Source organism: Phodopus roborovskii, unplaced genomic scaffold (assembly GCF_943737965.1).
Source record: "Phodopus roborovskii unplaced genomic scaffold, PHOROB, whole genome shotgun sequence".
NCBI lineage: Eukaryota > Metazoa > Chordata > Mammalia > Rodentia > Cricetidae > Phodopus > Phodopus roborovskii.
Window position 1 is genome coordinate 110,634 of NW_026126110.1, and position 144,179 is coordinate 254,812.

Here is a 144,179-nt window from a genome sequence, read left to right on the forward strand (position 1 = left end):
AGCAACTGGACTGGACACTGAGTTCTTGGGGGTACCAACTGAAACTGGGAGACTCTTCATTCTGAGGGTCTTACAGCATAAGGGCCTGAAAGGGAACTCTTGGGGTAGAAGATACCATCTGCAGGTCTATTGCTCTGAAGTCTCAAAATTGTAGGTACAGAGGATGTTAGATTGGCTGGCCAACAAATCCAAGGATTGTCTCGTTTCCTCCAAAGTGTTGGTACTACATATAAATTCAGATACTACCCCTCTCTCCCTCCCTCCATCTCTCCCTCTCTCTCTCTCCAGCATCTCTCACTATGTCACCTTGTCCTAAAACTCGGTATGTAGACCAGGCTGACCTTGAATACAACTGCCTCTGCTTTTTGAGTGCTGAAATTAACTTGTGTGCCATCATGCCTGGTTTAATTAGAATTTCTTTTCCTCTTCCTTCATTTCATCCTTTCAAGATTTATTATGCATAGTATTCTGTCTGCATGTGTCCCTGCAGGACAGAAGAGGGTACAAGATCTCATTACAGATGGTTGTGAGCCACCATGTGGTTGTGGGAATTGAACTCAGGATCCCTGGAAGAACAGTCAGTTAGTGCTCCTAACCATTGAGCCACCTCTCCAGCCCCTTCTTTTCCTTTTTGTGATGGTGAGCATTGTACAAGCTAGACAGGAGCTCTGCCACTGACCTATACCCACGAGAGTTCTTCCTTGAGACAGGATTTCTCTCTGTAGCCTTGTGTGTCGTGGAACTCTATGTAGATCAGGCTGTCCTCAACATCATAGAGATCTACCTGCTTCTGGCTCCTCAGTGCTGGGAGTACAGGTATGGACCACCATGTCTGTCAGTTTGACTTCAGTGTACTTCTTTCCCTTTTTTTTAAAAATAATTTTTTATTTTGTGTGCATCAGTGATTTGCCTGCATGTATGTCTGTGTGAGGGTCTTAGATCATGCACTTACAGACATTTGTGAGCTACCACGTGGGTGCTGGGATTTGAACCCAGGTTCTCTGGAAGAGCAGTCAGTGGTCTTAAACAAAGGAGCCATCTCTCCAGCTCCCAGTGTGCTTATTTTCAACTGAGGCTGATGTTTAAGAGCTGTGAAAAAGGAAGTTTTTAAAGTTGTCACATCAAATCTGTACTTCAGTGAAAGTTCATACTACATGTAAGGAATAGATTCACGTATGTGAGCACGCGCGCGCGCGCACACACACACACACACACAGAGTGGGTCTTGCTATGAAGCTCTAGCTAGTCTTGCCTTGAACTTGCACATGTTGAGATTAAAGGCATGGGCTGCTGCCTGAATTTGAGGCATAGTATAATTTAAAATAATGGAGTATATCATTCTGAGAGGCCTCCACTGGGACTGCCCTTCTAAGGTGAGAGTCAGGCCAACTCTCCTATGTGTATAGTGAGGGGTGGGGCCAGCTCTCCCTTTGCATTGGCCTTCAAGGGGGTGAGACAACACTCCCATGGCCCCTGGTAGGGTTCCAGCTGGGATAGGGTTTCCTTTTAATCTAGTCACAGAATGTCAGATTTCAGACATCAAAAAAGAAATTCAGAACATTGAAAACAAACCTTGCTAGCTGGGTAGTGGCTGCCGTGGCAGCAACACACACCTTTAATCCCAACAACAAATTTAACTCAAATTTATTGTTCAAGGTCAGCCTGATCTTCATAGTAAGACCCTATTTAAAAAAAAAAAAAGACTGAGGGGCTGGAGAGATAGCTCAGAGGTTAAGAGCACTGGCTGCTCTTCTAGAGGTCCTGAGTTCATTTCCCAGCAACCACATGGTGGCTCAAAAACATGTGTACAGTATATGCTGTATATATAATAAATATTAAAAAAAAAGACTCAATGGTTATTATGTGTGTGGAAGCCAGAGGATCATTTGGGGAAAGTTGGTTCTCTCATTTAATCCTGTGGGTCCTGGGAACAGAACTCAGGTTTACCTGTGGAGCCATCTTTCTGGCCTTTACACTTTTGCTTTTTAAAATGTTTTTAGATTTATGAGTGTTTCGCTTGCATGCATGTGTACAATGTACGTGCCTGGTGCTCATGGATTTATGTATGATTGTGAGTATGAAGGGAGAAAAAACATTTGCTAAATCCTGATCCAGCCTTGGGCTAAAACTGAGGCCAGCCTGACCCTCAGGTATGTATGGCACTTAGGAATTTTTGCTAACCTGCATTGTTTGCTTGTGTAACAGGCTTTCTGCTTCCCTCCCTGATCAAACACAAATACCATAGTGACACAATCGTGCCCTATTCTTATTAAAAGTTCATATCCTGTCATGCTAGCTAACAGCCATTGAAAGCTATAGCAACAGGATGTACCAAACTTGTGGTTTTTACCTTTATAAACCTCCTGATCAGCAGGGCTGTGGAAGTGCAGGACTTTAACCCCAGCATTCCAGAGGTGGGCACATCTCTTAGTTCGAGGCTAACTCTTGGTTGAGGTTCCAGTTCCTAGAGCAAGTTCCAGGACAGCCAGAGCTGCATAGTGAGACCCTGTCTCAAAAACCCAACTAATTAACCACCACCACTACCACCAACAAAAGACTAAGTGATCCAAAGGGGAAAATAAAATATCACTGTCCCCACCCCCCCCCACCCCCAGTTTGGGGCCACCTCTAGACTTGTAGCTACAAGGTTGCATGGCCTCGGCTGGGTCTGTATGGCTCAATAAAAATTTCACATCCATAGGGACTCAGCTTGGGTGAAATCTCTCTTGGGTGAGAACAGCCTTGACTACTAGTGGTTGACTGCAAGTTGGGAACCAAACTGCAAAGAACAGTAGGTATTCTCAACTTGAGCCAGCTCCCACCTTCAGCTGTTCGTAAACTAACCTGTCAGACCTCAGTATTTGGTGATTTCATGTGACATTATGTATTCTTTGGATTCCAGCTTTGTGTGTGTGTACGTATCACTTTTTGTGACATTATCTTAACACTGACCCAGGCTGGCTCAGAACTCACCCTGATCATCTCCTGCCTTAGCTCTCCAAGTGGTGTTATAAGAGATGTGAGCCACCACACCCACCCTGCTTAAATTTTTTTTCAAGATAGGGTTTCTTTGGCTGTCCTGGAAGACACTGTGTAGACCAGGCTGACCTCAAACTCACAAGAGATACACCTGCATCTGTCCAGAGTGCTGGGACTCAAGGTTTCACCTCTGTCCAGCCCACCCAGCTTTTAGTTCATTCTGTACTTTAAAAACACTTAAATGGTGGCTCAGGGGGTAAAGGTACTTGCTGCCAAGTCTGCCGACCAGAGTTCAATTCCTAGAATCCACATGGTATGAGAGAACTAACTTCCTTAAGTCCTTGAAGCTGTTCTCTGATCTCTGTGAGTGCACAGTAGCATGCACGTACCCCTGCCCCATCATACATTTTTGTTGTTGTTTTAATCTTTAGACAGGGTCTACTATATAGCTCTGGCTTTCCTGGACCACTTTGTAGACTAGGTTGGCTTCAACATCAGAGACCCATCTACTTGTACCTCCTGAGTACAGGTATTAAATAAAGGTGTAAACAAACACGAAGGCTTCTACCATCCTTTTACTAAAACAGAATCTTTGGCTGACAGGAGTCCCAGGGGTATCTTTATCTACTTAGGGTTGGGATTACAAGTGTGGGTTCTGCAATTTAGCTCAAGTCCTAGTGCTTGCAAACAGCACTGTCTCTTTTCTGGGCACAATCTGGAACATCCATCCAAAATCTCTAAGCTTGTAAGTTGGTTATTCAATGCTCCAATGGCTGGGAAAGGAATGGATAAAAATAGCAATAAGAATGGCAAACCACCAGATGGGTTTTTTTTTTTTTCAAAGGTTCCTGAAAATGGTTTTCCCCCTCTTCACAGGTATTTTTGACTTGGTGAGACAAGCTATGTTACAGTCATATTTAAAAGGAATGTCTTTTTAAAATGTTCAATTTCTAGAATGAAGATGTCTTGGTAGTACAGTGCTTGCTTGCCTATAGTGTCAGGCTCTATGGTCAGCACAGCAAACTAGCCTCCACCCCAACCCCGCATCCTACCTTAGAGTCCAATGCAAGGAAGAGGTCATTGCAAATATGGAATTATTCTCATACTGTGCACTGATGTGTTTACACTATGGTCTCACTCCCAAGATTCTCACATATTCAAGTAAGTCCCTAGCCCCTGATGTTTAACACTTCTTGATATTAAAATTAAAATGGTCAAATCAAATTAGTTTCCCAAAAGGTAAGAATTTTATAACTGACTTGGTTTTATATAGTTCTGAGACAGGGTCTTTTAGTATAGGCTGGCTACAAATTTAGTACCCTAAGGGTAGGTTCATAAGCACAAACTTTACCCCAATTCTTTTTAAAACAAAAAAGGGGGCAGGAAGGATGGAACCAGAAAATCATATATACCTGGCAACCTGGCAATTACTTTGGAGGTCACCTTAGCTACAGAGGGAATTCCAGACCAGCCTGAGCTACAGGCTGTGTTTCAGTAAAAATCAAATGTGTGGATTATTTGACATGTCTTTGCTAGCAGCTATCCTTGAAGTATTCCAACCTTGGGGAATAATTAATAGGCTCTGCAGAAATCAAAAGTACTTTTTCAGACATTGTAAATGACAGATGAAACACTATAGTGAATTTTCATACTAACCTAACCCCTCAAAACAGGGACTTTTCAGATTTAAAATCAAGACCCAATGTTAAACTGCTCAGACATGAACACATGCTGGATGGATCTATAGATGACCCATTATAAACATTTCCCTTAAAAAAATGTGGCCCAGTGATACAGCACTTGCCCATATATTTGAGGCCGTGCATTCCACCCCTACCACTACAGGGGGGAAATGGGCTTTAGATCTTAGAAACCCTATTTTAATAAATAAAAGAAAAACCAAAATTTAATTTATAAAGTTTTATTTTTGTATATGTGCTAGATCTTACGAACTGCAGACAATCTTTTATGTCAGTCTGTTGGCTTGTAAAAGGCTAAGAAGTATGTGAGATTTGGGTGGTGAAATTTCCTCTTGGGAACCCCAATTCCAAAATAAAAAAAAATTGCACTCATTAAGTGACTTTAAAATGTGGTTCACCTTCCCCCACCCTTACACTTGTAAGTTTGGAGGACAAGTGCTACATACTTCTGCAAACACAAAATAATAGTTAGAAATACAATCGGCAGCAAGTTCTTAATACATTCAGCACTTCTGTAGTGATTTATCACACCCAAAACCTTATTTTCAATATGCAACATTCAGGTAGGTGTAGGACCAGTTCTGGTTGGGCCCTATGATAAAACCAGTACTGAGAATGGTTTTGTTGGTAACACAAAAGCTGGGGCAAGTGGGTGCTGTTTTCCTTTATCAGCAGTCTGTATGTTCTCGTACCTTCAATCTAGAAATCAAAACTGGGCACTTATCACAAAAAAGGCAATTTTCTAAAATTCTAAATAAGGCAGGATATAGCCACCAAATTAACCACAAAAATCAACAAAGTAAAACAGTTCATGGGAGAACATAACCTGGAAAAATACTAATAAAACCCCAAAGAACTATTCCAAAGTAGTTACCTGAATATTCAGACTGTTACTTTCCTTTATAAAAGTAATTCAAATAAAAAAAGGCTCCTCATCTTTTTAACCAATATGAGGATTAAAGACTTAGGTTGTTATTGTTCACTAATAAAAGTTAATCATGAAAATAGAAAACATTTGAATAATTCTAGGTCTGTATAATTATAGCCGAGACAAAAAAGCTGGGAGATCATCACTGTGGAGAAAGAAAAAAAGAAAAAAAAAAAAATCAACGAAAAGAAATAAAGCCCAAATAGGATTATGTTTGTATTTCTGCCTCTGTGATGCTGACCAAGAGAATTTGTTTGGTGGAAGGCTTAGAAACAGCAGCAATATGGTGTTTACCAAGTTGTACATGGAAATACTTAGGTCTGACCGGGCAAAGCCCCAGTTCACACAGTTTCACAACTAAAATCTCTTCAGTCTTTATGTTAACATATTCTGTCTTCAATAGAGTAATCATGCCATTTAGAAATGTGGAAAATTTTCAAAGGAAGACTAGTGATTCTGCAAAAACATTTAAAGGAGGAAACATATGGCTCAAAAGAATTAGTTGAGAGAATCAAATAATTTTTAGGCACTTTAAGACTTGAAATTTAAAATGTGCCATTTGTTTTAGAGAAAGACCTCAAAATCACCACTATATTGCTCTTACAATAACATGCATCTTAAAATTTCTGGTTATACATTAATGCTTAAAGAGTTAAATATAGAAAATAATTTGCACAAACAAACAAAAATAACTCTATTCACTTTCCCTAACTCATGGTCACAACACAGACCAGCTCTTCCTCAAATGGAGGGAAACATGACTCATTGGTGGGTTTATACACTCAAAGCAACTAATGCAGAGGGGGAATCCCTCCATGACGAAAAATTCACAGCCTTTGAAAACGTCAAGTTTTCTCTTATCTAGGACGTCACTAAGTTTAATGTATTTCATAATTTTGTTAAGGAGCAGAAAATATCAAGTTGTCTGTCAGATGGTAAGATTATGTAACTAGTACCAGTTACTCATCCAAACAAAGCTAACCTACTTCACTACTTGAACTTTGAAAACTTCCAGTTGAAAGGCAAACACTGTACAACCTTTGCTCAAATTTCAATTCAGGCTGGAGGTGAAGCTCCATGGTAGTGCACTTGCCTAGAGTGCTTGAGACCCTGAATCTGCAGCCCCACAAAAACCAAAACAAAAGCAAATTCCGATGTAAACAGAATCTTATCTAGTGTCAAAAGTTGCTAAAATTACAAGAAGCCTAGAAGCAGGACTGTGGAATATTCCAAATAATATACCTAAAACTTTATCTTAAATACTGCCCCTTTCAAATCACAAAATAACAATGTTCAATTTTGCTTCTGCTTTGACCAGTGCCAACTACAGCTTTTCAACATTTTCCTATCAACTGAAATGTAAAAAATACAACCAAGCTTGTGCTCATTAAATACACATATAAAAGAATAAAAACAAACAAAAAATACAAAAAGTACAAATCTGATTGTTAGGGGAACTTATATAACATAACAGCCTGTTCTCTAAGTCTTTAGTAAAGAGCCAATCTTTCTGCACATAAAATATGCAGCCTTGAGAGAGAGAGAGAGAGAGAAGGTACCAAAACCCCAAACACACCACAGGACAAAAAGTTCTTCTTAAATCAAATTCTATTTGCGAATTCAGCAAAATAATTTCTATAAAATAAAACAGCAAAATATTTAAATAGAGTGGGTTGTATCTGTTTGCAGGGGTATTTGGTTTTAGACAGCTTCCAAAAATTACACACACTCAAGTCACCAATTCTCTTTGAAATACAGTATTAACTGATAAATTCCTTTATCTTCATTCTAAAATTGTGATACTTCAATTATATTAACTACCAGTAATTTTAAATTTTTAAATTAAACCCTGCTTCAAACATTAAAATTTTTGGAATGGAAAAGGAGCTAGGACAATTCTTGCTTTCAAGTAAAATTATGACTGAGCAGAGAATCAGTCAGATATGTTGGTGCAGAGGTACTCCAAAGACTGTAGGGTTCTGACTTCCGCCATCACTGGGGTCCAGCAGAAGGACAGTTTGAGAAGAGTCACTTAGTAAGCTCTACCAAAGAACAAAACAAGCACACCAAATACAGTCTTCTACTAGGCTCCAGTCAGCATCCTGGCACAGCAAATTTGTGCATATGCTTTAAATCTTTCAAAATTCCCACCACTAAATTGGTAAATTTAAGTGTTCTTTATTCCACCCAGAGATCTGCACTGTCAAACACGAGAAGAAACACATGTGCAATTGAGAACTGCCTGCTTGCCACAGTTCTCCCCTCAGCCTGTGTTTTATAGTCTAGGGTTTGAGAAGGAAAGCTCCGAGCAATGCAGCTTCCATGTCAGGACAACTGCAGTCATTATGGTAATATTTCCTCATTGGCTACACTAACTTGTGTGAAGCCATGCTAAATGTTACAGCATATCTATAGCTTCAAAGTGATTAACCTAACATCAGAATAAAAAGGCAATGAAAAAGATCTAGAAACATAGTACATCACCAATTTTCCACATCAACCAAATAATTAAAAGGTAACCAGCCTTACATTGCTCATAATAAAATTGACTCCAGTGGCAAAGAACAAACACGAAACTATTGGTGTGACATGAATGGGCTGTTTTGTTGTTGTTGGTTTACTTTCTGTTTTTGTAAAGGTGATCCAACTGCCACAAGGTAGGCAACACTGGCTGCAGAGTGCAGTGGGTATAACAAGAAAATTAATGTAGTTTTTTATAGATCTGTGAGTCATCAAGGAAAAAAAAAGTTTCTTGCTTAAGAATTAACAGTCAAACATTAATATACTATATACACCTTTGCCATTTACACATTAGCATCAGGCCATTTATTACAAAACACTATACACTTTCCACTGCAGGCTGGTTATATAATGACAGCATATTTCTGCAGATAAGACAGTGAATAAACTTTCCACTCCATGTTGATTAGGAATAGTTTTTCTAGTTTTAAATATTAGCCAGACACAGAAAAAAGTTGGACTGTAAGGCCTGGGTGCACAGTCTTGATGGAACCAGTTAATATGTGCATTTCACTGATCCTTAGTCTGAGGTGGGGACACTTCTTCACTGCCTTCATAATTTTCTTGTGCTCGTTGGCCAGTTCTCTGAGGGTTATTCATATGATGTGCTGCTGGGCCTGTATATGGCTGTCCATGCACATGGTTATTCTGAAAGGCAAAAGAAATCTGTGCATTACAATTTTTTTCAGGGCTGGAGAAATGATCAGAGGTTAAGACTGTGTACTGGTCATACAGAGGACAAGAGTTTGGTTCCCAGCACCCATGCCAGGTGGCCTATAACACCTGAGTCTCTGCAACTGACACACACTTGAAAATATACACAGAATACCATAATTAAACATGGCGAAATAAATGTAGGAAACAACAAACCTTTCCAACAGCAAGCACATATTAAAACCACGAATTGTCTTATTCTTAGGATTTACCTTTAAACACACTGGCCTAATAAAGCTGGTTGAAAAAGGAAACTCCTTACAGACAAATACTAACTTAGGGACCCTAACGACTGGGTAGGTCTGTATAAATCTTTGTCCAAAATGATTTTTAGTGTCAAATATGTAAATAAGGACTAGAGACAGCCCAATGTTTAAGAATAGCACCTACTGCTCTTACAAAGGAACTAGATTTGATTTTCAGCACTCACATAGTGGCTCACAACCATCCTTAACTACAGTTCCAGGACTTCCAACTCACTTTATGCATGTGACAAAACACTAATACACATTAAATAAGAAAAAAAAATGTAAATTATATTATTATGTGAAGGTCAGAAGATAGCTTGAAGGAATTATCTCCTTCTACTATAAGGGTCCTAGAGACTGAACTCAGGTGGGGCTTGTATGGCTAGAGTCTTTACACACTGACCCATTTTACCAGCCCAGTGCCAAAAATTTAGGTGGAAGCCTGACAAATTAAAATTCTCCATTACTACTCTTGGTTTAGTTTTCAAGAAGAATGATGTGAGTGCTAGCCTACATGAATTCTGACTCACCTCATTTGACCTAAAATCCACAGGTGCAATTACTTATACAGAATTACTAATGTTAGTTATTAATGCTACAGAAATCACAAGGCTGAAGAAAAAGTAACTAGGCTAGATTAATATATGAGCTTTCTTAGGACTGATCAAAGTATTCTGTGCTAGTTCCTGGAAAAAAAAAATTTTTTTTAAAAGGCTAGGAACTAGTTGTGCATGTAGCTCTGGCTGGCCTTGAAACTCACTATGTTGCCTTGCCTGGTGGTTCAAGCTTTTAATCCCAGCACTCAAGAGGGCAGAGGCAGGCGGAGTTTATAGACAGCCATGTCTATACAGAGAAACCTTGTCTCAAAAACAAACAAACAAACAAACAAACAAACAAACAAACCAACCTCACTACATTAATCATGCTGTCTTCTGCCTCTCCCAACAGTGGAATTACAAATGTGTGTCATAGCAACTGTTCTTTTATCTTTTTAAATGCCTGAACCTGACAGGGTGAAGTTTTCTTTATAACCCCAAAAGCCAGGTCAAGATTTTAGGCTTCATGTTCTATTATTCTAGGCTATAAAAATAAACACTAATTATTCTTTGTGATTACATTTATACCCTAAAATGTAAGGCTGCTTTAAGTGCTGTTCTCATGGCATGCTTTCCAGATCAGCAAGACCAAATTCTTAATATGTAGCTTTGGTTGGTCTCAAACTCAGGTAACTGCCCATCTCTGTCTCCTGAGTGCTGGGACTAAAGGTAACTCTTAATGGGTTCTAGCACTCAGTACCATGTTAGGAACCAATATCCATTTGTGTACTACTTCCACCTCAAAACATTTGGCCACATCTCCATTTTAGCAATGTTCCCATTTAGGGTATTATTTCTTTACCTACTTTTGTAATTTGACAGTTAATCACCTGTAGAAATACACCAAATTCCCCATAATTCTTACTATCAATGGAATCCCAGGGTTATTAAGCAACAACATTATTTCACTGCCATATCTTTGTGTTTTCAGAATCCACTTGCAGACTTAGCCTAAGTGTCACCATAATCCTTCACGCTAAGAAAGGATTATCATTTTATGCTTGGAAAAATCATACCTATCTGGCTAAGGGAACTGCATCACTGGGGCAAGTTAAATTTGCACCATGACCCCACTCCAACCATTCTTCTGATCATATATACCCAAAGTTAGTTCAGACATACTCTTGAGTTCAGTCATGATAAAAAAACCATCATTTACAATTATGCATGAAATTGGTTCTAGAGCAGTGATTCTCAATCTGTGGGTTGCAACCTCTAGGGGTGGTCCAATTGGTTCTTTCACAGGGTCACATATCAGATATTTATATTACGATTTATAACAGTAGCAAAGTTAATTAGAGTTATGAAGTGGCAACAAAAATAATTTTCTGGTTAGGGGTCAGCACAACATGAGAAACTGTATTTAAGGGTTGAAGCATTATGAAGGTTGAGAACCACTGTAGAGATTAACCCCACTTATATGACTTTTGTTTACCTGCTGATATTGAGATCCAGGGGAATGGGGGTATAATGGAGCATCTTCTGGTGGAGGGGACTCATGCTCATCTGGGGCATCCTGGTCATCTGGTTCCTAATTTTAAAGAAAAAGAATTATGTAGGCACACTGAACTCACGGTTGACTTTGTTGACTTAGTAACAACTTTAAAAACTGTATTATAATAACTTCTGCAGTCTAAGGCTCAGGGAATCCCCCAATCCCTGAGGAGGCAGAATATTGAAAGAGTCAGAGGAACAGGATGCCTCCTGTGAGAGAGACTCTGTCTCCTAGAAATGCCAGGGAAGCCACACCCATGCAGTTTCAACATCATGGCTGTCTAAACAGGGACACCAATATATTTGCTAACATGGAAGGAGGAAATCTCATGTGAGTACAAGCCTAGACAGAGAACTATACATAAAGAAGGAATATTCAAAGCAGGAAAATTATATCCCTTAATTACTTATCCAATACCAAATGGTCAGTCCTAAAGTAACACACGTAAGTTACTTTATACAAACTGAGCAGGTTATTTGTAGATTTAGGAATATAGACATATATTAACATTTAAGGAAAAGAAAAAACCCCTTGAATCTCAGACAGAGCAAGGGGTTTGCAGGAGGAGGGAAAATAAAATAATGTGGTTATATTTTACTTTGAAAAAATTGACCTTCACATGTGCTATGGTTTATATGCACACCCACACAGAGGAAATGAATGTCAATCAAAGGGGATGGGGCTGGAAAGATGGCTCAGAGGTAAAGTGCCCTTGCTGCTTTTCTAGAGGACCCAAGTTCAAGTCCCCAAATAGCAGCTCTACAATAATCTATTAAATACTAGTTCCAAGGGATCCAACATCCTTTCTTCCAGCCTCCATGAGTACCAGGAAGATCCATGGTACACAGATATACATGCAGACAAAACACCCATATACATAAAGGCTTAAAAAAACATGGATTCCTAATTCGGATTCATTAGAAATGCATTTCTGAGGTTATAGTAATTTCTCCAGAAAGAAGCATCCTCATTAACATATCACTCAATATTAAAGTAAACACAACTCTAGCAAAGCCTAAAGAAATAACACTATTAACACACAACCAGTGGCCTAATAAAGAATTACTTTGCTTTCTTCCATTTCTATTTCTTGGAGACTGGTGGCTTTTTTTACCTCCTCAGGACAGAGTTCACAAGCTTTTGCAAGTGTCATCCTAGCGCTATGTGATCTCTCCAAGAAATAGCCATTTGATGTTTCATTGCTTTGCACTGGGGGAGACCAATTGTTGTAAGTGTATTGAGGATTGCCAGTGTATGGTCTTCTTTCGAGTTCATCTCCAAGCCATTCTACTGCCCAGGTCCATTTCCTTTTAAGATCTCCATTGCCCTTCAAAAATAAAACCATATACACACTTCAAGAGGATTTGGAGTATCTCAAAGAAAACTTAAGACAGTAATCATCCCACAAACTCAGCATTCTGTGCCCCCCCCCCCATGAAATAGAGTCTTGCTTGCTATGTGGCCCTGGCTGTCTAGTAACTGTTTGTTATGTAGCTCAGGCTGTTGTTGAACCTGTTGTCCTCCTGCTTTGGCCTTGAATATTAGAATTATAGATGTACACCCACCATACCTGGATTAAAAAATAATCTTAATGTCATTTTTCCTTTCTTATTGTTTGTGGTGCTAGGGATTTAACGCCAAGGCTTTGTATATTCTAGGTAAGCACTACACCACACATAACTATAGCCTTAATCCTTTAAAACAAACAGGATCTTTAACTCGGTTGATTCAGATTTCTATGAAATAAGAGAACACCCTCACCTGCAGGATCTGGTAAGCAACAGGACAACTGCTAAAGAGAGCTACCATACATTTTATACATTGGTATGCTCTTTTTTGATAGTGATTCTTAGAACGCTGGATTGTGTCAAACAGCCCATCTCGGTCATCTGGAATTCCTTTAAGGGCATTATGAATTCTGAAAAACAATCAGAAGATTAAAAACATCTAAAATCCAGCACTCGGGAGGCAGAGCAGGCAGATCTCTGTGAGTTCGAGGCCAGCCTGGTCTACAGATTGAGTTCCAGGAGAGGTTCTAAAGCCACAGAGAGACTCTGTCTCAAACAAACAGTCTAAAATCTAATAGAAGATAACATTTATTGAGGGCTTATTATTACATGCCACCCAGTAAATGTGAGTTCAGTTGTTTCATAACGGACAGTAAATACTATTGGAGAAGATGACAAAATAAACACCTTGCCTAGGGTCATACAGTTTGCCAAACAGTCTGACTCAAGTCTGCACCCTTACTAACTTTACTTGTTCAAATTGCTTTTGTTATGAAGTTTACATACTTTACCAGAAGCAAAATCAGGGCACACAAGAATAACACAAACTTAAATGGGTATAGGCTTCTTGATGTTTGATCTAAGATACCACATATAAATTTTACTTCTCAAATTTTCTTTCTGAGGGAGAGCAGTGCTGAGGGTTGAGACCCAGCCTAACCACTACTAGATAAGTGCTGTCACTAAGCCACCTCCCACCTTTACCTTCATTTTTGCAACTGATTAAGAAATGCTATAACATTACTGTTGCCATACCATGCTTTCTTCCCACTAATATCAATAGTTTCCCAAATACCATCTTTAAGCAGCACTATCTTTGTACTCTCTTAATGTCTAGTGATGCAGGACATTATGGGAAGATGCTATAAATACACAAGACCCCTATGAGATTTCTTTTCCTTCCTTCTTCCTGTTTTCTTCTTTTTTTCTTTTTTCTAGATAGGGTTTCTCTGTGTAGCCTTGGCTGTCCTGGAACTCACTTTGTAGACCAGGCTGGCCTTGGATTTACAGAGATTAATCTGTTCTCTATGAATTATTTTCAAACTTGAGTTAAAAAGGACTGCATTATTTCTCACAGTTAATCCAACTATGTTTTCATCACATTATATGCTAAAAAATAGAATTTAGACATGTTTTAATTATAAAGGTATACATTCTTTTCTATTTTTTGAGAAAGGATTTCACTATACAGCCTTTGCTGGCTCAGAACTCAAAGGATCTATCTGTCTGCATTCCAGTGCTGGGATTAATGGTCCATCCCCTAAAAGCTATACAACTTTACACTGTTTTAAAAAGGAAGATAGCAGAACATAGACCACATTAAAATTATCTCAGGAGAAAAGTCTCAATGGTGATAGCTTTGAACATTTTTGCATGTAAGAAAATGGATTCTTGCTTACTGTTATTTTTATGCCATTAATTTGAAACGTACAATGCTAAAAATAATTTGGTAGTACAAATTTGTAAATTTTGGCATTTGCAATCTCCACTAAGATGAAACATTAGCATTTAAAAAAGGTTTAAATTATTTTATGTGTAGGAATGTTTTTCCTATACATACATATATGTATCACATATGTACCTGGTATCTTTAGTAGGCACAAGGTGTCAGATCCCAGAGAACTGGAGTTACAGGGGTTTTAAGCCACTAAGTGGGTGTTAGAAATGAAATCTGTCATCTCCAGAAGATGGCTGAGACATTTTTATATAGCCAAGAATGGTTAATCTTAATCAGTACTTAAAGTGCTTTTGTTAGCTGTCTGTGATCATGTGCAAAGTTGCCCAGAAGTAGCAAAAGTGACACCATCTTGTTTCAGCTTCAAACTATGAACAAGTATCCTCTTTGCTGTTTTAAATGGCCTTCAAGCATAGCATTGAAATACTGTAGTGCTGTCTAGTATTCCTAAACTGTGATGTATCTTACAGAAAATGTGTACTAGAGAAGTTCACATCAGGTGTGAGTTTTAAGTTGTTCGCTGTTCATTCAATGTTAATGAGTTAGAACCAAGTACCCTTACCTATTAAGTCATCTTGCTGGCCCACCTAAGGTCTTTCTTTTTTCTTTATGCCCTTTTTCTTTTCTTTTTGAGACAAAGTCTCTCTGCAAGCCCTGGCTAGCCTGGAACTCAGAGATTCACCTGTGTTGGGATTAAAGGCATGCATCTCTATGTCCTGCTCACCTAAGGATTACCTTTAGGTAACTACATGTTTGTGTCATAAGGTTAATTCTAAAACAATGTAATCTAAAAGTAAAATAATCTTTGGGCTTAAATGAATTCCTATGTATACAAAGGCTATTGATGGTTCGCTTTCATTAAAAACCAATTTAGCTGAATGTTAAAAGAGTATTTACCTGTGAGTCTGCCAGGAGTCTTCAATCAGTAAGATTTGTAAAAGCAGATCCAAATAGGGGCGGAGTTCATAAGTATAGGAATACGCAACCTAGAAATAGGTATGACACAATGAATAATGGATAAATGGATAACAAATTAAGTCATGTAGATTTAGCAATGGTTATGTTTTCTTAACCTGCCAAAGAAGTTCACTGAGGACGGTAGATGAAAACTGAGGATTCTCCCAGCAGCAAAAACGAAGCAATTTGACGGTCTCATCAGAGTTACTGCAGTCTTCGATAATTTTCTTCACATAACTTGTTCTCACAAATAAAATGTCTACCACATTTTGTTGAATTGGCATTATAGGTTGTGATAAATTAGGATCACCAAAAGGATTTGGAAGAGAAGGATTACCTACAATACAGATTTGTCAAAAAATAAACAAATAAGCTTCTCCACAATAACAACGTAGACTTCTCAGAAAATAGCCTCATGAAAGTGATTTAGAAAAATAAGTGGTAGAGACCAAGTTTCCTAAGCATAATGAAGAAAAGTAGTACTATGTATTACAATGATTAGGTACACTAATCATGAGTTTAACACAGTAGAAAGCAGGAAAAGACTCATACTAATAATGTGAAAAACATACAGGACTTCAAATATTGTAGAATGTTGCAAACATGGGCCTTCCTTAACACCCTTACTTTGTATTTAACTGTCTTCAGGATTATACTTAATCTAGTTCTGATCTGACTCAGAGTATTCAAAAACTATTGGCAAGAATACATTACCATTGATTGAAGACTGCATTCGTGAAGAGACATTGCAACAGCGGATTAGCTGTGACACTACTGAGTATAATTTGCCTAATTCAGCATACTGATATTTAATTGGAGGACCAGGACCTTCATCTAAGGACACAAGCATAAAGGTAGCAGGTACACTCAGTTTCAGCAGCTGTGTCTTCTCTGCCACTCCTATAAAGAGGACAGGAAACAGGCAGAGGAGGAGAAAAATGGGGAAGGAAAATATTAGGATGGAAAGAACTTGGTGAACAAAATCAGCAGTTATTAAGCTCTTATCCTCCACTGTAGCAAGTTCCCTCAGACCTAAGCCTGCAGATAGAGTTCACCTTACTAGCTAGCTTGCTCTGCAGATCCCTTGTCTCAACCTTTTCAGGCTGGAATTACAGGGAAACCATCATATCCCATTCAGTATTTACATGAGTTCTGAGGATTTGAATTCTTGCACAACAAGCACTTTAACAGCTGAGCCACTTTTCTAACCCTAGTCGATCACATTTTCTTTCTCTCCCCCTCCCCCCCTTCTCCCTCTCTCTCTCTGTCTCCGAGATAGGGCTTCCCTATAGTCCTGGCTGTTCTAGAAGTCACTATGTAGACCAGGCAAACCTCAAATTCAGAGATCTACGAGCTTCTGTCTCCCAAGAGTGATAAGCAAGATAACCCTTGCTTATCACTTTGTAATCAGGAACACATTGTTTTTACTTGGGTTTAGATTTATTTAACTAGGATAAGAAATTTACCACTTTAGCAGTTTCAATTCAATATTGAATTCTATAGAAAACATTGACCATTTGACTCTGAATATGTAGACAGGACAGGGAAGACCCTATAGCCTGGAAAATTTAAAGTCTAGATGTGAACTAGACTATACCTCCTATAAGAGTGACTAAGTGAGAAATAAGGTTCTGGTACACAGCATAGGCAGGAGATCACAACCAAGCATAAAGACAAATGAGAAGCAAAGAGGACCATGCATGAATCAGTAAATACTATTTGGGCATAGAACTCAAATTTCATTGAGAAAGTTGTATGTTTTTTTTTTCTAACTTTTAAAGAAGTTATTAAAGAACCAGTTCTGAATATGACCAAATAGACTAATACGGAATTTGTCAATGGTTATTTTAAGGTCAATATACTAGTAACCCCCCTCAAGACAGGGATTTTCTGTGCAGCCTTGGCTGTCCTGGAACTCAGAGAGATCCACCTACCTGCCTCTGCCTCTGGAGTGCTGGGATTAAAGGTGTGTGCCACCATCACCCAGGAGGCAATTTTTATAATTTCTATTATTATAGGCCAAGTATCTTCTGTCCAAGCTAATTAAAATAAACACCAAAATAATAATGCAAGAATTGCTTTTTTTTATTTTTGAGACATATTCACTTTGTCACTGGTCTGGAACTTACTATTAAACAGGCTGGCCTCAAACTCACAGATCAGTCTACCTCCCTAGTGCTAAAATTAAAGGTGTAACCCCACACTTTAGTGTTGGAAATGCCCATGTTCATGATAGACAAGTATTCTTCCCTAATCCAATCGCAACAAAATAAAATAGTGGAAGACAATAGAGTATGATAGTTACAGTTCTAGTAGTAACTGAACAGGAATGAACAGGTGATACTAGAAAGAGCAAGCTACTTTGAGAAGGGAAGCTGTCAAACAGATGCACCCCTGTTCCAAGGGATCCAACATCCTAATACAGACATTTATGCAGGTAAAACACCAATATATATAAAATAATAAAGCAGAAAGATTCAGTATCATTGCTTAAAGGAGGTAAAATTTAATAGTATTTCACTTGTGTTTACCAGAGAAATACATAAAAAATTATGAAGCTCACAGGGGAAAAATTCTTTATCTAGAGATTTGATGCAAAGGAAAAAAGAAATGTTTGTACTTAGTACTGGAACAGAGATTATGAAAATTTCAATTCTTACCTAAATTGGCATACATTACAAACAAGTTGAAATACTGCTGTAAATGACGTCCATGCTCTGAAACTTCCCTCCTCAAGAGATTTAGTACTGCTCTTAGTAAGTGATCACTCAAGCTTAAGTTGTCATAAGCCTGTAAAGGAGAAAACACTAATTCTCAACAAGGTGCAAAGATAATTATATTCCTATAAAAAAGGGGACATATATGTATATGTTGGACACAAAAATACTGTTCTGGAATGACTGATCACATGAACTCTATCCATCCTGCCTACCACCACTAAACTGATCCAATGCCTTGTGTATGCTAATGCTAGAGAGCAAGAGAAGAGCTGTATCTCAAGATCTCTTCTAACTAATAGAGAAGGATCTCAACTAAGTTGGTTCAAGATGGTTTTGAATTTGCAATTCTCCAGCCTTAGCTTCTGAAAAGGTTGGGATTATAGGACTGTGCTACAAACTATTAAAAGGAATTGATTCTTGGCAAAAGGAATAAAGATCTCAAGTAGGTTTCCCATTTTTTCCCGTTTTATTTATTTCAATTGTTTTGAGACAGGCTCTCCATATACAGAACCCAGGTTGGGTTTGAACTCTTAACCCTACTGCCTCAACTTCCCAAGTAGTAGAGTTATAGGCATGTCCCACCACTTTCAAATTTTGAGTTAGATATTTTTCACTTTGGTGCAATTAAAACCAAAATTGTCCATTAAAAAAAAAAAAAAATCAGTCAGACGGTGGTGCATGCCTTTAATCCCAACACTCAGGAGTTCAAGACCAGCCTGGTTGCAGGACAGCCTCCAAAGCCACAGAGAAACCCTGTCTCCAAAATCAAAAACAAAACAAAACAAAACAAAAACAAAAACACAATTTTGTAAGCTAATTAAAAAATAGGGCTGGTAGCCAGGCATTGGTGGTGAATGCCTTTAATCCCAGCTCTCCAGAAGCAGAAAACTCACTCTATGAGTTTGAGACTAGCCTGGTTCACAGATCAAGTTCCAGGACAGGCTCTAAAAAGCTACACAAAGAAACCCTGTCTCAAAAAACTGAACAAAACAAAAAACAAAGAAAGTGCTGGTGAGAGGGCTCAAAGGGCTTACCACCCAGAGGACTGGGAATTTGATCCCTAGGACCCACATGATGGAAGGAGAGAACTGACTCCCAAAAGTTGCCATCTGACCTCTACACTTGTGCTGTGGCACAAACAATATCACGTAAAAAACAAATGTCTAAAAAGCACATATACTCTCTCTCTCAGAAAATTCCCTTCTGTGCTAGGAATGAAAACCAGAACCTAGATATATTTTAGAAATGTTCTCTACCACTGAATCATACTCCAGCCCATCTATACATTTTTAAAGGGCAAATAATCATGGTTGCTGGTTGCTTTTTAACTAGTAATTTTAATGGCACTCAGGCTTCAGGCCTTGTTAATAAAGTAAACACTTAAAAAAAAAATCATGCCTCTCTTCAACTTCAGGAAAACACCTTTTTTTGGGTAAATACACAAATAATTATAAACAAAGGATGGTACAATTACCTGACTAGAAGGTCCAGGAGATGCAAAAGGTGAAGGACACGGACCATCTTGCAAGGAAAAATGTGCAATGAAAACTATAAGTTTAGCAAATGCACCTCTCACTTCTGCACTAGGGCATTCCAAAAGGTATTCAGAGAATCGATTCGAAACATTAAAAAGGACATTGTGAGCAAACCAAAACCGGACATTCTTGCTGTGACGAAGGAGAATACACAATGCGTCATACCTAAAACAAAACAAACCACAACTATCAAGTCAGTTCACTTGATCTCTAGGAAACAAAACACAGCAAACATCTAAGGCAGCAAGCAGCAGTATTGACCAATTATAGTATTAACATTAAAATGAATGATGAGGAACTAGACACAGTAACACATGCCTTTAATCATGGGTGGATCTGAGTTCTAGGCTAGCTTGGTCTACACAGATAAACTCCATGGAGTTTAGGGGGTGCGGAGACAGATCACTACTATATACTTGGCCTAACTTTAGTTACTAAAAAAACATTATTAGCCAGGTGGCCTGGTGCCTGGTCTACAGAGTTCCAGAACAGTCAGGGCTACACAGATAAACCCCTATCTCAAAACAAAACCCAAACCAAAACAACCCTAAAAACCAAACAAATTATTAAATGATGACAAAATACCTTCTTTCCCTATTGGACTATCTTCTGGATTTTTTTTTTAAACTGTGTGTTTAGTAAAAGGACTATTTGCAACAAATAAGAGGTTTTCTCTTTCCACTATGTGGGTCCTGGGGATCAAATATAGTTTTGTCAGGATTTGTGGGTAAAAACTTTCACCCACTGAACAAATCTTATTGGCCCTTAATAAGTAACAATTGTGAAAGAGACATTATAACTGGACATGGTGGCATACACCTCTAGTGCAGAACTTAGGAGGCAAGGGCAGACAGATCTCTTGAGTTTGAGGTCAGCCAGATCTACAATGTGAGTTCCAGAATGGCAAGGGTTACACAGAGAAACCAACCCTGTCTTGAAAAATCAAAAACCACAACCAAAACAAACAAACAAAAAGGCATTATGATGGCCTCTATAGTTTTTGGCAATTTATTTTTTTGAGATAGGGTTTCCTCTGTGTAGCTTTGGAGCCTCTCCTAGAACTCACTTTGTACACTAGGCTGGCCTCAAACTCATAGAGAGGTTCATCTGCCTCTGCCTCCCAAGTGCTGGGATTAAAGGCATGCTCCATGACTTTTTTAAAGGCATGCTCCATTACTTTTTAAAAGTAATTTCTTTTACCCTTTAAATTTTTCTCAAGTACTTCAGTATGATTTCTCTCATTGTGATTACTATCTTTTGAAAAATTCTATCTTTTAAATTTGAAACAATAACCTCATGGTTCTGAAAAAAAGTAAAGTATTCTACTAAAGAAGCCCACTAAATTTTAAATAGGAATAAAAATCCAAAGCAAGGTACCAATCACTGGCAGAGCCACGAACTATTTTCTTTGTGTGAAATCCTGTAGTAAAGAGGAACCTGGCAGCAAGCTGAATACTAATCATAGTGATTTCTTCTGCTTCAGGAGACAGGTGATCTTGCCCTAAAAACAATAAACAAACACAGACATTTCAAAAACAATTTAATTCGTTTGAACATTTCTGTTTAAGCCCCATTTTCAAACAAGTTTGTATTTTGTATTAATTTGTTAAAATAATAAACAGAACTCTTTTTACTTATTAAAATTCTCATTCCTGAATTTAGTACTTAAGACAAACAAACAAAAAAGGCTAGCCATGGTAGTGCACCATTTTAGTTCCAGCACTCAGGAGGTAGAGGCAGATGGATCTCTTTGAGTTGGAGGCCAGCCTGGTTTACAGAGTGAACAGCAGAACAGCCAGGACTGTTACACAGAGAAACCCTGTCTGCAAAAACCAAAACCAAATCTAAATCCAAAACCAAACCAACTAACCAACCCCATCCAACCAAAAATCAACTAAAACAAAACAAAAAACAAGGCTGGGTGTTATGTATCTACCATGCATAAGGCCCTGGGTTCAAATCCCAGTACCACATTTTAAAAAATGTACTAGGAAAACAAACAAAAACCAAAAAAACCCCAAACACCTCTTTTTAATCTCATCACTTGAGAGGCAGAGGCAGTAAGATGAGTTTGAAGCAAGCCTGGTCTCCAGAGTGAATTCCAAGAAATCAAGGAACAAAGGCCAAACATTCATGCATATAAGATGGATAAATCCAAAAAGGAAAAGCAAGGCTTATTTATGCCCACTAATAACTAAGAATTACCCTATTTTATAAGAAGCAAACTGGACACTTACCTGGAGGAGGGTTTAAATAAACACCATTACACGTGAGTAGTTTTTTCATAAACTGAAAGTATTCCAAACTGTACTGCATTCTGTTGTGCATGAACTGTACATTTTGCTTCCGTACACTTCTCTCAATGGCTGATGGCATAACAATCTGATGAGGCCTTGTGGTGATAGCAATCTCTGATATGTATCTCATCAACTCATCATCGTGGTCTATTGTGTCCATTCGTTCATAGAAAAGTATATAAGCATTCCACCACCTTTTCTGGCGCCTGTATGACATGCGTTTCATCATGTGATCAAATACTTCTCCCATGTACTCGCCACCAAAACACTGGTTTTTCATTTCTTCGTCGTCATCCATTTTACACTCTGTTACATCTCCATCGTCAAATTTATACCAGCGATTCTTTTCGCCATCTCCTCCATTCCTCTGAATGATGTAAGAATAGTAATGTCCCCCACTTGCTTGACCACTGTGCACAAGCACACCCACAAGTCTGTATTTTGTGCTTCCTGCTTTCTCTTCAGACTGCTCATTCTGTTGTATTAGCTGACTTTCTGGGTTTACGTTGTCTCCCTCCAGCTTAGCAACACCTGCGACTGTGTAAGGTTCCATGTCTAACTCTCGAGGAAATTCAAAGTAATCGTTGAACTTGATTGCACATTCTCTTTCCCAGTCATAATCGAATCGTTTTAGTTGGATAGCAAGAACAGGAGGTAATTTTTTAATGAGCAAACGCTTTACGGTATCAACCTAAAATCAAGAGAAAAATAGACACAATCCACTATATAAGCAAACCAAAATCCAAGCAGCAACCACCACTCCCAAATCAGAAAGTGAACCTAGGGTGGCACACATGCTAATCAAGTACTCATCCTTCAGCTATACCTCTAACTCTTTTTTTGCCCAGGTTCATTTTGAACTTGCTTTGTAGCCCAGAAAGATCTTAATGTATTATCCTCTTGCTTTAGCTGCCTTAAGTAGTTAAGGTCACAGGATTATGCCATCAAGACCAGACCAAGCCAACTTTTTTCTCTTGGATTTTTCTTTTTGGAGATAGGTAGTAAAAAACAATTTTACTCTATTTTAAAAAATTAATAGTTTCAGCAAAACAATCCTGGGCATAAGAAAAAAAATGGTTTCCTCCATCAATTCTGCATTTGAAACAAATCTGTTAACTCACATAACAAAGGTGATTATTTTTTAACATACCAACCACAGAACAAAGTCGATATTAAGCTATTATAATTTTACACTTCCTAGCCTAGCCTTTTCTGGCACTACTTTTTAACTTCCTTCCTCTGACACACACAGACAGCTTTAATAACCTAGCAAATATAATTTGTGCCGTCCATATTCTTCTGGGTGTAAGGCCATTCACTGGATTATAGTTCACTTACCAGGATTTAAAACTGTCTTTTGTCTTTCTCTCACCAAAAGCTATCTATCAATTATTCATAGGTCCTCAGAAGTATCAAAGTTACATTAATAATAGACATTCATACCTTTTTATTGCATTTTTCACAATGATAAGCATTTGCCCCTTCTAATAAATCTCCTTTGACATACTGTTCCAAAGAATCAAGAAGATTTTGATGGTTTCTAATGTCTACATTCAGAGTCGTAAAAGATTCTTCACATTCGTACCTAAAGACATTATTTAAGAAATTGTCAGAAAAGGATGCACTTTTTATATATTTAATGAAAACTAAATTTGTAATATTTCAGGCTATAAAACCCCTAAGTCAGGGAATATTACCAATACCAATGGCATTTCCTGACTTTCCTGGTCACTACGTTAGGTTGACTATACACTCTGTATGCTAAGTTCTTTGCCTTCAAAACAAAATTGTTAGAGAACTATCACTACTGACGCTTGAGTGAAATGGGTTCTGAAAGGTTAATAACTTAGTCAAATGAACTAGGGGAGATGGAAATTAAAACAGGGTAGCCCAGTGGTGGCGTCTGCCTTTATTTCCAGCACTTTAAATTTGAGGCCAGCTTAGTTTACAGAAATAGTTCCAGGACAGCCAAGGCTATGTACAGAGAAACCATGTTTTGCAAAACTACAATGAAAACCTACAATGAAAAACAGGGCTATTGGGCTTACAGCTTAAGCTTTTTTTTTTAAAGCTTTTGTGGGTATAATGAATTATTTGTCAAACTGGGAATTGGCCAAGGATATTAAGTCAGAGGTCAAACCAGATCCTAGGCTCAATGGGGGAAGGACAAGTTTCTTCACAACTAAAGTAGAACTTAGGTGTGACAGGGTCCCGCCCCAGCAAAGAAGTTATCACCAGGCCCCTGTCTCTTTTTGATCCAGTCAGTAGTTGCTGCCCAGACCTGCTGGGCTGGGGATTGACATAGGTTCTGCCTACTCTTTTAGGCTGCCTGTTAAGAGGAGGGGGAAGGGTCACTGCTTAATCACAATACCTGCTTCAGCCCTAGGAGACCACAAGCTGGTCCTAGACTCACTCAGTGTTTCTAGCAACTGCGCAGACACAGCATCCTTAGCCACCTCATGCCCATCCTGCCAATCAGAGGCCAGCACAACCCAAATGAGGCCACTGAAAGGCACTGGGTGACCAGGGATTACAACCTGGTACCAAAAGCGATGCCAGCCAGCAGGACCCGTGCCTAAACATTTGGTAAGGAACATTGGGCTGTCTAGCCTCATTCACTGACACAGTAGCTGCAGAGCAGCCCTAGCCCCTTGGGACCCTAGCCTGTCCCTGCTCTGGGCTACTTGGCTGCCCTCTGGCCGTAGGAACCGCAGTGAGGGGCCTGCAAGCTGCTGGCGGAAGTGCTGCTTCAGATCTGGCTTCAGCCACTCCACAGAGACTTGTTCTCCACAAAGGTGTGACTGCCCTTCTACCAGGGCCTTTTTGGCCATGGCAGCGGCTCGGTGCGTGCTGAACTTGAGCAGCGCAATTTGAGAGGGCGCTGACCCCGGACTGGGTAGCAGCAATGTCTCCTGCAGGCAGGGACCCAGGGGCTGTAGGGCCAGCAGTAGCATATGGCGGTTCAAGCTCGGAGGCAGCCCATCTACTGTCAGCTCGCACTTCTCGGTACTTCGGCACACCAGAAGCTGGCAAGAAGGACTCAGCTGGTGGTTGTGCAGCGTAGCAATTGCAGCCTGGGCACCACGCCGAGAGCTATAGTGCACGTAGGCAAAGCCGCGGTTCAAGCCACTGAAGGTCATCATCAGGCGGAACTCAGAGACGCCCCACGTGCTGGAAGAGTGGGGTCAGCTGGTGCTCATACACATCCTGGGGTAGCCGTCCGATAAACACTTCGGACCCTGAAGGTGGCGGGCTGCCCACCCAGCCTGGGGGTGGTCCGCCATACTTCCTTTGCCCGTTTACCTGCACTAGGCGGATGCCAGTCTCCCTTACCCACGCCTCCAGGGCTGCCTTGTTCTCTGGATTCTCCCTCTCACACCATTGCTCACATTCACGTTTCGACTGCAGAGCTCTCCCCTAGCTCTGCCAGACTCTTTGGACCAGCTTAAGCTTTTTTAATGTACCATGTTTTCCAGTAATTTTGTTTTGACAATAATTAATTAGGGGTCCCATTTTCTCTGTGGCACATGCTCATTTCTCCCATTTTAGCAAAAGTAGACAGACAATACATAATTAAGTGAGCTGTGGTAATATTTTGTTTATGATATAACAAATAAAGCTTGCCTCAAGATCAGAGAGTCAAAGTGGCTGGCCATTAGAGTTCTCACTGATACCAACGCTTACACCAAAGGGGAGATCCACTGAAACTCAAGACTACTGATTGCACCAAACCTAGACTGCAACTAGTTCTTCTCCTCCCACCTGATATTCCCCTCTCTACCCAGCCACATCATTCCTGTCTCCACTTCCCAAGTTCTGGGATTAGAGGTGTGTCATTCCAAGTGCTGGCATCAAAGGTGTGAGCTCAGTTTCTCTTTTAGACTGATTCACTCTTGTAGCCTAGGGTGGCCTTGAACTACATGCTTGTCTCCTGAGTGCTGGGATTAAAGATGTATATCACCACTGGCTGGCCTCTATGGCTAACTAGTGTGGCTAGCTTTGTACTCTGATCTTCAGGCAAGCTATATTTATTAGATCATAAAATATCACCACAGTGAGCAAGCTCCAATAAAACTTTATAGAACAGGTAACTGGCTAGATTAGGCTCATGCTCTATAGTTTTTTGATCACTATTATAGGCGAATTGAGTCCTATAACAATAGACTTGGACTCTACTTGATTACACTGGATATAACGAAAACAAGACTAGTGTAGTTATTGGTCAAGCATTATGGATCTGACTTAAAGAATATGCTCTCTTAAAAATTTCTCTTGGCAGTTGGGAGGCAGAAGCAGGCAGACTTCTATGAGTTCAAGGCCAGATTGGTCTACACAGCAAGTTCCAAGAAAGCCAGGGCTAGAGAAAAACCAGTTTTGAAAAACTAAAACAAAAAAGGAAAAATAAAAGAAAATCTCTTGGAAAAAAATCCCCATACTTTACAAGACTGATAGAAACAGATCAGCAAAATGTTGGCTAAGTTATTAATAATTAAGAGTTTAAAATTATTTTATCACTTGCCTCAGATTTAAAAAGGCCTTTCCAAAGGACCAAAAGTTGCCCATTGAACAATGTATGCCGAAAGAACACATACAACCCCTCATTTAAATTATAAACCCACAAAAGTTTTCATTTATATGTACTCTTCAACCATATACTCGCACCTGTTAAAAAAATTACACTCTGTATATTGGTTCTCTACTTCCACAATATGGGACTTGAGGATGGAATGGAGATAAGCAGATTTGGAAACCACCTTTAGCTCGCTGAGCCGTCTCACTGGCTTTAAAATGATCATTTTAAGAGATTGAAAATCACCATTAACTTGTTTTAAAAGAATTTTAATAAAAAAGTTAAAAAATGTATTATTTACAATGTTTATGCTGTATGCATGTTAGGACAACATTGTGAAGTTGGTTCTCTCTTTCCACATTTTGCCAAACTTGAGTCTCCAAGTGACTTTATCAGCTGAACCATCTTGCTGTTCTCAATAAAAGATAATTTTTGTTTTTTAAAATTTATGTTTAAGTTTGTGTCTGCCATATGTTGTGTTGTGTGCCCAGAGGCCAGAAAAGGGTGTTGGATTCCCTGGAGTTAGTTATGGTTATGAACTGGCTGATGTGGGTTCTCTGGCAGAGCAGCAAGAACTTGTTAATTACCGAGTTATCTCTCCAGCCCACAGTTTATTATTAAAAAATTTTTTTATGTGTAATTAAAAAAATTATGTTCTGCCTGCACATATGAACGTATATATTGTACATGCCTGGAGCCTGAAGAAGCCAGGAGGTGACAGATCCTCTGTAAATGGGAGTTATGGTTTTATGTCACCATGTGGGTGCTAGGAATTGAACGTGGGGTCCTCTGCAAGAATAACTGCCTTTTTAATAATGAGCTGGATCTCCAGCACCCCAGTTTTAAAATTAGCACACAGGCCAACAGCAATAGCAGCAAATTAAAACTTTGGTGTGATTTGACAGTGAAATGCATGTTTATCATTTCATATAGAGTACACAAACGATTAGATTTTTTAAAGCTTTATTTACTTATTATGAGTATTATGTATTTACACCCTATGCATGCATACTACCTGAGGAGTAGGGCATCAGAACCTTCAAAGTTAGATGGTTGTTAGCCAATATGTAGGTGCTCTGAACTGAAACCAGTCCTCTGCAAGAGTGGCCAGTGTTCTTAATCAATAAACCACCTCTTCAGTCCCATTTAGCATCTTAAACTTTTATATAATCCTCCTGTCTCAGCCTCCCAAGCATTGGAATTAACTAGAGGCAAGAGCTACTACAGCCAGATCTTAGTTCCCCTCTAAAGTTAAAAACATAGCAACGAAAAACCCATGAATTTTCCACACAACTTTTACAATATTTTGTTATGTACACATAACCTTAAGAATGATAACAGGTGTATGTAAAAATGATAACAGGTAGAACTATTTTGCTGTTTTGAAAAGAAAATAATACCTCTAGCAAGTCATCTTCTAAACCCTATGTATTTGTATTATTTAAAAAAAATTCTAAGACAAAAGGTACAATTAAAAGTAATATTTCTAGTCATATGCAAATTGTGCACTTAGTTCCTTGGGAATATATGAAAGAATTAAAAGTATGAAATAGTAAAATATTAAGCACTAGACAAAAACACAAGAAAAGGAATCAAGTTACTTAACAAAACACAAAACTAGCCCACAGTACTCAGATATTCATAGTACTTAATTAATTTATTCAGTTATGGGAGTTTAATAGTGGCATATTCTATTTTTATATTAGCACTAGTAATAATTTTATTCTTGTTAGCATATAACAGTATTATATATTAGCACTTACCTATGTGGGCAGCCTTGGCAAATCTTCTGATCAGCAAAGGAACCTCCCAAGACTTTACTTAGCATAGCTGGATGCCCTAAGGCTTTTAAAGCTTCATCTAAACTATCCACCAGTGAATTAAAGAATTCTAAAGCATCATGTTGTTCACGAAGATTAACAGGCTCACCCCAAAGCCTACAAAATGAATGAAATTTAACATGTAATACGTGACATTCACAACAATACAAAAATTTTATTTTCTAGGGTTGCTGGTAAGGCAATTATAATGAAAGCATATTGAAACAACTACATGAGGAAGTAGGGAACACCACAAAAGTCTAGCACTTTGTTAACAAACTGGTGACAAAGAATTGCCACAGAACTACTGGTATGGTTGATAGACATCCTGGCTTTAAGAAGGGTGGTTGTTTCAGATATTGTGATTTACATTACACATGCACTTTGAACCCAGCTATAGATGTTATTAAAATGAGGTGGTGGACCTAACAGGAAGTTTTTTCACTAAGCATTTTGCTAAATTTTAGATTATATACAAAAAGAACTGCGTGTTGACCTTCATTAAACTGATTTTTCTAAGTGAAAAAAAAAAGTTTTATTAGTTCTATAGTTAATCTCTTTTCAGTGATCTGAGGACTTAAGTTAGACAAACTGATCCTGAAAACCAACTATCACTCATATACATATATACACATACATACATATATCCCAGAATGAGAACTGCCATTGCTTAAGCCCAGGCTGTGATGAAATTTATCACATACCTGACATTGTTTCAGAGTATTACAGAGAATATAAGGCTATTCTTTCCAAACAGTGAGATGACAAATGTACTTTATATATACCAGAGCACTGTTTAACAAATATTTCTTTTATGTGTCAAACAATACCATATAATATAGACAAAAAAAAAAAATACTACACATGGCAACTTTAAAATCAGTACTATCATTTGTTAAAATCAAACTATGTATGTCCTTTAACAGGTTATCTGTTAAGATACCAAGGTACCAGTTATTATGAGTTATTAAATAAACAAATGCTCGTGTATGTGCAATGAGAAGCCTACATCATCATAAATGATGCCTTTGCTCTCTTTCAAGTTTAATCTGAATGTAATCACAAGGAAATAATCATTAGTATAGAGAGTAGAAAACAGCAAAGGCACAGGAGGGAAAATACCCAGAATTGTGGTACACACCTAATAATAATCTCAATATTCAACAAAAATCAAAACACCAACATGAAAGTCATAAGAGAGGGAACATGATGGTTAATAGACAAATTTCAGCATAAAAAGTGAGAAAGTGGGTGGTTCTTGGAATAACAGGAGCAGAAACTTTGGATTTATAAAAGCCTTATAGAAGCAGATGAATAAAGCAGAGGATATATAGAATAAATAGCCTGGTAGAGTGGTGGTATATATAAACTCCCAGTACTGACTGAGTGGGGGCTGTCATAAGTAAGGGAGGACAGGCAACCTTCTAGCCCCTTCTGTATGTAAGCTGTTTAAAGGCCCCTTGGAGGAGCTGTACTTTCCATTGCTGGGGATGGAAAGTAGAAAGGAATATTATTTAAGATTGTTTGAGCTGGGTGTTAGTAGTGCATGCCTTTAGTCCCAGCACTCGGGAGGCAGAAGCAGGCAAGTCTTTATGCCTTAGAGGCCAGCCTGGTCTACAAAGCTACATGGAGTAACTCTAATCATTTTCACAATCAAGTGTTATGTCTTAATAAGAGAGTAGTGGTTTGAATGAGAATGCCCCCCATATGCTCATATATTTGCATGCTTAGTGCCCAATTGGTATACCATTTGGAAGAATTAGGACAGCAGTTCATAAAGTATGGATTGTGACTTCCCACAGGGGTTACATATCAGATGTCCCGAATATCAGATATTTACATAACATACAACATTACAACAGTAGCAAAATTACAGTTGTGAAGTAGCAGAGCAATTTTATAGTTGGGGGCCACCAGAACATGAACTGTATTAAAGGCCCCAATCATTAGAAAGGTTGAGAACAACTGGGTTAGGAGGTCTGCCCTTGTTGGAGGAAGTGTGTCACTGGGGGTGGGCTTTGAGGCTTCAAAAATCCAATCCCGGCCAGGCATCGGTGGCACATGCCTTTAATCCCAGCACTCGGGAGGCAGAGGAAGGCGGATCTCTCTGAGTTCAAGGCCAGCCTGTTCTACAGAGCGAGTTCCAGGATAGCCTCCAAAGCTACACAGGGAAACCCTGTCTCCAAAACAAAAACAAACAAATAAAAAAATCCACACCCGGTCTCTGCCTGCTGCCTGTAGATCAGGATGTATCAGGATGTAATCACCTACTACTCCAGCAATCAAAGCTTGTCTGCTCCCCACCATAATAATGGACTGACCAACCCTTTGAAACTGTATGTAAGCAAGCCCAATTAAATGTTTTCTGTTATAAGAGTTGCCTTGGTCATGGATTCTCCTCATAGCAATAAACATCAAAAAAGAAAGAAACTAACTAAAGTATGCTGTCCCTACATGAATTAAAACATCACATACTATCCTACAATTTTTAATCAAGACAGGGTTTCCTTGTGTGGCTTTGGAGGCTGTCCTGGAACTAACTCTTGTATACTAGGATGGTCTCTCACTCACAGAGATCTACCTGCCCCTGCCTCCCGAGTGCTGGGACTAAAGGCATGAGCCATGGACGCCCAGCAATCTGTTTAATTCCTAACATGTCAAATATTAACAGAACAATTATCCTTCCCTCATTATAATAGTCATGGGGAAAAAACATGAACTCTTTCTTATGGGCAAAACAAAGAAGAAAATCTAAGGATAGAGTATTACTATTTCTTAAGATCTGAACAAAAAGCTATCTGAAGATATGTATTTTAGGAATATGAACTATTCTTCAAGTTTTAAGATGTGTTTTATTACTATCCACCCATAGTTTACCTGAACTGTTTCCAAAATCCTCTGGGCACATAGTACTGTAGTCGAGAAGCAGCTAAATGTCCAAAGATAACCTGAAGGTGTCTTAGAACACCGATATTGTACTCTTTTCTATCTTCTGTTTTACTCAGTGCTGGTTTATCTTCAAACTGTTGAGGATATCCAAACACATCATCCCTGGGATCAACATTGCTCTAGAAACCAAAAGGATATCATTAATGATCTAATCAGAAGTGTAGTAAAATATGTTGAGATAAATTCCAGTTAGTGAACATACACTTTTGTTTCCAAAAGCATTTAATTTTCAAAAGGTGTATACATTTCAATTTATAGTATTAGTCTTATTCCTGCCATTTCACATTGAATGAGATATAGACATTAGTAGTTGTAAAAAAAAAAAAAAAAAAAAAAAGCTAAAGCCTTTCTTAATATTACATGGGGGGGGGGGGAGAACTACTCAAGTCCTAAGAGTTAGAGCTAAAACAAAATTCTCAAAGGAAAAAAAAATCTTCAAGACATTGTAGTTGGTAATGATTTCTTACTATAACAACAAAGATATAAGCAACATATGAAAACCAACAAGTTGGATCTCAGGAAAACGAAACACTTTTGTGTAAATACACTGCTAAGAGAGTGTGTGAGGAAATGGAAAATCACTTATCTGATGAGGAAGTAGAATCCAGAATATATAGAGGACTCATTCAAATTTTAAAATTCAAAAAGCTGGCCAAGTCATTAATCCCAGCACTTAGGAGACAAAAAATAGGCAGATTTCTTTGAATATGAGGTAAATCTGGTCTACATAGCAAGTTGCAGGCCAGCCCGAACTACATATAATGAGACCCTGCTTAAAAAAAAAAAAAAATTAAAAACAATAAAAATTTAAGGAATTTTTCTTCAAAGATGTTCTACCTTAAACTCAACTAGAATACTATTATGCTAAGAACTAAAAGCAGGTCTAAGAGATTTCTGTGAATCCATTCATGTTCATAGTAGCAGTCGCAAAAATGAAGGAACAATTTAAGTGTCTATGACATATGAAAAAATACAAAGTGCTACATACAGCCAGTGAAGTATTATCAAGCTGGCAGGAGGAAGTTCACAAGTTCTGGTTAAGTCTGTATTGTTTTCAAAAACAGCAAACCTCATCAGTCACAGAAGGGAAAATACTGTATGATTCAAATTCATAGATAGGAAAAAAAGTGGTTGTCAAGGGCTGTTATCAAGGTTGGGAGTTCTTTAATGGGTTCTAAGATTAAAAATAGTTTTGGATATGGTAAAAATTATATACAATCATAAGTGTACTTAATACTATTTAACTGTACAATGTACATGGTTAAGATCAGGTGTGTGTGTGTGTGGTTTTTTGTTTTTTGAGACAGGGTTTCTCTGTATTGCATTGGAGGCTGTCCTGGAACTTGTTCTGTAGACCAGGCTAGACTCAAACTTACAGAGATCCACCTGCCTCTGCCTCTTGAGCTCTGAGATTAAAGGCGTGTACCACCAACCCCCGGCGATCAGGTGTGTTTTAAATCCTTGGACTGAAGTCACAGCTAGGTGCAGATCACTTGAGCTCAACACGGGAATAATAATAGGCAATCTGGGCAACATAGCCAGATCCTAAAGCCAGAAAAGGTAGGAAACAAGGAGGACCCTAAGAGAGACATACATGGTTCCCTGGAGAAGGGGAAAGGGACAAGATCTCCCCTGCACATTGGGAGCATGGAGGGAGGGGAGAGGAAGTTAGGAGAAAAAAAAGGGGAGAAGTGGAAGGGAGAGATAGGCATGAGGGAACAGGAAGACTGAGACAGGGAAAGAATAGAGGAGAGAGAACAAGGAAAGATAATAGAGGGAGCTATTATAGAGTTAAGGAGAAATCTGGCACTAGAGAAATGCCCAGAGATCTACAAGGATGAACCCAACTAACAATCTATGCAATAGTGAAGAGTTTACTTTAATGCCCTTCCTCTATAATGAGATTGAAGACTACCTTATATGCCATCCTAGATCCTTCATCTAGTAGCCGATGGAAACAAAAGTAGATACCCACAGCTAAACACTGAGCTGAACTCCTGGAATCCAGTTGCAGACAGGGAAGAGTGATGAGCAAAGAAAGCCTGGTCAAGACCAGGCTGGAGAAACCCATAGAATCAGCTGGCCTGAACAAGGGGGAGCTCACGGACTCCAATCTGATAGCTAGGAAACCAGCATGGGACCAACCCAGACCCCCTGAATGTGGGTGTTAATTAGGAGGACTGAGCAGTCTATGGGGCCTCTAGTAATGGATCAGTATTTATCCCTAGTATATGAATGGACTTTGGGAGCCCATCCCACATAGAGGGATACTTTCTCAACCTAGACACATGGTGGAGGGCCTAGGTCTTTCCTTAAATAAGATGACAGACTTTCAAGACTCCCCATGGAAGGCCTCACCCTCCCTGGGGAGCAGAAAGGGGATGGACTGGGGTTTGGTGATGGTGATAGGGAAGGATGGGAAGGTGAGGGAACTGGGATTGAATGTAAAACAACCTTGCTTCAAATTTAAATAAAGGGAAAAAGTTAAAAAAAAAAAAGCAGAAAAAAGCAAACAAATAGTGGTACAAGATATAACATGAAGATTAGCAATGTTCAAAATCACAAGAGCTACTGAGGAAAATGTATAGTTTAGTGAACATCTTGTGTTTGACCTTTGATATAAGAATAGATAATATATAGGTCCTAACCAGGTTTGGATGTAAATATCCCCTTTTGCTGAGTGAAGGGAAGTAAGGAAGAAATATCTGAAAATATTTACAATGAAAATACTATACTTGGGCTTCTCACTTCAGTTCCCACTAACACTACACATAGGGATAGCTAAAATAATTAAAAACAAAGGCACATATGGTAGGTACTGACATGACCTAACTTTAGTACTGCCACATTCTCTTCTTTGAAAAGCTGCATTGTAATTATAAAGTTTTACCTGTAGCTATCACTTAAGGCTTTATTCTGCTTTGGCTACTTTATAGGCAGCTTAAACTTTGCCACAAGATCATATAAACAGCACTTGAAGCATAGAAGAGTTTTGTTTATAAGTAGGTAGAGGTATGACTGAGGGTATGTGTGTGACATATAACCAAAAGCAAGCAATCCAGATAAAAGTATTAAAACATAGCCTAGTGTGGTAGTATTCACTACAATCTGTATCTGTAAAACTAAAGCTGGAAACCTTTTAGAGGCTAGCTGGAACAGCATAGCAGGAGTATCTCAAAACAAAAATCATGAAAATGAAAATGGGAAAAAGTGAACACATTTTTAAGTTGTGTGGCCTAAGACAGTTCTTCATCCAACATGGTTGAAAAAACACAAAAAATTGGCCATTGATGATTTAACTAGTCAAGGTTCAACTCCTATCAAACATTACATAAAAAAGATGGATACTCTAATTTTTGTATTGGAGACATACTCCACTACGTAGTAGTTCAAGTGGGAGAGGCCATACCAACTTTCACACATAGTTTTTTAATAGTCTGAGGAAGGAAAATATAAAACAATTAGCTCTTCATAGCCACTGACATTATATGTGGATTCATGATGGTAAATATTGGAAGAAAAACTGATTCTGTACCAAACATGTACAGACTTTTAGAAATTATTACTTTCTATGTAATACAAGTATACAGCACTGACAATGTATTATATATAATCTACAAATGACCTAAAACATATAAAAGGATTTGTGTAGGTTCTATTCAGACTACTTGCATGTTGGTGGATTTTGATATTCTGAGGTAGTGGGTGGGATCTGGAAGGGGATCCTGAACCAATCTCCTATGGAAACTAATTGGTGACTATACTACACACACACCACCCCTCCCCCAGTAGCCATTGGGAGAATGGTATCAGAATTTCAAAAACAGAAAACACAAGTAATAATAGTAAAATTTACCTCATTGTCCTGCTTCTCATCCCCAGACATATCATCATCTACATCACTACCTGTGCCTTCAATTGCAAGAATACCATTCCTGATGGAGGGAATCATATAGAGCTGCTGAATTACAGAATTCATGTAACAAGTAGCACCGGCATTTTTCAGCCCCACAAATCCTTTTGGTGGGCGGGGTCCAACAGGTGGCAGGTATTCCCACTCAGTAAGTGCTTCACAAGCTAAAAAATAAAGTTATATAGCATGAGCATAAACAAACCATTTTGTCCTTTTCAAGCTGACAAAACAGTAACACTACTACCTGGGCAGCCACTGAAGGAAACACCCTCATTTGGCATTTCTCCACTAAAACTGGTATCACTGTATGTTCCTTCATCTACCAATCTAAAACCCTATTTATTTGTTTCTGAGATAGGGTCTCATGTAGCCAGACTGGCCTGGATCTATCAGTGTAACTGGGGAGATCTTGAACTTAAGATTCTCCTGCTTTTACCACCAAACCAAAGTGATGGCATTACAAGTATGTACCACCATGCCTAGTTTATGTAGTACTGGGGAATCAAAGCCACTGCTTTATACCAACTGAGCCACATCTTTTGATTCCAACAACCTCCCATTATTTTTAATCTGGTATTGCTTCTATGGCAATCTCTAATATATTTACATAAGATGGTACACAACTAACTGAGCCATCTTTCCACCCCATTATAAACTTAATAGTTTATATCTAACAACAAATGGTAGTTTGCTCAGCTTTAATGAAATTTATTAATTCATGTTTTGTTTTTCAACAACCTTAAAAAGTCAGGGGTTATGTCCTAGCCCCGACACCTGCAAATATAGTTAAAACTATCTCCACTTATATCCACACAGTGCTACTTTGAGAAGCAAACCAGATGGTGGATATAAAATTTTGTGAGATTGGTAGATCTACATACTTAACATTCTGTCAGGGAAACAATATAAATATCATTTTCTATGGGGATAGTAAAATGACAAATGCTAAAGTGAAAAGTGTACAACCAATAAATGAATAGGTACAACACTTTGTGTTGGACAAGGAATAATGGCAGCTATAAGTGGAACACAAAGTGAAGACTAAGAAGACCAGAACATACAGAAAATACATGAATGATGATAATTATGATTATCAAAAAATGCCCAGGGAAACAGAAATGTATTTTTCAGTGTAGACTTTCTGTAGCATTTGTTTGCTTTTATGATGTTTATTTTAGAGAAAGAGCCTGGATATGCAGACCTGGGCGTTCTGGAATTTACTATGCGGGTCAGTATGATCCTTTTGAATGATGTGGACCTCATGGTTTGAGCATATGAACTTTGTCCCCAATTTGTGGCACTGTTTGGGTTAAGTTTAGTTGTGGCATCATTAGAGGAATATGTTGGGGGCAGGCTCTGAGGCTTCAAAAGTTATGTACAAGCAAAAGTTATGCTTGCAGGTCCAGGATGTGAGCTGCCTGCTGCCATGCTTTCTTGCTGAGATCATGACAGACTTTTATCGCTCTGAAAATGTTAGCCCAAATAAACCCTACCTTCTTTCTATAGGTTGCCTTGCTCATTGTGTTTTATCACAGTAATAGAAAAGTAACTAATACGGGCTGGAGTGTTGGTTTGTTCCGTGGTTAAGAAGAGCACTGGCTGCTCTTCCAGAGGTCCTGAGTTCAATTCCCAGCAACCACATGGTGGCTCACAAACATCTGTTATGAGATCTGGTACCTGCTTCTGTAGTGATATATTATTAAGATTTAGTAAAGTTTGTCTGAGGATTCAGACAGTAAAGTCAGCCAAAAGCTAAAGAAGTCAGGCACACACCTTTAATCCCAGTACTCAGATTTAAGAGGTAGATCTCTGTGGGTCCAAGGCCACCCAGATCTACACAGAGTCTATTAGTCTAAAAGAGAATTATAGCTCACACCTTTAATCACAGCATTAGGAAGTACCCAATACAGAAGCAAGGTCTAGGAGGTATTCCAGCCATGCTGAGGAGAGGTTATAGTCTGAGGCTTGGTGAGAACTTGGGGAGACAGGATCAGCCTATTAAGTCTGAGGTAGAGGTAAGAAGCTAGGGGCCAGTGGTCTTGCCTCTCTGCTAGTAGTTTGAAGTTTGAACCCAAATATGGGTCTCCGGTTCTTTCATTAATTTGTGTTACACATTGGCACCCAACATGGGGCCCAAACTCATGACTCTGAGATTAAGAGTGTCATGCTCTACCGACCGAGTTTTTATTAATTCTCATTACACTCTTCTGGCTTGTAGGCATACATGCAGGCAGAAAACTGTATGTAATATAAATAAATAAATCTTTAAAAAGAAAAGGAACTAATATAAACATGTTAGCTTCAAACTCACAGCAATCCTTCTAGATACTGGGATTTTAGCTGTGTATTGCCATATACAATTTGTACTTAAATTTAACACGTAAATGTATTACCTCAAGAGGAAAACTCCTCTTTATTAGGCTAAAATAATTTTACCTCATATTTTTAACAGCTAATTCTAATTTTAAAGTCTGTTTAACAGTAAAATTTGTATTCTAAAATACAATATAATAAAATCATTTTTTAGACTTTTCAAGGATTTATATAGAGCTGAGGATATTCATGTGAAGGAGCATGCTTTTTACCCCAGCCACTTAAGAGGCAGAAGAAGGCAGATCTCTTACCCGTTTGCAGACAACTAGGGCTACATAGAGCCTTAAAAACATCAATAACAAAACAACAAAAACCCATGAATTCTGATGGGTGTGATGGCACACACCCTTTTATCCCTATAATCAGGAGGCAGAGGCAGAGGCAGCTAGATCTCTATGAACTGAGGCCAGTCTGGGCTACAAAGAAAGTTCCAGGACAGACAAGGTTATACAGAGAAACCCTGTCTGGAAAAACAAAACAACAAAAACAAAACATGAAGTCACTTCTTTATGAGGACCTGAAAGGTTTTCTGAGTCATGAGATTTAAGTTTTGGTTGCATTTACTGTGGCTACTTGACTATAAGGGAGATAGGTTATATTTCATATTTCAAAGATGACATTTATCAAATACGTGCACTTGTACCACCACTTATGCTCCCATATGTAATTGGTAAAAATCTTAGAGTAGTTACTAACAAAAATATGATTTCAGGATGTTTATAAAAAGAGAGGAAACAGAATTTAAAACAGAATCATCACCAGAAGATTATGTTTTAAAGTACTTACTAGTTATTGCTGTACCAATGTAATACATTTCAGTCAAAGAATCTACTATCTGTTTGAGGTTCCTCACACAGCCAACAGCTAATGCTACAAGTAACTCAAAACCAGCATTAATCGTTGCTGGTGAACCACAGACAGGAATAGCCTGTTCAGCTGGGAGCTCTCCATTTCTCATATATTGCAGGTAAACATTGGATGCAGGAAAGATGAAATCATCGATTAATTCCTAAAAAAAAAAAAAAAAAAAACCGAGAGAAAGGATACATATTATCAATGACATATTCTGTAAAGGGGAAAATTATTATTTTGGTTTTTCAAGACAGGGTTTCTCAGTATAGCCTTGGCTATACTGGAACTCGCTCTATAAACCAGGCTGGCTTCAAATTCAGATCTGCTGCCTCTGCCTCCCAAGTGTGGGTATTAAAGGGGTTCACCACTACTGCCTGGCCAAAATTTATCTTTTAAGAAAGTAATTGATTACTTCAGACTTCCTTACACCACAGAAAACTTATAGTGGAGTTTCTAGTAAAAAAAGAAATAGCCCAATTTTAAAAACTATTTACCCACACACCACATTTTTTATTATTTATTTTTAGGTATTAAGACAGAATTGCTCTAGCACCTAAAAATTTATATTTTACACTTACTCAGAATCTATGTAGCACTGCCTGAACGTCAACTCAAGAGATCCTAGTGTCTAGTTCTATTTTACATTTACTTTAATTTGCTCTTAATCGCTCCAGCCTCAAAAGGTAGATTTTATAAAATGTAACGCTATTACACCAAAGACCTACAACTATCAATACAATAATAAGGGTAGGATATATATTTTAAAATCAAGAACACAGAACTTACTTTAATGAGATTAGCACCTCCCTTTTCACAACCAATATGAAACTTTTTCTCAGGAGTTTGAAAAGCCAGTAGCTCTTTTGTAACCCCAAGGTGTCCTTCCAAGATTGTCTCTTCAATACCTGTTTCACCTGTTCTTTTAACATCATCCTACCAAAGGAAAAAAAAAGTAAACTTATGAAATGGAGGAATTCAAATAAGAAAGCAAGAATATGAGATTATTCTAAACCTTTCAAGTCAAGCAAGTTAAAATTATCTTGAAATTTCTTTATGGACTTATAGAAGAAATGCTAATTTTTAAAGTCTAAAATCTATTGCAATTTGGGTGTGAAATGTCTCCAATAAGGTCCCCAGCTAGTAGTGCTGTTTAGGACATTTGAGAAACCTTCAGGATGTGGAATCTTGCTGGAGGAAAAACATTAGTTACTAGAAGGAGGTGTTTGTTGACTTTGAGTTTTGGCCTCTGGTTCTTCAGTTTCAATGATAGGTCGGCTACTTCTGTGATGGCCCTTCCTTTGTTGAGATATCATATTATAGTAACTGAAAAGTATAGATCTCCCGAGAAATAAGCCTTTATACAAGTCTTCAAAGACTTATAATCAAAATTAGTGTATCTGACTACTTCGGGGAGGGGGCACCAACATTTTCTTTTCTTTCTTTTTTTGGGTTTTCAAGACAGGGTTTCTCTATGTAGCTCTGGAGCCTGCCTTAAACTTGCTCCGTAGATGAGGCTAGCTTCAAACTCACAGAGATCTGCCTGCCTCTGCCTCTGCCTCTGCCTAGGATTGAAGGCACGTGCCACCATTTCCCGGCTGTATTCTAATCTTAAACTCACATTGTCAGGAAGTAGTAATGCATTCATTCTGTAAAGCACAACCCAACAACACAATGTATGTTCTTTGGTTCCCTTTAAGTTTGGAGTTTATTCATTCACTTCACCAAAATGTTCTAAACTATGAACCATTTATTTTTTAAGGTTTCATTTATTTATCATGTATATACAGTGGTCTGTCTGCATGTATGCCCTCAGGCCATCATGCAGAGGGCATCAGATGTCATTACAGATGGTTGTGAGCCACCATATGGTTGAACTCAGGACCTCTGGAAGAACAGCTAGTGCTCTTAACCTCTGAGCATTATTTAACAATGATATAAACAAACATAGTATTAACTGTGACTTACCCTAATTCTTTTAAGCCAATCAATTTCATTATTGAGAAGAACTTCAGCATTGGGTACATTAATATTACTGTTGTAAGCATAATTAAGAAGGTGCCTTAAAAGAGTAAAGTAGTCGCCTGAATGTTTAGCCCTCTCTCTGGCTGTGCTCTGAAATGATAAAATACAGTATAATGAATCATTATGTACATGGGTAGATTTTTTTTCTCCCAAAAACTCCAAGTTAACTTATATTTTACTGATTAAGCACAGATTGCCTTAATTAATACTAATTGATACAAGCTAAATTCACAAATTCCTGAATATTCTTATTGATGGAATTAATTACACTGCTAAACACATTTTTGAATGTCTTACCCCCAAAACAGTAAAGAGCAGAGTAATGAAGAAAAGTAGAGGCCTGTGTCCCATGCAACATCTGGTGCACATTAGGAAGAATTGCTCTTGTGCTACTTGACGAACAGTTCTGAAATGAAGATTGAAATTAAGAACATAAAGTAACATCTACTTAAGAAGTCATGAGTTTACCACTACATATCCAAGGCTAAGGCCAAACAATGTTACTAAAGAGTTTGAGGGATGCCTTCTAACCTTCCTCTAAACAGGCTATAAACTCTTATAGATAGAAAACGCTCAATAGTAAGCCTTAAAATGTCTACCACCTGCCTTTCCTTACAAATAATTTTTGTTCAATTGCATTTTAGAAGGGGTCAGTGGGAATTATGTTATCACAGAAAGGATATTGTTGCAGGTAGTATAGAGTACTGAAACCAAAAACATGGCCCCCAAATGCGCAATATCACTATCACCTGGAAACATGTTAGAAATGCCAATTTTCAGATCTGATGAGAAACGGTAGTAGGCTTGGCCAAGAATGTGCTAATAAATCTTTCAGGTGATTTTTATATTCTCTAAGGACAAAGAATCACTATATTTATACAGTATGTCCTCTAAGGAAACTAATGACATTATGGGAATTTTATCTAACCATTATGGATCAATCTTTGGTGTCACCAAGGTTTACATACTATATAAACTTATAATAAATGTTCCTAGGGCACAGAGACATCTCTGAACCTCAATGAGTTGAGACAGAGTATTTGTCCAATAACCAGTTACAGCTGGGTGGTGGTGGCTCATGTCTTTAATCTCAGCACTTGGGAGGCAGAGGCAGGCACATCTCTGTGAGGCCAGCCTGGTCTACATAGATAGTTCTAGGGACAGCCAGGGCTACACAGAGAAACTCTGTCTTGAAAAAAACTAAAAACACTGTTACAATTAAATCAATGACAATAAAAATTTCAGATTGGGGCCCTTAATTTTTGAATTAGGGAGTTTTGAATTAGGGAATGCTCAAGTGATAAAGTCTAGGCAAAGTCTCAAAAACTTCAAAATGAGAATGACGTGTATTAGGTACCTAAGAGAGACTTACCCTATATTAAAAAGTGGGAAAATATGAATGAATGAATAAATAAACAAGCAAGCTGGACATCTGAATCTCACAAGTGTTCTAATCTTGGTGCAAATAACTTAAGAAAAATGAGATGAAGTGCTTCCTACAGTACTTTGCCTGATTATCTCTAAGTTTCAGAAAGAGAGGGGTTTAATGGGGACTGTGGATATAGCTCAGTGGTTGACAATGCTTCCCTATCACCCTCAAGACTCTGGGTTTCAACCATAGTACCACAAAAACCTGGCTACCCACCTATACACAAATAAAAGTGAGAAGGACAAAGTATTTTTAATTTATAAACAGTGGGAGCTTTATCATGAGAAAAAGCAGGAAGTCTATTACACTAAATTCTCTTTAGCCTAAACATGGAAAACTCACTAATTGAAGGATTTTGTAAAGAAAATCAAATTTGCTGCCTCCAGGTTTGACCTCATTGAAAGTACTGACTTATCTTTCCTCCCTCACCACCAGTACCCAAATGCATTATTAAAAGGAAGTAGAATGACTCATTCTATTCTCCTTTTCAATGTACAGAGTTCAACTATGGTAAAGTTTTCTCAAAGAGACACAGCAAGCTTTCCTTGTTCTTCATTTGTCTGGATGCCATGAAAGAGTTTCTCTTTCTTTTTCTTTTAAAAGACAGAGTTTCTCCGAGTAGTCCTGATAAGGCTGGCCTTGATTGAACTTATAGAGAACTGCCTGCCTCTTTCTGAATACTATGATTAAAGGCATGCACCACCACTGCCAGGCTGAAAAAGTTTAATTGGCCAGACTGGCTGTGTTCAAGAAAATTACTCAATGTTCATTTCTGATCAGTACATTCTCCCTTGATACTCCACTATATCACATTATTGTGTAGTCAGTTGAACCTGACCCAATAACATATAATCGCGACATCAATTAGTTTTTTGAGAAATGGCCTCACTATATATCCCTGGTTGTCCTGGAACTTGATATATAGAGCAACCAAGACTCAAACTCACAAAGGTATCCATGCTTCTGCCTCCAGAGTGCTGGGATTAAAGATGTGTGCCACTAGACCTGGCCTAATTAGTTTTTATAATTACCTTACATATGAATATCAGGTTAAGATTGATATAAATGAATGGAAACCAAATTTGAACACCTTAAAGCTGAAATGACTTGTATAAAAAGCAACTTGAAACATTACCGATACTGATTAAATGCTCTTGAGATAAAAGAAAAAAAAAAAAAACAAGAGATTTACTAAAAGTAATTCATCTTTATTCTAGTATGAAATTTGTAAGTTCCTCTTTTAAATTTCATATTAACAGTTGGCATCTAGGAATACAAGACAGAGAGCCAATAGCCTATCCAATTTTGCATACTAAAGCTAACAAATTTAGGTTAGGTCAAATATTGTTAAATGAAAAAAATTAAAAAGAAACTTACTTGCTGTGACAGTGCAACAGTAAGTCAATAATGAATGTCTGCCAAGCTTTTTCTTTACTTAGAGCATCTAAGGCTGTTGGAATCAAGGCGAAACACAATGTCATAACTTCCAATGCTTCACAGCAAACCTGCTCATCTTCCAGGTCTGGCTCATTGCCTGCATTGGTCTGTAAAATTATAATTGGGAACAAATTACTTAAACTCTATGTAACATGAAAGTGTAATAGGGAAGACTCCTACCTGGGGGCTTGGGAACAAAGAGAACAAGGGAAGAAACAACCAAAACAGATTTTGCTTAAAAAGTACAATAAAGAAATCTAATTATTTGTAAATTAATTTAGAAAGTGCTTAAAATTCACCAACTCAGTTAAACTACATGGTCCTTCTCTTTAACCTTATCTCTTGAGATTTTTTTGTAAATAGTTTGGAAGCAACTAAAACAGAAAATGAAGTCTAATGTCAATATTTTGTCAAGATCCAAAAGGTATATACTGAGCATATATATCATTAACCACTTTATAATAAATAAGAAGCTCCCACAGATCTTCTGAATTATGTACTTTTGAACCACAACCATTCCTTCCTCCATGAACCACAGTATATTAAAACAGATCCAATATCTAGCTTTTTCCATTGTGCTAATTTATTAAAAATCAATATCCTTGGACAATTGCTCAGTATGGGTTTAAAATTTTCCTAATCCCAAATATGCTATGATTTTATTTAATTAGGCTTTCAACTATTTTGCTGAATGAATACTGAGGACTATACCAAACAGATAATATGGGAACACAGAAATAGTAATAAGGACAATGAGTGTTTGATATAAAGAGAAGTTCTACTGAACAAGGGAGTCCATACTACTCAAGTTTTTCTTAAGAATGTAGCAGTGTGGGCTGGAGAGTTGACTGACTCAAAAGTTAAGAGCACTGTTGCTCTTATAAAGGAACCAGGCTCAATTTACAGCATTTACATGGTGGCTTTCAACTGTCAGTAACTCCAATGCTAAGGTATTCAACACCCTTTTCTGACCTCTGAGTGGACCAGACATTCACGGTACACATACATGCATGTAGGCAAAATACTCATACACACAAAAGAGTAAATAAAACTAAAAGCAAAACAAAAACCCTAAGAATCCAGCAGTATCCAAGGGGATAGGTATACATGACAGAACCCTAATTATATAGGACTTAAAGATATTTTAAAAAAATCAAAAGAAATGAGAAAAAACAAATTATTTGAGATATCCTGACTTTTGTGAAAACAGAAAAATTTCCCTTTTAATTTTAAAGCAGCATCACAGCAGGATTAAATTCTTTTTTTCAAAATAAATATTCAACTATAGCTGCAAGTGACTGGATATTTAAAAATGAACATAGTGCAGTGTAGTAATATGCACAATTCACTAACATTCAATTTTATATAAGGAATATATTTCTCTTACAATTCTTACCTTCTCATAAATTTTTGTGATTTCTTCATTTGGGCTGAATACCAGCTGTAACCCTCCACATCCTGATGTCCAAATAATTTTTTGTATAGCTCTAATTACACAAATATCAGGCATATATCTTGAAGCCTATAAAATAATGATTAATTAAAACTGTTGTTAAGGCTATTAGTGTTGATTACCATGAAAATGACAACCATTGCACTCCCAGGTGTTTACTACAGGAGAATATGGCATTTTTATTCATATCTAAAAGGGGGGGACAAGTATATTTTCCTGAATATAAACAAAGTATGGCATATTCATAATAGGACATGTTAAGTTTATTTTACATAAAAAAGATGTATTTCAGAGTGTATGCATATTGTGTGTGTTTGTTTTGAGATAGTCTATGTAGCTCTGGTTGTTTTAGAAATAACTATGTACACAAGGCTGGCCTAAAATTCAGAGATCTACCTGCCTTTGCCTCTCAAGTGCTGGGACTAAAGGCATGTGTCACTCCAACTGGCTTATAAGGGGATATTATTTAACAAAAAGGAATGAATTATGGAGCCTTAGAACATTAATAATTTACAAAGCTATTATTAACTTGTATTTTAAATTTATTTTTTGTGATCTGATCTTGCTTGCCGGTCTTCTATTTGTTATCCTTCTGCTTCAGCCTCCTAAGTGTTGGGATTATAGGCACACATCCAACTGAAAATTCAGGAAAATGAAAACTGTTATCAGGGCATTATGGTGCACACCTTTAATCTCAGCATTCAGGAGGCAGAGGCAAGAGGAACTCTTGTGAGTGAGTCCACCCTGGTCTACAAAGCAAGTTCCAGGGCAACTAGGGCTGTTAAACACAAAAACCCTGTCTCAAAATACAAAAAGAAACAAAACAAAACAAAATCCCTCTTTTTTTATAGGGACAAAACCAAAACAAAAAAATTACTGGGACTAGAGTCTGGGAGGAAAGCACTGCAAAAAAAAAAAAAAAAAAAAAAAAAAAAAAAAGCTTTAGAATTACAGAAATATCCTGTTTTAGGAATATAGGTTTGAAACCCTGGATTTGATTTGAGTTGCAATAGTACATAAAAAATATTCTGTGTAATGTTTGTATGTATATGTATGTAAAAATGTATCGAATATATACTTTGAAAGAATACTGTTTATTATATTAAAAAAGTAAAAAATAATGCACTAATAATATTAAGTTGACATTAGGAAAACATTATCTAGAATGAATCAGTAAGATGAGTGAATTTTTAAAAAAGGTGATTTGGGGTTGTAGAGATGGCTCAGTGTTAGGAGCATTGGCTGCTTTTCCAGATTGGCTCAATTCCCAGCGTCTAAATGGGAGCTGAGAACCATTTATAGTACTAACTCTAGGTAATCAAAATATCCCCTTTTCTTGCCTCTAAGGGCATCAAGGTATCCAAGTTGTATACGGACATACATGCAGGCAAAACACATATAATAAAAATGAAAAATGTGTACAGTAATATTTATGACATATAAAACATACGCCATCAAGTGTTACTACATAAAATTATATACTATAAAATAAGCATAATACATATTTATATCAATATAATCTTGTGTAATAACACTTATGACATATACATGTGTGTATCCACACACACACACCTCTTTAACAATACTAACCTCATCGGAAATTTGCTGAGCAAGACGAACGGACACATTTCTAAGCATGCATTCAGATGATGGGTTAGGAATGCTCTGAAGGGCACTTTGTAGCACCACTGCTTGATCATGAGTTACTTGGTTGACCTGGGGGAGAAAAAAAGTTAAGCATTTTATTTGAGTATTCTGTATATAACTTGACCCAAACATTTGTACTCATCAACATTCCCTTAAAATATTTTCTTTTTACATTCAGACATAAAGCACTCAACCCTGCCATATGGCATCCAAGTAGCACAAATTTCTCTACAACTCCTTATTCTAGATTAATCTAAGAACAGATCAAATCTAACCTCATTTAAAAATGCAGTAAACCATGACATATTTTTTTTTTTTTTTACAAGTGCACCTTTTGGACAGACCCTGCTCATAATCTCCAGTTACCAAATTCTACTTCAAAAATGAGAAAAATTAGACTATAAAAAAACTAAAACTAACACAATCAAGGAGAAACTGATGAAAGAGCTGAGTAATTCTGTCTTCTTATGTACTGTGTTTAAGATATCCCTAAATTTTTCAAATTCTCACAGTACTTACAACTGGCAAATGTCATATTCTCTAAGTATTATAGAAAAGATAGAAAAGGAAGAATGCTATTGGTTTTTGTGTGTATTGTATACTTCATTATACATCATGGATTAAAGTAAGAATCTATTTTTATCTCAATTACAGCCCAGGGTCTCTAAATTCTTGGCTTTCCTCATTCTATGTGCTGGAATTACAGGTAAGAATACCACACCTGACAAGAACCTGTCTTTCCTTTTAAACCAATAAGAATTTCTTTGATTTATATATCTATAATGTGTATACACACACACACACACACACACACACACACACACACACACACACAAACTGCCTGCACATATACATACATAATTTTAGTCATTTTATTTTAAATGTCTTTTTAAAAAAAGATTTATTTATTGCATATAGTGAACTGTCTGCATGTATACCTGCAGGCCAGAAGAGGGAACCAGATGTCATTGTGGATGGTTTTGACCCATATGTCATTGCTAGGAATAAAAAACTCAGGACCTCTATAAGAGCAGCCTTAACGCTGAGCCATCTCTAGCCCCTCTTTTTTTAATCTTTTACAGATACCATGTAGCCTAATATGGCCTTGAACTAGCTATTGACTTAGCTTTCTAAATACCTGGCTGCCTTAACAGAAATATTTTGACATGTGAATGAAAGTGGTCAGAATAATACAATTTATTTCCAAGGTGCTCATTATTCTGCTTAAACTATTGTCAATTACTTAATAACTTCTGTTGGGGGATTTCCCCTTGAGCGGCCCTGTCCAGACCTTGCCCAAAAAAGCCTGCCAAGCAGCTGTTATACCTCCGGAGGGTATTTAAGATCTGGCCCACAGGCTTCACCTTGTGGGTTCTCCTCTTCCCCTAGGACCACCTGGGAATGCTTTGCTCAGATTAAAACCTGAACTTTAATTCGGCTGGAATGGCTTATTGTAACAGTGGAGTTATCCACTACTGGGGGATATTTTTACTTATCAACTCCCTCTCAATTTCATTCCATTGCTCCTTACGCTAGGATTACTGTTAGGCAAATCTTGGATATCATAAAACTTCATGCATAGCTAGGTGGTAGTGAGTGGCACACACCTGCAGAGCTGCAGAGGAAGGTAAATGTCTGAGTTTGAGGCCAGCCTGGTCTACAGAGCACTTTCCAGGACAGCCAGGACCACACAGAGAAACCATGTTTCAAAAACAAACAAAATAAAACAAAAACCAACAACAACAAAAAAAGAATAGAAGAAATCCCACAAAACCAAACCAACAAAAATAAATAAATAAAACAAAAAATAGTTCACTTATAAATTACTTTGGAAATGGTTTCAGAAATAAAAAGGTTCTTCCTTTAAATATCACAGTATTATCAAACATAAAAAAATCATCACCAACATCCCATTCCTCCCCAATTATAACCTAAGCAATTTCTTTAAGAAAAACAAACAAAAAAACTCCTTGAGAGTTTTGTAGAGAGGAACTCTTTTGGTAGCCCAGGCTGGCCTTGCATATTTAACAATCCTCTTAACTCTATCCCCCAAAGGCATTTGTCTTCTAGCAATAATTTAGTAACTATTATTAACAATTAAAATTCAGAGTTTGACCTTTAACTAGGAATCGAGCTCTAACATATCTTGAGAACTTCACCAAAATGGATCAAAGATGCCATCCAAGCAAAGACAGAATAGAATGACAAGGAGTTAATAAAAAGAAAACTGGTAAAAGGTTAACTCAATCACAAGTCAATACCACTGGTATCTTCTCTGCTTGGCTTAAGTTAGAAATTCATTTATGTGGGCTTTTTTTTTTTTTTTTTTTTTTTTTTTTAAGGTTTATCGTGAGAGTCAAGTAAAACTCAAGTGGTCAGAAAGGAACGGAAGAAACTGTCCTCTAAAATTAGTAGTAGTAAAGCCAGTAAAGAACCTGTGTACTTCTAATACAAATAAAGTCTAATAAATGAAAATCCCTACTAACAAGATACCCACTGGAAAGATGATTTCAATGCTGAGTCAGTTGAATTTTTGAAATGCTGAGAAATTTAACCTTAAAAATTACTATCTATCTACTATCAGAGATTAAAAATCTGTATATTACCGATGTCATGGGATTCACGCCTTCTACACCTGGCTGACAAGCTTCTGCCACAGCCCGAACGTGGCCATAGCCAATGGCAGTTAGTAAAAGTTTGGCTATTTTAAGAGCATTGAGGTAGGCACCCCTTCGAGTTTCCATATCTGCATTTGGCAGGAAGTTATTTCTGGTTAGCATACTCAGGACAAGGGGTAGACCACCACTTTTCAAGAAATGAAACTGAAAATCAGAGGAATCATCAGCCAGAGGTGCACCAGCAGGCATTAACAATGCATAGACTACCTGAAAATAAATAAGGGGAAGAGGGAGAAGGATTATATTAAAACGGATTTAAAACACAACATCAATTTTAAAGACTACTAAGACATTCTTGACCATTTCTAAACATCTAATACTCTTATCCACATCCTTCACAATAACACATCAAAGATCAAATTTAAAGAACAGGAATCAAATTCGTAATGGGGAAAAAAAAAAAAAAAAAAAAAAAAACCAACCTCTGTTAGGTATAGCACTTGTGAGGCAGAAGGACCAAAGAAAAGTGAGTCAAGAGACGGACTAAGGCTGCTTTCTCCAAGTTTGGCATGGTCCAAACAAATAGCTCTTAATTTTTCTATCGTTGTACTATCTGTAAGGAAGAGCAAGGGGGGGGGAGCATAGTCTGAAATAAAACAATTCACATCTACATCATTTCTAACATTTTAAAGAGCATGGAACATCAAACAATTCAGTTGAACTACACATTCAGTTAAACTTCTATAATATAGAGCCGTATCTGACTTGATTTAAAAGCAAACAAATGAGAGACAAACATCAACCAGGGAGTTTCAATCACTCAACATCCAGGAGTCTCCAATTAATAAGCTGCAGGAAGACCATTTTTAAAGAACATATCCAAAGGCAGCATAAATAACAGCAACAGTCCTTACCTCCAAATTTATTGCTTGTCTTATGACATTACATATTATCTAGTTTGTTTCACTAAGTGACATGACTGAAGAAGATGAAAAAGAGAAGACAACAACAATAGGAGTCTGGCACCATGGTGCATACCTTTAATCTCAGTACAGAGGCAGTCAGATCAGAGTTTGAGGACAGCTAGAGCCATACAGTGATACTCTTGTCTCAAACAAACAAAACAAATAAATAACCAAAAAACCTTGAGTGTAGGATGGAAAAAAAAAAAATAGGAGGGAAGAAATGAGCTCAATCTAGTTGATTCAGTAGGTAAACGTCCTTGCCACCAAAGCGATGGATAACCTAAGTTCAATTCCTAAAACTCACATGGTAGAAAGAGAAAACTAAATTTCTGAGCTTATCCTCTGACCTCCACATAAACACTGTGGTAGTTACATAAAAAAATGAATACATAAATGCAACAAATGTTAAGAAAAAAAAAAAAGTTTAAGGTCAAGTGTGGTGGTACACTTAGGAGGCAGTCATAGGCCAATGAGTTCAAGGTCAGCCTAGTCTGCATAGCAAGTAAAGCCAACCAGACATACACAGTAACACCCTGTCACAAAAAAACTTAAAAAGAAGCAATGAATGCTAAACAAATCATTTAATGCTGTTGACTTACAGTTTATCTATCTGAGAAGTCTGAAACAGGATTGCTTGTGGCCATTCTAGTTCTAAATAATTTTAGGTCCCTGATTATAAGCTTATTATAAAATACAGATAGAAAAAATTAATCCACCATAATCTATCCATCAATAGATGGCTATGGTTTTGGGTCATGTACTTATTTTTTGGAAGAAAGACAACTTAATTTTTTTTCTTTTTAATTTTTTTTCTTTTTTTCTTGTTTTTTTTTTTTTTTTTTTTTTTTGAGATAGGGCTTTCCTGTATTGCTTTGGAGCCTATTCTGGAACTCACACTGTAGACCAGGCTGGCCTGGAACTCACAGAGATCTGCCTGTCTCTGCCTCCCAAGTGCTGGGATTAAAAATATATGCCATCAATGCCCGGCGAAAGACAAGAAAGACAATTTTCTTAAGAGATTTAAAATAATAACCTCAGGAATGCCAAGCTATAAAAAACCTCAGCAGTTACCTGGAGGAGGCAAATGAAGAAAAAAAGTCATGCAATTTAAGCTGGCATGGAAGTCAGGCATGTGGTAAAGAAGAAGCCATATGGCAGAGAAAGAAGCCTTAGAGAAAGATTAAGAAAGCCCAAGTGTTAAGGAAAGCATGTTTAGAATAATAAAGGAAAACTTATGCTTTTCTGAACAATTCTGAAATGTGAGCAGGCTCCCAACTATACCTGTCTGCAGCCTGTAAATTTCTACCCTAGGTTAATCCCTGCCCCAACAAGAGTCTTTTTAAAAGAATACCCAAATACAACAAATTATATAATTATAACAATGCATTTAAAAGGTAAATTCAGCCAAACATGATGGTGGTTGCTTTTAATCCAAGTTCTTAGGAGGCAGAAGCAGGTGAATCTCTGTGAATTACAGGCTAGCAAAACCTACATAGTTAAGACCCTATCTCAAAAAATGAGAGAGAAATATGAAAAGCTTACAATACTTTAGCACATTTAAAAATATTCTTTACTATTCTTTACATTAAATTCTGTTAAGAACATAGATCTTAGGAAATGCAAATTCATTCTGCTTGGTAAAGCAATACATACTTTAAACAAATGTTGGCTGTTTCAAATTTAGACGCTAAAGCCAATCAAGTGTGTGTGTGTTCATGTGAGTGCAATTTTTTGGAATCAGTTTAACTCACTTCCATTTTGATTTGTGTTCTGGGGATGGAATTCAGGTCATTAGGCTTATAAATCTTACATAGATCAGCAGAAATGGGTTAATAATTAAGACAGAGCTAGCCGATAAGAAACTAGTAACTGGCCAACAGTATAATATCTAATACAGAGTCTCTGTGTATTATTTGGGGCTGGCAGCGTGGCGGCGGGTCAAGACCAGCGGCGGCAGGCAAAAAAACCGTACTCGTTACAGGTCCAAACTTAGATTTTGAGTTTGTAAGCAGGGAAGAAAAAGCAACCTTTAAATGTTAAATCATGTTGAATCTGCACACATAAAGTAAAAACTGTCATTGACAGGTAAAGACTAAACTGAATTGAGGAGTCAACTCTGGTAATCTATTATGTGAATTTGTGTAAGCAGAAAGCAAGATGAGAAGGACAATAAGGTACTTACTTTAGAAGTTGGTGTTTACTTTAGAAAACAAGACTCAAGGCTTAAGAGAAGCACAAAATAGCTTCAAAAATTATGTGGACCAATTATGACATATTGACCTAACAGTGTGAAAACCAGAGGAAGCCAACACTGTAGAGCTGTCAATAAATTATCCAAGGTGTAGAGGAAATGAACAAAACTAGTTACAATTTATACACTCAAAGGACAGAAAGACCACACAGAACTACTATAGTAAATGTCATTCAATTTTGGAGATTTTTGATATTGTTTTCAATACAATATATTTTAGCCAGGCAGTGGTAGAGCACACCTTTAATCCCAGCACTTGGGAGGCAGGGGTGGTCAGATCTCTGTTGAATTTAAGGTCAGTCTGGTCTATACACTTACTTCTAGGACAGCCAAGGGATATAGAGAAAAACCCTGTGTGATAAAACTAAACTAACCAAAAACCTAGCATATGTTTTGATTCTATTTTTCCAACTTCTCCCATGTCCCTAACCAAAACACATGGGTTCATTTTGTGTTGGCCAACAAGGGGCTTACCATAGTTAATATACACTCAGCAACAATCCAATGGAGAAAATTGTTTTTTTCTGAGTTAAATTTTATTTCAGTTATAAAAAGGTTTTAATTTTCTTTTTAAAGGAACTCAACTAATTTATCTCTGCTTTTTAGTTACGATCAAGAGTAGTAAAGGAATTAAAAGTAATGAACACTGTAAACTGAAGAAAAAAATAAAATCTACTGAAATAATCTTTTGTTAATAATGTACTTCTATAATCACATGGCAAATACAAGTCAGATTAGCACAGAGAATAAACGTTTGAAAGTGTAGCCAATACGAAGGGATATATATTATTTTCTTCTTCTTCTTCTTCTTCTTCTTCTTCTTCTTCTTCTTCTTCTTCTTCTTCTTCTTCTTTGTTGAGACAGGGTTTCTCTATGTGACCACTCTGGTTGTCCTGGAATTCAATCTGCAGAACAGGATGGCCTCGAACTCACAGAGATCCACAGCTACCATTGACCACAAGACAGGCTATTTTCAGTAACAAAAACAAGCTAGCAAAACCCTTATAGCCTTAGGAGAAAACGGATCATTTCTTTAAGGAAAACTGAAGAGTGAGTATCTGCAATTCACTATCAACATAGAAAGTGGACTATGACAAGACTACCCTCATTAATGGTGGATTTACTTACTTTTGTACCTATCTTAAATAAATGGCATTCTACCCATGCCATCTTCATTACTATCAAGCCAGCTCTTACTCTCTACTGGTTATATACATGCCTTTTAACTTTCTTCAAGCAGCCTCAGTCACACTCAGGTATTTTATTGGGATGTTCAGATTCTTTTTATTAGTGTTCTATTTGAACTCCACATAGTCTGATAGACAAACCATGTTAGAAAATGAAAACACATTTTGAGAAATTCTTCAAATGTATGTGTGAACAATTAATGACAGGTACAGAGAAAAAACAAAAATTCATCCATAATTTAAAGAATGATTTTTTTTTTCATAATCTTGAAAATGTTGAACATGAGTTTAAGTAAATACTGGGAAGATGTGAGAATTAAGTTTTCACCTACACAGTAATCAATCAGTATAGTGTAGAAGGAGAGAACAAACTCCTTCAAGTTATCCTCTGATTTCTACTTGTGTGCCCATGTCACATGTGCATAAACAAGTGCACACCAAACACAAACTTAACTGAATATTTTTCAAAGAAAAAGAATGTGGCACAAGCCTTTAATCCCAGCACTTTGGAGGCAGAGACAGGAGAATCTCTGTGAGTTCGAAGCCAGCCTGGTCTACAGTAGAGCAAGTTCGAGAACGAGCTCCAAAGCAATACAGACAAACCCTGGTGTACACCTTTAATCCCAGTTCTTCAGGGAAAAAGTTAATATACAATGTTTATTGGTGAGCATGCATTATGTCAATATTGAAAACATCTTACCTGGCGGCATAAGTTTCATAAGCACTCTTGCTCCATCTCTAAGAGGTGGCATATTTAGGCTGCTCCCTAAGTCTGCAACTTGCCAAAGGAAAGAGATGTATCTGGGATGAAGTGACATAATCTAGAATATAAAACACACAGAATATTCACCTGTAAATTATACCTTGGCTTCAAAAAGCTCTCCATTAAGTTTAAAATCGCCATAGTTTGCTCCTGTTTTTCTTCCTTATCTTACATTTACAAATTCTTCATGATGCAGACCTGATACATCATCTAAGCCACAATTGTGATAGCTTTCTATTGTTTTATTAAACTATTTTTTCTCACCTGCATATAACTTAAGATGTCTCTGGACATAGCAATACTGCTACCATGCCACTACTAAATTCCTAACCAGTTTACTCTTACACTCAAATGGCTGGTGGTACTGACAAAGATTATAGCCACATACAAATTTCCTCAACAGCAACAACAACAACAAAAAAAAATGACAACAACAAACCCTTTTTTTGTACTTGCCTATTGAGTAATTGTAGCACACAATGGCTTGTACAACTGAATCTACTTACCACTCCAGGCAAACAGCTTTCTACTTCTGGATTAGGGCCATCACTGTAATGATTACCATGGTTTCCAGGAGATCCAGTTGAGGAATCAGAAGAGCTATCAGGACTTGAAGGCATATTGGAACTTATTTGTGTAAGTTTGGCCGTAATTAGCTGAAAATGATACATACTAGAATCAAAGACAAGAAATAATAAAAAAAAAAAACACAGAAAACAGAAAACTTGGAACCTAGTGATATGCCAATAACTGAATCAAAAAACTATAGATGCTGGATCTGAATAGTTGCCTGTCTACTTGTGCAGGAACCTGGGTTTAATTCCCAGCACCCACATAGCAGTTCACAACTGTCTGTAACTCCAGTTCCAGGGGATCTAATGTCCTCTCTTCTGAATTTCAAGGGCACCAGGCACACAAATGATACACAGACATACATGTATGTAAAACACTCATATACATAAAACAAATAAAAACTAGATGTCAATATTTTCAAAAAGTATATTTAAAAAGTGCTCTCATTATAACCACTTGTTCTGATATATTGTAAGTATCCCAATGCTTTTTTTTTGGGGGGGGGGGGTGTTCGAGACAGGGTTTCTCTATGGCTTTGGAGACTATCCTGGAACTCATTCTGTAGACCAGGCTGGTCTCAAACTCACAGAGTTCCACCTGCCTCTGCCTCCCTGAGTGCCGGGATTAAAGGTGTGCACCATCACTACCTGGCATATTATCCCAGTGTTTGTTTGAGTTAGTGTTATAACCCTAACATCTAACATAACAAATTATTTGATAATGAAATACAGGCTGAAGTTCTATTAAAATGTTTTCTTTTGTAACTATATATACTTACTGATTTATCTTTTAGGTTTAATTGTCCAATCAACTTTCTGTCATCTCCAGGATCAATTAGCTCACCACCCACAAAGAGTTCAATTTTTGTATGAGCTACATTAGCTTTAATGCGATTGAGAATACATCGTCGAACTGAACCAATTGTATCATTTGTATGAGACCAGACCTCCAAGTCATCTACTTGTCTGCCCTGGTTTGGAAATCGAACTATAAAAGAGAGGTGTTTACCACGGAAAGCTCTGGTGGGGAAAAGAAATGGAAAATATCATATTCAGTAGATTTCCAAATTTAGGTGCCAAGAAAATAAAGATGGAAATTTAACAATGAATATTTTCTTATTCAACAGAAGTGAAGACTTTTTAGTGACCTGAAAATTAACAATTATTTAATAAACACTACAATATACAAAACATTCCATTGTTATTACTTTTACCATGTCTGCATAAAATGATATACTGACCTATAAGAAACTTGTACGAATGTCAGATATGGTGCCTCATTGTAGTAATCTAGCCACTGCTGAAGTAGAAGTATTATTACAAGTTTAGGGCCAGGATGAACACTCAGAGTAACTCTGTCCAACCAGCCTCCAAAATTAAAATACAAACAGAAATACTTCAATGTTCTTTTTATGCTTATAAAGTCTAACTCACTAATAATTGCTACTTATAAATGTGAAAGGTAAGATTTAAGAGCCCCAACAAAAAAAGCTGTAACTCATTTTGCCTGAATTTTTATTCATTTATGAGACAGCGTCTCACTGTATATATAGCTCTGGCTGGCCTGAACTTGCTATGTATACCAAATTGCCCTCAACTCAGAGATCTGCTGTCTTCTGCCTGAATTCTGGGATGAAAGGCACACACCACCATCCAGAATTGACCCCCAAAACTTTAACATCAACTCATGTCGAAACTACAATATGTTGGCATATTATCTTGACTGTATGATACCAAGTAGGGGAATTATATTCATCAAGGAACAGTTTTATATTAATATCATTTGAATTACTAAATGGCAAAATCTATAAAGAAATATTATTAGAGTATTTGAATGTTATTTCTTGACTATATTGGTTACCTGACAAGTCAGTTTTTAAGAATTCATTACAATAGGCTTGGGTGGTGGTGGCCCATGCCCTTGATCCCACCACTGCAGAGGCAGAGGCAGGTAGATCTCTGTGAGTTTGAGGCCAGCCTGGTATACAGAGCAAGTTCCAAGACAGGCTCCAAAGCAATACAGAGAAACCTTGTCTCGAAAAACGAAAACAAAACAAACAACAAAAGAATTCATTCCAATTACTTTTTAATCTGAGTATCCTATTTTGTTGCTGTTTGTTTGAAACAGGAAGCAGAAGAACCAGGTTAGGTTTCTAGTACCTGAATGACAGCTCATCTCACAGGGTTCAAGTGTATGTAACTCTAGTCCCAGGGGATCTAATGCTTGTTTCTTACCTCCAAGGCATGCCCATGAACACATACATATATGTAGGCAAACACTCATACATAGAAAATTAAAAGAGAAAAGAAACTATGCATTATGTTCTCCCCCCCCCTCTTTTTTTAAAAAGAAAGAATCTCATTATAGAGCCTTCGTTGGTCTACAACTCATTATATTGACCAGGGTAAGTCAGTCGCAAACTCCCCTGCCTATGGCTCCTAAACATTGATTGGGCTAACAGCCAGGCTATAACGTTTTAACAGTATAAACAAGTATAAAAAACTGAGGCTAGAGCTTAGAGAGATGGCTCAGCAGTAAAGAGCACAGGTTTTTCTATCAGAGGACCTAGGTTCAATTCCCAGCACCCACATGGCAGCTCACAACTGTCTATAAACTCCAGCTCCAGGGGACCTGACATCCTCACACATACATACTTGTAGTAGATAATACACCAATGTACATGAAATTATTAAAAACAAACTGAGGCTAAAGGGACACCTCAGTGCTTAAGAGTTTTGCTGTATGTACAAGTACCAAGAGGATCCAAGCTCAAATCCCTAGCACCTACATTAGAGTTAGAATCACTTGTAACTCTAAAAATGTGGGTGGCAAAGACAGGATTTAGGGGCTTGTTGCCAGTCTAGCTCCAGGTTCAGTGAGAGACCTCGTCTGAAGGGAATATAGTAAGACAGAAAGTGACAAACAGAACATCCAAAGTATACCCCTGACTTCCATGAGTGAGGATGGTGGGTGCATCTATACACATACATGTGTATATAACACATAATTATATTGAAATTTGGGGCCTATGAGGTCTCTCAGCATGTAAAGGGACTTGCTACCAAACTTGAGGATCCAAGTTTGGTTCCTGGGATACAAGGGACCCAAATGGTTAAAAGGCAAAGAATTGAATCCTTCAAATGATCCTCTGATCTCCACATTCAAACCATGGCATGTGTATGCCCACCACACAAAAAATAATGTGCTACACAGTAAAAATTATGTTTAAAAGAAACAAATAATCCCACATTTTTTTTTTAGAAAGCCATATAAGCTCTGACCTACTTCCTCTATTGGGGGTGCTTTCTTCTCTAATAAACTATTCTACCATAATAATAAGCAAATGTTTCCATAAGATATTTATGTTTTTAAACGGCAAGACACATTTTCAAGAAGATAAATCTCTTCTTTTCCTTGTACACATAAAACAGCAACAACAACAACAACAACAACAAAGGAATGGTTAGGGAAATACCAAGTAACTAAAAATTAATTCATTGATCAGTTATTCACATACCTTGACATAGGCAAAATTGTTCTTTCTTCATGATAATCGCTGTCACATTCATTTATATATTCTCTTAGAACAGTTAATACTCGAACCATTCGAACAGCTTCCTGTCTTGCACAATTAATACTGTCTTTGTCACCATCCAAAACACACAAAGTGTCATAAGAGGCTTTCAAACGATCAAAGCAAGACTGAATGAAGTCTTCGTGGATCACCACCTACAAATATAATGGGACAAATAAAAGACTAAGATAAGGATACCTAACAATGTTGCTCTAAACAGATAGTCTACTGTTTTAAAAGGAAGCTGATGTCAAATAAGTTAAGGACAAATGAGGTAAAGAAATTTAGAGAATTATGATACTGGTTATGAAAAACAGTGTTTACTACTTCAATATAATAAACATTCAAAATCCAACCATTTCAATGTCATTTTCAAGACAAAATTCACTTAGTATTTTATACAGGAGATAGAAAAACTTGATTATTTTACAAATATACATATTTTGAGGTAAAGTGTCATTATAATCCAAGCTGGCTTAAAACCTTTTAATTCTCTTGCCTCAGGTTCTTAGATGCTATATACCACCACAGCCAGTATATATATTTTCAAGAGCTGAAACAAAACAATTTCCAGCTAATTCTGAATTAAAATTAAGAATCTTATAAGCATTATAGTTCTATCAACTGGAATTCTAGTTTGTGGAAGTTTTAATGTAAACTGATCCATCCTCACCTGATTGACCTGCAGCCTTGGACCAAGGTTTGTGTATATCTCTTTAAGAAGATCTATAGCTCGGCTGGCAATATCATCATTACTCTGAATTACAACCTACAGTAAAGAAAAAAAATTAACATTTCTCAGGAAATGTTTTAGTTGAACATTAAATTCAAATCATATCCTTAGTTATTTTAAATACATTAACAACTTAATGTTAGTTGAATAAGTAAACTTAAGACATACAGATCAAAACAAAGATATAACTATTTGAATAAAGAAATTTAAGAATGACATTTTACTACAAATAAAATAGGCTTTGACCAAAGGAGGGATTCCAACTAGTTAAAAGGAAACAAGATGCTACATAAATATAATTTAGTATAAAAATTCTCCCTTTTGACTCTTAGTTCCATAATATTTACAATTCACACCTCAAACTCTAGGGTTTAGATGAAGTATGTCAGGGAAGACCCCTGTTAAGAGGCTTGGAGAGGGCAAGGTGAAGAAGCCTGGAGACAATGAACAAACGTACCGACTTCCTCTCTTCAACTATGTTTACAATTTTAGATTATTATGTCAAGTTTGATTACTGTTATTATTTTTGGAAATCAGGATCTCAATCTGCATCTAAGGGCTGCCTTAGAACTCAAAATACTCCGCCTTCCAAGTATATACCACTCCATGTATCTAAAGTGCCAATTTGGATTAACAGAAGAATTTGTTACCACCCCACTCACTATATCTAAAGTGGAAATTTGAATTAGCAGAGAGGTTTGTAATATTAAAATATGTGCTGGAGACTGAACCTTGAGCTAAATCTATGGTTAACTATGCATTATCTCTCAAGCCCTTCCATTGCTTATAAACAAAACCAAAACAAATAATCAAAAAAAAAAAAAACAAAAACAAAAAAACAAAACCCCACAATCTCTAAGCTTTACTTATTTGAAAAGTTGTTAAGCACTAAAATGACACACAAAACACCCTTGTCTATCTATAAATGTGATTTGCAGACATTTAAAACATTAAGTGAAAAACAGAAGCAACTATATATAAAACCAGCCTAATTTTTAAAAGACAGAAATAATATAAAACATCATAAGACAATTTAGCCTTAGATTAAGATACTTTTTCTAGTTTTAAAAAGTTAAACAATATTAATAAAGGAACACACAAATAAATGCAAGATAACTATGAATCCCAGACTCCTGACACAAGCATCAGATAATACATACACATAATTTGTATGTCACATTTAATTACAGTTACTCATTCCAAGAACATCAGGTGAAAATGCTGACAGAGCTCCTACTTTTGACTTACCCTCCAAAGATAGTCTAATCCTATCAACTCCAAATCATCCATCATATAGGCTCTTCTTTTTGCTACTAGTTTTCCTTCTCGACAATTCACAGCTTTGAAGAATCTCTCAAAACATTTCATCCCATTCTCAGTTAACAAGGAAGGATCAAGCTGAAGCACGTTACTTTCAAAAAAGTCCTTATTGATATCAGGATCTAAGTCTGGTTCATCCCCCATTAATTTGGAATACCACTTAAAACAGGCTTCGCGATCACAGAGGTAAACGGCATTTTCAGCTAAGCACTTCCATATTTGTTTTGCCTGAGGAGCACACAGCCACAGTTGGCCATCCTTCAATAAAAATCTTAAAAAAAAAAAAATTAATTGACACAACACAACCTACTTGTTAATGTATGAAATAATACCTCTATCACAACTATATTTTTAATTACAAATGTCAGTCTTTTTGAAGAACTTGTCAGTTTTTATCTGAGAGTTCCAAGACAGCCAGGGCTACAATGAGAAACCGTCTCAAAAACAAACAAACAAACAAAAAGTCCTTTAATAAAAGTAATCATTTCTAGCATCAACAAATATGAGAAGTCTACCCTAAAGCTTAAAATAATGAAGTGAATGCTATAACCCAGGAACTAACCTTAAAGCATTCAGCAACACAGAAAGACATGGGATTTTTTTAATGTGGGAAAATAAGATGTGGCAAAAGGGGAAAATAAAAACAAAAACCATGACCCAAAAACCCTCTCCAAAGACAGTATATTTAAATATCAAACAAACCTAAGAAAGTTAAGCCGTTCTTGGACTTCTTGAACATGACTATATCTACTTCCCACTCTCACAGTTTGTGGGTCATAGTCTTCATGATCTGCAAATTAGGAAAATTATAATGCATTACTCATATGGATAATCATACCACCATAGGTCAAGCAATGGCCTATCAGTTAAAAAATCATTAATCTGGCTGGGGTGGTGGTAGTGCACACCTTTATCCCAGCATTGGGAAGGCAGAGGCCAGCAAATTTCTCTGAGGAAGGTGGAACTATATGAGTTTGAGGCCAACCTAGTCTACAGAGTGTCAGACAGCCAAGGCAAAACAGAGAAACTGTCTTGAACCCCCTTCCCCCCCCCCAAAAAAAAAAACTCACACACAAAGAACAAACAAACCATTAATCTTCCATCATCATTATATAAGGCAACTGAAGATCTTACTAATAACCGGTGCTTTACAACACAACTAATATCCTAACAAAATGTATTTTCCTTTGATATAACCCAAAATAAATGAACCTTAAGTATTCTATTAAAATTCTTTTCCTCTTTCATATGCTATACATTCTGGTCAAGAATATTAGAAAAGTTATGTTACATCCTCCGGGTATTACAATCAGAAGGCAGATCATGTCACTTTGTGTCAATCCTCATTATGCTCCCTTTGATTACATAGTTGAAATGGTTTTCACCAGGTTTTTCCACTATCAAGATGCTATTTTTCCCCAGTAGCTTTAGCACCAGCACTCTATTCTATGCTTAATTCCTAACATCTTGGACAGAGATCTTTGGGAATATTCAATGAAAGCCAAATAATCAAAGAAAGTCAAGAAATATGACAGTGGTTTAGTGCTACATGGGAAGAGAAGCCTTCTACAGAGAAGCATCCAGACTATTAAGAACATAGTTGAATTTGGCATGGTGGTGCACACCTTTAGTCTTAGCAATGGGGAGGCAGAGGAAGGTCGATCTTTCAGAGTTTGAGTTCAGTTGGTCCACATAGTTGAGTTTCAGACCAGGCAGGGATATAGAGAGATCCTGTCTCAAAAATAAAACACAAAACAAACAAAATGGACTGCAAATATTCAGTCCTAACAATTGCTTGTTAGCAAATAAAGAGGACAGCCCACTGCTGATTTGTGTTGTCTAGGTGGTAGGTATCCCATGGAGGAAATATATATGATCAATTCAGGGATCTTTGACGGGTGGCAAGTGGTAATAAATCACAACTGGGAACCAACATAAATTAGTTCTTGTTATCTGAAGTATCAAGTTGTGAGAGCCATTTCAGAATGCATTATAAAAAATTAAGTTGTGGCTGGAGAATTGGTTCAGTGGATGAGACCACTTGTTGATCTTCTGAGAACTGGGTTCAATTCCTAGCACAACATGGTGGCTCAAACTGTAACTCCAGTTCTGGGGAGATCTGAAGCATTCTTCTAACCTCTTCATGCAGGCAAACATTCATTTACATAAAGTAATAAAATACATGTCCTGTTAAAAAGACTTAAGTGAAATAAATTTCAGTTATCAACCTACCAACTTAAAAATTGTAGGTTTTTAAGCGAGTTGTATAATCAAGCATCAGTTTTGTAGTATACTACATTTTTCACCCCAAAGACTATACAAATCATCTCCTTTTCTTCTCCATACCCAACCCTAAGAAATGTTGGCAGATAATATCACAGAAGTAACTTAATGTGAGTTCAATACCTTTAAAAATTACCTACTACACATATTGAAATATCTACAGGAAAGTGTTCATAAAAGTGTGAGTTAGAAGGAATGGTCCAAAGACTGATTAGGACAAAGAGCTCTCAGTGAAACTGGAAGGACTCATTTTGCCTTCAGCTTGATGTACCATTTCACTTGGTGACACAGTAGAAGGGAACTACAACCATCCTTTAGTTATTCTTCACCCATCTCCACTTTTGCAGGCAATTCATTTGGCATGGAATCTTCTAGTTTCTTCAGGTATAACCAACTGTAGAACTCTGTCCCTATGGCTTCTTTTTTCCCTTTGGGCAGAATGTCTGACACTAGGTAGGAGTCAGAGGCAGAACAGCGGCCACTTTTCCAAGAATGATATCCCTGTTTTAGCAATCGGTGTTGGGATGAAGATAGAGCCATTAGTTTACCTTGGAGTAAGCTGTGGTGGGGGTAATCAGGGTTCTATTTGGGCCTATAATGCTTAGAGTTACGTTTCACCTTATATAGGCACTAAGTGGGAAGAGTAATGAGTCCTTTTAGCCACATCTGCCTATATAAGAAGGCTTCTGTAACAAAGGACTAAGGATAAAAAGGTCAGAAACTTGCTATTCGAGAGGCCAAGAGCAGTCCTACACTAGGAGCCATGGGGAGGGGCCACTACTACTTAGACTAGTCCAGAACAGTTTCTACATGGTGAAGCTGACTGGAGACAAATGAACAAGCTGTGGCTCAAATTCAGTTTCTGTGACTTAGGTCTCATTTGTTAAAACTCCTTATAACAATTTCTAGGCACTAATTTTTGTATTTTTATCCTGGTAAATGTTTTGTTTTGTTAAGGTCCACAGAGTCTTTCATTTTTACAACTCCAGAAGTTAAATCCTTCCATTTCCTTGCTTTCTTTTCACCCAATGTTTACTATTTTCCTTTGTATGAGTATATTCATATTTTATTTATTTAATGGGTACATTTATTTTCATTATTTGGATTGTTTGGGCCAATAAAGGTCAAATCCCTCATCCTTTGGACATAAACATGATTCTTTGGTAACTACCATACTTTTCCCAGGTATAAGGACATTCACACAGTACACAACAAATTCTGCAAATTCAGAAATGTTGGCAAATAATATCACAGAAGTAACTTTTAGTAGCTTTAAAAATTAGCTCTTGTTCATATTGAAATATCTACAGACTAGAAGAAATGATCCAAAGACTGATTAGATAAAGGTGTATAATTTCAATGAATTTAGAGGGAAAAAAAATCCAGTGCTTACTATGTGCCACATATTCTTTTAGCATAAATAATTTGTTCAAGGTCATAGCAGATACTATTTTGGATCATTATTTCAGATTCTGGATAATATGTATGCAGACTAACACATTCAAATACAGAAATAGACAATATCCAAAAGAAAAAAGAAAAAAAAAAAAAAAGAAAAACTTGAAGAATGCAAGCATTCTTTTGACCATAAGACTAAGATGAGGCAATAATTCATGTAAAATTTGATTCACATGGAGTAGAAACTAAACCACATATGTATTATCTCTTAGAAGCAAAAAAGCAGAGTCTTCAACCTACGACAATGAAATACAAGTACATAAAAATTAGCAGTAAAGCACACACAACCTGTATGATTCCCTGGGGCAAAGACTGCAGAGAAAATTACAATGGCACTGTATAACCAACAGATAATAGAAAAGAGTCTGATGGATTAAATCCCAAAGTTTAAATGCCTGTGTATAGTGCTTATGACCTTACTTCTCATTGATTTTGGTTTTCTTTAGTATAGAACATTTATACCACATGGTTTTATGCTTATATGGTTTCAATGTGGTAATGAGAAGAAACTTAAGACTAAATGGACAAATGACCATGATTTGATGCTCCTAAGCTGACTGATGCTTTACCTGTTTTATGGATCCTCATCTAGGACTTACCTGGCCCAAAATTTAAGAACAGAGTCAACAAAATCAGTATGGTTATCTTAAGAGTTGCTTTTTTATTATGTTTATCTGAATTTTTTAGTGTCAAACAAAAGTTTGGTGATTTCTAAGTGCCATGAATTTGACACAATGCTAAGTCCAGTCTACTGAAATAGTGTTACAAATAACCTTATTTTTAACATATACCACTGCAAAGCCAATAAAATATCAAATGAATGATATATATAGAAACCAAATTAGAACCTATTGAGATGACTTTTCATTTGGGAGTGGTGAACTATAAATCTGATATAAAACAGAGGAGAGAATGTGTATTAAGAAGCACACTAGTGAAGGGATTCTGACATGGCAAAATATTGACATAAAGCTCCACATAGAGAAGACACTTAAAAGGCTTGCAGAAAACATGTTTCCTTTACTTCCCTATTTTTTTCCTTTTATGATTTTTTTGAGATAGTTTTCTCTGTATAATAGCCCTAGCTGTTTTAGAACTTGCTCTGTAGATTAGGCTGGCCTTGACTCAAGAGATCTGCCTGCCTCTGCCTCTCAAGTGCTGGGATTAAAGATGTGCACCAACAGAAAACATGTTTTCTTAAAAGGCAAAGGTGATGTAATAAAACATATCTCAAAAGGCCCTAAGAAATTGTTAGTAGTGACTGGCATAGCCCCAAGTAGGGAAGAAATAGAAAAAGAAACCAGGAAAGGCAAATACTGACTGAGTCAAAAATTTTGAATGTTAGAGTGATGTTTAAGTTATAGAAGATCTGGGTGTTACAAAGTAACAATTCATAAAACCAACTGCCCTTTTTAAGAAATATAATTGTTCTTTCTAAGGCAATTAATGGAAACAGCAATCACTCTTTCCATCATTCAGTTTTCTTACAATACATACCTCTGGCATACAGTCTCATGCTTTCCATGTAAGTTGCAAGGTTTTCTGCTACCAAAGTAACTAGGGCATGATTGTGCTGAAGTTGATTAATTAAGTCATGACGATAAAATACATGGGGACTTCGCTGAGTTTGACTGAAACGAGAAGAACTTAACAATATAATTAGGCAATTAAACTCTGTTGCAATCAAGAGTTTATTACAAATAAAATTTTAACTGCTAATTAAAAAAACTCAAAAGCCACTTTTGCTCATTTACTTCCTTTAATTATAATATTAAGCAATTGAAAAGAAATTAATGTGTCAAAAATAAAAGATTACTTGAAAAATCAAGCACCAGTTTCTAGTTACTTCAAAAGGAGTCTACTTCGATGACTGTCTAAGAGTAGCAAAGTTACTTGAAAATTACAAAAATCTAAACTTCTTTCTGTAACTAAAATTGTAATTGCCAGCTAATAATGTTTTTATAAATTCTTATTAGAGGCTAGAGAGATGGCTAAGCAGGAAAAGGCACTCAACACCAGCTTGAAAACCTAAGTTTGATCACCATTCTCACTGGGGAACACAAGCAAGAACTGACCCTGACAGGTTGCCCTCCAACTGCTACACAATGTACTCATCCCACCAAATAAAAAAAATGTAAAAAAACAACAAAAAAAAAAAATTAAATTAGCTATTTAAGTTAACTGGGAACATTTGGTTTGTAGCAGTTGTTCTGTCACCAGAAAGGTAATTCCTTTCCAATTTGTTTTGTCATATTCTCTGAAACCAGCCTACTTTCATAGCTACTACTACTATTGCAGAGGTCATTAATTTCTAGGAGAGTAGCTGAATACTATGTCTTCCTGGAAGCAATAAATTTGAGAAAGGTCAAGTGGTGTTATGTACCCTGGGTTAAACATACTCAAAATAGACTACTTTGACATACATTCCCCCCCCCCATTTTATCTATTACACAGAGAAATTGTGATTTAGAGAATCAGATTAAATGACTGTATTGTTCACATTTGATTTATGAATATCAGTTCCACTACATTCAGCTCTTTATTTCTATACCAACCACTATAACTCCATTCCCAGATGCATTTCAGTAACCAGATTTTGGAATCTAAAATAGTATATTTATTTCACGCATTAAATTACTGTTTCTTCTTTTAAAAATATTTATTTTCATTACATGTGTAAAAGTGTTTGCCTTTATTTGTCTATGTGCCATGTATGTGCAGTGCCTACTGAGGCAAGAAGTGGGTATGGAATTCCTTGAAACTGGAGTTGCAGATGGTTGTGTGTTGAAGTAGTATTAACTACTGTACCACCTCTCCAGTCCATAGTTTTGTTATTTAATTTTTTTAAAATAAGGTTTTATCACTGTTTCATCCTGGCTGGCCTGGAACTCACTGGCCTTGACCCACAGAAATCCATCTACCTCTGTTTCCTGGATGGTTAGGCACCATCATGACTGGCCTCAGATAGTATACTTAAGGACTAAAATTAAAAAGTTCAGTGCTCTATCATGCCATATCATTTAAATATTCATGTAATTCAATCTCCTAAATTAACTTTAAAAATAGACAGCTAAGAAAAACAATTTTGAAAACTATCACATGGCAGCCTAAAACAGCAGTATCACCTTGATTCTGACACTGATCACTTTCCTAATCAATGAAACAAAGGAGGTAGGAATGATAAAAAGATTCTTTTGTTCCAAATGAGCCCTTGTCTCAGTTTCCTGTCATTCCATTAATTTGTTTTTTTAAAGATTTATTTATGTATATGGGTGCTCTATTTGCATGTACACCTTTATACCAGAAGAGGGTAAGTGATCCCAATATAGATGGTTGTGAGCCACCCTGTGATTGCTGGGAATTGAACTCACAACCTTTGGAAGAGCATTCAGTGCTCTTAATCACTGAGCCATCTCTCCAACCCCCATTAGTTTTCTTTAAAACTCACTTTTATACCACCAACTGAAATTTATTTAAAAGCATATAAATTAAATATATTGCTTAGTTTTACAAATCTTACCTCAAATTTTGAGGTGCTTCGCCAAACAAACTACAAATTTCTCGAATTTGTTTCAGTGCAGGAATGACCCATTTGTCATTTGTGCGAAGTTCTTCTATAAATCGATCTATCCACTGGATCTTTTGTGTGTCCCGGTCCTTAAACAATTTCAATGTTTCATATAGATCAATGATAAATGTATATTACAGTGAAATGAATCTAAATTCTGATTATCCATGGAATCAGAAAAGCAATTTTTCTTATGATATTAACATATTTATTTCCGGTAATTGTACTCTTAATTTTTAAAAAGTTCTGTAAGTATGTCTTAACTTCACATTTATTACCAAACTCTAAAAAGTAAAACACCAAATTAACTACTTAACATTCAGTATGAGTTAAAACTAGTGTTTTAAATTAAGAGATTTTTTACCTCACTACAAAATCATGTAACACCCTGAAAAAATAATCTAGAATAGTTCTTAATCTTTTATGAGCAAAATAAAACATTTCATCTACAAAGGCCCTAACTCAGCTTTTATACTCTATGATCTATTTGAAACTAATATTCCTTTACCATATAAAATTACTGTAGAGATGTTAAGGCAGACTTACATGAGACATCGATTTTTGAAATTATTTAAAAGACAATGCTAGACAGAATAACCTAAAATTCTCCTGTATTTAAGCCATCCCTAACACAGAAGGTACAAGAAAGTCATAAAACCAAGACAAACAGCAGCCCCTTACCTGGGAGCAACTATAATCTAGTATTTTGATATGAGCACTGAGAGCTAGGTCCATGATGTCTACAGGCACATCATCACTATGGGCTAGATTCCACAGAAGGTTCAACACTTTATGCGCCATCACACCATCTTTATCGTCTTCTGCAAGACGACGAATCAGCTCAAGGAGCTTTTCACGTTGTTTTTTACTTGCATTTGTCCAACTGGCCTACAAAGACATTTAAATGACAAGAAAAATCATATTTGGTTTTCTCCTCTTCTTTTTTATAGAGTTTGTGTGGGTAAAGTTGTAGATCTTTCTGAATTTGGGGCCAGCATGGTCTACACACTGAGTTCCAAGCCAGTGAGACACGCTTTCCCCAACTCAATACAAAACGTAAGTACTTACTATTTAATAACTTCCTGATAAGTATTTAATAATCCAAAGGGGAAAGCAACCAATCATTAAAGAACTAATCATTTAGGAATTATCTAAATAATATCTTAGGAGGGAGGGGTCCCAGAAGATATAATAGCAATTGTTCTATTTCTTTCCTTTATACAAATATGTTGCTGGTTGTGTATCACCACCATCTGAGGAGTTATCCCAAGATTAAGGATGAATGAATTACTATTAACTTTAGGGCATTCACAATATAGCCGATTACATTATTTCCTCAGCTATATTTAATATATTTCAAAAAGATGGGGAGACTATATACAGCAAGTTTATCTTTATATGTGTGAAATGTGTAAGATGATACTTAAAAACACAAAAACACTCATTTTATACTTTGTTCCCTTTAAAGCAGTGAAAATTTCAAGACAAGGATTTACAATCGAGAAGATTACTGAAAATATGGACTTCTAGAGCCAGGTGGTGCACGCCTTTAATCTTAGCACTCCAGAGGCTGGGGGCAGGTGTGCATTCAAGGCCACTCTGGTCTATAGAGCAAGTTCCAGGACAAGACAGCCAGGGCTACACAGAGAAACCCTGTCTCAAAGAATAAAAGACCTTGTAGGCTTTGTACCTAGTGACTAACTTAATATGCCTGTGGTAGAGGGTAATTTGTTCTCCCTACTGTGAAATATACATTCATGAAGATGTAAACCTAGACCACCAGAAAGTAAATGGGTGAATGATTATTTTCAAACATGAAGAAACATCACTAGTATTTTCTAAATATAAAGAACCCTGTTATCTAGGGGGGAAAATCCTATGCACAGGCAGGCTTGCTAAGAAGTCATAATGTGAAATTGTGGGGTACATAGTTCATCCTGGTAATGATTGTTCTAGATCAAAGTTTGTCCTCTCTCTAAGGAGAAATCATATTGCTTAAGCACAGATTAACTATAAAGTCTGAATTGGTCTTTATCTGGGAAAAGATGTAAACACATTCCATCAAGAGTACCAGGTCACAGACATCAATATAACCATTAAAAACCACATGTGGTAAACAGAACCCAAGAAGCCATCTGGAACTATTTCTGAAGTTTATGTTAATTTAATCAAGGTACAGAAATTATTATGTGGTTTGGGTCCTTTTTCAGTGTTCTGCCAATGATATTCATCCATGTTGTTAAATCATTCCAATTTGCTTATTCCCATTGCCATGAAGTATTCCGTTATATGGACATCCCTTATAGCTGTTTGTAGCTATTATAAACCACTTCAGTTTAAGTGGTTTTGAACATGCATTCTGGTGGACATATGCAAGAATCTTGTGGTATTTGGGGCTGAATGAGAGCCTTGTAACGCTAGACTTATAATTCTACTGTTGAGCTATACTAATATTCCCAAGAGTACTGTACTTTATCAGAAACATTACTTAACCTCCCAACAAGTTACAGCAACTTATATTCCTAGTCAGAAGTCAACTGATGAGAGAGACTGCTAATTACTACATAGCTTGAAGGTACATGACGGGACCAATGCAAATGTAACTGCAATGATCTTGGCACTACCTTGCAAACTACTACATTTCTATTAAGTTATGCTTTACATAATAAGCATATCCCTAGAACACTATGGTATTCGCGATTCCTTTTCCTGTCATCTCTTATGTTTCTCATAATCATCCGTTTTTACTTTTCTACAGCTTACTTCAACCTATTTCCAAAATACAGAATGGGAAAAGAAATCCAAAACAATAACATGAGTTTTGAAAATGAATGAGAGTCCTTAATCAGGGCAATTAGCACTATTATGAAAATCAAGGTTTTCTCTGCAGCTTTGGAGATTGTCCTGGAATTCACTCAGTAGACCAGGCTGGCCTCGAATTCAGAGATCCGCCTGCTTCGGCCTCCTGAGTGCTGGGATTAAAGGTGTGCACAGTTGCTACCACCCAGGTGAAAATCAAGTTCTTATAGGCAAAGAAAACATTAACAAAATCCTTCACACCAGATAAAGTCCTTCACATAATAGACTATCTTATGAGACTTAAATTATTTGTTGACTAAGAACAATTTATAGTTCTAATGAATCAATTCTATCTAAAATTTAAATGGTAAAACCTTCCTGTGTTAATAATTACCTTAAAGCAATCAAAAAGGTGATCTAGTTGTTCAGGAGAAAAATCCCAAGCCAATTTGGCCAGTAGATCATGTACATTCTTCACAATAGCTTCATGTTTCCCTGCCTATTAAAAAAATTAAAACAAAGATTATCACACTCTAGGCTATGAATAACAGAAACATTATATACACTGATTGATAATGACCTTCAGGAGGAAGTTCCACAATCTCCATTTAATCAATACATGAAATTCTTAACATTATTCTTTTTAAAAACTTATTTATTTATTATGTATTTGCTTGTCAGAAAAGGACACCAGGATTTCATTATAGATGGTTGTGAGCCACCATGTGGTTACTGGGAATTGAACTCAGGATCTCTGGAAAAGCAGTCAATGCTCTTAACCTCTGAGCCATCTCTCCAGCCACACATTATTAATTCTTTAAACCTAAAACCTGACAATTCCATTTCTGCATATACATAGTTAATACATAATTTAGAAAATCCTATCAACTTTTTTGTTTTTTCCAGATAGGCTAGCCTAGAACTTGGCTCTGTAGACCAGATTGGCCTTCACCTCATAATGAACTAAGATATTAAATGCCGTAAGTAAAATACATTATTTTTTTTCCAAACAAACTGTAAATACATAAAACTTAAAAATGCAAGGCTATTTTCTCTATTTCTATAAGCTAAAAAAGACTAAAGCTTTGTAAACTAGAATTCAATGATGTTTATGTAGATTCTGGCTCTTAAACCTTTTCAAAAAGGTTGCTAATCAGGCTGGAGAGATAGCTCAGCGGTTAAGAGCACTGTCTGCTCTTCCAGAGGACCTGGGTTCAATTCCCAGGACCCACATGGCAGCTCACAACTGCCTGTAACTCCAGGATCCAACATCTACACATAGACATATATGCAGGCAAAACACCAGAGAGAGAGAAAGAGTGTGTGTGTGTGTGCGCGCGCGCAAAAGTTTTAAGTCATTCAATAATAATTGAGGGATTTAACTATGCTAAAGGGTTTTCTAAATCTATTAAGAAATCATATTACTTTATTTTGTGATCCTCAGCCTTTTCTGGGTCAAAATATTGCTTTGTAGCCTAGGCTAGTTTCCAACTCATGATTCTCCCTTTTCTACTTCCCATGTGCTGAGATTGCAGAAATATACAAGCACAATCAACTTCCCTATTATTTTACTTTTTACCTTTTAACTTTTACCAAACATGAACTGTTGCATATTTAAGCATTAATGACAAATTCAGGAAGTTTCTAAGAATTTCTACAAGAAGCATTTAAAGGTTTCAAAATCCTTACCTGTGCTGCCCAGATATTATCGAGATCTTCCAAGGTCAGAGCTTTTTCTTTGATGACAAAACGAAGAATCTTTTCTAGTTTCTCTACATACTGTGGTTGATGAAGACTATCTCGTAAAACTATAGACAAAATATTATTCTGTTGTATCCATTCCTTAAAAAAAAAGAGAAATTTCAAAACAAACTAAATCACAAAGACTTTTAAAAAGTACCGTTTATATGTAACAATATGGAGGAATCTTAAAGCATATTTACAAAATAATGTACAAGTATGAATTGTCATAATAGAAAATTACTTTTAAAATCTAGTTTTTACCCCTGAAATGTAATATTGATATGTAGCACACAACCAATGTTAAATTTTATATCCTCCTGCTCCATCTCCATACTAAGTGCTTGGGATTAAACTAGTATTAAAGTTGTGAGCTACCATATCTGACAGAGTAATTATCAGAGAGTATCTCTATAAATTATACTCAAACCATTAAGAAGATTTTAATTATGATAGTATTTAACTCACAAAAATATTTAAATGCAATAAAACACTAAGGTTTAGGTAGAATGAACATATAAGGCCAATTTTGGTATGTTTAGGCTTCTTGCATGAATTCTAATTCTGGACGCTGGAGAGATGGCTCAGTGGTTAAGAGGACTGGCTGTTCTTTCAGAGGTCCTGAGTTCAACAGCCAGCAACCACATGGTAGTTCACAACCATCTGTAACAGGATCTGGCACCCTCTTCTGGCCTTCAGACATACATGTAAACAGAACACTGTATGCAAACAGAACACTGTATACTAACAAATAAAACTTAAAAACAAACAAAAAGTCCTAATTCTATCCCAGAATGGTTTTAATCGTAGGTCAAAAGATAGTTTTTAGAAGACTTTTATTTATTAATTAATTGTCATGTGCCAGACCCCACTGTGGCTTATCCACTACCTCTTCCAACTTTCAAACAACCCAAGAGATAACACTGTTGATACTGGCACTAATACCTGAATCAAGTCTGCAAGCTTCCATTGTCTGTTTCCAAAATGCTGTGCTAGGCTAGGCTATAGCTTGACTGTCCTTCTGACTCTATACAGTGTTCAACTTTCTGAGAATAAAAGTAGGTGGAACCAAAAGGAGCCATAAGTATGAGTTTTTAGCTAGCAAAGGAGAAGTTAAATTCCAAACTTGTTAAAGGGATTTTTCCCCCTAAGATGTAACAAATATATATCAATTGTCAAACTACTACAAATTTTTTTAGATATTTAACACCATTTTCTGCATGCTCTAGGATGAGTCACACAGCTCAAGGACCATCAACATTCCCAATGCAGATATTAGACATGTATTACCTGCCCTCCTGACCCAGGGACAAGCTCTAAATATCTAAATATCCTAAATATCCAGAATGTCCCCATTTTTCTTTTTGTTTCCTGTAACCTTTCCATAAGGTCTTTTCCTTCCCAATCATATTTTAATAACTTCCCCTATTAACAGAAGAGATCCTTGGAGGTAAAGGTATGTACTCAAGTAACATGGGTTTATAATTTAAATGGTAACTTATTCATTAAAGCTGTAATACATAAAAATATATACAGGAAGTAGTTTTCTAAGTATTTAATGCTAAAATGACACAAACTCAAGCACTTTAAAAACAAATTCTCAAAAATCAAGATAATACAGTATTTATATAGCTTTTATTATAACATGTAAGACTGAGTCTCAATATGTTGCCCTCGCTAGCCTCAAGCTTATAGCAAAATCTTCCTGCCTCCTGCCTGCCCAGTGCTGAGATTCCAGTTGTGCACCACCACAACCACCTGTGTATTTCGTGTTTTCATGAACAAGCCCTTTCTTCAATTACATTTAAACATTATCGCCTTTAACCAATTTCCCAGTTTATAGCAAAACTTACAATAAGCTAATGATTGCATTCAACAATAAATTTATTAAACTCATGCTCAGCTACCAAATAATTATGCTACTTTAGAAAGTGAGATTAACAATCTTGTAAATTAATCAAAACATTCAATTTTCAACTTTAATCTAGAATGCTAACATTACTAATTTAAGTGACAGCCATTATAAGTTAAAATATTTATTTACTTAAAAAAAATAAAATGAAAGGACTCACAGCCATTCTCTCTGCCGTAAGCCACTCTTCTTCCTCAGGATTGCCATGCCGATGGGTATAGTATGACACACTAGAAATTACTTTATTAACTTCATTCAGTGCATTCATTTTTCCATTGAAAGAAGAAATTTGTAATAATCTATAAGAGAAATAAATTTAGTTTTAAATTGATTCTAAAAATTCATGTGCATGATTATTTCTAAAGATAAGGAACTTACCTAAGTATCATTTTTAACCTAAATATTTCTAAATTCTTTACAGTTTCTTCTTGTCCAGGAACCCGGGAAGCTAAATTCTTCAAAGATTTAATAATCATTGAAAGAGCATCATTTTTGGCTTCATTCTTTGCTTCTTTTTTTAGTTCTTCATCAGTTAAATTTTCTAAAAACTGTGGAACCATTTCTATTATTGGAAGAAAGTACTTTTTCACTGTGTGAAGAGTGAGAAACTCATAGCACTGTCCAAAAGGTCTGAAATAAGATAGGAAACTTCTGTAAATACTCAATTTCTTAAAATTAATTTAGTAAATTCTCACAGTACATGTATTTTTTAAAAACATGCAATTAACAAATTAAAAAAAATGTCCACTTGAATTACTATTTTTTTAAGATTTTTATTAGTGTGTATGTGTGTGTACATACATTTGTATTGGTTATGTGCATGTGAGTGCAGGTACCTCAGAAGACAGATCCCCTGGAGACAGTTGTGAGCCATTTGCTATAGGTGCTGGGAACAGAACTCATGTCATCAGCCATTTAACCACTGAGACATCTCTCCAGCTCCATTATTTAACTGAACCACAATAAAATCAGAAACTAATATAGCATTCAACACTTCATTTTAAAATATAACTTACTTAATAAGGGCTGCAATTATCTGAACGTTTAATGCTGATCCATTAATAAAACGATCATGCAATATCTGGAATCCATTTAAAGTGCCAAATTTGTTGAGCAGATCCACTAGCCAGCCCTGCAATAAAATTAACAAGAAAGTTTACATTTTTGAACTTTAAGAAAAAATAAGTGTTATTTCAATGGATACATTAAAATCAATTAATGTCAAATCATTCATGAAAAGACTTCAAAACATTCAAACATCTACTTGTGTGATGAAGTGGAAGTAGCAAGCACAAATTAAATTACAGAACACACCACTTGTATCAGTATTGCTAATGAAGAATTAAAATAATGTTTTTGTCCCAGCAATCATTGTAAAAGAATGTGGCTTTCCTAATCACCTAAAAGCACCTATATTAAAACAATTATGAGGTTAAAAGGCTCAAGGAAAACCTACTTAATAATCTAGCATACAAAATTCTGAGTAAATTTCCCCACACTCAAGACAGAAGGTAGTCCTGGCTGTCCTGGAACATACTCTGTAGACCAGGCTGGCTTGAACTCACAGAAATCTATCTGCCTTGCCTTGGACTCCTGGGTGCTAGAATTAAAGGCGTATGCGCCACCATCATCACTGTGTAACTCACTTTCTAGACCAGGCTAGCTTCAAACCTTGAGACAAGTCTATCTCTATCTCTGGGATCAAAGGTGTATACCAACATGCCTGGCTAGATGTTAACTTGTTTGAAGATTACCTTTACTTTGATGTAACTGGATCCTACTCTAGGAAAAAAAAAAAAAAAAAAAAAGCCATCTAGTGGCAACAATATGAACTGGAAAAATAACAGTTCTAAGTTCAACATATCGCTGGTGATTTCAAGCTCTAATAAAATAAACCAAACACTATACATAAGACTTTTTTTTTTCATTGTTAAGAAAATGGGAAAAATCAATCCCAAATTCTTAATAATATCTCCTTAGGGACTAGATAGGTGACTGCTGTTGGGCACTGAATACTCTTATAGACAATTAGGTTCTTCAATTCCAAGCACCTACACACAGTATCTCTTTAACTCCAGTGCCCTCTTCTGGCCTCTTTAGGGCACCAGGTCTGCATATGGTATACAAACATTCAAACTACTCATGCACATGAAATACAAATCTTACAAAAAATTTTTCCCTAAAGTCTAAATTTGAAACCAGTGCACTTACTAAAGGAAATAAAAATTATAAAAGTATATATTTAAAAGTATATAGTAAGCTACACAGTGGTGATGCACACCTTTAATCCTAGAACTCGGGAGGCACAGGCAGGAGGATCTCTCTGAGTTCAAAGCCAGCCTGGTCTACAGAGTGAGTTCCAGGACAGCCAGGACTGTTTCACAGAGAAACCTATCTTGCCTCCGCCTCCCCTGCCCCCACCCACCCAGTATATAGTAAGAAACTACAGTGTGTTTATACTGTTATAGGAAATTTATATTTGTTTTCAAGTATACATTTTAGTAACATTTCTAAGTCTTACCATCCTGTTTCTATTTTATAATTTCTACTATTTTACTTTTGTGATGTATTACTAAGCATGTATAGCATATACCTATTTTGGAGTTTTTGGTTGTCAGAACTCAACCATTACTGCACAGAAAAACTAACAGTAGTAGAATACAATAAAACAGACACAGCTTTGATGTAAAATTAAATAAACCATAATACAAAATCCATTTCAGAGTATAATTACTGTTTTTCCATGTTAACATGAGATTGAAATTACTTAAAAGTTCTGTGGTAGAGCAAAATAATCTTAATATTTAATTTTGAAAATAATAAACCAACACACTTTTGGTGATCGAGGGTCTGGAGATCGAGCGAAGAGTTCATCTTCAGGCACCTGAACGCTTGCAGACACTGATTCACATGGACGTGTACCATTGTAGATATGGAACTTGCAATGAGGATTTAAGGCCATGGCAAGAAGTTCTAGAAGTGGAAACCAGTCTTGGGCCAACTTAGCCACACACAGCTCCACCAGGCGATGAGTATTGTTAATAATACATCTCTGTTATATTGGGAGAAAAGTTGATTTAGAATGTGAAACATTGCAATTTCAAACAGAGGTTGTAATCCTAATTACAAACTCTCCATTTTTATACTGCTTTTATAATTTATAAGGTGTATACTTTTGAAAACTCCTTGCTTAAAAATGAAATAGATACTATGAGTTGCAAAATTCTACTCTTATGTCTTCAGACAAGATACAAATTCCCATTACCACCCCCCCCCCCCGGATTTCTTACACTAGTAGCAACAGTTCTAAAATTGAAATAATAACAGTTACCCCAGATAGAAGAGTATATACTGACAAGCTCTGTATTTCTAAATCTGAGAAATTGTTATAATGGGACATTTACATTATCAACATAATTGAAAAAATATTCAGATCACCCACAAAAACATCATATGCTTTATGACTATCTCCATAATGAAACAAATAACAGGTTTGTAGCATTTACAACATCTTATTAGTTCAGATACAACTTCTTTCACTCTTTTAAGTGAAAGCTACTTGAATTTGCATCCTACAAATAAGTACTGAAGTACTTGCATTTGCTTCTGTTCATTGTTTGGAAATACCAAGGCTTTGAGGTCACTTTTAAGTAGTCTACTTTAAAAGGGATAAAAATTATAAATTGAATTCAGACTACAGAACTGTTTAAACAGTAACTCATTCATAGCTTAAATACTTACAAGTTTTAGGTACCCAAACTGAATATACAGGTTTCTCTGCTGTCCTTTTCTGCAGTGAGCTCATTTCTAATTACTTCTAGAACACTTACCTATCTAGTGCCCCAGACATGTGCTACATTTTCCCCATCTTGGGTGTTTTGCCTTCCTTAACAATATATTAAATAGCAGTACATCTTACAAATGACTATACTGAATTTTCAATAAAATGGGGTAATCTACCTAAGGTCAAAAGGCACTAGAGAACCAGGAAAATTAAACCAAGTATTTTTAACTATAAATTTCATGCTAGTTTTAAATGCCCATGTTGCTTCTAACATAATTTACTATAAAATCACTTTAAAAGTTATACCTTTATATTCCAATAGGCCAAATACATTCTCTCTCTCTCTCTCTCTCTCTCTCTCTCTCTCTCTCTCTCTCTCTCTCTCTCTCACACACACACACACACACACACACACCACCACCACCACACACTTGTCCTTTCCACCCAAAGGATCCATTATATAATCTGCTTTTTAAAAGTCAAACAGAAAACTCACATGAATCTCAAACTTCCAGCCACTCACTGCTTCATCTGTAAGGATTTTTGTGAATGAGATTGTTAGCCCATCTCGGAAAAATCGCTGGCATGCTTCACTTTTAACATCAAGGCCTAAGAAAATGGAGAAAAACAAACAAACATTTCATTATGCCCAACTATATGATGAAAGACATAATTGGGAACCTAGATGACAGGCTAACAGTTGAAGAGTACTTCTGGAAAAAAGTTCACAGCATTATCTTAACACTATCATTATTTCAAAGTTTCTGCATATCAGAAAGGAAACTTAATTTAGAAATAAAATAAATTTTAAAAGTTATCACTTATAGAAATACACACACACAAAATCTGTGTGACAGCCTGAGCGTATACCATGTTTCATGCAGGTACTATAAGAGGTCCGAAGACGGTGTTTGATTCCCAGAAGCTGGCATTACAGGTGGTTATGGGCCTAGGAACTAAATTCTAGGTCCCCACTCCAAGTGCACCAAACATTCATAACTAACTGCTCAGCAATATTGTCATGTCTCCCAAATAGATTTCTAAAACAATTATACAAAAGTTCATTCAGTGTTATAATATTAACAATAACTAAGGACTGGAGCTACAGCTCAGTGCAAGGGTCTAACATGTACAAGGATCTTATGTTAATCATCTATGACCCCCCACCAAAAAAAAAAAAAAAGGAAAATAAAAGTTAACCAAAAATGCTAAAAATTATGACACTATATCTTAAAACCAAAATGGTACCATGTGGCTGCTAAAAATACTAAATATTTCATAGCGTTTTCCTGAAAATAAGGTTTAAATAATACATTTCACAATTATTTTTTAAAATATTGGTTTGCAAACTATGTAGTTAGCACCCACTCATATCTTTACTATTCTCTAACCAAGTAAGATGAATTGTTTTGTCTTTGTTTCACTGTCTATATACATCTCTCTTCTTCCAAGCCAAGAACATATTTGTCTTTTTTTAAAAAAAAAAAAATGCAGTGTGTGTGTGTGTGTGTGTGTGTGTGTCTTTTCTGTGGAGCCAGTTTGATCCTGCCACCTTTAAGTGGGCTCCAGGGATTGAATATGGATCACCAGACCATCTTGCCAGCCCTATACTTTATCTTTACTTCATCTCAACTAATATGAAAGACAACAAAGCCATGTGCCACCAAATAAAAAAAAAATGCCTTTAAGATCTCAATTTATACAAAAAATATTTGATTTTGATTTAAACTTTTAAAATTAAGCCTCATCTAAAATAAACTATGGTGCCCACAATACATATGGGAGAGGGATACAAATCCACTGAAATGTCAACAGTATTAAATAAAATATCATGTTTTTATTACATAGTGATAAACAATCATAATCTGATTAACTTTTTTCATAGCTTTTCAAGATTGGTAAGGCATAACAAGAATTCTTTACAGAGGAGTGAGATAAAAAGTTCCCCTTGCCAAAGAAAAATGTTAATTCTGACAATAAGTAATGCAAACTGCTTAACGTTACCCAGGGTGGTTATGTTTTAAGCACATGTATGTCCTCCAAAGATTTGGTCACCACTCTAGTGATATGGGGACTTGGAAAACCCTTGTAAAAGGTAGAATATAGTGAGAAATCTGAAAAATAGTAGGGGTTTCCCCTCAAAGGCGGTTGTGAGATTCTTTATCTTTCGTTTCCCGTGGCCCTAACCATAACCCTATGAGATCTCCAAAAATGTGACCTAAAATAATTTTTTTCTGTTTATAAGCTGTGTGTTATTTGTCACAGTAATAAAAATATAATACAAAAGACTATTTTAGAAAACAAATGTTGCTCCTTTTAATTTCTAGCGCCTTAGCCAGGAGGTGGCAGCACATATCTTTAATTTCAGTACCCAACACTTGGGAGGCAGAGGCAGGTGTGGCCTGGTCTACAGACTGAGTTCCAGGACACAGCCAGGGCTACTCAAGAAAAACCCTGTCTTGAAACCATCCCTCCCCAAAATCCCAGTGCCTTAAAAAACAGTACCACAACCATAGTGTTCTACTAAGAGAATCCAGCCATATCAGAAATACACCACCACAGTAATTTAATATTGTTCAGTTCCAACATTAACCTTTTTACTTCTGGACAACTGAGCACCAGATTCCTTTTATTGGATTTTTAACTATTTCTTTTTACATAGAACCACTTTACAAGTCTCTTCTTTTAAAGAAAAGAGCTCCTCTTTTGGGCCAGCCATATGGCTCAAAAAACCCAATACTGAAAACCATTCAGTGTCTAGGAACTATATGGAAGGAAAAGATCAACTCTTGCAAGTTCTTGATTGCCATGTATATCACAACCCTATACACAATGAGCAAATAAGAAATCCCCAAAATTCTTTATTCAAAGAATCACAGGAAAGTTTAGTAATTTACAGGTTTGCACATTACTTATCTCAAGACCAAAAGTGCCCACTTCCACAGCTAGTTAAACCTAAAAGATATTTATTTGTACTAAGCATTGCCTACTTCATTATAAAAATTTTTGTGTATATTATGGAATTCCCACAATAGGAATAAATCTTTGAGTGATTGTAAATCTATACAATGGACTTGCTTCTTTAGAACTATGAATACAAATACATTTTCTGTCTAACATTCTTGAGGGTTGTCCTTTTTAAACGAATGTGAGCTCTATCTGTAAGGTTACTATGCACAAATTTTCAGTAAAAAAGTAAAAATATATCTAGTAGCACACATTTAGAAAAGCATGACATGAAGGAACTGGAGAGATGGCTCAGAAGAAAAGCATGACACTGAGACATACCTTTCTTACTAAGATCAATAGCAGCTTCTAAAAGCACTTCTAATTCCCCTTTCGGCAAAACTGGAACGACCCATCGAGGCCTAGGAATTTATAAAATAAAGAGGCTTACAGGTTATGCACTAAATAAAAGAGATAATAAGTCAGTTACTAATTACAATTATTTATTTCACTATGAAAATATTAAATATTAACTAAAATAACATTAGATATTAAAACAGTGTGGCTGGGTGAATGGCTTTTTACAATTCAGCACCATTTGATGTCTCTAAAAGAACACTTAAAAATACAAAATAAGAAACTAATATAATATCAATTAGGCATCACAGAAGCCTATTATTAAACCTTCCCAGGAAAGGGCTTTCAGAATTAAGATTTGAAGACGCATGCATTGATCTTCTTCACGAAGAAGAACAAAGCCTTCAGGAGGCCAAGACCGATTTATGCCTCATAATCTATCAACCTTTTCTAAAAAAGGATTTGCAGAATCCACATGTGACCCTCCCTCAAACAAGGATGCAGCATTCTCTTTAGTTTCAGTGCTGACCCAGCCATCTGCCCATCCATCCTTTTCATTGGCTTTCCCAAGCATCACCATTTAATTCACCCACTGTTCCCCAGAAGAGTTAACCTTCTTCCAGCCAACCACTGAAATCTCTAAGAGCTAGTAAAATTCCCAACTACTCTTGCCCCTTTATTTAATAAAAGCAGCCCATTAATTACCTATAGAAATATTCATTTATATACAAACATCCTTTGCATTTTCTTCCATAAAGAATTGTCTATTATGCAACCTAGTATCTAGCCTGTATATTTTACCAACCACGGAACAAAACTAAAAAGTAACAATGCAATTTTCTATTATGTCATCTGTGCTATTAAGAACAATTAAGGACCATTATAAATAACCTTAACATTAATTTAACAATCCATTGCATGCGATCATTACAGGCTACTACTAGATGTTAAACGTTCCCTTCAATTGAAATATTTCAAACAAATAAAACCTGTTAAAAATTATATTTTATATTTATAGGAAAATCAATACATATATAATAGTGAATACAAACAAATATGGGAAAATGTACTGATTTAAGAGAAATTTTTGGTTGGGATATGGGGGGGGTTAAGCTAGGGGCAGGTGTTAGGTAAATTTTATCTATTTACTATATATTACATAACATATTTCTATGCTTAACAATGCATACTTATTACTAAAGGAATTGAGATTTTTGTTTGTGTGTTTTTTTCCAGATAGTGCCTCACTATACAGCTCTGGCTGTCCTTGAAATTACTATGTAGACCAGGCTGGCCTTGAACAAAGAAATCCACCTGCCTCTGCCTCCCAATTGCTGGGGCTAAAGGCGTGCACCACCAATGCCCAGCTTTGACAGTTTAGACTTTTATTAAGTAAAATACAACAAAAAGTAAGGCTAAATGCCTATAAGAGAGTACAATTTCATTATTCTCTTAAAATAATTAATTTTTAATTTATTTTGTGTATGAGTATTATATCTACATGCATGCTTGGTGCCATTGAAGATCAGAAGAGGATACTGGATTCCCTGAGTGCAGACTAACAGACAACAGCTATGAGCTATCATGTGGATGTTAGGAATAGAACCCGAGTCCTCTGGAAAAGCAAGTACGCTTAATGGACCAGCCATTGCTCCAGTGCCCACTACCCTTTCTGCGGGGTCATTGAGCTCACACCACCCAGTTAGGACTATGCTCAGACAGGGTTTTTTGACATGCTCTTCTGTTCCTTTATATCCTTTCCTTACCCCCAAGAACATCTTTAAAGTGTCGTTCTCTTGAGTCAGAATGAAGGGCATGCTCTGAGAAACTTCCTTATGACCTATTTTGTTGCTACCCGAAAGTTAAGAATCAATATACAAGTTGAAAAGCTCATCAACTCTTAAAAAAAAAAAAAAAAGGCAAACTACATAAACAGTTCTACTTTGGAAACGAACAGCTAGGGTCATGTTGTTAACCTAAAAAACTTCACTACTAACGTTTGTGCTCTTTTTCATTATATCCACCAAGAACCATGGGTTATAAAGTACTTGGCAGTGACTATGATGGGAAAATTAAGGCAGCAGATTCCTCTTTGCAATCTTTGTGTTACTCACCACAAATAATGCTGAAAAACTTGGTTTTCTTATGCATTATATACACTAGAAACAAAACCAACTCACCTGTTAATCATATCATCTAACTTTGCCAAGTCAGTATGTGGAAATGCAGGTTCCTCATCTTCAATCTGTGGAGGGGCATCACCTTGACCTTGTTCATCAGGAGGAGTTGCCGGGGAATTCTCATTGGAAGAATCAGGCGATGAAGTCTTGATTAAAAATTAAATATTCCACATATAAGTTTCTATAACACACACACACAGTCCAAACACTAAGAGATTAGTATTATTTTTAAAATGTTAGTAGCATAAATTTTTTACACTGAATTACAAGTTTGTGCTGAAGCAACCTAATGAAGAACTTTTACACTTACAAGATGAAGAACACTGCAGTTACTACATAAGCCACCAGGCAGAGAACTCAAGTACTGGAAGCCCCATACAAACTGCTAATTTGAAGTTTGTAACTTTAGAAACTTGTTTTATTTTAAACAACAAACCAAACACTTTATTCTGTATTTACATGCTCATAGAAAATAAAGACAAAACCAACTTTAAACATTTTAAATACCACACCAACAAATAAAACACCAGGAATGACATCTTAATGGCCTTCTTGTGATCTTTTTATGCGCTAAAGAAAGAAACAGCTGGGCATTGGTGGCTCACGCCTTTTTAGTCCCAGTACTCAGACGCAAAGGCAGGCAGATCTCTGTGAGTTGAGACTAGCCTGGTCTACAAGGGCTGGTTCCAGGACAGCCTCCAAAGCCACAGAGAAACCCTGTCTCGAAAAACAAAACAAAACAAGAAAATAATATCCACATATATATAAATTTTGAATAAAATTGGGACTATAGCTGTACCTTTTCATTCAATATGTAGTCAAAATTTTTAGCATTACATAAATTAAAACTAATGTAATATAATGAATGAGTCCTTGTCATGTCCTTGTCCTTGTAGGAAACAAATTTTTCTTTAGGATAGGATACTAGAAATATTAACTACAACATATAGATAATTTATTTCTAAAACTATTCACATACGCTGTCAAATTAGATTCTAGAACCTTCTCAGATACCACATCTGAGAAATGTTCATACTACTTGTCACTGGTTTTTATGACAAACTAGAAGTCTTAAAATTTACTCTATATGCACAGATTTTAAAGTTAAAATTTTAATTAAGAGATTCCCTTTATGGGCCAGCAAGAGAGGACCAGACTTTATTATAGATGGTTTGTGAGCCACCATGAGGTTGCTGGGAATTGTACCGAAGGGCAGCCAGAGCTCTTAACCAGGGCCACACCTCAACTCTCTGGCCCCATAACACATGCTTTTAATTTCAGCACTTGGGAGGCAAAGACAAAGGAACTCTTGAGTTTATGGCCAGCCTGGTTTATATAGGGAGTTCTAAGACAACCAGAGCTACACTATCTCAAAACAAGTGTAATGTTAACGAACATGATTTCTTTTCACTGAAAGCCCTGCAAAACCATGGAAATCACAAAAAAGTTAGAATTCTCTCTCTCTCTCTCTCTCTCTCTCTCTCTCTCTCTCTCTCTCTCTCTCTCTCTCTGTCCCTCCCTTCCTCTTTTCCTCCCTCCCTCCAGGTAATAAAGCAGAAAAGAGAAAGATATTACTAGTTCCTAGTTTAAGAATAGTAATCATTGGTATCCAACTGCCCTTTGACTATACTTACAGGAACTTGCATACTGGCCTTCAAATTTATGGGACAAAAAAGACTTTATGTGTCAAGTTTTGTGACCATGATATTACCATTTTATGTTTCAAAAGTGGGAACTGGAAAAGGACATGAATTAACAAAGTTGACACATTTTGGTGGGAGGACCCTGCTTGCTCATTTCTCTCAAATGGCAAAGGAGGAGGCAGAGAGAAAAAAATGTCTTTTCTATCAGACTAATGATAGAATATCTAACCTTCAATAGCTGAACAGTAAAAATCCAGCCCCAAAATCACAAAATAATACTCTTTGTATTATTCAACTTAATTCTTCAAAGTATAAAACTGTATAGATTAGAAAGGGCTAAAATAAATCTCAAGAGATGAAAACAAGAAAATCAAATCCAAAGAAAAGCAGAGAAGAACAATTAGATAAGGGTAAAAGTTTGTGGTGTGTTTTAGATAGGTTATCAAAAGTCCCAAAAAATTTGGGGGAGGGGTGTTAATGAAATTGACTATAAAGGCTGATCAAGAGAGAGAATACAAATTAGCAGTATAAGAAATGAACAAAGACACACTATCCCAAGCCTCCAATATACTATAAAAAAATAGTGAAAAGGATATTATGGGATCTGGGGTGAAAAAAGTTTCAAGTTATATAGTACACACTTAGCATATACAAGATCTTGAGTTCTATCCCAGCACACAAGTGCACAGACAGCATTATAAACAACTGCATCTAAATAAAGTTGGCATTCTAGATGAATAGAACATTTTAATTTTTTTTTTTAAAGAAAAATCATTCTTCAAAAAGATGAATCTAGGCTGGGCACAGTGGTGCGCATCTTTAACCCCAGCACTTTCGAAGCAAAAGTAGGTGGATCTTTAAGCTTGAGGCCAACTTGGTCTACATTATAAGTTCCAGGACAGCTAGGGCTTTCATAGAAAGACCCTGTCTCAAAAAAATGCTTATAAAATCAAGTATTTGTTTTTAATTAGTAAATTTTACTAGTAAAATTTTCTAATGGTGGAACAGGAAGAAACAGAAGAACCAGGAACCTTACGTAAGTCGACTGAGAAAACGGAAAAATATTATTACCTTAAGAGCTTTAAAAGCAAGCAAGACTGACACCAGTATCTATGCTAAGTAAGATCTTAACAAATGTTATTTCACTTACTACTCAAACAATGCCATTAAGTTCCGTTATTATTATCCTTGTCGTACAAATGAAGAAACCAAGGCTTAGAGATTATATAATTTACCCAGTCATAAAGCTGGTATGGTATAAAAGGTGATATTTAAATACCAATAATAAGACTTTAGTCCATACTCTTTAGCAGGGTGGTGGTGGCACACATCTTTAATCCTATCACTTGGGAGGCACAGGAAGTCAGATCTCTGAGTTCAAGACCAGCCTGGTCTACAAGAGCTAGTTCTAGGACAGGCTTCAAAGCAACAGAGAAACCCTGTCTCGAAAAACAAAAGCAAGCAAGCAAACAACCCACTTTAGTCCATACTCTACTAAACAATACAATGGTGTCCCCCAGAATCAACATAGGGTTTAAATGGTTCATTTTATTGAAGACTGGAAAAGACAAGAAAAACTATCAATGTTGCTTTCAGCGCTTGAGTTTTTTTTGTTAGTGCCAAAGACCTGTGTTTACTTTTCTTAAACAAAACATTCATTTTGTTTGCTTCAGAATCATTTCTATGTTTCCATACTCTAGAGTACAGGAAATATACCAATGTGTCTTTACTAGAATCTTTAATATCCTACCTGATTCTGTTGGAGGGGGGGCTGAGACTGTCCATCAGGAGCTTGGCCTTGGTTGTCATTCCCTCCAACTGGAGAGCCACGAGTCGTGGCTGTCATACTCGACACAGGGCAGATTTTTGCAATTTTGTCTGCTTATGTAGTTGTCTTAAGAAAAGAAATTATAGTCCACTTATAGAAGATGAAGTACCAGCATTTGTCAGTCTTAAAAAGCTCCAATTCAAGAATAAAACATCTTGCAGAGACCATTGCATAACCTATAAGTAGAAGGGAAAAAGAGAACATTTTATTTTAGATATAACTAACATGAACTAAAAACTATTCAAGTTTAATATCACCAGTATATTAGGTCAAGAGAGCATAACTTAAATATAAATGATAGGCAAAAAGTGAAAATTTAAAGCTTCATTACTACATCCACTTAAACTAATAATGGTTCCGTAGCTATTATACCATAAAACTAAACAAGTCCAACTTTGTCAAGTAATATTTCAATTTTTTTACTGGAACTAACTCCAAAGGCAATACCAAGAGTTAGCTGCCACTCAGATCATGGAATGGTGACTTGTCCTTACCTGGCTGATGTCTTAAGTTTACTGCAAAACCATGTATATTCGGGACATAAAGTACAAACTGACTCATAAAGAAAGTCCATTCATCTAACAAAGATAGCAACAAGTTCTCCAAAACATGCACACACACAAACCTATTCACGCCTAGACCTTGGATTTTAGATCATGAGAAATCCAAGCTCTATTGTTTATGTCCCATCCTCATTCCCAAACCAAAAGACCTCAAACCTCATGACATGTTTTGGGGGAGGGGGATTTTTCTTTATAAAGAGTAAAGACCACACAATCCTAAAATTGAAGTATCACCTAACTCAGTTAACTCGTTGGCTCTTTAAGAGGTTGCCTACAAGCATTACACAATTTCTACTCATAATCTGACTTAAGGACAGTCAAGATCAAATATAAAGCATGGTATATAAAACATACTTGGAGCTATTGTGCTTCAGCATCATAGCTACAAAGTACAAGAGGCTTTCAAGCACTCATTTGTTTCTCTCATCTGTGTACTACAGAAAGTTAAATATTGTTCTCCCCCTTTTACAGAGTCAAAAATAAGAGCTGTAGTTTATTCAAACCTATTCATTCAGAACCAAATCTATTTTTACTTCTTAAAGTAAAAAAAAAGTGTACCTTTATCAGTTAGTTAAATGAAGAAAATGAAATGGTGACTGGCTATAGGTCTCTGATAGAAAACTTTCTCAGTATTTGATATGTAAGGCTGTTTTTGCCTGTGCAAGCAATGACCTCAGAGGCCAGAAGAGGGAGACAGATCCCTTGAAACTGAAGCTAAGACTGTTACACCACAAGTTCTGGAAAACACACCCAGGAAGCTCTGGTCTCCTGGAACTGGAATTATAGAGACAGTTGTGATCTGTCATGTGGGTCCTGGGAATTCAACTGGTGACCTCTGAATGATCATCTCTCTTGCCTACCATACAAAAAGGCATAAACTGACACACAAGACATACCTCCTTCCTTATGTATGTATTTCAAAGTCCTAACCTATAGTCAAACCAAAACTATTTGGCAAAAGTGATGAGAAAATCATACCAGACAAAAAGTACTAAGGAGCAGCCAGGTGTTGGTGGAACATGCCTTTATTACCAGCTATCAGGAGGCAGAGGCAGGTGGATCTCTGTGAGTTCAAGGCCAGCCTGATCTACAGAGCTAGCTCCAGGACAGACTCCAAAGCAATACAGAGAAGCACCATCTCAAACAACAACAAAAACAAACAAACAACAACAAACAACAACCCCCCAAAACAAAACAAAGTACTAAGTACTAAGGGGCAAAACTACAGAAATCTACCAATCAAGATTTTGATAAAGAAATGCTTCCCAAAATTGAACTTTTCAGTATTAAGTATTCTTCTAAAACTTAACTAGTTATCTTCATTAAAAAAAACACACACACATTAAAAAAAATAATGAACTGGGGAGATAGCTCAGTGCACAAAATTCCTGCTACACAAGCAGGAGGTCCTAAATTGAATACTTAGCACTCCCATAGCCAGGAAAAGTAGCATGTGCTTGTGATCCAAGTACTGGGAGACAGAGGTAGGAGGATCCCTTGGGTTTGCTGAATCTCTTGAGTTTCAGTTCAGTTAGTTCTGATGTTTGCCACCAATCATAGCAACTTGAGTTTAATCCCTGGGATCCACATGGTAGAAGTAAAGATCCAATTTCTGCAGGCTGTTCTCTTACCTCCACACACATGCTGTGACACACATGCACCCACACATGCAGTAAAAAATTTAAAGTGGATGGAGAAATAAAAGCAGTTAAGAGCACTGGCTGCTCTTATAGAGGACTCAGGTTAGATTCCTAACATCCACAAGGCAGTTCATAATCCTCTGTAACTCCAATCAGATAACCTCCTCTGGCTTTCTCAAATACTAGGCATGCATGTGGTATACAGACATATATGCAGGTAAAACACCTAGACACATACTTTTTTAATTAAAAATAAATTTTAAAAAATTAATAAGGTGGAGTGTAATTAAGGAAGATAAGCCAACATTGAGCTCTGGACCCACAAAGACATACAAAGATTTATAGAAAATATTATTCAATGGGTACACAAAAGGTCATGCTATGGCGATTGACAGCACATTTATAGTTTAACAATTTAGCACATAGCCATTAATACAAACATCTCTAAGCACTTAAATCTTTTTTAAAAGAACTTTTTCCCCCCAAGACAGGGTTTCTTCATGTAGCTTTGGAATCTGTCCTGGAACTCGCTCTGTAGACCAGGCTGGCCTCGAATTTGGGAGATCGACTCACCTCTGCCTCCAAGTGCTGGGATTAAATGGCGTGCACCACTACCACCTGGCTTTATTTAAAATTTATCCTTATCTCAGGAATCAAAGATTTCATTGTCCTAGCTCCCAATACTCCTGTAGTTATCAGTATATGACCTCATCATTCTGAATTCTTATGGTTCAAAACATTAAGAACAAGGTTCTAAGTGTGATGCCAATTCTAGACAATTTCACAACATCAATTTAGAAAATGCAAATGAAGATGTTCAATTACTCTTTGGTATGTCAATTAAATATTCACATTCTATTTTCAACACTATTTAAAGCCCTCCACATGTATTTTCTAAGTTCACTGCCATCTGTCTATGACTCTTTCCTAAGGATAACTTCCTATAAGTCATAGCAACAGACCTGCACCCTGCACTTGAAATTCCTTATGACAATAGAAATTGTACTGAACTTAGAAATGCTCGATAATTAGCCAAATTCTCTTATTCAGGCTTTCTGCACAGTGAGGTCTGTCAAGTTCTACACATACAATTATGGCACTAAAAGGTTCAGTAAATGTTAGGGCTTTTCAAAACCAACTTTTCAGTGGTTATTGTTAATTTGACAAACTTTAAACTAAAAATGATTTCAAGAATGTTGAAGTTCTGTCTGGCAGTTTCCTCAGTAAAACCACCAACAGCAGGTGGGAAAAAAAAGTAAGTCTCTGGAAACTGTCGTAAGGACATATAACTACAAAATTTTTGATCAAGAAAAATCTACCACATTAAAGTAATAACAAAGCCTAGCATTCAAACCATCACCATTTCATTCCAGAGGAGCACACCAAAGAACAGGGGTCTCTCCCCTTCTAGTTAATGGTATCTCCTAAGGGAGAGGAAAGAGCTAGATAGAGTTCTCATCAATCCAGCAAGAGGCTCTATTGCAGGGAAGAATTTTAGAGCTCTGGGCTCTTTTGTTCCACCCAGGACCCACTTGTTGGTCACAAATTCTACTTCAAGGACAGCAAGCAAGCCAGGAATACAACAGTCCTAATGGCTCGCACCCCAATTCATCCGAAGGGTCAGGGTTCCAACGCAGGAGATAGGCTGAGATTAACAGAGTGGATGCTGCCTTCATGAAGCACTCTGCTCAGGAGAAGCAGGGGCTTTAACTATGACAGAAGCCAGCTACAGTCTGCTGCTTTCAGTTCTGAAGTGGTGTAAAGGCTTCACCAGGGGGAAAGAACAGAAACCTCTTTTCTTATAATAAACTGGCTTTATTTCAATTAAGATGTTGGTAGTTCCACAGAAGTCAGTAAATTAAACTACCCAGGTAGCAATTTACCAAAGAGAACAAGGAAAATGGAGTTACAAACAATCACCCCAGGTCAGAATAGAACCTTAAGAACCAGCACAAAGGACTATCCCTGAAAAATGAGAACTTAATTGGATCATGGATCAGACTGTGGGGAATTTTAGAACTTAAAACATCATGTAATACAACAGAACAATCAATAGGTAATTAGTAAAAGCTAATAGTTGGGTGGAAGAGTGGGCAGGCAAAGAAAAGACACATACAGTGCTTGTTGGAACACTGAACAGAGAGACTTGCAGTGTGTCATCCCCAAGTGACTGTACATGGCCATCTCTACATAGGGTCCTATAGGCTACATATTAAGGAATAGCAGGAAAGATTTATTAAAATTGTTCTGCTAGTTATTACATAAATAAGAAGAGTTCCTGGTGGTGATGAGGTAAAAATTACTACCCAACTTTCTATGTCCAGTTTTACATCAAAAATTACAATGCATGAAAAACAGAAGTGTGTGGGCCACCTTGCGGGGGTGGGGGGCTGGCTTTCGGAGAGTCCAAATGTACAATTTAGAAGGCTTTCAAATTCTCACAAAGAATTCAAGGAAAGCATGCTACTAGTAAAGGAAGATATGTTATATCCTAAAAAAATGAACTATCAATAAGGAGACCAAAAAAAAAAAGGACATTAAAAAACAAAACAAAATCCAGCTTGGCGTTGGTGGCGCACACCTTTAGTCCCAGCAATCAGGAGGCAGAGGCAGGCAGATCGCTGTGAGTTTGAGGCCAGCCTGGTCTACAGAGCGAGTTCCAGGACAGGCTCCAAAACAATACAGAGAAACCCTGTCTTGAAAAACAAAAACAAAATCCAAGAGTAAAGTAAAAGGTCTGTGATGGGAGATGTCAGTCTATCTCTTATTGGCCCTGTTGGCCAATAGGAAAGCAAGATAAACGGGACTAGAGACAAGGAAGATAGGCAGGACTAGAGAGAGACAAGGAGGACATGAGAGAAGAGGTCCAGACAGCTTGTAACAGGTCTGGACTTGGAAAGTATAAGTGAAATAAAAAATCCACTAATGTGGTTCAACAGCAGAACTGTCTGTCACAAGAAACAATCAGCAAACTTGCAGGTTGTTAGCAATCTGAAAGAGCAAGAACAACTTGAACAGATCGGAGTGATGTGAAATAAGATAAAAAAGATCTGTGATGAAATTATGGTCAAAACCTAACCCCAAAATTAATGAAAGACATCTAAGGCTTTCAACAAATTCCAAGTGGGATGAATACATGTAAAGATCAAAACCAAGACATCTCAATAATGAAACTGACAAAATCCTAAGACATCTTGAAACAGAAAATTTGGTGTGAATACATTGTTTTGCCTTCACAGATTTAAAGCATAAAAGGCAAATATCAATGGTCCAGGATTTGGCAATGGATTCTTCTATCAGCAAAGCAACAAAAGAAACAGACTTAATTAAAATGACAAACTTTGAAGGTTTTGGGTGTAGCACAGTTAATGGGCACTAAAGCTCAATCTCCAGCACCAAAAATAAAGAAAATTAAAGTAAGGGCCAGTAAGATGCCCGAATGAGTCAAAGGCTACCACACTTGACAAACTAAGTTCAATCCCTGCATGGAACTCAAATGGTACACAGGACAGACTCCCAACAAGTTGTCCTCTGACCTCCACACTGAGCACTATGGCACATAGGCACACAGAAAGACAGACACCCCTATAAATAAATGTAATAATCAGAGTTCAAGTGACACTCTACAGGCAAAGGGGCAACCAACTAAATGGAGGAAGAAAATGATAAATAACCTAACTAGGACTTATATTTACAATAGACAAATATTTGACCAATTCAAAAGAAAATCTAGCTGAGAGATGAGCAAAAGATCTAGAGATATTTCTCTAAAAGATAAATGATCAATAAACACATGAAAAATTACCCAACATTATTAATCACAAGGGAAATACATATCAAAACCACAAATGTCTATCACATATCCCTCAGGATGGCTGTAATAAAGGTGGAAGGGGGGAGCGTTGGTAAGGATGGGGAGAAATCGGTACTTCTATGTGTTGCTTTTTTTAAATCAGGTATAGTAGTACGCACCTTTAATCCCAGCACTCTCTGGAGGTAGAGACAGGCTGTTTGAGGCTAACCTAGTCTACATACAAAGTTCCAGACACTGCCTCAAAAAAAGGGGGGGATAAATTTGACTGCATTATTTTATGAAATAAGCCAATCAGAAAAGGACCAAAAAACATATGATTCCATTTATGAGGCATATATACTCATCAAATTCATAAAGTAGAATTGTGGTGGTTGCTAGCCTTCCTCAATCATACTATTTTGCAGCCACAAGCTTATTGTCCCACATTTTTTTGGTATGTCTTGTCACATGTTTTTGCAGTTCTACCTGATCTTTATATGCACTTTAACCTTGTATCTTAACTCAGTAACTTCAACCCTTCCATATACCCATTTCCTTCTCCCACTATGTTACTTTTAAAAAGGTCTTATTTTTATTTACTATAGGTTCAGGAATTTAGGACCTATATGTGCAGCTTATTGTATTGGAATTTTTAACTGTTACTAATTACAAAGTTAACAGCTTTCAGGTAATCAAATTGCTTTTAATTGCACTGTTTTCCAGAACTCCCATTATGTTTTCAAGGATGATTTTGCAGAAAATGGGCTTTTTTTTTTCCAGCAATGTATATACAGTATTAATACAACAGGTCCACCAAAAAAAAAAAAAAAAAAAAATTCTATCTCCAAGCATCATCATGCCCTCTCAAAGTGGCTAACAACAACAGAGATTATTAGAAAGCTTTAATGAGAGAATGTGCAAGTACCAGGAACACACAGAAGGGACCCAGTAAACAGTAGGTATGCTGGTTATTTCTCAAAATGCTGATTAAGATTATTACTCACCCAGAGAGGGAGGGAGAGGGAACTGGGATCGATATGTAAAATAAGAAAAAAAAAAAATGAAGATTGTTACTCACCCTTGACAATTCTTATTTTTAAACCTTTAAAAGGTTCCTTAAGTCTATGATCTCAGGAGGTGGGGGGTGCACGAGGAGGGGAAACTGTGGTTGGTATGTAAAATGAATTTAAAAAAAAAAACAGAAAGAAAAAATATCTCCAGACTGACAAGGGAAAAGTCTCCACACTATATATATAAAACCAAGATTTTCTGCTTTTGATACACATTGTCACAATTGCTATGGATGACTTGTGAAATATACATCAACAAGTTTTATATAATATAGTTGTTAATATTATATTGCATTAATCCAAAACTCTACTATATTGATAGTTAATGCTGTCCTTTGTGAAAACTGAATTTCAAGTTAAAAAGAAGCCAAACTTACCCTCTGCAATATAATTCAGTGTCATAATATTCCTATCAGAGTTTGTTCTAACTCTAATAGAAAAATGATTTAGTAATAAGTATGCAATTGTGGTCCCAGGTCATGTGACTACACCTACTAGGTTTCTATCAATACTAAACTGGCTCAAATTTGCTAATTCTAGTTCTACATGAAGAGAATGTTTTAATTACTTCATTACTACAAATGCTATTTATAAGACATATCCTTTTAACCTCAGCATTCATGAGACAGAAGTAGAGTTTGAGGAGTACAAGGCCAACCTGGTCTACAAAGCAAGTTTCAGGACAGCCAGGGCTACAAAAAGAAACCTTGTCCTGAAAAACCCAAAATGAATAAATAAAGCTTAAATATATACAGAAACAAAATTAGAATTAACTTATTTTGGTTTTAAAAATATAGTTATAAAACCAAATTATATGTATTAAGTACAAACAAACCTATTAATATTAACACAACAGATATCAGAATAGTTGTGACTGCTGGGCTTGAGTTCCTTTCAGTTTTGAATGGGTATACCACAACCATCATCATATGCCATGTGGGAGACAGCTTTCCTACTTCAATTACCACACCACTGTGTACACATGGTGTGCTATGATTTCATTTACCCTTGGCACCAACATGTCATTCATGTATTAAGTCCACTTGTCATTCTCATTATCCCAGAAATCAATGGATGGAAACAGATTAACAATTTTAGTTTAATGAAAAAGATGCCAAAGAAATACACAGAAAGCCAGAACCTTGTAAGCAACCAGGAAAGGATAGCTCAAAGTACATTTAAGATTTGAAAATAACCAGCTAAAAATGAGATTCATCTACTACTCTTCCCCTGGACATTTTTAACATTGCAATGTTCCTTGCAGCCAGTAAAAGTTTTTTGTTTTTTTTTTTTCTACAGTCAAAATGCTATTTCCCTATGTCATTGGTTTGTTACTTACAGTTCTGCCTCCCCAAACGCAACATAAAGCTAATTATCTACCACCATCATCAAAAACTGGGACTTATTGTGTATATAGTTCTGGGTATCTTTTCCACAAAAAGATATAGTACTACTTAAAATTTCCTTATTAAATCCTTGCAAAGGGTACAAGAGCAAAATACATTCCAGTCCCCCATACATACCAGCTAACATAAACAATGCTGTTTAAACCATTAAGACATAAACTGCCTATCAAGTAGAAAACCCTTCTGTAATACATATCACCTTTCTCTTCAAATGGCAGCATAGATGAACTCAAAGTTATCTATTAACAGAATTTATTAATCTTTGTCAAAACACTTTAAAAGTAACTAAGCCAACATAATGAAACAAGAACTTCATTTAATAAAAAATTTAATCAAGGCAGATAGATCATTATTAATGATTAACTTTATATCTATATCCTTTTTTTTTTTTTTTTTTTTGGCCTGGATCTTCCACAGCTAGACTGGTTAAGTCACAATAGTAGAAGAATAAAGGATCTGACAAATGAAACTAAGCAATTTTAAATTACTTCTCTCTTTTTTTAAAATGATTTTTCAAGACAGGGTTTCTCTGTGTTAACAGTCTTTGGCTGTCCTAGAGCTCACTTTGTAGACCAGGCTGGCCTCAGACTCACTGAGATCCGCCTTTCTCTGCCTCCCTCCCAAACACTGGGATTGATAACACTGCTCAGCTCATATTGCTTCTCATTAATGAGATTATCTCCAATGTATTCAAAAGCCATAAGACAAGTCATTTATCTGAACTGTATAATTGAGTATTTAGAATTGCATAATTACCACAATTCCCTATTTTCATCACCCACAAAAGAAAACCCATCCCAAAGGGTAAACTGAATACAACAGACCCTGGATTCCATTTCCAGCACCAGAGACACCATACTCCCATCATTAAGCAGTCACTTTCAAATTCCTTACAACCTCCCTTATCTACTTTGTCTTCTGCAACTGGTTTCTTTCACTTCAGGATGCTTTAACATTCATGAATGTTGTAGCATGTATCAGAACTTTACTTCTATTTATTGCTAATATTCCATTGTATGGTGTATATTTTATGAATATAGTCACTATGAGGGCATTTGGGTTGGTTTTTTTTTTTTTTTTTTAATTTTTCAAGACAAGGTTTCTCAGTGAAGCCTTGGCTGTCCTGAAACTAGCTCTACAGAGATCAGGCTAGCCTAGATATCAGAGGTCCATTTGCCTCTGCCTCCCAGATGCTGAGATTTAAAGGCATGTGCTACCACTGCCTGGCTTTGGTTGTTTCTATGAAAACTTTATATACATAAATTCCAGTAAGAGCTTTAATGTATTTTCTAAAGTCCATCTTTGTGCAATTAATACTAAATTTAGGTTCAAGAACACAAATCAAAAATATTTTTTTTTTTTTTTTTTTGGGTGTTTCGAGACAGGGTTTCTCTGTGAAACAGTCCTGGCAACTCATTCTGTAGACCAGGCTGGCCTCGAACTCACAGAGATCTGCCTGCCTCTGCCTCTCAAGTGCTGGGATTAAAGGTATGTCTCACCATGCCAGGCTCTTTGCCAACATTTGTATTGGGGGGGGAAGATCACTGAAATCTGAGTGTTCAACAAGAGAATGGACAAATGAAAAAGGATACATCTCACAGTAATGAAAGAAATAAGTGAACCATGTGCGCTCTCTCTCTCTCTCTCTCTATATATATATATATAAAATAACTTCTAATTAAAAAATAGAGTTCAAAATATGTTTTTGGAGCAATAAAGGAACCTCCCAGACTACTAAAACCATTCTGTATCAAAGCTTGATTGGTATACTGGTAAATTATCTGCTAAAAAGCAAAATTTTACATTAGATAAGCCATTCTAAACATCTAAACTTTCTTGGAAATAGCAGTCTACTAAGTAATTGGTTCTCCATGCATGGTCTGGAGGATTCCCTGGCTTCTATACGATCCCCCCACCCACCCAAAGAGGTCCCAATTTTTTCCTCATTAAGATTATTACCTACTAGCTGGGCAGTGGTGGTACAAACCTTTGATCCCAGCACTTGGGAGGCAAAAACAAGTGAATCTGAGTTCAAGGCCAGCCTCATCTACAGAGTGAATTCTAAGACAGCCAGAGCTACACAGAGAAGCCCCATTTTGAAAAACAAACCAAAAAAGGGAGGGGGGAATGCCTGGGTGGGTGGCTCTGGAGCCTTTGGTCCCAGGACTTGGGAGGCAGAGGCAGGAGGATCTCAGTGAGTTCAAGGCTGGCCTGGCCTATATAGAGCTAGTTCCAGGACAGCTAGAGCTGTTACACAGAGGAAGAAGGAAGAAAGGAGAAGGAAGAAGTAGGAGGAGGAAGGAAGAAAAAAGAGGAGGAAGAGGAGGAAGAAGAAAAATTCAAGAACTTACAAAAACAATCTCTGTACAGTACCTTGGCTTTACAAATAAGTCAGAAGACCCAAAACCCTATAAAATAGTAAGCAATAAAATTGCAGCTACCTTAAACAGATCATTCACCTATTCTTACTGATTCAATTATTTTTAAAGTAGAAAAATAACACCTACACAAAAAAAAAAAAAGGAGCCTACAGTTATTGCTTTCTGGTGCTAGATCCTGGCCCCCTTACATGTAGAGGATGAGGGTAGTAAACATATTTAGATAATCTATCCTTTAATGTAAAGGTGCCCATTCCAAGAGTACTTACTCATTCTATAACCCATATTCTGTTCTGTGACCTTTTAACACATTTCAGCAGACAGCAGTTTCCAGTGGGAGGGAGGAAAATGGAGCTAGAAGTTAAAACAGAGGTGTTTTGCTCTAGTCTATACAGAGACAAAGACAGAGTCTTGTGGATCCCATTCTTTTACTTCGTTCTCAAAACCTTTATTACTTAACAGTGCTATTATATCATATCTGAATTCCTGGCCAGGTGGTGGTGCACGCCTTTAACCCCAGCACTCGGGAGGCAAAAGCAGGTGGATCTCTGGGTTCGGTCTTCAAAGACAGTTCCAGGACAGTCTCCAAACCTACAGAGAAACCCTGTCTTAATTCCCTGCTACCTCTTTATTTTAATATATCCACCATGCCATGCTCAGAATCTTTGTTTGGTGCATGCAGGTGAGTGCATATGTAGATCAGAGGACAATCTTGTTGGGTATAGTTCATTAGGTGTTTGTTATCTACCTAGTGAGCCTCAGGGATCCATCTTTCTCCATTTATCTATCTCCTATTTCCTCATTGCCGAAAATAACAGGTACATGCTGTCCTGACTTTATATGGTTTCTAGGGATTTAACTCAAGTCTTCATGATTGGCCTACCTCTCCAGCTCCCTCAGAATTATCTTTAAAAAGAAAACCCAAAAAAACTACTGTCTTTCACATAAAAGCCATTTGCTTATTATTCTTTTGTTGTTGTTCCAAGACAGTGTTTGCATAGCCTTGGCTGTCAGGGAACTAGCTATGCAGACCAGGCTGGCCTCAAAGGCACAGAGATTCCCCTGCCTCTGCATCCTTAGTGCTGGGATTAAAGGCATGTGCAACCTCTGTCTGGCTCAAATATTCTAAAGCCCTGGCATGTACCTTGTAACCTTAGCCTGAAAATACTTTTAAGTCTCATTTCCCTTAACTCTGCCCTGACCCACTCTCCCCACACTGTTTCTTCTACACTTCAGGAGTTTTTCCTCTAAAACCACTCTTCATTCTGCCATTGTACCATTTCAAATAATGGTTCTCAATTTTGCATTTGATGCACGTTTTACAATTCCTAAAGCCATTATTAGTTATCACAATAGGGAGAAGAGTATTACTGGAATTTTATCGGTGGAGGTCAGAGATGATTAGAAGTACATCATGCCACAAAAGAATTGTCTGGCCAAATAGTATTTGGTCAATAACATAAAGGTTGAGAAACAATGCTTGATGGTCCCAGCTCTAATTCACAGGGCCATCAAAATGGCATCTCTGAAGTCTTGTGGTTGGGGTTTTTTGATTGTTTTGTTTTTTGTTTCTGTGCAGGAGGATTGATCTTAGAGCCAATGCTTAGAAAATGCAAAGCACACTATCACACCACCCCAAGTTCCTTGCACTAAATACAGTAAATACAGTTCTTATGTAATTGTCTGGACTAACATCCTAGAGTCTTGAAGGTAATAACCATCCTTATATCCCCCTACACCTAATAATGGTGTCAAACGAATGAATTTAAATCAATCATCACAGCAAAGTGGTAATCAGAATTTAAGTTTGATTTTTCTTACAATTTCACCAAGATCAAATACTTGCTCACCAATTAGCAGTTACAACTATAATCCAAGCCTTTGGAATTGTGTGTGTGTGTGTGGGGGGGTGTTACGTGAGAAAGAAGACATTCTTCTATCTGGTGCAATACCTAATACACAGAGGAAGGCTTGAAGAGATAGGGAGGGTTTTGAAAGGCTTAGTACCATACCAGCTATTGACCATTTGATTAGCTGGGACAATGAGAATGAACCTTGCAAAAGTATACTATGTCAAAATGACTATTTTCATGGAATTGGCACATTAAGCATTTTGAACAGTATCTGGGGAGAACAAGAAGAAATAAGGACATTGAGATAACACCTAGCTCTCAGTGTAAGGAGAATCATTGGTCTTCATTCAGCTGTACAACCACAATCTCTTTCCCCAGTCAGGTTTGGTGGCTCATAGTAATCCTACCACACTTGTTGCTGAAGCAGAAAGATCTTATGGAGCGGGAGGGAGACACGTGAGATACTAGCTCCAAAGAAAAATGAAAACAGGTAGGAATGGTGGTGCAGGCCTGTATTACCTACCAGCACACTTGGGAAGCTGAGGCAGGAGTAACAAGGATTTGAGGCCAGAGAGCCTGTCTCAAAAAGTCAAAACAAAAATAAAACTAATTTAAAAAAAACCCACAACTTTCTTATCCTTTTTAAAGAATTCCCTACTCTCATAATGCAGGAAATTACAAAATTCCCAATTACCTTCACCCGTCAAATAGAAGCATGGGTTGGAGATATAGCTCAGTTAGTGGAGTACATGCCTGGGTTTGATACCCAGCACTGCAAACATCCTGCATGACAACACTGTAATGCTAGCACACAGTAGGAGGTTTAAGGACATTTTCAGCTACACAGTGAGTTACAGCCTAGCATAGACTACATAAAACTATGTCTCAAAAAAACTACTACTACAACAACAAAGTGAGAACCCTTTTTAAAGGCTACAGAAAAACAGAGCATATGGAAAATAAGTGTTTAAAAAGTAAATAGAGCATTTAAAGGTGGACCTTTGTGGGTTCAAGGCCAGCTGGTCTACAGAATGAGTTCCAGGACAGCCAGGGCTACACAGAGAGACTCTATCTCAAACAAACAAACAAAAAGGGGGAAATAAAATTGTAAAGTCATATTAAAATCAACTTTATTATGAGTTTTGAACAAAAAAATGTATCTAAAAAAGTGGAGAGATAAAACTAATGACAGGCAAGAATGATGGCAGATGCCTATTTCCAGCCCTCTGAAATAAGATACTAATTTCATAGCAGGATAAAAATGTTAAGTATCATACCCCTGAAAACTTTCTATCAAATATTAAATTACAGCCTGTTTTGGGAGATTTCATGTTCTGAAAATTTATACCAAATGAAGTAAATATCACTGTATCTAACAATTGGAAACAATTTAGCTTATACCACTGGCCTGCTTTTTGAAATGGTGTTTTGTCTCAAAGATAAAGTGTACATGGAGACTAATTTTAAATTCATTTTAATATAGGATAGGACAATTCTAGTGTTTTTTTTAAAACTTTGTATTCCTATTACCTGGTATAATACCTAACACCCAGCATAACCCAAGTACATAACAGGCATTTACTATATAATTGAATTTTAAATTAAGCACAAAGCAAAATATTCAAGATAGAATTAGACCATAATAGACTGACTAGGGTATACTAGAATTAATCAAGTAATTCTCTAGAGGTAATTCCCTACCTGGGAACTTTTTAGAAGCACACACTTTAAACCTCCACTGCAAACTAGCTAAACTAAACTCTGGGAGTGAGCAGAGGAATCTTTTGACGAGCCCTCTAGGTTTGGGAACTACTTCTCTTTAAACCAGGACAGGCAAACTAGGATCAAACTAAATCCAACCTGTTTTTTGTTTGTTTGTTTGGCCTACAAGCTAAGAATGGACTTACTTAACACAGAAATACTTACAATTGGATTTGAGAGAGAACACTAACTTTAAATTCAATTAAGCAAAATATTGTATTATACTCCCAAACCTAATTTCTTTTTTTTTTTCCTCATTAGACCCGAACTATACTTAACTGAGTCTAGTTATACTTTTAGTTCAACATACAATTCCATGTCCTCAATTTCGCCTTTTGGCCCACAAAGTCTAAACTATTTAGTAACTTTTACAGCAAGGTTTGGCTAATCTTTCCTTTGACCCAAGTTATCAAGGAGAACAACAAAATCCTTTTACACTATTGTGCTCAGAAACAAACCACTGTTAAAGTTTAGAATATGGGTCTAAACATGAACTGTCATGTCAAAGTTAGTAATAACTTCGAATTAAGAAGCTCATATAGCTGGGCGTTGGTAGCGCACGCCTTTAGTCCCAGCACTCGGGAGGTGGAGGCAGGCAGGATCTCTGTGAGTTCAAGCTTGGTCTACTAAGAGCTAGTTCCACGACAGCCTCCAAAGCAAAGAGAAACCCTGTCAAAGCCAAAAAACAAAACAAAACAAACAAAAACCCCTCATATAATTAGGTTGAGAGGAAACAGAGACCTGTGACCAACTACTAAAGCTTATGATTCTCAATAGTCACTAGTCAGTCAGCAAACCATGAAGCGCTGAGACAGGAATGTTCCCCTTCCCTCCCTTTTCCCTCACTATCTTTACCTTCCATAGACAGAATGTATAGATTGGGATGTAATATTCCAACTAGCAGCTCAAAATCATCCCAAGGAAAACAATCCCTTTGATAATATTTGATGAACCTGGGTCTCACATGTTCAAAGTTCACATAAGTGATAAGCGACAGGGAAAAAAGTATAAGGTGTCATAAAATAATGACACATCTGCATGGAGGTTTAGTCAAACTCATTTCAGCAGAAATGCTGGGGGAAGAGGATCAACTTGGCCATAAGTGGGATTTAGTAGGAGCTACAGGAGCAGGGCTTCAAGCAGATATAGCTTGAAGGCTTACATTGTGCCTACTCTTTCTAAGCATTGTACTGATCCTGGCTATCAGTCACTTCAGCTGTAAAAGTAACAATAATAGCCCTTACCCCACAATCTCGAGTGATGCTTCGATATGAATTAAAAATTAAAGTACTTTCAATGGGAAAGCCAACAAAAACATGACATCTAGAAGACAAACTAAACTATAAAAAATAAATCATGAAATCAGAAGGGCAGCTTTTAGGGAAAAAGATGAGAAGTGGGCAGAGAGAAGCAAGAAGGGATAATATAAAGAGGTGAGTGATGATCAAAGTACACAAGAAATATTTAGAAATCATAATGAAACTCATTTTGTAAAATAAAATACAGATTTCTCTGTATTGCTCTCTTTAGAGCCTTTCCCTAGAACTCACTCTGTAGACCAGGCTGGCCTCCAACTCAGAGATCCACCTGCCTCTGTCTCCCGAGTGCTGGTGTGCCACCAATGCCCGGCTTTGGGTTTGTCTGTTTTGGTTTTTCAAGACCCAGCTTTGGCTTTTGAAACAGGGTTTCTCTGTGCAGCCCTGTCGGTTCTGGAACTTGTTCTGTAGATTAAGCTGGCCTCAAACTCTAGAGATACGCCTCCTGCCTCCTCTGCCTCCTGAGTGCTGGGATTAAAGACATGTGCCACCACCACCCAGCAAAATACAATTCTTTAAAAACTTAAAATTTAAACAACCTTCCAGTATTGTGCTGTCCCCACCCCAGTCATTCCAGCTACTCTGGAAATTAAGGCAGGAGGTTCAAGGCCTACTTGGGCTACACAGCTACTTTAAGGACAACCTGGGCAACTCTGTGAGACCCTGTCTCAAAATAAAAAGTAAATAAAAGAGGGAGGGGTGGCAATGAAGATATTAGTGGCTGAGAAAACACCTGCTAAACCATGTTCAAGGCCCTGGTTTCAATCCCTGCTTTGCAAATCAAATAATATCCCAATCTTACCATTCAGGGAATCAATAAGTAGTTATATAAACAGCATTGTTGTATGTGTTCTATAAATACCCAAAGGTAAAGGACAAAATCCCTGATCTTATTACCCATTAACTGATGATGGCAAAGGTAATGGTTTAGAAAAAACAACTGACAGGATTTGTTAATTATGGAAAACAGCTTCATGAAGAATATGCTATCTTGGTTATGTTTCTTCATCTCAGTGGACCACTTTCCTCACTAAAAAATGACTAAATTCAGCAGGGCAGTGGTGGCCCACACTTTTAATCTCAGCACTCAGGAGGCAGATCTCTATAAATTCAAGGCCAGCCTGGTCTACAGAGCAAATCCCAGGACAACTAGGGCTGTACTAGGGAGGGGAAGAGGGAGAGGGAAAATGAGATACAGACAGACAGACAGACATAGACAAGGCCCATTCCAGAATTCATCATAAAGGGACTATTGGGGCTGGAGAAATGTTAAGCCACTTTCTATTAAATGCAGTTCCAAGGGATCCAATGCCTTCTTTTGGCCCCGAGGGCACTGAATCCATGTGTGCACTTAACACTCCTATACATAAAATAAAACTTAAAGAAAAAAATGAAAGGAAGCCAGGTGTGGTAACCATGCTTTTTTAATCCCAGCTCTCCAGCACGCAAATCTCAGTGAGTTCAAGGCCAGCCTGGGGGCATACACAAGTTCCAGGCCAACCAAAGTTACATAGTGTTATGCCTCCACACCTCCCTCCCTCTCTCAAACACACAATAAAAATAAGAGAATTATTAGGTCAAGTGATTCCTCTAAGTATTGAGGAAAAAACTCAAAACAGCAAAAATAGACATTTTAAAAAGACTGGTTTATTAATGTATATGAATGTTTTGTCTGTCTGTCTGTCTGTATGTATGTATGTATGTATGTTCACCGTGTGCATGCCTGGTGCTCACAGGTCAGAAAGCAGCAGGTCCCCTGAAACTATAGTTATGAATGGTTGTAAGTCACCAGGTAGGTGCAAGGAACTAAAACTTGGTCCCCTGGGAAAGCAGCTAAATACCCTTTTTTTGTTTTTCAAAGACCTGACTGGATCACAGAGACCCACCTATGTCTGCCTCTGGGATTAAAGGAGTGACTCCCCCCCCCCCAAAAAAAAGCATGTTGAGGGCTGGGCATTGGTGGAGCACACCTTTAATCCTAGCACTAGGGAGAAAGGAACAGGTGGATGTCTGTGAGTTCGAGGCCAACCTGGTCTACAGAGCTGGTTCCAGGACAGCTAGGGTTATTACACAGAGAAACCCTGTCTGGGGGATGGGGGGAGTGGCAGGGAGAGAACCACACACATGTTGAGGGTTGGTAAGATGGTTCAGTGGATAAAGAAAGGTACTTGCCATTTGCTACCAAGCCTGACAATCTTGAGTTTCATCCAAGGAACCCAGATGGCAGGAGAAAAGAAGACCCCTTCACAATGTCCTGACAACCACAAGCACTCTCCCCATAAATAAAAATAAGGGAATAGTGAAAGAGAACTATGTTCACCAAATGGTTACTAAGTATGCATTACCAGACACCAGACGCTTTCTGTGGGCTAAGGATCTATCAATGAGTGACTTTGGAAAGACATAATCTACCACCTAGAAGAACCTGTAAGGACCAAACAAACAAACAAACAAACAAAAAAAACCACAATTTTTTTGAGACAGGCCCTCCCTACACTGGTCCATCGCCTCCACTCCTGCCTCAGGTTCCCAAGGGCTGTGACTATAGATATGAGCAAGGCTGTGGGAAGACAAGAATCATCAAAACAACTAAACAAAATTAATAAAACAAAAGCATACAGGGTATGAGAGAGAATCAATTCCTAAAGCCCATATGCCAAGAATACTCAAAGAATCCATTTCCAGATGGGTGTAGTAACACTGGTATTCTAGCACCGGGAGGCAGAGGCAAGTGGATCTTGAGTTTGAGGCCAGCCTGGTCTACAAAGCAAGTTCCAGGCTAGCCAAAGATACACACATAGTGACAACCTGTCTCAAAACAAAACTCATTTACACTATCCTTGATATATCTTTCACTAGAGAAAACAAAGTTAAGGTCTAGGAGGGACTTTAGAGATGACTAATCCTGTGCCTCTCCTTTCATACAATTGTAGTTGCTAGAATAATGCCTAGAACAAAGTAGACACCAAATAACTATGATAGATGAAATAAAATCGATGCCTTAAAGGATACTTAAAACATTAATTCTGGAACCAGAAACCTTGAGAAGGTGCTCAGAACTGATTAATGTGTGAAGTGTGTGTGTGTGTGTGTGTACGTATGTGAGCCATGCCTGTGCAATCACTTTCTCATATACCAATCAATTTAATCCCTGAACTTCTCCCTATGTTTGGGTTTGACTGACAAAATTAGGTTTAAAAATATTGCCACCTAACAAAACACACAGGGCTGCAAATGTTCCCTTTTCCTTAAAAAAAAAAAAAAAAAAAAATCAACCCTCCCAGCCTGGGTTGCTGAGAAGAAACTCTGGTCATCAGTTTTGTACTCCAAGTACTTTTTACTCTGCCCCACTTTTTTTCTTTAGATGCCCAGTTCCTGCTCCAATTAGAAAATAAAACTAAAGTAAACATACTTTTAAAAAGTCTCACAAATGGTTCTGATACAAAGAGAAATAAATAACTGTTAGGCAAACATCCAGAATAAAATTGGAAATTTCTCGGGTGCAGCATGGCAGGTCTATAGTCTCAAGCATTTAGGAGGCTAAGGCCAATCTAAGTTTTGTAGGGACCCAGTCTGAAATGCCAAACTATACAACAACCAAAAGTCATTTATTGAATATATATGTAAGGTACATATATACATATAATGAAGACACAGAACTTAGCATAAGTGTGCTTGAAAAAAATCTTAATCACTTCTCAGCCTTTTGGCAATGATCAAGTGTAATTTTAGGTAAAATTATCTCATGTTAATAATACTTTCCCATTCCTTTTCCCTAAAAATAGTAGTCATTTTAATATCAATAACATGTCAGAAAAGTTACAGTCTTTTCTTATCTGTATAACACAATTCAGAACCAGATGCTGTGGCAATAAATACCTGTAAATCTCAGCACTTGAAATGTGGAGGCAGAAGGATGGGGAGTTTAAAATCATCTTTGGCTATATAGCCAGCTTGAATCCAGCCTAGGTTTGTGAGCTCCTGTCCCAAAATACAGAAACATAAATAATACAAAAGAACTTTAAAGATCATTAAATCCCATTTCACCAAGGATACTTGAGGATTCTTGTGGCACATTAAGAATGATTACAGAGGTAGTGCACACCTTCAATTTCAACACTAGGGAGGCCAGTTCAAGATCAGCCTGGTCTACAGAGCAAGTTCCAGGACAGTGAAGGCTACACAAAGAAAGCCTATCTTGAAAAACAAAACAAAGAAGTGATCATAGGGATAGAGATGTAACTTGGTGGAAACACTCCATGCCCCCAGCATGCATGAGGCCCTAAGGAAGCAGGACAATACACCCTATGTCTGTTGCAGCAATTTTCATTCCATAATTATCAACCAAGGCCACAAAAATGCTAAATGCTAAATGAACCCCTTAGTCTTAAAATTTTTAATGAAAGTAAAATTTTCAATTAAATAAAGTTCAGAATCTTCAAATCGAGGGAACAATTTCACTGTATGTCCATTAATGAGATAATATGAATTTCCAGGAAACAAATTTCTGCTTTCATGTCAGGAATATAAAAATTGCCCCATATCATTCTAGTCATAAATTCACTAACTAACCTATTACTCTGAACATGTTGTTTGACATATGGAAGATACCTATTCTATCTTCCAGGGCTAATCAATTATTTTTCAAATGTCAAAACTATTTTGATAGTATTATAAACAAAGCTAATCTAAAGCTACTCTGGTACAGCCAACAAATCAAAGGCTCTAAATTTAAAAAAAAAAAAAAAAAAGTAGCCAGGCAGTGGCATACGCCTTTAATCCTAGCAGTCCAGAGTCAGAGACAGGCCAATCTCTGAGTTCCAGGCTAGCCTGGTCTACAGAGCAAGTTCCAGGACAGCCAGGGCTACACAGAAAAATCCTGTCTCAAAACAAACAACTCCTAACATTTCACTACCATGGCACATAAGTTAAAGCACCACTAGCTGAGTATGAAAAATGGCAGGCCCTCCATTAGTATAAGAAAAATAACACCTATATAATACAAAAAAATGAGAAAGTTTAAATACTTAGCATTGGTGACTTATAATAAATGCTTAATAAGTGTTAATTAAGCTGAAAATGCAAAGCAGTTAGAAAATCCATTTTCTCATTCATCTACAAATTCTATAATAACATCTCTGATGTTGTACAGGAATCATAACCAGTACTAAAATATACCTTTTATTCAGGCTCATATCAGATATAACAACAAAAACCCTCCCCAAGTGATTCTAACATCTGGATTCTAAAACAATGAAATAGAAACCTAGACTTGTGTCTCAATTTTTGAAAAACATTGAAAGATTGAGAAAATATACCAGCAAAAAGAAAATATAATATGCAAAATAATAATAAAAGAATTATAAATTTTAAAACAAAAAACTCAAGGAGCTCAATAACCACAGGAATATCTCACTTCCCAAGCTTAGGGTCTCAAAGTCAAAGACTACTACACATATACATATTTATTATTTATATTAAATATGGTGTGTGTATGTAGGTCAGAGAGGCGTCAGATCCCCTGGAACTAATTGGATTCACAGACAGTTGTGGGTTGCCCTATGTGGGTGCTGGGAATCCAACTTGGGTCCTCTACAATAACTACATGTACTCTTTCTTAATCACTCAGCCAATTCTCCAGCCCATGACACACTATATATTTCAAATAATTTTCTCTCACCTGCTTTAAACGAAGACTGGTCCCAATAATAAAATTCAAGAAATATGAAAACTTTAAAAATTGATCCATTAAATAGGAAAAATAAATGAATAGATGTTTTCATGTGTCCTACCAATCAGTAACTAAATGACTGGGAGAGTCTGACAAATATCCCTAAGAAGCATTATTAATACTATGTAAAAAAAAAAATTCTAAAGAGACACCACTAAATTTCTCTTCTAGAGATTAACAGAAAATGTACTTCAAGATTCTAGAAGACAAAAGAACCAAAGTAAATCCTACTTGAGCATTCCACTGATAGGAAAATGAAAAACCTCATGAAATGCTTCATAATTTAAGGATAAAATCTACTTTTTAAAATTACTTTCAGAAAAAAAGAAATGAGGTTCTTGACCATACTATTCTTGTCCTTAATCCCTACAGACATTCTCTTACAATCTACCAAGGTCAGCACATAAACAGTATGAGAACTTTAAGGTAACAGCCTATCTTTATGGGGGGGGGAGGCCTGTAAGAAAAACCACGAAGACATTCATATAGTTTAAAACACGGAGAGAAAGAAAAACATACTTTTTTTTTTAAATCTCATCCTTGGAACATCAATTCCAAATACTTCCGGCTTTCATTCTACCCAAACACTGGAACAATAAAGTTTAGAGGATTAAAGTTACAGTATGACAAAGCAGGTAAGTTTAAACATTGCAAAAACAAATGTTGGGATCTCTGTATATTTATTAATACTTAAATCTTCCAAAGAATTGGAAGGCATTTTACTGAAGTCAAAATGGCAGCCTAGCGATTCAGTAGAGTAAAACGGTCTAAATTAGAGTTCATAGTCTCTATTTTTAAGTTCAAATGTACGGGTTTAAAAGGCAACCTAGTCATGGTTAACCAGTCCTTATTTAAAAAAAAAAAAAAAAAAAAAAAAAGGAGCTAATGAACTCTAATAGATACCGGCTGGAAAGTTTCCACATCAGTACACCCAAAATTCTTGTTCGTAAGTGAAATTATACAAAGCATAGATGTGGAAGGTTGGTGGGTTTTAAGGTGAAAAGAAAAATTACAACTCCCTCTCCTACCAACAGAAGCATAAAAATTTAACCTAAACCCACAATTCCCTCACTTACTTTCAACGACACTCTGCGGCAATTACACACACCTGTAAACTGCGGCCGTGAAAATGCAATTAACGGTGTAACTACACAACTTCCAAAATAATAACGTGCTTAATTTAAGCAGGTTGTATTGGAAAAAAAAAATCTTTAAAAAAATCTCGTTGCTGAAGAAGCCCAAACAATAACAGAACCCCAGCTTCCCACCTGTTTAAGTTCAATATTTCACAATGAATGAAAAACAAGCCATTTATCAAGCCTGACGCCTCACACCAGCAGCATCTGAAGGTTTTATTAGTCACAAACTCGCACATGCTAATATTTTCTTTTTTTTCTTCTTCTTCTTCGTCTTCGTCTTCAGGAACAGTTAAAAATAGAAAGGTGGTAGGTCTACTCTGCCTTGGAAGCGGTTTCGGCATCCGAACATCCTTGCTGGCCTTTGGCCGCCAGCAAGTGAAGGGGGGCGAGGGGGGTGTGGGAGCGCGATAACCGACTCGGACTTCCCAGGGCACGGGGCCGCCGAGCACTGCGGGTTATCACGGGAGGACGGAGGGGAGGCGGACGAGTCGGCAAGCCTGATAGATAGCCAGGCGTCGCCAAGGCCTAGCTCGCCCGCTCCAAATCACTCCACCTCAGTAATGGCGTTCGGTGTCAAGTGGAACGGGCTGAGGGCGTCCGCGGCGGGGTTAAGGGGTGCTCGAACCCACCCTCCACACATACACCCCGTGCCGCCGCGGTGCGCTCGGAGGCGACAACCCCGCGCGGGTGGAGGGGCGGCACGCCGCGCCCGGAGTCTTCCTCCTCCTCCTCCTCTCCACTCCAGTCAGGACGGGAAGGGGGAGGGCCGGAGCCGTCAGCCATTTTCCCTGCCAGTCCAAAACACACTCGCGGACCCGGACACGCTCGCTCGCACGCACGGTCACGCTCGCTCACACACACACCACACACACACACACACACACGCTCACGGGACACCGGCTGTGTGCACGACGGAGGGTCGCGCGCGTTCGCGTCGGCCCAGCCCCGGGCTGAGGAAGGCCCCCCCCCGTCAGCCAGCGGCCCCCGAGGGAGGGACGTCTCACACACGCACACCCCCTCGGCTGTCCTCCCCACCCCTCCAGCCAGCTGTCGGCCCCAGAAAAGCCAGTGGCCCCGGCCCCGCCAAGCTGACGGACTACTCACCGAGCACAACACAGGCGTCTTCCAAGAAGCAGGACACGCGGAGGCGGGAGGCTCAATGCAAAAGCTCGATCCCGGGACCCGGCCTAAGCTGAGCGCATCCCAAGCCAGGGGCTGCCGAGGGGGCCGAAATGTGAGGGCAGGCTGCGGATGCCTGGCTCGCGGCGCGGTCCGCGTGCACCCAAGAGGGGCCGCTCCTCACCCCGGGCCGCCCTAGGGCAGCGGCGGCTGCGGCCGCCTCCTCCTCCCTCTCAGCCGGCGGCGGCCCTCTTCCCCCTTCTCCCCTCAGGCTGGGGCGCTCACTGAGCTCAGGCAAGCTCCCGGCGGTGCGTTTCTCCTGCGTCACCTCCTCCCGCTCCTCCTCCTGCAGAGGCAGTTTCACCTTCCCCTAGTCGCCGCCTCTGTCCCCCCACTCCGGGCCTGCTCGCTGGCTGCGCCTCCACTCCTCACTCCCGTCACCGACCCCCAAGTCCCGGGGCGCTAGAGGCAGCCGCCTCCCGTGAGGGAGAGGAGGCGGCGGCGGCGGCCGGCTCCCGCGAGGCCTGGGAGCCGGTGCAAGGCAGGGAGGGGGTTCGCTGGGACAGCGGAGGGCCCAAACGGGCCGGCTACCGAGAGCTTGCGGCTCCGCCACCGGCGGAGACTAGGTTCCGCAGCCTTGAGTATCTCGGCCTCGTCAATATGGCGGAACCAATAAATCAAAAACGAAAAAAGAAAAAGACGGAGGGGGAAAAAAAAAAAAAAAAAAAGCCCGCACGGCCAGCGGCGTCGGCGACGGCAGTGGTGGCAGCGGCGGCGGCAGCAGCAGCAGCAACAGCAGCGGCGGCAGCCAGCGCAGACTCCCACTAGTCCGAGCGCCGCCCAAGGCAGAGCTTCTCCGCCCCCGTCAGGACCCGCCCCTTCCAAGCCCCGCCCCTGGGCGCTCGGGCCGCCCCTCCCCCTGCCCCCCCCCCCCCGGCCCGCGGCCCCCTCGCCTCTCTGTCCACCTCGGGTTGGTCCGGGGAGCGGGAAGAGCGACGCGCGCCGCTAGGGGGCCGGACAAGGCGGCGGACGCCTGGAACTCGACGGACTGGGTGGGGGGGGAGGGGAAGACAATGCTGGGGGAAGATTGTGGGGCCGCACCGTGGCTTCCGGACGGCCCCTGCATGGGCTCATGCGAGGGCCGGACACTTGCAGACCCTTCCGACAGTGGACGCTTGCCCCACAAAGCTCCCAAGAGGAGGGCGGTGTGGGGGAAGGGCAAGAGGCCGGAGGTTGTGGTGTGCGGCGGCACCGGCGAAGGGGCTGGACTGTCGGGGATGTGGGCCGGAAGGGGTTAAGCCCGCGAGCTACGGCCGCGACGCCGAGTTTGACTGGGGATGCTTGTTTTTGTTCCATTGTGAACCATGGCCCCGCCACCCAGTGCCCGGATGATGACGTCACCGGCCTCCCCCTTTTCCGGAATGGTGCGGGGGAGGGGGGGGGACAGAAAAAACGAGATTCCTGGGTCCCAGTGCTAGGCGGTTGCAGCCGCCTTGCTTGAGGGTCCTGACTGCGCAGCTGACCCGCGTCACGTGACACGAGGACGGGACAGGCCACTGGGCAGTGGTGCCAGGTCCCTAGGGTTTGGCCACCTGCTCGGGGCCGATAGGGGGAAGGTGTGGCTACAACTCCTTCTGGGTCGGGGCCTCCTTCCCACTCTCTTGAGGAAGGCTCTTTAAGCAGCTCATTCACACGGTCCTGCAGCATCAGTACCTGAAAGCATTTCGTCAGCCTTAAAGGCACACTGACTGGGAAAGAGGGCATTTTGGACACAGGATTTCCTAAAGACAAAAATTGTACACCGTATCAGACAGCATAGCTACTCGTTAATACTGAATGGAACAAAGTAAACTTATATTGCGATATCAGCAGCATTCAGGGTGAGAACCAGGAAGGGACTTATGAACCCATCCGCTTCAGGAACTATTTTCTGCATATTGAGATTCCAAAGTGCAGGCTGCAGAGGAAAAATTTATCAGGGCAATTTCAAACGGGGGCAGAGGAATGGGAGTTTGAAACAATTCTATGGTTTACCTAAAATGTACAAATGAAGAGGAAACAAATACAATTACTGCTCTATCACATTTCATTTTGATTTAATGCCTGTGGGCAGCAACTCGAATGTAAAATCATAACAAAATCCTATAAAATTATTATATTTCATTGTTGAGCTTATGGTATTCGTTCGTTTCTAATAAAGGAGTATTTTAAGTGGAATCCCAAAGAATTTGGGTGACAAGAGCACATTGCTGATGTAATTTTTTTAAAACCATTTTTCTCTATTCCACACAAGACTGCTTACAAAGTTTTCACCACCCCAGCACTCGGGAGGCAGAGGCACGCAGATCTCTTGTGAGTTTTAGGCCAGCCTGGTCTACAGAGTGTGTTCCAGGACAGGCTCCAAAGCAATACAGAGAAACTCTGTCTCAAAAAAAAGCTCTCACCACAAAAACTAATAGTGTGCCCCAAACACATTATTTATAGTTCTTATAACTCTTAACTAGTACAGTATTGTTAGGAATAAAACTTAATACATGATTTTAGTAAGAGTAAGGCCAGAGATCTACCTCCCCCAATCCTCTAAAAAAAAAAAAATAAATAAACAAAACTATCACATTATACCTCATAAATATTTATGATTATTACGTGTCAATTTAAAATAATAATAAAGTAAAAGGGCAACCCACAGAATGCTTAAAAAGATCTCTGTAATTAAGGAATTAAAATGCACAATATATAAAAAAAATTCAGCTCAACAGCAAAACAAATAAAACCCTTCAATATAAAAATAAGCAAAATGGGATGGTGAAATATTGAGATGTCTCCTTGGGTAAAAGTGCTTGCTGTTAATCCTGACAACCTGAGTTTGATTCTTGGAACCCACATGGAAGAAGGAGTAAATGGTCTCCTGCAAGTTGTCCTCTGATCTCTTTCGTGAATATGCACACACTCACACACACACTTTTTAAAAATGAGCAAAGGAAACTGGTTGTAAGGCAGCAGCTGCCTATAATCCCAGCACTCTGGAGGCAGAGGCAGTCAAATAATAATAATAATAATAATATTTAAAAATAGGCAAAGGATTTGAGTTCATCAAATATATGAATGGCCAATAAATGAAAAAAAATACTTAACATCACCATTCATTAGAGAAACACAATCAAAGCCACATGAGATAACACTTCATAGTCATTAGAAAGACTATTACAGAAAAAGCAAAGGGAATAACAAGTATAAGCCTGAATGCAGAGAAACTGAAATTCTACCTTGCTGGCGATAAAGTAAAATTATGCAGCTGCTACTGAAAGCAGTAGGGCTGGTCCTCAAAAAGATAAGCATTACCACATGACCCAGCCAATTCTACTCCTAAGTAAAGCCTAAAGAATTGAAAGCAGGGACCCAAACAAATGCTTATACACCAGTGTTCACAGCAGCATTAATCACGATAGCCAAAATGTGGAAATGACCCAAATAAGTGGATAAACAAGATGTGGTACACATACACAGTAGAATGTTACTCTTCCTTAAAAAAGGAATGATATTCTTGATAGACACTAAAACATGTATGAACCTGGGAACCTTCTAAGTAAAATAAACCAGACACAAAAGCTCCCATCTGTGTACTACTGTGGGGTACCTAGAGTAGACAAGTTTATAGAGACAAAGTAGGATAGAGGATGCTGAAGCTGGAAGGGTGAGGAAGATGGGAAGGATGGTTTAAGGGACACAGGTTTTCTATGGATATGACGAAAAACAGTTTGGGCAATGGGAAATAGTGATGATTCTACAATATTGTTAATGTACTTAATGCCACAGAACAATACACATAAGGCAATTGCCATGGCAAATGTTACATATGTCTTACTATGTATTTTTAAGGGTAAAAGCTGAGTAATGCTGAGCACAAGTGAGGCTCCAGAGTCGATTTTCAGTGCTCTCCCACCCCATCCAAAGAGGAAACAATTCCAATCGAATACTGATAATTTCTAGTTTTAACTCTTCCCCAGCATCTCTTCAAAGGTAAGTGTACACTTGGCTCCCAGGAGTGTGGCTACAGGACTGCCCACTTAGACATCTTCCATTCAGGTCATGAGACAGAAAGTGAAGAATGCTGGGTTTAGAAGAGTAAATTCAACACCATGGTACAACTGAGATAAAAATTCACTGTAGTTCAGCCCTCTCTTCTCACTTCCTTTGTTTTGGTTTCTCTTTTCTAACAGTTGTCCTTTGAGGCTGAGGACTAGGTTTTTTTTTTTTTTTTTTTTTTTACTTCCTGGTTCTTTGCCATCAGAACAGAACCTTATTATATTGCATTTCCTCATAAAGTTTCCCATTGCACTCTGTCCCTCTCCATTCTTCCCAAAAAAGTATTTGCTAAGTATATTCACTGCTTACTAGCATACATCTTACAATGTAGGATTTCTTGAGGACAAATTTCAAAGAAGTTCTGTAGGCCAGGGGTTAAAATTTTCTCCCTATAAAAACAGAAAGCTAGCAGTGGTGGTATACACCTTGAATCCCAACACTCAGGAGGATCTCTGAGTTCAAGACCACTCTGGTCTTACAGAGTGAGTTACAGGACAGCTAAGACTTCACAGAGAAACCTTGTCTCAAAAAAAAAAAAAAAATACAAACCAAAACAACCCGACAACAACAAACCAAAACCAAAACCAAAAACAAAAAAGTTAGAAAATGGTCTGTCCATTTTGCTCTGTTGGCACTTCTCTGAAACTAACCTATTTCCAGTCAAGGACTTGGATACAAAGTCCAGCAAGGACACCAAGAGTAACCCTGGCTTTGGATCATCTTTTTGTCTCAGGGGTGTATGCACTGTTCCAAAGGAGAATTGTCCAATACCTGCCTACTTGAGAGAGTTAAAGTAAATGTTTTAATCTTGGTATCTGCATCAGCAGTCACCAATGAATATCATAGTCTTACAAGGAGAATATCAAGGACAAGCTAGTTAATGAGTATTATCAAATCAAAGAATATTTAACATTAGCTGTTAAATAAGTCTTAAGAGTTTACAGTTCATATATGTAACTGGATAGTTGTCTCCAATTTCATAAAAATTTAATGTAATTCATACTATTACATTATGAGATTGAAAAAAGGTTTCTAAACTATTCATAAGAAATAAAGACATTTTAATCAAGCGGGGCGTTGGTGGCGTATGCCTTTAGTTCCAGTACTTGGAAGGCAGAGGCAGGCAGATCTCTGTGAGTTTGAAGCCAGCCTGGTCTACAGAGCAAGTTCCAGGACAGTCTCCAAAGCAATACAGACAACCCATCTCTTGAAAAAACAAACAAACAAAAACAACAAAAAAGCCAAGAAAAACACAACACAAACACGGGTAATAAGTTGAAATACTTTTCACATTGATTTTCTTTCTTTTATTTTTTTTTCTATTTCTTTGCTTGTTTGTTTTAAGCCAGGGTCTTTCTCCATAGCCCTGGCTGTCCTGGAATTCACTATGTACACCAGGCTAGTCTCAAACTTACAGAGATTAAAGGCATAGGCCACTATAGTCAACTCATCTTGATATTTCAAAAGAACTTCAAAAGCTGGTGAGTTGAAAGATCCGTGCTGTGAGCCTGTGCAGGGAGCTGCATGGCTCTGCAGGATGTCCAAAGAAGGGTCTAAAAAAAAATGAACAAAACCGGAGGAATCACACGGCCGCAGCAGGCCAGACCTCCAAAGGTAAGAAGCCACAGAAAAACACAGGGGACAGACACTATTTCACTCAGAAGTAGCTTTTCAAAATGTTGACACTATATAGTGGGGCCCTCAGTTAATTAATATCCTACCATTGTTAATAGGAAGGGATCTCTTCCTTCAGGAATGAACATTTCCAGTTGTGATCTATATGTTAGATTTGTCTGCATTTGGCTAGCATGCAGTTATCACCAGAGACTGGACAGCTTTGTAGGCATTCGAGAATTGAAAATTGAGACCTGAAAAGGCTGGCTGAATTCCAGAGCTGACTCACCCATCTCCCAACAGGAAGCATCAGTTAATATTTCTCCAGTGAGTCTATTAGTCTTCATTATAAGTGTTAGGACACTCCTTTTACTTTAGATTATGGGGATCTGTGGATGCTTGCTTAAAATTTTATATATTTTGTGTAAACCAATACAGTGTAAAATAATTGGATCTTTTGTGTTTTTCCTGTAAACATAACATAATTCTGTGTGGTGAGTATCATATTGTGGCACACTCCTGACCCTACAATGTTCTAATAGTTCGTAGCTCCTCACAGAGTTATAGCTCACATAATTATTTGGAATATTTTGAATTCTCCAGGTCTTCCCTATTGAAAATAAAAGCCTCCTAAGTTTATAGTACACAGAAAAACATGACTCTCTCAATCATCTTCCCTCTCAAAATATGATTTCTACATGACCACTGTCTTGATCTTTATGCTTACCTTGTCATTGGGGAAAGGAGAAAAAGACTGGGGCTTCAGAATTGGCTCAACAGTTTAGAGCACTGGCTGCTCTTGCAGAGGACCCTGGTTTACTTCCCAGCACCCACATGGCAGCTCACCACTCTCTGTAGCTCTAGTCCCAGGGAATCCAACGTGCTCTTCTAACATGGGCAGCAGGCATGCACATGGTACACATATATACATGCAAGCAAAATGTACACATAAGATAAAAATAAACCCTTTTTTAAAAAAATTATTGAAATTCATAGCATTAGCAAAATTATCTTAAATCATTAAGATCCAAAATCATCCTTAGTAATTGAAACAACTTTTTAAAAGCCTTTGTAAATAACATAGCAATGTCCCAAATGCTTTGTTTTCAACAGAACTTTCTAGAACTAAGACTGGTGGTGTCAAGAATCTAATTAAAAGAGATATTTCCCAGATAATTCCATGGCAGGCTACTAAAGTGTGAGTTCTACTTATTTCAGAATTTCTAAGACAGAATTCATTAACAAAGTTTGTATGTTTAACAGTGTGTTTTTATAGTGATATTTTATTAAAGGCATCCTGCAATTCAGAACTTTTTCCCTTTTAATTAAAACTAGTAGGGTTTTGGTGTGTGTTTATTTTTGTATTCCAAGCATTGCATTTAATTTTTTTTTCATTATAGATGTTGTGCCTGCATTTATGTCTGTGCTCCTCATGCATGCCTGGTGCCCAGGGAGGTCAGAAGACAGTGTTGGGTCCCTTGGGACTGGAGGTACAGATAGACGTGAGCCACTATATGGGAGCTGGGGATTGAACTCAGGTCCTCTGGAAGAGCAGCCAGTGCTCATAACTACTGAGTCATGTCTCCAGCCCTGCTTTGGTTTTTTTTTTTTTTTTTTTTTTTTTTTTTTTTTGAGACAAGGCCTCACTATATAGACCAGGCAGACTTCAAATTCACAGATCCACCTGCCTCTACTTCCCAAGTGCTGGGATTAAAGGTGTGTGCCACCATTGCCTCAATGCATTGTATGTTTTATTTTAAAAACAGTCATTCTTTCTTGGCTCTTAAGCATCTTTTCCCCTTTATTCTTTTAGATAAAGATTTCTTCTTGGAAAAACAAAAGTGGCGACTTGTCACCTGTTTGACACAAATTGTCTCCTTTCCACTTTTAGTTTCATTCCTGGACCTCTTGCTTCTTTGGGGGGGGGGGTTGAGAAGGGTAGGACAGCAGACATGGCACCTCTGCCCTTGGCTTTGCCAGCCCATGTGGTGTTTACAGGAGGTGCTGCTGTTGGAGGCTGCCTGTTCACTCTCAGTTTGCTTAAGCACTCAGCCAGCCTTTTTCCTTGGTCAAGTCCTTCAACAAACATGGAACTGCTTATTGAAAGAGTGACGTATGACAGCTTTTAAATGTGTGCTGCAAATGGCAATGGAACAAGAAGCAGCTTGGCCCAAGCAGTGTTCTGGAAAATGGCTTTCCAGTTACTTTAACATCTGGGCACCAGAGGCTCAAAGCAAACAAAAACTCTATGTGTCACACACAAACAGCATTTAATGGAATATGATGACATTACAAAATGTCTGGCTAATAGAGGAGAAATTGTCTTGTATTCTACCACCAAAATCAACAACTGATGTCATTTTAACATATCTCCTTTCAGGTTTATTTGAATGTGCAGTTTTTCTAAAATTTAACTCTTGAAATAATATAACAAAATTAAAAACATTTGGAAGTTTTTTGTTTTGTTTTGTTTTTGAAATAAGGTCACATGGAGCTATTTAGCTGAGGCTGGACCTTGGACCATTAACCCTACTCTCTTCACCTCTTGAATACTGAAACACAACTGCTATGATTTGGTATATATACACACACACACACACACACACACACATATATATATATATATATATATATATATATTCTTTACTAATCTTTGAATTGTCTTTATTTTGAGAAATAGTAGGTATATGTGAATACCTATTTTTAAACGAGCATTCATTTACTTTACGGAGTGCTGAGCAAATGTCAGCAAGCTCTTTATTTTTCTCCACTTACTTTTTGTTTTGCTTTGTTTTTTCAAGACAGGGTTTCTCTGTGTAGCCTTGGCTGTCCTGGAACTTGCTCTGTAGATGAGGCTGGCCTCAAACTCACAGAGATCCACCTGCCTCTGCCTTCAGAGTGCTCAAATTAAACGTGTGTGCTACTACTAGCTGGGTTTTCCCACTTACTTAAAAAAATTTTTTAAATGTATTGAACATCATGGCACATCAGGGTATTTAGAACTGACTATTTTTGATCAATAGTACCCCTAGGTGAATGCTGTACATCTTGGATGACCAATCCTTTACTGATAAATATTTGGCATGTTATTTAATCTGTTTGCTATGATAAGAAAATGCTGACTTCCAATTTCTGACCCGGCACATGAGGACCTTAGAAGTCAGCACTCCTGACCTTACAATAACAGAAAAGCAAAACAATCTTAAAGTCAACAACTTCTTTTAGATCAATCAGAAAATTGAGGTCACAAGGTTAACTGCTGCCACCACCACCCCCAGCAACACACACACATTATAGAGACACAGGCAAATTTAGAAAAATCACAGCTTACCAAAGCAGAATCTTTGGACTAGAATCCTGCCAGCTAGAGCCAGAACCACGGTAGAAAAGGTTAAACTGTAATTGATGAATGGTCAAAAGGGTGTGCAGACAACTTTCAGGGTAAAAAAACCAGTAGCTGATGAGGGGTTCTATACAATTGTTTTGAATTTTACCTATAGGAACTTACCAGGTTCTGAGGGTGTGCTTTTGAGGATATTTCAAGAGGGGCACCACCTGCTTCTCAGTCAAATAGGAGAAGAAACTTTCAGAGGATTTTGTTCTCCTTAACAAATGCCTGCAAGGAAAAGGATTTTGCCCAAGTCTAATCACCTTGGGTGTTATCACTCTAACCAAACTGGAGGGCCCTCTAACCTTTGACACAGGGGAAAGGAATGTCAGACTCAGCTCTCTCCAGCCTGTCAACATAGATGGGGAGGGGAAGAAGCAAATGCCAAATCCCCAACCCAGCCATCCAGCTATGGAAGCTACTAAAAGAATAACACCTAATGTACAAGAGTATACCACCCTTCCCTTCTCCCCAACACTGCAACCATATCAGAGAAGACTCACTCACTCCAGTGACTTTTACACTTTACATCATGCCTATCTGTCAACAAGAACACTAAAAGCACACTGAAAACAAATGAGCCCAGTCTGAAGAGCTAAACATCAGTAGCACATTCAGATATTGGAGAGATACTAGTTATATCAGCAGAAATTTAAAACCACGACAGTATACTAAGGGAGCTAATGAAAAACTGGATCACATTCAAAACAGACAGGACCTCTATGATAAATAGAAAATGCTACATTTCAAAATGGGGCCACAGATGTATGACAGTCAGACTATATGTAGGCTTAGCATGAACAGAGCTGTAGGTTCAATACCCATCATGCACATACATACAAACATACATGTATATTCATACACACACACACTCTCTCTCTCTGTCCCCTCTTCTACCTTCCCTCCTCTTCCCCTTCTCTTCCCCCCTCCAAACAGCTGTAGCAGAAATCAAGTGCGCCTTTGACAGGATCAACTGAAGCCTGGGTGTGCAGTCAAGGAAAATGTCAGAGAACATGAAGGTATGCTAATAAAACCTCTAACATATTAATGCAAAAAAGAAAGAAATTAAGGGGCAGAGAGATGGCTCAGTAGTTAAGAGCACTGGCTGCTCTGGCAGAGGACCTGGGTTCAATTCCCAGCCTTCACATGGCAGCTCACAACTGTCTGTAACTCCAGTTCCAGGGGATCTGACACTCTCACACAGACATATATGCAGCAAAATACCAATGCACATAAAATACAAGTAAATTGTTTTTAAAAAGAAACTAAAATGAGAGAAAGAACAGAAAAAAAATGTTTACCATAATAATGCCAGAGAATTTAAAAGTATTTACAAATATTTGTTTATTTATGTGTGTGTTTGCCTTCATTTATGTATGAAATGTATACACACATCATGTGTGCTTGGTGCCAATAAAGGCCAGAAGAAGGAATCAGATCCCCTGAAATAGGAGTTCTGAAAGCCGAGTTGTGAAAACAAAAGTAGTAAGGAAAACAAGAGTTGTAAGCTGCCATGTGGTTACTGGGTCCATACCCATCTCCTCTGTAAGCGCAGCCAGTGCTCCTAAACATTGAGCTACCTCTCTACCCCTGAATTCCCTAGTATTAATGACAGACACAGAACTACAGATCCAAGATGATCAGAAAACACTAAGCAGGATAAACGCTTAAGAAAGAAAGAAAGAAAGAAAGAAAGAAAGAAAGAAAGAAAGAAAGGAAGGAAGGAAGGAAGGAAGGAAGGAAGGAAGGAAGAAAGAAACCAGTATGTGGTTATCATAGTCAATCATATAATTTCACTGTAGAAAATTTTTATGAAACCACAGAGGGAAAACATCTTAGTTGCAGAGAAACAAGAGGAAAGATAGTGTTAAGCTTCTCTTTGGAACCTTTGCAAATGAGAGTAGAATGAAATATTTAAAGTGTTAGGGTAGGCATACAAACTAGAATTCTGTATCCAGCCAAATTATTCTTTAAATGTGAAGGACAACTAAAGATTTTTCTCAAAGATTTATGATTGGTAGAATTATCTTGAAAAAATGACAAATCAAAAGTACAGATACCAACCAAGTCCAGTTTGGTGAAGCAAAGAGTTTTATTTAGGGTTACCTAATAGGGTGAGGGGTTACTTACAGGAACAGAAATGACTCAAAGACAGTTATATCACCAAAGCCTACCTCAACATGAATAACAGCTCACAAAGCTGGAAGCCTGGAGCACACTAAACAGCCTGCAGGCAGCTCAACAGATTGGAGATTGTCCCTTCCAGGTGCCTAGGTTATTCTAAACCTCTTCCAGGCATCTGGTCTGGTTTCTGGTTCTTCTAGGCAGCTGGTATGCTTGCAGAGTCTTCTTTGGAGATGAGCTTCCTAGTCTGAGGGGGATTCTCTGCTTTTATTGCTTATTCTGGTAGAGAGGGGTGTCTAGTGAATCTGGTCAGTTTCAGGGACTTCTGAAATTGTTTACCTTCCTGTTTAAAGAGCTTTCCTACAGGATAGGATGTTTCAATCTTGGGGAAAATTGTTTGGGGGATATTTTAAAATATATGGTTTTTTAAAATTGTATTAATTAAATTTATTTATTTAACATCCTGACCACAGTTTCCCCTCCCTCCTGTCCTCCAATTCCTTCCCGTTCTGCTCCCCTAATATGTGGTATTTTTATTTATTCTTTGAGAAGTTAGTTCATATAAAGTACTTTGATCACGATCACCCCTGCTCCTCCTTCTAACTCCTCCCAGATACACAACTCCACCTTGACACCCCCTCTCAACTTTCTGACCACTTTTTTTTCTTTTTTAAAAATAACCCATCAAACCCAGTTTGGGGTGATTATATAACCCTGGGTGTGGGGCCACCCACTGGAGCATGGCTGACCCACCAGGAATCACACCCTTTTTAAAAACCATCTCTTCCTCCCACAAGAATCCATCAACTAAATGGTTCCTCAGTTGGGATAGGGCTCATGAGTTCTTTCCTAAGGTATTCTCTCCCCTCTTCCCCCAAACAGGGTTTCTCTGTGGCTTTCGAGCCTGTCCTGGAACTCACTCAGTAGATCAGGCTGGCCTCAAACTCACAGAGATCCTCCTGCCACTGCCTCCAAGTGCTGGGATTAAAGGCGTGCACCACCACTGCCTGGCCTACATATTCAGTTTTGAGTGTGTAACTTTGAATGATAGACTTGCTTATTTGACTGACTATTTGATGTACATATTTATAGCTATCTCAAAAATTCCATTCCAAAAAGTGAGTTTTCTTTTTCTTTTTCTTTATTTCTTTGTTTTTTTTTTTTTTTTTTTTCAAGTGCTGGGATTAAAGGCATGCACCACCAACGCCTGACGAAAAGTGAGTTTTCCTTATCTACCATTTGTTATATGGTAAACTCTATTCTTACCAATGATTCAGGCCAGATAGATAGCTTGGAGTTAACAGGTTCTAATGTTCCCACTTTCAACATAGTCTCATCGTTTGGGCATTTCTTACCATCATTGCCAATACACCAGCGTGCCTGTAGCAGAGACACTAGCTGCTCACCTCACCCATACCTGCCTCTTCCTCCTGGGCACACATTTCCTAGCTTCACTTACAGGGAGATGTAACCACATGATGAAATTATGGTTTTGGGGTGTGTGTGTGTGTGTGTGTGTGTGTGTGTGTGTGTGTGTTGAGACAGGGGTCTCATGTAGCCCAGGCTGTCTGGCTTGGGATCTGATACATACCTAAGATAACCTGTGAATGTCTGATCCTCCTGCCTTCACCCTCAAAGCACTGAGACTACAGGTGGGCACCACCCATGCTCCAATATAACCACTGCAGGATGAAAGCCAGAGCATGGTAGGCAAGCACTCTACCAACCAGGCCACATCCCCGGCCCATATAACGAGATGACCAATGGCAGAATACGAGAAGAAATCTCATGACACTGTTCCTATAAAACTCCAATACTCTTAGCAGCTTTCCTCCCCTTCCAGCTTGCCGCAAAGGCTATGACTGCACCCTCCTCTCAGTGATGACTTTGGTTGTTATGTGTTAAATGCAGCAGAGCTCCTGTCAGCCAGGGTTCTGACTGTTTAGAGGAGAGTTGCCCTTTGGCCTGCTCACCTCCCCAGTACAAGAGGATGAGCAATCACATTTTTTGAAGCAAGGTTTTTGAGCAGTGGGCAGTGAGGGAACTGATATTGGAGGTCAGAAAGATGGAAAGCCACGTTAAAAAGCAGCAAAATTCTTGATTAAAATGTCACCTGTGATAAATTGGAAGCCATACAAAATGCCTCCTGTGCCAATAACTTCATGGAAAAGGGACAGGAGGCAATGTGAGGTGTGCATCGGTGGTTCTTTGCTGTGTTTAGCAAAGGAAGGAGAGAGGGAGGAAGGTGGGGCAGGCCCAGGCAAGAGCTGCCTGGTCAAAAGGAGAAGTCAGGAGTCAGAGTTGGGGAATTTGGGGACTGGGTTTAAAGAATGGCCTGCCCTTTCATCCAAAATCCTGAAAGGAGGCTGAGAAGAGCTCTGTGTAAGCAAGGGTAGAGGAATGGCCCCAGAGTGTCATGCTGGTGACTTTGCACATCTTCATCTAGGACACACGAACAAGGCTTAACTGCAGGCTGAAGGGAGCATTGGCAGAGTGCCCTGTGATTGCTCCTGGAACAGGCGGAGATAAGGACTGGAGATGCTGCAAGGGAGTTTCTTGTCCCTATCTTGTGGGAGACTGCTACAAGGCCATTTCTCACCCATCTCCTGTTTGAGCTGCAAACTTCCCAGCTCAAGGGCAACTGCAGGCTTCTGTGTCAAGCTAGGACACCGTTATTCTGTACCGAGACCTGGCTTCTACATGACTGAATACCACTCAGGTGGTTTGTCCTTTGGCTCCTTAGGTTAGGTGCTATTCTGTGGAACTCAAATGTACAGCATGGGCACCATGTTGATCTTTCACAGCTCTTTACATAATATCGTTCCTATCCATTTGCCCTTGTTATGTAGTACCAATCAAGCCAGTAGAAGGGTAGCAAGCCAACCTAAAAACTGTAGCAACCTTTGTGGCCCCTCTGGTAAATTAAGGATTCTGCCCTAAAGCAAAAGTCAGATTATAAGAGGTGATAGCCTTCCCAACAAAGCCTGTTTTCTGAAATGGTATCAGGGTGCCAGCATTAACTTGTAAGGGAGAAAGTTCTGGGAGCAAGTTAAGTGAATACACACAGAAAGCTATCTTCCCAACCATGTCTTGACAAGAAGTTTGGGTATGGTTACATATATGGAACTGTATAGAGGAAAACAGATTGTGTATAGGAAAAAAAATTGGTATGTAACAGCACATGGACTTCTCTAGAGAAAAAGATGAGGAAGAACAGGATAGATAGCCTGGGCAACCTAGTAAGACCCGTCTCCAAATAGAGAGGAAAAGGAGGACTAGGGATATATCTCACTGGTACAGTGCCCTGGGCTCAGGGCCCTACTGATTGATGATGATGATGATGATGATGAACAACAGCCTCCCCACTAAAGATCTAAAAAGTGTGTCTGTTAAAGATGTCCAGAGCAATGCTAGATGGGAAATGTAAGCTAAGGCAGCCATGGAAGTCCCATGGGAAGAAGAAACTTGGCAGTCTCTTGGTATACTTGAAAACTGGAACTGCATGTTTTTATTTTTAATTTTGTGTGCATTGGTGTTTTTGCCTGCATGATGTCCATGTGAGGGTACCAGATCCCTCAGAACTGGAGTTATACAGATATATAAAGCTGCCATGTATTTGCTTTGAATTGAACCTGGGTCCTCTGGAAGAGCAGTCAGTGCTCTTAACTGACGAGCCATCACTCTAGCGCCTGGAACTGTATTTTAAGAGAGCGTATTTGGTTTTTGTTTGTTCATTTGTTTTGTGGTTTTTCAAGATATGGTTTCCCTGTATAGTCCCATCTGTCCTGGTACTGGCTGTGTAAACCAGGCTATCCTTGAACTCAGAGACCTGCCTGCCTCTGCCTCCCAAGTGTTGGGATTAAAGGTGTCTGCCATTACCATTCAGCAAGAGAACATATTTGTTAACATTTAATGCAATTTTTAAAATATGCATTCTTTCTGATCCAGTATTTCTATACTCTGAATCTACCCCAGAGAAACAAGTACAAATCATAAAGCTTTTGTAATGGTCAAAACAGAGCAAAAAGCAAAATAAGCCATGGTATATACATGCCGAGGACTATTATGCAGTAGTTACAAAGACATGGACAATATATGTAATGACTTCTAAGACAAATTATTTAGTGAATAAGGCAAATTGCAAAAAAAGATAATTATTCTAAGAACTGAAATTAAAAATCTACAGAAATGCCATATATTTCAAAATAGCATATTTATATGTTAAAAAGTACACATAAATGATAACTAATATGGCAATTGTCTCATGGGAGGAATGAAGAGAAGGCGATCAGGACTGGATGGAGAGGGCTGCAGTCTTATCTGCAATAACAAACTGTCTTTCAAAGACAATGAAGGTTTGTGCAATAAGAAATCAATTCTTTTATAAGGGCCATTTGGCTATGCTGTAGACATTGTCCCTCTCCCTTATCAATTTAACATACACTGGCTAGCAGGAATTCTACAGGGTTAATGCAGGGTTAATGCAGCTCGCCAGTGACTAATAGGAGGCTATGTCTGTCAGTCAAAAGCTAGTCAAGGACAGGGGGCCATATTAATAACTTTAAGAAATTAGCCAAGGGGTACAAGGCACACTCTATGGTATTCTGGAGACATTGACTACAAGAAGCAGTGACTGTCTCAGGAAGGAGGTTGGCAAAAAGGACGGAAATAGTAAAACTTAGAAATTGGGAGGAGGGCTCCATGGGGCCCAGGCACCAGGCCCCTTGAAGGGATGCTGCTCACCTCATGCTGAAGTTTCTCAGACTGGTTAACTGCAAACCACTCAGCTGGAGACCCAGAGAAGGCACAGCTGGTACCTAGGCAAAGTGTCTCTGGGGGAAGCTGAGAGGCACAGGAAGCTGACAGGAAGGAAGAAGAGAAGGCATTTAAGTTCCTTCACCCTCCTCCAGACTGTCAGTCTCCTTCTATGCCCCTCACAGCCTGAACTAAACGGGAAGCCACCAGCAAAGCAAATATGTGGCTTACAGTGTTTCTAGTCAAAACTGAGACTATAGGCGCTTCGATACACCATGATGGCAGTGTCCCATGTGTGCCTAACCAGTGAGAGGTCCTGGGTTCCAGCTCTCTTCCCCCAAAAGTGGGCATGGTGACACAGGTCTGTAATTTTTAGAAATGAGGTGAAATTACTAAGGTCTACTTTATCTAAAAGTAGAAAGGAGACTATTTTCAGGGAAGAAGGGAACCAACAAAAAAGAAAACCAGAGACAGGAGAGGGCCATGGGCTGGTGAGTTTCAGTACAATGTTATACATGTAAAAGAGTGTCCAAATGAAGCCCATTATTTTGTATGGTAACAACAAAAAGCCAGATTGCTTTATCTACAATATAATAAATACTAAGCAAATGACTGGAGAACTGTTTAAGTATTGTATGGGCATGGACTGATGACAGAAGCATTTGCATATCCTAAATTATGCCTTTTGGCTATCTCCCCACCCTGATACTCTTTCTCAGTGTGAATTCTTTTAAAATAAAACTATCATTCTGGATGTGCCTAGAGTTTATAAAAGAAAGGCAACAGGCAGTCTTCTTCCCCTTCATCTGCCAATCTTATAATTACTAGCTTGGCATCCTAGCAACTTCCAAAGCATTTAGTTAGTTAGTTAGCATCTTCTGAACCCCGTGAGTCAAAAAAAAAAAAAAAAAAAAAAAAAGATGAATAAATATGTAGAGTGTCTCACAGTCACAAGCTTTGTTTTAGTGGGGAAGGGCACTAGAATTTGAACCTTGGCCTTGTACATGTGAAGCAAGCAAGCTCTCTTCCACCGAACCACACTAACAACAGTTATCCCTTTTGAAGTTCAGATTGCTCTATCCTGGGCCAGTAAGAGCTCTGTAGAAAGTGTAGAGTCTTAATTTCATCCTTAATTTGTAGTCAGAGGATCTTCCAGGTTCATCTCAAATCTATTCGACCTCAGAACTAGAATTAGCCATTCTCTAAGGAGCTCTGAACATTTGTTTGCTTTAAATGATATTTAATCATCCCAATCTGCATGCAGTCTTGACTGACATTTTGATATAATTTCTTTCTCGTCTCTTTATTGAACAGGACTTAGAAAGCTGTGCCTTTGAGAAAAGGAAATTATGACTAAATATTGCTATTTCCAATCTAAGGAGTAAAAGGGTTTCAAGTTAATTTTCTTGATTTACATCTCTCTTCTCATGTGTAAAATCTTAGTTCTTAATGATGCTAACAATAATAACCTATCTGATTTATCCCACTACATAGTTTTGTTCCAAGATAATAATATCAATGTTATTAGTGACAATGAGATCACTGAGTGCCATTTAAAATTTATCTAGTTGTTTTTGTCCTTGGGACCTAGTCACTGGGGATATGTAAAAATACTCTGTCTATAAGTCACTTGAAATAATTACTATGTACTTCAACTACCAGCTTTATAGTTGGGCTCCTTCCCCCCCCCCCCAGTTCATCTTTAATTTTTAAAGACTATCTCTTTTTTCTTTTTTTGTTTAGATTCAGTTTTTAAATTATTAAAAGCCAATTTTACAGTTCTCACATTGGTGATGAACCGCTGCTTAACAGCTTATATAAAACACTAGCAGCATAAAATAACAAGCAGGTTCTCTTACAGTTTTTGCTGGTCAGAGACACTCAAGGCAGACTCTTGAGTTGCAAGCACCTTAAGGCTTGTCCGGAGCTGCAGGCGTGGCTTCCAAGATGGCCCCCTCACATGGCTCTCATTGGGCCTCAGATTCTCCTCACGTGGAACCACTTGGCCAGGCAAAGAATTTCCCAAAGAACAAATGATCCAGGAGAGAGAACGAGAAAAATGGAAGCCCCGTGTGTCTAAAACCTAATTGTGGAAGGGGTCACACAGCTCAACCATGCCACCCTGTTGGTGGGACATCACAAGGATGTGAAACCTGAGAGATGGTTATCATCGGAGGCTATTTTTTATACCAAACTAAGGCACAAAGAACAGAAAGTATGAGATAAAATATATTCAGAGAAATCTAGCTCCTGCCTTTCTTTGTACATTCCGCATTTCCTTCTCCACCTTTAGGAGGAGGAAACCACTCTTATTCATTCTTGCTTTATCTTCCCAGTATTTTGTTTTGAAAAATATCAGAAAATAGGCACAGACTTACAGCCCCCAAAGATGATTTGCTGCAGAACACTTCTGCGCCTTGCTTTTTCTCAGCACCATGCGTTTTAAAACAGCAGCATACAGACCTCATCAGTCCACTGTGGAGCTTCATTCAATTCTGCTATGTAACTGTATTGTCCTTTAGTCACGACAATTTACTGTGTCAGTGCTTTCACCGTTTCTCAGTTATTCTTCATCCTCAGAGTGAATTGCTTCTAATTTTTCTCATTACAAATAAACAATGCTACAATAAACATCCTTGTGTAGGAAGGTTTTCTGGATGTAAGATTATCTTATACAACTTGACTTAAAGGTACACATTTATTAAGTCCAAGGTCTACTCTGTGCCTGTTTATGCATTGCCAAATTGATCCACATTAAACATTACTTACATTACTTACACCCCCATGCTATTTCGACATACAACAGAAAGAGTGTTCGTTTTGACTGCATTCTTTTTGTTTTGTTTTTTCTTTGGTTGTTTTTAAAGACAGTTTCTCTGTGTAGCCCTGGATGTTCTGGACCTTTTTCTGTAGACTAGGGTGGGCTCAAACTCAAAGATTCACCTGCCTCTGCTAACACAAAAGATGTGCACCACCATGCTTGGCTCTTGTTTGCATTCTTCTTTGTTTATTTGAGTTTTGTTTTCCGAGATAGGATCTCTGTGTAGCTCCGGCTGTCCTGGAGCCAGCTCTGTAGACCAGGCTGGTCTTGTCTACATTCTTATCTGCACTGGGTTAATCTTTACTATTTTGATAGAGATAACTAAGTATATTCCTGTAGGAGTCATACATTTCCACACCACGCTTTAATACTTAGTTTACCTGATCGCTAAGCATGCCAATGATAATTCATTCTTTTTCAAATTCACTCACACATAGCAAATGACATTTAATTTATTTTCTATGCATTTAGTCTCAAGTGCATATGGACTCCAAGAATATTTTCTTTTCTTTCTTTCTTTTCTTTTCTTTTTTTTTTTTTTTTTTTTTTTGTTTTTTGTTTTTCAAGATGGTTTCTCTTTGTAGCCTTGGCTGTTGTCCTCTCTACACCAGGTTGGCCTTGAACTCACAGAGATCTATCTGCCTTTGGCTCCTAAGTGCTGGAATTAAAGGTGTACATCACCACCACCCAGCAAGAATATTTTCTGAGCCAGTAAATATTTAGAATTTATATGCAAGGCTATAATCTATAAAAAATAATTATGCAAGCAATATAAAATCCGATACACATTATTTATATAATTTTATGATGTATTTATATGTTAATAGATAGGGAAATATCTGAAGGATCTTGTTAGATTTATGGCTTGATGGTTTTATTTTGAGTATAATAATGGCTGTTAATATCTTCTTACTAGGAAAACTCAAGCTAGGGGTTAAAGAACTATTATTCATAAACTTTACATCCAGTAAATTATTTTTGAAACAGCACTCTCATGTTCCCCATTGGGATAACTATGGCTAACTATTTCTAAGTTCATGTGTCCCCATTCTTCACTGGAGTAGCAGAATAACTTCTTCTCCTTCTCCTTTTCAGAGTGATGTTTCCCAAATAATAAATTAGCTAGCTATTTAGAGTCTAATTTATAGGTCAGAAAAAAAGAACTGCTCATGTTATAAAGTACTTCTACACAGTTGTGCTGCAGATACCATCAATCCTAAGAGTATATATTTAGGTCATAGTATTTAGGCACCTAGCTATTTTTCTGAACACCAGAACCTTGTGGGGATGGGGGTTTGTAGCCCTAAGATCATGTATGAATCATCAATCTCATTATTATCCATAAACAAGTATAACAAACTGGGTCGAAATGCCCTGAAATTCCTTGGGTCAGGGGTTAAAAAGAAGCACTGTTAATTAGTATGTTTCATGTCTTGACCACTAAAACCAGGAGGGCCAGCTGGAATTAACCCTTGTAGCACAAAGAACATAATACAGATGGTGTCTCAAAGCTGTGCAAAGCTAACACATTTCAAAACACACTTTTTGACCATAATGCCAACAAAACCACAAACAAGCAAAAACAAGCACATACAGCCAATAACCAAAATGAGAGTAAAGGCAGGGTACTTTAAAAAAGAAAAAAAAAATACATACAAGTAATGAAAATGTTAAAATTCAGGGTCTGAAAAGGTGCAGGGAAAAAATTGGCCTCTTCATCTACTGCTCAAGGAAAGCATACATATAGAGGGATTTTATACGGCACTTACTGGTATTCTTGCACCAAAATTCTTTTAAAAGTGCATTTCCCAATGATAGCATTCCATCCTTGTTCTGGTTACTTTTTGTCAACCTGATACAAACTGAACTAGTTGGAAAGCGGAAACCTCAACTGAGGAATTGCCTCCATCAGATTGTGGTAGGCAAGTCTGTAGGGGCATTTTCTTAGTGATTGAGGTAGGTTGGCCCATCCCACCACTGCAGCACCACCCATAAGCAGGTGGTCCTAGATGGTATAAAAAAAAAAAAAAAAAAAAAGCAGGCTGAGTAAGCCTAAGGGAGCAAGCCAATAAGTAGGGCTCCTCCATGGCCTCAGCTTCAGTTCCTGCCTCCTGGTTCCTGTCTGTTTCTCTCAATGACTACAACCTGCAATCAAAAATATACCCTACCTGATCAAGTTCCAGGACCGACAGGGCTACACAAAGAAACCCTGTCTAGAAAAACCAAAAATAAAATAAAATAAGCTAAACAGTTCCTATCCAAGTTGTTTTTGCTGACAGTGTTTATCACAACAACAGAAAGCAAACTAAGACAATTCTGAAGAAACAATGGAAGGTATGGGAAGGGAAAAATTACTAGGCCGTTCATCTCAACCACAGACCACAACATAATGTTATAGACACCCAAATGACAGTCAATATGAAAACTGTTTCATTAAAGCAGATGTAACTATTAAAAGGATTTGTATAGGAGTCCACATACTATCAGAAATCCTTTATGTTCTTCTTCGCTCAAGTATTGTTCTGAGCAGCAGTGTTGTCTGCTCAAGGCATAAAATCAGGACAACCCTGACCCTACTTTCCCAGCTCCCTCTGCACCTAACATTTTAGTTAAGGTCAATGAAATGTGAGAGCCTGCTAGGCACCACTCCAGAAGTTTTTGCTTTCCTCATGAAAGGGAAGGATACTTTTCTGCCAACAATCACCTATTACAGACCTGATAAATGAGTGGTGGGTGTTTTCTGAGGTCTGTTCAGATTCCCTTCCTTTAAGGCTCCTAGCTATCAAGAGGGTTACCAGCCTGCAACAGCCCTAAGCCGCTGCCAATTGCTGGCTCTGGGAATGATACTCACAAGAAGGCAGTTGCCCTGCCCAGTGACACCCCCAGCTCTTCCCCAGGGGCAGCCCGCATCAAACAAATGCCCCAGCTTTCTTTCTCCGAATTGGGACAATGATGAAGGGAATTCTAAACCGCCAAGCTCTAGCCGTTGTCCGCAGCACCGCCTAACGTCCTCTCCAGTCTAACCCTATTTCACTCCCTTCCCCCACGCCGCGCGTTCGTCTGGTAAGCACTCCGGGATAAGCTTCCTGCACACAAATCTCTCGTCTCCAGAGTCTGTTTCCCGGGAAACCCCACCCACAACACTAGCGATACATTTATTCAAATGAAAAGATGTTCAAAATATATTGCTACATAACAACAGGTTATAAGGCAATATGTATGATGTCATCCTGTTTTTGTCTTATACAGTCTTTTCTCTATTTGCACAAAAAAGACATCTGGGAAACATTTTAGATGAAAATCTAAGAATGTCTTTTTGACTGTGTGACATGGAATTTCGTTTCTGGTTTGGGTTTTTTGTTTTCTTGAGACAGGGTCTCATGCAGCCCAAGCCAACCTCAAACTCCCCATGCTGCTGCAAGTGACCTTGAACCCCTGCCTCCACCTCAAAATGCTAGAATTACAACTCTGCTTCACTATGCCTGGCAGTTAGGGGATAATTTCTTAAATAGAACTTAAAAAGTGGAAGCCATACAGAGAGGCTTATACATTTATACATTTAAGTTTAAAAATGATGTTAACCACAGGATGCTTTAAAATCAAAACCTTCAGCTGGATGTGGTGGTGCGACCTCAGGAAGCAAGAGGCAGCTAGGACTACAGAGTGAGACACTGTATCAGAAAGCACAAACAAACAAACAAACAAACAAATAAAACAAATCCAAAGCCACCCTCTAAAAGCAATCTTTTGTGTCTTTAGTTGTGAGACCAGGCTTTTAGGTATCTCTCTGGCCCAGTGTTTTGTATCTTCAACAGAACAGACAGAAGGTTGAGTCTACAGTATTTAAAGAATGAATTAGCAAAATAATAATAATAATAAAATAAAGAAAAAAGGTCAGAAGGCATAAAATTTTTACAATGAAAAATCAATTTACAAAATAAAAAAGCCATATTTCTAATAAAATATTTTAAGACTCTCAACCTCACTAGAAAAATTCAAAACATTTTTCAAAGATCAGATGAATAAAATATTGATAACACTCAGAGTTGTGGAGAATGTGGAGAATCAAGTAACATTTTAAAGTTTTTAAAAAATAGGTAATTTGACCCAGCTTGTTTGGAGAGTAATTTTAAATTATTTATTTATTTGTATTTATTATTATTATTATTATTATTATTATTATTTTGTTTTTTGAAACCGGGTTTCTCTGTGTAGCCCTGGAACTTACTTCCAGGCTGGCCTGGAACTCACAGAGATCGGCCTACCTCTGCCTCTGCCTCCCAAGGGCTAGGAGTAAAGGCATGCACTACCACTACCCAGCATAAAACTTTATTTATTCGGTTTGTGTGTGTTAAACGTGTGCAATGTGCAAGTATGCCATGAATGTGTACAGAAGTCAGAAGACAACTTGTAGGAGTCAGTTCTTTCCTTTCAACCACGTGGGTTCCAGGATCCAGCTTGGCAGCTATCTCCTCTACCCAAAACATTTAAACAACTGAATTTCTTTCTTTCTTTCTTTCTTTCTTTCTTTCTTTCTTTCTTTCTTTCTTTCTTTCTTGAGACAGGTTCTCTCTCTTGTTTTGGAGCTTGTCCTGGAACTCACTCTAGGCTAGTCTGGCCTCAAACTCAAAGAGATCCACCTGCCTCTGCCTCCTGAGTGCTGGGATTAAAGGCATGCGCCACCAACACCTGGCTAAACAACTGAATTTCTATTGGAGAATGAAGGAACTGTAGTATATTCTATGGTACAGTATGCATCAGTTAACAACAACAAAAAATGTTCATGTGCTGTCATGAACAGATTGGCAAAATTGACAACAATGTCAAGAGAATAAAACAAGTTATTCTGCATGTGCATAGAATAATCCCATTTGTCCTGCCTTTCTTTCAGAGGTTCTGAGGATTGAACCTAGAACCTCATCTAAGCAGGGAAGCAGTATACTACTTCCATTTATACTTTCAAGCGATCACTATATACTTCAATATATACATACAGACAAATCCAAGAGAATGACAATGATGTTGTTGAATGATAATCTACCAAACTATTGGTACCAATGTTTTCTGGAAGGGATGTTAAGGGGATCTTGGAGTGAGAGGTGAAAATCTAAGGGATCTTCTGAGTTTGTTGCATCTGTCAGTTCAATCCCACAAATATGCTACTCCACAAATATGCCTCTATTCTTTTTCAAAAGAATTTTTTTCCACATTCTAGGTCCTTTACATTTCCATATAAACTTTAGAACTAGATTTTTAATATTTATCAATACAACTATTGATACCTGAATATGCATTACCTTAAATCTAGAGATCAATTTAAGGGGAACTGACATATTAACATTGTCGGGGCTTTCAATTTGTGAGTATGGACTATATTGTTATCTACTTCATTTACTTTTGGTGTCTCTCAAAAGTGTTTTGCCTGGCCTGGAGAGATGGCTCAGTGGTTAAGAGCACCAACTGCTCTTCCATAGGACCCAGGTTCAATTCTCAGCACCCACGTTGCAGCTCATAACTGTAATTCCAATATCTGACACCCTCACACAGACGTACATGCAAGCAAAACACCAATGCACATAAATAAGAATAAATAAATAAAAAGAAGTTTTAAAAGGCAAGAATATTAAAACAAGCCATATAGTAGTGTTTCACACCTTTAATCCCAGCACTCAGGGAGTCAGAAGCAGGTGAACTTCTGTGAGTTTGAGGCCAGCCTGGTCTAGAGAGTGAGTTCCAGAACAGCCAGAGCTACATAGAGAAACCCTGTCCTGAAAAACAAACAAAAAAGTCACATAGAGATTTACACGTTAAATTTAAGCATTGTATGGTTTTGATGGTATTACATATGAAATGTCATTTTAAAATTTTTATTTTTCAGTTGTTTTTAGTAGCCAATCAAAGTAAAACTGAACTTTGAAAACATGAATTTTGTATTCTGTGACTTTGAAATTTTAGTAAGCACTTGTGGGTTATATTTGTAAAGGTTTTCTAAAGAAAGTCATTCATGTGCAAATAGAAACAGTTTTGTCGCTTCCTTTCTCATCTGCATGCTTTTATTTCCTTGCACTCTTCCTCAAAGTGAAAGATCTAGCACCAAGTTGGAAAGAAATGGCGAGAATGGACATTGTTGCCTGACTCCTAAATTAAGGAGAAAATGTCCAATATTTCACTATAGCTATAAGGTTTTGTTTTGTTTTGTGTGTGTGTGTGCGTGTCTTGAGAAAGAAAAAAAAGTTATGTACTTGAAGATACAGCCATAGAAAGAAACTCTCAAAATCCAAACACAAAAAAATAGATGGGAGTTAGGGCTGGGCATATAGCTCAGCAGGCAAAGTGCACAAGGTCCTTGGCTACATTTGAAGCGCCACATAAACCCTGGTGATACATGCCTGTAATCTCAGCACTTAGTAGTAGAAGGAAGAAGATCGGAAGTTCAACATCATCCACAGGTACCTAGCAACTTCAAGGCCTGAGACTTTGATCTCAAAAGAAAGGAAAAAAAAAAAAAGAGGAGCTGAAGAAATTGCTCACTGGCTGCTCTTCTAGAGGACTGTGGTTCAATACCCAGCACCCACATGGCAGCTCACAACTGTCTGTAATTCCAGTTCTGAGGGATCTGGCGCCCTCTGTCAGCCTCCACCAGCACAAGTACAGACATTCATGTAGGCAAAACACTTATATACATAAAACAAAAATGATATTCTTTTTAAAAGAAGGGAAAAAAAGAAAAGGAGCAATAAAAATTAAGAGCAGGCTAGAGAATGGTGATGGTGGAAATGGTGGTGGACCACATCTTTACTCCCAGCACTTGAGAGGCAGAGGCAGGCAGAGATCTCTGTGAGTTTGATGCAAACCTGGTCTTTATAGCAAGTTTAAGGAAAACCAGGTCTACACTAAGGAATCCGAGCTCCAAAAGCAAAACAAAAATGAAGAGTGAGGGGTGGAGAGATGGTTCAGCATTTAAGAGCACTGGCTGAAAAGGTCTTGGGTTTGGTTCCCAGCTCCAGTTTCAGGGACTCCAATGGCCTTGTCTGGCCTCCTCTGGCATCAGGGACTCATGTAGTGTATATACATATATGTAGGCAAACACTCATATACATGAAACAAAAATAAGTGAATCTTTAAAAAAATTCTGAGATCAATGAGATATTGTCAACTTCAAGTGGTTGGATTGGTATAACTTAGGGTCTTAATGATATACACGAAATGTTATTTAACTATTTTATTTTTTAATTGCTTTCAGTAATGTATCAAAGTAAAACTGAGTTTCCCTCATGAAAGGGAAGGAGAACAGAAAAAAAATAAAAAATCATGCATTTTAAATTTGGTGCAAACTATAAATATATCATAGAAACTCAACAACTTCCAAACACAAGAAACATGAAGAAAACTAGAATTTTATATGTGGGAAAATGTTTTATAATGTCAGGCAAGATGAATACATTCTTCCACATCTGAAATTGCTGGAAGAATTCATCACCAGAGTATTTACAGTTCAAGAAATGTTCATGTTTCCTTCAGGCAGAAAGAAATTTATACCAGATGGAAGTCTGAATCTATATAAATGAATGAAGCCAGAAATGCTTAACAAAAAATGCTAAATATAAGATCTATTTATTTTTGCAGTGTTGAGGATAGACCCATGGCTTTGTGTATGATAGGCAAGTGTTTTACCACTGAGCCACACCTGAGCCCCATACAAATTTTCAAAATATCTTTTAATTTGTGTAACTACCTTAAGAAGATAGTTGGCTACTGAAATAAGTCATAATGATTATTTCAGGGTTCAAAACACATATAATGGGCTGGAGAAATGGCTTAGCAGTTAACAGTACTTGCTGCTGTTGCAGAGGACCTGAGTCCAGTTCTCTGAACCATATCAGGTGGCTCAAAACCACAAGTAACTCCAGTTCCAGGGATCCAACACCTTCTGGACTCAATGGGCACTTTCAACTCAGGTACACATACCTAAAATAAAAATAAATTTTTATTGAAAGGTAACTGCCTTTCCTTCTTTCGTGTGTGTCTGTTCAAGTGCATGAGCTGCTGGACATTGAACCTAGGTTTCAGACATGTTAAGCAAATGTTCTATTAGTGAGCTTTGTTCCAAGCCTCATCTTTTCCTTTTGCAAAACTGAAACTTTACATCCATTAAACAACAAATCCCCATTCTCTCTTCCCCACACCCCCTAGTAGCCAGCATTCTGCTTTCTGTCTCTATGAGTTTGACAACATTAATTACCTCATTTGAGTGTGATCATAACATTTGTCTTTTTGTCACTGTCTTATTTCACTTGGCATAATGCCCTCCAGATTCATTCATGCTATAGCATGTCAGAACTTCCTTAACAAAACAAACAAGCAAACAAAACAACAATAAATAAAAAACAAAAAATGCCAGGCGTTGGTGGTGGCTGCCTTTAATTCCAGCATTTGGGAGGCAGAGGCAGGTAGATCTTTGTGAGTTCGAGGCCAGCCTGGTGTACAGAGCAAGCTCCAGGACATGCTCCCAAGCAATATAGAGAAACCCTGCCTCGAAATAACCAAAACCAAACCAAAACAAAACAAAACAAAAATAAAACCATAGAAATAGTGTTGTATGGTCACGGCACATTTTCTTTTTCTTTAGATATTTATGGATTTATAAGCACTTAGATTGCATCTACCTTTGGGCTACTATAATGCTTGGTATCATTACTATCTTTAGGGAAATGTAAAAGGCACAAGATACCACTCTAACTTATTATAATGGCAAAAATGCAAAGAACTGTGTGGGGTATGGCAAGGATATAGAAACAATGGGAACTCTCCTACATCGTTGATACAAGTGTCAAATTAAATAATCATGTTGTAAAGTATTTAGCAATTGGTAAAGCTTGCTATGTAAGCATGAGGAGCCAAGTTTATTCCCAGGACCCATGTAAAAAAAACCTACCCATGAATAGTACATGCTTTTAATGCCAGCCCTCAGGAGTCAGAGGCCTGGTTTACATTCTGAGTTCCAAGCCATCCAGTGCTACAGAGTGAGACCTCATCAAAAACCAAAGCAAAATAACAAACCTGAGCATGGTGTTAAATGTGTGTAATACCATTGCTGGGGAGACAGAGATGGGAGGATTTCTATGGCTTGCTCGCTACCTAGTCTAGCTGAATCCATGAGCTCCAGGTTCAATGACACATTATGTCTCAAAATGTAAGGTGGAGACTGATTGAGAAACACTCTTGGTTAACCTCTGGAAAAAAAGAAAAATGTTAAACATGTGCCTATTTTGTGATTCAGCCATTTTATTCCTACCCATTTAGCCACAAGCAAAGAAAGCACAAACTATACACAAAATTTATAAACTACACATGAATTCACAATATTATGTGAATGTTTAGAGCCGATTGTTTTAAAACAACCCCAAATTGGGAACAACTGGAATATCCATCAGCAAATAAAAGGATAGCCAAATTGTCATACAGCCATGAAAGGGAGAAAAACTATCAATAGACATAATAATATGGATGACTTGCAAATGTTTTATCATGTGTGAAAGAAGCCAGTCCATAATTATTAGTACAGTTATACAAAACTCTGAACAATACATAATTATTTTTGTGAGAGAAAGCAGACCAGTGAGATGGGTATGGTAGGGTAAACCTGTAATCCCAGCACCTAGGAGGCTGAAGCCCGAGGATGGTGAGTTGGAGGCCAGCCTGGGCTATGTAGCAAAAGAAGCTAAGCCCTGGTTGCAAGGATTCAGGCATTATGCTGGCCTGCCCCTGTCATCTGGCAGAATGCACTCAGGCAGTATTTTGGTCAGCCCAGGGTTCCATGACTACTAGTCTGCAGCAGGTGTAAAGGACCCCTTTAAAAGTCAGACCCCGTCCCCCACCCTTGCTCTCTTTCCCAGTGTCTCTTTTCTCTTCCCTTCCCCCTCACTCCCCTTTCTAAAGAAACTCATTCAAGCTCTGTCTACCTGGCGTGTTATTCCCTCCACCTCTGTCACCCTCGACTGCTATGGAACCTACTATGCTCTCCCTCGTGGTCCCTTACCTTGGGACCCCCCCACTCAGGACACACACCCACTTTCTCATTAAAACAAAGGAACAACACTGGTGGCCTGAGGTAAAGGTTAGGTAGGGAAGACTGAAGAGGAATTTCATAGGAAATTTTTGAGGGTGCTAGAAATTTGTTCACAGTTTTGATTGTGGTGATCCTGTAGTATGTGTGTGTTGTATGTAATATATATTTTAAATGTGTACACATCCTTATCCTAATTACACCTTAGTAAAAGCACGAAAACCCCCAGAGCTGTCTTTATTGTCCTTTCTCTGAAACCATGGTTCTTTCCTCTTACATACTATTAAAATCAGGGAACAGAAAAATTGTTGACAGATGTATCTTTTTCGAGTTTTAAAACACAAAACAAAAATAAGTAACTGATTTTCTAAGATGCCTTCTTACTCACTTATGGCTTTACATACAGCACAAGAGGCCTACCAAGCTTGTACACATCCTTTCTGTGTTGTGATGACGTATGAAAAAAGCAGCATTAGGGTCCTGTGCTTCTGGGAAAATGAAGTGAATGTACTTTCCCCAGTACCCAAAATGCCTAGTTTTAGATATAATATAAAATAAGGTGGAGAAGAGCAGAGCTATTGAGGGCTACTGGACCTGGCTGTGGGTTTCCAGACTGGCTAGTATCCCAGAAAGAGCAAGCACAGCCAGAAAAATTTTACAGTACAAAGCAAAAGAACCCCACCCCACCCCACCCCCCAAAAAACACAACAAAACCAAGTCTGGTCTTTCTGGACAGAAAACTCTGCACGATGATTGCTCTATTTCAACCAAATACTACAGGGAGAGGGAAAAAAAAAAAAAAAAACCCAAAGCCTGTGTGGACCAACCCTTAAGCAGGGAAGGCGCGAACACCCCTTGCCTGGGGAGGTCTGGGGAAGGCAGGATTGACTTGGCTGTGGCCCGCGGGGAGGCTGGGGCGTCTCCCATTCCCCGCTTCCACTGAAACAGCCCGGACTTTCCCCTCGGCCAGAACTAGCGAAGCGCCCCGCCCCCTTCGCTGACGTCACCCAGCCCGGAGCCTGAACTTTCACCCCGCTCGCAGCGCTGACGCGTTCTCGGCTCCCACCACATTATTGGAGGCAACGCCGAGGCGCCGCAGAGCACCACGACTGGCGGTTGGCGGCCTAGGCCGAGTGAGGAGGCAGCATCCCATTCCGCCCCGCCCCGCCCCGCCCCGCCCCGCCCCGCAGTCACACGCACTCTAGGAGCGCAGGCGCAGGTGCAGGCGCGCGCGTGCGCACACGTCAGCAAACGCTGATTGCAGAATCTGGAACTTAACCCTCTCCTGCCCTTAGCCCGGTAGTTTGAGCAGCATCTGGGGAGACCTGCTAAAACATATTTGATTAATATAACGTCAATTAAAAAATTACTCTCCATACTAAGAATCGGTAAGTTCTCGTCTTGAGTAAGAAACAGTTCATTAAGATGACAGAATTGTTAGAATTCACTGACCAGGATTTAAAAACAGCTGTCATTAAAAAAATGCATTGACAAACAATAAGCATGCTTGCTTGAAACAAATGGGGAGGAAAGTCTCAAGAAAATGCAATTTTTTGAACTAAAAATTACAATGGCATTCAGGTAAAAATAACTAGACTCCATAGCTGAATATAAAGGGTTGGGAGAGAATTGGAGGTTAGAATATAATTTACTCTATTTAAGCAAGGAGAGAAAATAGACTGGGAAAAAAGAACAGACCTTCAGGGACATGGGATATAATATTTTTAAAATCTAATTTTTTGATCATGAGAGTTTCAGGAGAGAAAGAAGATGGAACCAAAATAATAGTCAAAGAATTAATGCCTAAAATTTTCTGAAATTTGGCAAAAAGGCATAAACATACAGATTGAAGAACCTGGGGCAGTGCTGATGAATGTCCTTACTCCCTCGGGAGGCAGAGGCAAGTGGATCTCTGAGTTTGAGGCCAGCCTGGTCTACAAAGTAAGTTCCAGGACAGCCAGAGCTACACAGAGAAACCCTGTCTTGAAAAACAAACAGAGAACCTGAGGGAATTATTTTTTCCTCTGAGGCAGGGTTTCTCTGTGTATCCTTGGCTAGAACTTGTTCTGTAGATCAGGCTGACCTCGAGCTCACAGAGGTTGGACAGCCTCTGTGTGGGCCATTGCCTGGCACACCTGAGAAAAATTAACCATGATAAACAACAACAAAAATCTGTGGTTTAACAGTCAAACTTCTAAAAGTAAGACGAAATAGTCTAAGCGCCCAGAGGAAAACCTGGTATCTATAGAGGAAAAATATCAGAAATCAAAGATAGTAGAGGACTGCCATGTTCTTCGAGTGCTGAAAAGAAATTTAGTCAGGCATGGTCTGAGGCAGGAGACTTTCAAATAAGAAACCAATGTGGGCTACAAAGTGAGACCCTGCATAGAAACAAGAACAAAAACAGTGTTTTATGTAGAATAATATAGCTTGCAAACATATTCTTCAGGAATGAAAGGGGAATCAAGACATATCCTCTTATGACAAAACCAAAAACCAAAATAATGAAGAGAATTTGCTGCTGACATATAGATCCTAATGAATGTCTGAAGAAATCTTTTTTGACAAAAAGAAACTGGTAGGGCTCAATGGTAGAACTTGGCTCACACACACAAGACCCTGGGTTTGATTTTCCAGCATAGCAAATACTAACCATGATAGTCTTATTTTTATTTATTTATTTATTTATTTATTTATTTATTTATTTATTTATTTATTTGAGACAGGGTTTATATTGATTTGGAGCCTGTCCTAGAACTTGCTCTGTAGACCAGGCTGGTCTCCAACTCACAGAGATCCACCTGCTTCTGCCTTCCAAGTGCTGGGACTAAAGGCGTGCGTCACCAACGCCTGGCTGATAATCTTAATAGGCACAAATGATAACAGAAGTCCTAGTCTATCAGGAAGGAAGGAAGAATGTCAGAGTAAAAGGGAATAAATACAATAACCATTTTTTCTCTTCTTGGCATTTCAAAATCATGTTTGACAATTAAAGTAATAATTATAGCACTGGCTTTTGTAGTTCTTACATGTACAGGAAATCTTTAACATAATTATAAATGGAGGAAGGTTGAGTTCTAAAGAGAATTAAGATTTCTATACTTCATTCAAACTGTTAAAAGGGGCATTTCTATAGATTAACTTGTGTATGTATAATGTAATATCTAGATATTAAAAGTACAATACAACAACATACCCAGGGCACAAGAAACTGAATCAGGAGAATGACATGAAACTGGGGGTGTAGGAGACTCATCCTTTTCTTGAGAGAAAGATATAGAGCAAGAATGAGAACAAGAACAAGGGAAACATACTGGGCATTGTGGTATATGTCTGCAATCTACCACTGGGGAAGTAGAGCCAGGAAGATCAGACTGGGATACATAATGACTTCAAGGCCAACTTGGGCTATACAAAACCCTATCTGAAACAATGGAACAAACAAAATATAGCCAAAGAACACAAGAAAATATAGCTAAATCAACATGGAATTGCAAAATTTCTTCAAGTAACACATGAGGAAGGCAGGTGAAGGAGCAAATGAGAGGATGATGGAGGTGAGGGAGGCGGTCAATGGTAACCCTTTTGTCCACTAGAGCACAGCCTATCCTGTGCTTTGGAATACATCAGAAATGTGGAAAGAAAGAAGAACCTGCTAGCCTCTTCCACAGAGCTGTGCATTGGCCAATTGGTTCCCAGCAGGGCTGTTTACACTAGTACTTTTCTCCAATCCTCCATCACACCAGAAGGGGCTCTTTGCCAAGGCGTGGGCTCCTCTAACTTCAGCACCGTAAGGGATCCCTGCCGGGGCAGCATGGCACTCCTGTTTTCTGATTACAAAAGCCCAAAGTATCACTGTGTGTGTGTGACCTACAGTGTTGGTAAAATGGAATGAAAATTGCTTTGAAAAGAGCCTGATACAACTTTGGCAAGGGCTAGAGGCAAACTCAATACATTTGGAGCTCTGCCCTGTTCCAAATCAGGCAATCTTGGCAAACTCTCCCTTCAAGATATAAAGACCCATTTTAGCAGGCATCTTCGCTCTTCAAGCCACTCAGAAGAAAATGTGAACTGAACCCTGGAGAAAATCAACTGCCTGTTCATGCTATTGAGGACAGGGTATCTGATACTTCCTACTAAGAGGTGAGCCTCGAATCTAGTAGTAGACTACCTTCTGTGACCTATTGACCCTATGTTTCTGGCTTCTTCAATCCTTGATCTCCCAGAAGAATAGCTCTAAAGGATTTTCATAAAGTTATTTATGATTTTTATACTTTTGAAAAAAGGAAAAATAAGATAGCACTTGCTGCTGAGCCTGACAACCTGAGTGGGATCCCAAAACCCACGCCGTGGAAGGAAAGAACTGACTCTCACAAGTTGTCCTCTAACTTACACATTGATGCCAAAACAAACAAATCTAAAACAGTTTTTAAACAAGAAAAAGAAAAGGAGGCTAGACAATTAGTATAAGACAAGCCATTCATTATTCCATGCAATTTTTATCAGGTGGATATGAAAGCACTTCAATACTTTTAATAGTGGCACTGTTATCTTCAAATATTAAGATCTCTTTCAGTAAAAGAAAAACAAAAAAGAATCCAACTGGGTGTGGTGGCTCACACCTGTAGTCCTAGTGCTCAATAGGCAGAGGCAGGAGGATCAGTACAAATTAGAGGC

The 144,179-nt window shown here is 38.0% G+C and overlaps 1 protein-coding gene across 5 annotated transcripts; it reads right to left on the bottom strand.

Annotated features, from left to right (window-relative positions):
* Window positions 1-7,197: 7,197 nt before the first annotated feature.
* Window positions 7,198-110,763, bottom strand: LOC127218457 (probable ubiquitin carboxyl-terminal hydrolase FAF-X). Of its 5 annotated transcripts, none has more exons than XM_051179484.1 (45): window positions 110,634-110,763; window positions 86,802-87,055; window positions 83,409-83,554; window positions 81,214-81,293; window positions 78,422-78,534; window positions 76,975-77,193; window positions 75,158-75,273; window positions 74,520-74,771; window positions 74,302-74,440; window positions 72,179-72,331; window positions 70,884-70,988; window positions 68,372-68,578; window positions 67,643-67,779; window positions 65,620-65,753; window positions 61,084-61,171; window positions 60,310-60,652; window positions 59,002-59,097; window positions 58,272-58,483; window positions 55,533-55,773; window positions 54,688-54,837; window positions 54,119-54,239; window positions 49,498-49,628; window positions 49,004-49,282; window positions 46,341-46,466; window positions 44,694-44,819; window positions 43,238-43,404; window positions 40,729-40,837; window positions 40,375-40,521; window positions 39,196-39,342; window positions 38,344-38,566; window positions 35,128-35,348; window positions 31,200-31,390; window positions 28,266-28,439; window positions 23,376-23,517; window positions 21,873-22,623; window positions 21,013-21,136; window positions 19,575-19,800; window positions 18,041-18,170; window positions 16,095-16,280; window positions 15,497-15,717; window positions 15,321-15,409; window positions 12,942-13,098; window positions 12,295-12,507; window positions 11,121-11,216; window positions 7,198-8,775 (listed from the first exon to the last, which is right to left on the bottom strand). In XM_051179484.1, the coding sequence occupies exons 2-45, from the start codon at window positions 86,895-86,897 to the stop codon at window positions 8,638-8,640; spliced, it is 7,662 nt and encodes a 2,553-aa protein (XP_051035441.1). In that variant the 5' UTR covers window positions 86,898-87,055; window positions 110,634-110,763; the 3' UTR covers window positions 7,198-8,637. The 5 variants fall into 5 exon arrangements, with proteins under 5 accessions (XP_051035441.1, XP_051035439.1, XP_051035440.1 ...); XM_051179482.1 differs by having other exon boundaries at window positions 12,247-12,507; XM_051179483.1 differs by having other exon boundaries at window positions 65,620-65,768.
* Between the last annotated feature and the right edge of the window lie 33,416 nt (window positions 110,764-144,179).

Coding starts and splice junctions, on each gene's coding strand:
- LOC127218457 (XM_051179480.1), bottom strand. CDS start 86,897: ATGACAGCCACGACTCGTGGCTCTCCAGTTGGAGGGAATGACAACCAA. Junction 83,555..86,801: donor CCCCCCTCCAACAGAATCAG/GTAGGATATTAA, acceptor TTTTTAATCAAG/ACTTCATCGCCTGATTCTTC. Junction 43,405..44,693: donor TCACAAAAATTTATGAGAAG/GTAAGAATTGTA, acceptor ATAATTTTACAG/ACCAATGCAGGCAATGAGCC.